At 43.1% G+C, this 144,179-nt stretch overlaps 3 protein-coding genes and 1 long non-coding RNA gene across 53 annotated transcripts in view; 1 reads left to right on the top strand and 3 right to left on the bottom strand.

Annotated features, from left to right (window-relative positions):
- The window catches only part of epb41l4a (erythrocyte membrane protein band 4.1 like 4A), an 87,434-nt gene extending 43,181 nt beyond the window's left edge, over positions 1-44,253 (top strand). For 2 of the 4 annotated variants that reach the window (XM_021603034.3, XM_090234974.1), the window contains 21 exons: positions 5,185-5,236; positions 5,383-5,461; positions 14,738-14,835; positions 16,626-16,746; positions 25,199-25,286; positions 25,544-25,632; positions 26,916-26,979; positions 28,151-28,242; positions 29,781-29,858; positions 30,629-30,744; positions 31,383-31,473; positions 31,683-31,769; positions 35,919-36,029; positions 39,380-39,439; positions 39,846-39,923; positions 40,535-40,654; positions 41,369-41,416; positions 41,677-41,748; positions 42,104-42,214; positions 42,640-42,718; positions 42,943-44,253. In XM_021603034.3, the coding sequence (XP_021458709.2) occupies positions 5,185-5,236; positions 5,383-5,461; positions 14,738-14,835; positions 16,626-16,746; positions 25,199-25,286; positions 25,544-25,632; positions 26,916-26,979; positions 28,151-28,242; positions 29,781-29,858; positions 30,629-30,744; positions 31,383-31,473; positions 31,683-31,769; positions 35,919-36,029; positions 39,380-39,439; positions 39,846-39,923; positions 40,535-40,654; positions 41,369-41,416; positions 41,677-41,748; positions 42,104-42,214; positions 42,640-42,718; positions 42,943-43,056 (1,848 nt within the window). In that variant the 3' untranslated portion in view covers positions 43,057-44,253. The remainder of the gene's footprint in view (positions 1-5,184; positions 5,237-5,382; positions 5,462-14,737; positions 14,836-16,625; positions 16,747-25,198; positions 25,287-25,543; positions 25,633-26,915; positions 26,980-28,150; positions 28,243-29,780; positions 29,859-30,628; positions 30,745-31,382; positions 31,474-31,682; positions 31,770-35,918; positions 36,030-39,379; positions 39,440-39,845; positions 39,924-40,534; positions 40,655-41,368; positions 41,417-41,676; positions 41,749-42,103; positions 42,215-42,639; positions 42,719-42,942) is intronic. The other 2 variants (XM_021603035.3, XM_021603036.3) reach the window with 2 other exon arrangements.
- A 13,815-nt stretch (positions 44,254-58,068) lies between these two features.
- Positions 58,069-67,647, bottom strand: LOC110523901 (uncharacterized). Its single transcript, XR_002473505.3, has 3 exons — positions 67,279-67,647; positions 62,900-62,954; positions 58,069-60,974 (listed from the first exon to the last, which is right to left on the bottom strand). It is a non-coding gene; the product is annotated as an uncharacterized LOC110523901 (long non-coding RNA).
- Positions 67,648-70,911: 3,264 nt separating this feature from the next.
- LOC110523900 (uncharacterized) lies at positions 70,912-92,262 on the bottom strand. Of its 20 annotated transcripts, none has more exons than XM_036977613.2 (27): positions 91,911-92,262; positions 91,164-91,401; positions 89,446-90,136; positions 88,751-88,854; positions 88,556-88,621; positions 88,260-88,403; positions 87,949-88,082; positions 87,705-87,799; positions 84,377-84,431; positions 84,056-84,190; positions 83,582-83,821; positions 83,409-83,454; positions 81,585-81,798; positions 81,331-81,446; positions 80,739-81,156; positions 80,147-80,281; positions 79,078-79,114; positions 77,507-78,936; positions 76,346-77,356; positions 75,178-76,161; positions 74,210-75,037; positions 74,050-74,109; positions 73,695-73,948; positions 73,257-73,519; positions 72,739-73,093; positions 72,166-72,502; positions 70,912-71,969 (listed from the first exon to the last, which is right to left on the bottom strand). In XM_036977613.2, exons 2-27 carry the CDS (start codon positions 91,379-91,381, stop codon positions 71,835-71,837), a joined length of 8,505 nt encoding a protein of 2,834 aa, XP_036833508.2. In that variant the 5' UTR covers positions 91,382-91,401; positions 91,911-92,262; the 3' UTR covers positions 70,912-71,834. The 20 variants fall into 20 exon arrangements, with proteins under 20 accessions (XP_036833508.2, XP_036833509.2, XP_036833510.2 ...); XM_036977614.2 differs by having other exon boundaries at positions 72,739-73,090; XM_036977615.2 differs by having other exon boundaries at positions 73,257-73,516.
- Positions 92,263-93,096: 834 nt separating this feature from the next.
- Positions 93,097-123,420, bottom strand: LOC110523898 (disabled homolog 2). 28 transcript variants are annotated; one of them, XM_090234955.1, is made up of 16 exons: positions 123,169-123,268; positions 103,706-103,767; positions 103,570-103,599; positions 100,396-100,653; positions 100,026-100,165; positions 99,778-99,876; positions 99,375-99,506; positions 99,207-99,284; positions 98,874-98,900; positions 98,737-98,787; positions 98,521-98,583; positions 97,045-97,662; positions 96,266-96,389; positions 95,380-96,042; positions 93,555-93,754; positions 93,097-93,463 (listed from the first exon to the last, which is right to left on the bottom strand). In XM_090234955.1, exons 4-16 carry the CDS (start codon positions 100,529-100,531, stop codon positions 93,392-93,394), a joined length of 2,403 nt encoding a protein of 800 aa, XP_090091081.1. In that variant the 5' UTR covers positions 100,532-100,653; positions 103,570-103,599; positions 103,706-103,767; positions 123,169-123,268; the 3' UTR covers positions 93,097-93,391. The 28 variants fall into 28 exon arrangements, with proteins under 28 accessions (XP_090091081.1, XP_090091078.1, XP_021458695.3 ...); XM_090234952.1 differs by having other exon boundaries at positions 103,570-103,623; positions 123,169-123,206; XM_021603020.3 differs by lacking the exon at positions 123,169-123,268 and adding an exon at positions 107,472-107,724.
- Between the last annotated feature and the right edge of the window lie 20,759 nt (positions 123,421-144,179).

Genomic DNA, 144,179 nt, shown 5'->3' with positions numbered 1-144,179 from the left:
GCTAAGTTATCACGTTTGTTTTGAAAGTTTGCTGCCGATGAGACTTGTTTAACCTCTCTGCGCACCGAACCCGTTAGCGGGATTAAATTCAACAACATACGATGATCGCTACATAAATAGTCATATTAAACATTAATGAAAATACAAGTGTCTCACATGGGTCGAAAGCCTAGAATCTTGCTAATTCAACTGCGTTGTCAGATTTTTAAAAATGATCTACTGCGAAAGAATACGATGCGATTATCTGAGAACAAAGCCCCATTAAAAAAAAACAATTTCAACCAGCACAGGCGTAACATCACAAATTGCAATAAAATAAATCGTTTACCTTTGACGATCTTCCTCTGTTTGCAATCCCAATGCTCATTGTTACACAATGAATGGTCTTTTGTTTGATAAAATCCATTTTTATAGCCTAACACAAAACATTTTGTGAACCGCTTGTCGTGAATTCCGTCTCATTCCATTTTCGACGACATTCGATGTAAATACACACACTAAACTTGACTTTTCCAGTCATGTTTGGTTTCATTGCAATCAACTGGTTTGTTTGTAACACAACCAAACCTGATGGGTCATTTCGCGGGACGTATTGACTGAAATAAACCGATTTGAAGACAACAAGTAATGACATCATTGTGCACCAATGATATGAACGCTGTTTCGTTGATTGACTGTATTTTAACCCAATGACCACTGATCGTCTTGAAATATAGCTGGGTAGATAGCCAAGGAGCTGAGGTAAACGGCAATATGTAATGTTTATGTGTTGGAAGACCAACCCATGTAGTAAACTCCGGTGTAAAGAGGGTCATTCGCCATTGAAGATTCATACCGGAAGGAGCAACGCATGTTACGCACAGCATTGCTTTGGTAAAGCGCATATTCAGCTGTTTATATATCAATCAGTATGGCGACTAAGTCAGGGAAAGCTAAATCTAAGTCTAGATATACAGATGTAGACACAATTTTAGAAGAAATTGATCGGGAAAGTGAGACAGAGATTGTTGGAGGACGATTAATTTAGCGATTCCCAAATGGAGGAATATCTTTTGAACGGAGAGGACATCGTTTTGGACTGGTAAGTTCTTCTCATGCTAATGCTGCTGTTTGAAATGAATAATATAAAATATTAGTTGTGATTTTTAAACATTCCTTAGTAGCAATATATAAAAATGTAATGAGATGTGTAAAGTACACGTTGGCTATACATTGTGCGTGGGGGTATGTTTATGACCCATAGTCTATGTTTGTGTGTGTAGATATACATATTGTGGATTAGAGGGAGCATGGCAGAGATGCGTGTGTCTGCCGCTCCACCCCACCCCACCCCCACATGAAATAGCCTATTTGAGGCTGTTGAGGGGAGGGCAGGCCCACAACAATGGCCAAAGTGAAATGGAGACAGTAGATACAGCTGGTCTGTTGTAATATAATAAAGACAGTAGATCTAGCAGGTCTATAATAATATATTAAATCTTATGTTCCCTGTACTCTATATATATATATGTTTATTATACCTGTTGATACAGGGCTCATATGTGAAACTATTCTAACTGAACATTTTCTTCCACAGTGACACTGACTCCGAATGGGAGCCCCGAGTGCCAAGGTGTTCATCCCCCACTGATGCTGGTTCATCCAGCTCCTGCCACAAGTGATGTTCATCTGCCCAAATGTATTTCTGCAGGCATGGATGTGCCTCAGGGCCAAAAGGGCACAGCATGGAGGCGTCGCTGTGTTCTTTGCAAAATGAAGTCCCCCATCACCTGTACCACATGCTTGGTGACCCTCTGCTTTACAGCAGAAAGAGACTGCTATGGCACCTGTCATCAGCAGCACAATATTGTGTAGAGGACTGAGGGTCATCCAAATATTGAAAGTGTTATTTTGTAAATGTATATATATGTTTTTTCTCCATTTTTTTTTTTGGGGGGGGGATGTGTTAGAATACCATTTTGGTATTTTGTATATAGTTATTCCATTCAAAATGTATAACTTCACCAATTTGGCCACTTGGGTACATTTGGGCTACTTGTGTGGGACACCTGGGTGACTTCATGATAAATGTCATGTTGCACACTCATTTTGGAAGTTATCATTCTGAAACTTTGCACAAGTACTGTTGCCCTCTTATGTTTTTCACTGAAATTGTCCCCATCATCCTATCTGAATGTTTGTTTTGTCTTGTTCATTTTAAAGATGATGATGATGATACAACAATAAAAATGAAAAAACATATGTTTTTTAAATTGTATTATCTAAACCAGATCTATTGTGTTATATTCTCCTACATTCAATTCACATTTACACAAACTTCAGAGTGTTTTCTTTCGAATGAAACCAAGAATATGCATATCCTTGGTCCTGGGCCTGAGCTACAGGCAGTTAGATTTGGGTATTTCTTCAGGCGGAAATGTAAAAAAGTAGGGGGGTAGCTGTAAGGGGTTTAAGGTCCAATGCAGCCATTTTTATCTCTATCAAATCATTTCTGGGTAACAATTAAGTACCTTATTGTGATGGTCTTCAATTAAAATGGTCAATAAGTCTCAAGCAAGACTTTTGCTAGGACTGTCTGGGAGTGGTCTGAGTGAGGTGCCTAAATGGATGAACCCATGGGAGGGATATGTAACCTGAGAACTAGCTGTTATTGAGAGGTTTGAAACTCATTGTTATTGGTCTATTAATTTATACCATGTGATGTCGCCAGGCGAGCCAGAACCCCCTCCCACCAAAATATGCTGAAATTTAGGGCAGTCTTTTCAAACAGATCTTACACTAATTGGACATTATCATAATTTCCCCAATTTCCCAGTATTATTCCAACCTCATAGTGTGGAAATATAGATCAAATACAGGAAAAGCACATTTTGACTGCACTGGGACTTTAAGTTATTAAAAGAACAGAGGAAGAGAAACAGTGTGGTCAATCTGTTTTCCTCCTTAACATGGTTCCCAACAGAAGCCTAAGCTGCAGTGACATGAGCTCTGACACAAAATCGTAGCAAAGCATGGGCTCACTTTGACCACAATGCAAATAATCATTTTGCAATAGAAGTTTGCAGTCATGATCATAAGAAGAAGCTCGACAACATCCCATCAGATAGACACCACTGCGCCTTAGCTGCTATAACCAATGATAAACACATGAATATATTTATGAGAAGAAAATATATATAATGTTGTGACATACACCGGATAGATGCAGTGAAATGTGTTCTTTTACAGGGTCAGACTTACTAGTATGGCACCCAAATTAGAGTTAAGTGCCTATTAACAGATTTTTCACCTTGTCAGGTATTTGAACCAGCAACCTTTCGGTTACTGGCCCAACACTCTAACCACTAGGCTACCTGCCACCCAGTGAATATACTATATAACCAGTGAACATGTCGATGTGGATTGTTATGTTTGAGGTGAAGACATGTTCCAATATCCACACTAGCATACTACTTTGAATGCATACCTTTCCTTCAAAGTCATATATTAATGTGGGTGTTGGAACATATCTAGTTAGCTTCATGTACTGTAGGTTATTCTTGTTTGAGACCTCCACAGTGTTTATATTACACATTGTCACGTAGGGTAATTGTACATTGTGTTCAGAGCGGCATTGAACATGCTCAATGATTAGCCACTGAAAAGGCTGTTTAAAGCAGGATGTTCTATTGTAAACCCACTGCTGTTGGGAGGGATGTCCCTGTACTCTGCTAGAAGAAATGTTTCTATATAGAACCAAAAAGCACCCTTATTTTAGCAGTGTACTCTGCTTTTCTTTGAACCACTTATGCTATGTCACATTATACAACAGGGTTCCCCAACTGGTGGGCCGCGAGACTAATTTGGCCCGGGGGTGGTTTTGTTTGGACCCCAAATTTTCTGAGCAAAGCAATCTTTTTAGAATTTTCATTGTTGGTCATAAAAGACTGTAAAAACACCAGGAAATCTGTTGCCAAGTATTCTTACTCATAATAGAGAGACACGTGATCATATACAAATGTTAGCAAGGTTTTAGTCAAATATTGTATCTGGTTGGTCAATTTTCAGTCTACACATTTGTGTAATTATGTTCCTGCCCCGCGGCCATCTGCTCAATAAAAAGTAATCCTGCAGCAGAATCTAGTTGATGATCTCAGTTGTATTTTGCCGAATCAGTGTGACATAAGGACATTGTGCAGGCCAAGCAGTCTTGCAGGAGGTACTGTGCTTTTATTTTATTTCAAGCACTTATGTCACATTATAAAGCATTGTAAGGCTGTTGGTTGTAGGTCTTGTAGTTGACAAACACTGACAATGCGTCATCAGTGCATTCGACTGCAAACTTTAATGCTGAGACTCTGCATAACACATAACGGGGTATAAAATAAATAATATGGGGAGAGGGAATGGTGACACCTCCACACACTAGATCATGGCAGCTCTGACTGGTCTTCTAACCAGAAGCCTTTGCTTTAATACAGTAGCCAATTAGAACACAGGTATGGGTGGATCACAATAAAAGTCCTATACATATCACATCACATTCCTGTCCCACAGCATTATGCATCACCACCGTCCCATAAGGACTTTGTGCACAGAAATCCAGGCAGTCTTGCAGGAAGTTACCCAAATCAGATGTTCATTGATGTGGGAGCTAGAGGCCCAACAAGATGAAAAAATATCCACCAAAGACTGTCTGCAAATCCAAAATGCCAGTACAGTCGGTATAAGATCGTTCACAAAAGCCAGCATGCTGTGACCTGTTCTAACTCCATGTTTTATTGATGCAGATTTTAATGACTCACAAGAGTCACGCTCCTTTTCAACAAGACAGTTTGGATAAAAGTTGGTTTTAATGTGGCTTCAGTATTACACCACAATTTGCATGACTGAACATCCCCCTCTGGAGATGCCTGCATTCTGTCCAATACACTGACTGCACACTGCACACACACACACACACACACACACACACTGCACATATCGCTCAGCCATGATTTGACAAAGTGCATCTCTTTCTTCCAGCCAATTACTGAATACTCATGCTCAAGGTAGCTTGTTACAAAACATACTGTAATTGTTACCGTACACATAGGCTACTAGTTACATATTGCATATATATACTACTTATGTAAACAAATAATCATTATGGCAGTACTTTTTGTATGTAATTAAATGTCTTCTGTGTTGTTGTTTTTTTTGCAGTATTGGCTTGACCCCTCAAAAACCCTTTCGGAGCACAAAGATTTAATAGCGAGTAAGTATCTCCTCTTCTCTCTGCGTTAAGTTGAATGTCTCTCAGCTGTTTGGATACAGTGATTTACAGTAGAAGGTTGCTGCAGTTAGTGAAATAGAAGGCTCTCTCTCCCTCTCTCTGACTTTCTCTCTCTCCCTTTCTCTCAGCGGGGCCTCCATACACACTCTATTTTGGGGTCAAGTTTTATGCTGAGGATCCCTGCAAGCTAAAAGAAGAAATAACAAGGTGTGCATTGTCAGGACTTTTCATGTCTCGCTATTGTGTACTTAATTGGCTAGCACCTCCACAAATGCAAAATAGCCTACATGTAGCACGGCCTACATACATTCAAAGTAACGAAACAAATCATGAAAAACTATTCAGTAAACTTTAATTTATTTTTATTTCACCTTTATTTAACCAGGTAGGCCAGTTGAGAACAAGTTCTCATTTACAACTGCGAAGTGGCCAAGATAAAGCAAAGCAGTGCGACAAAAACAACAACACAGAGTTACACATATACAAGCGTACAGTCAATAACACAAAAGAAAAGAGAAATCGAAAAATCTATATACAGTGTGTGCAAATGTAGAAGAGTAGGGAGGTAGGCAATAAATAGGCCCTAGAGGCGAAAATAATTACATTTTAGCATTAACACTGGAGTGATAGATGTGCAGATGATGATGTGCAAGTAGAGATACTGGGGTGAAAAAGAGGAAGAAGGTAAGTAATAATAGGGGGGTGAGGTAGTCGGGTGTGCGATTTACAGATTGGCTGTGTACAGGTACAGTGATCGGTAAGCTGGTCAGACAGCTGATGCTTAAAATTAGAGAGGGAGATATAAGACTCCAGCTTCAGAGATTTTTGCAATTCGTTTCAGTCATTGGCAGCAGAGAACTGGAAGGAAAGCCAGCCTTAGGAAGTGTTGGCTTTGGGGATGATCAGTGCAATATACCTGCTGGAGTGCGTGCTATGGGTGGGTGTTGCTATGGTGACCAGTGAGCAGAGATAAGGCGGGGCTTTACCTAGCAAAGACGTATAGATGACCTGGAGCCAGTGGGTTTTGCGACGGATATATAGTGAGGGCCAGCCAACGAGATCATACAGGTCGCAGTTGTGGGTAGTATATGGGGCTTTGGTGACAAAACGGATGACACTGTGATAGACTACATCCAGTTTGCTGAGTAGAGTGCTGGGGGCTATTTTGTAAATGACATCGCCGAAGTCAAGAATCTGTAAAATAGTCAGTTCTACGAGGGTATGTTTGGCGGCATGAGTGAAGGAGGCTTTGTTGTGAAATAGGAAGCTGATTCTAGATTTAATTTTGGATTAGAGATGCTTAATGTGACTCTGGAAGGAGAGTTTACATTCTAACCAGACACCTAGGTATTTGTAGTTGTCCACACACTCTAGGTCAGAACCATTCAGAGTAGTGATGCTAGTCGGGAGTGTGCAGGCAGCAATCGGTTGAGGAGCATGCATGTAGTTTTACTAGAATTTAAAAGCAGTCGGAGGCCACAGAAGGAGTGTTGTATGGCATTGAAGCTCGTTTGGAGGTTTGTTAGCACAGTGTCCAAAGAACTGCCAGATGTATATAGAATGGTGTCGTCTATGAAGAGGTGGATCAGAGAATCACCAGCAGCAAGAGCAACATCATTGATATATACAGAGAAAAGAGTCGGCCCGAGAATTGAACCCTGTGGCACCCCTATAGAGACTGCCAGAGGTCTGGACAACAGGCCCTCCGATTTGACACACTGAACTCTATCTGAGAAGTAGTTGGTGAACCAGGCGAGGCAATCATTTGAGAAACCAAGGCTATTGAGTCTACCGATAAGAATGCTCGGAAACCAGATTGCATAGTGGAGAAGGTACAGTGGGATTCGAAATGGTCGGTGATCTGTTTATTAACTTGGCTTTCGAAGATTTTAGAAAGGCAGGGCAGGATGGATATAGGTCTATAACAGTTTGGGTCTAGAGTGTCTCCCCCTTTGAAGAGGGGGATGACCGTGGCAGCTTTCCAATCTTTGGGGATCTCAGACGATACAAAAGAGGTTGAATAGGCTAGTAATAGGGGTTGCATCAATTTCAGAGGATCATATTAGAAAGATAGGGTCCAGGTTGTCTAGCCAAGCTGATTTGTAGGGATCCAGATTTTGCAGTTCTTTCAGAACATCAGCTGTCTGGATGTGGGTGAAGGAGAAGCAGGGGAGGGTTGGGCAAGTTGCTGCAGGGGGTGCTGAGATGTAGGCCACGGTAGCGGTAGCCAGGTGGAAAGCATGGCCAGCCGTGGAAAAATGCTTATTGAAATTATCATAGATTTATCGGTGGTGACAGTGTTTCCTATCCTCAGTGCAGTGGGCAGCTGGGAGGAGGTGCTCTTATTCTCCATGGACTTTATAGTGTCCCAAAACTTTTTGGAATTAGTGCTACAGGAAGCTTTTTTTTTAAAGCTAGCCTTAGCTTTCCTAACTGACTGAGTATATTGGTTCCTGACTTCCCTGAAAAGTTGCACATCACGGGGGCTATTCGATGTTAATGCAGAACGCCACAGGATGTTTTTGTGCTGGTCAAGGGCAGTCAAGTCTGGGGTGAACCAAGGGCTGTATCTGTTCTTAGTTCTACATTTTTTGAATGGGGCATGCTTATTTAAGATGGAGAGGAAAGCACTTTTGAAGAGCAACCAGGCATCCTCTATTGACTGGATGAGGTCAATATCCTTCCAGGATACACGGGCCAGGTCGATTAGAAAGGACTGCTCACTGAAGTGTTTTAGGGAGCGTTTGACAGGGATGAGGCGAGGTCGTTTGACCGCGAACCCAGTACGCACGCAGGCAATGAAGCAGTGATCGCTGAGATCCTGGTTGATGACAGCAGAGGTGTATTTAGAGGGCAGGTTGGTCAGGATGATATCTAAGAGGGTGCCCATGGTTACGGATTTAGGGTTGTACCTGGTAGGTTCCTTGATGATTTGTGTGAGATTGAGGGCATCTAGCTTAGATTGTAGGACGGCCGGGGTGTTAAGCATATCCCAGTTTAGGTCATCTAACAGTACAAACTTGGAAGATAGATGGGGGGCGATCAATTCACATACGGTGTCCAGGGAACAACTGGGGCCAAGGGGGGTTTATAACAAGGGGCTACGGTGAGAGACTTGTTTCTGGAAAGGTGGATTTTAAAAGTAGAAGCTTGACTTATTTGGGCACAGACCTGGATAGTAGGACAGAACTCTGCAGGCTATCTCTGCAGTAGATTGCAACTCTGCCCCATTTGGCAGTTCTATCTTGTCGGGAAATGTTATAGTTAGGGATGGAAATATCAGGATTGTTGGTGGCCTTCCTAAGTCAGGATTCAGACACGGCTAGGACTTCCGGGTTGGCAGAGTGTGCTAAAGCAGTGAATAAAACAAACTTAGGGAGGAGGCTTCTAATGTTAACATGCAGAAGAATAGATTCAAGGCATAATGTACAGTGGGTATGGTAGGATGTGAGTACAGTGGAGGTAAGCCTAGGCATTGAGTGACGATGAGAGAGGTTTTGTCTCTAGAGGCACCATTTAAGCCAGGTGCGGTCACCGCATGTGTGGGGGGTGGAACATAAGGGCTAGCTAAGGCATATTGAGCAGGGCTGGAGGCTCTACTGTGAAATAAGACACAAATTACTCACCAAAACAGCAATAGACAAGGCATATTGACATTAGGGAGAGGCATGTGTAGCTGAGGGATCTTAGGGTCCAGTGAGTAGCTAGGCGAGCTGGAGGCACGGCGATTAACACAGTTAGCAGGCCGTGGCTAGCAGCAAGCTAGCAGATGGGCCTCAGGGGACGTCGCAACGGGAGAGTCTATTGAAACCCCCTCGGATGGTTTCGTCGGCAGACCAGTCGTGATGGATCGGAGGGGCTCCATGTTGGCAGCAAAGGGTACAGGCCAATTGGCAGAAGAGGTATTGAAGCCCAGGAATTATCTGATGGAATCCTTCGGCTAGCCGGGAGATGGGCCTAGTTCGAGGCTAGCTCCAGGCTAACTGGTGCTTGCTTCGGGACAGCGACGTTAGACAGGAGTAGCCACTCGGATAGCAGCTAGCTTGCTGCGATGAACCGGAGTAAAGGTTCAGAGCTTGCGGTAGGAATCTGGAGATGTGGTAGAGACTGTGGTAGAAACTGAAAAACTGAAAAAACCTGTTTGAAAAACTACAAGTATACTGAAACTATCTTTGACTCCAAAACAAACTAAAATTAAATAAAAACCATTGTGAATTATGTTCAGTTTAAGTTTTCTTATCTACATTTTCGTCAAAAATCGAATGGGGTTTTCAAGCTTCTGAATTTGGCAGGTCACATTGAGATTGGACGCGTTTGAGTGGTAAGGCTAAAGCAACCGACTGTAGACTAAAGTTGAGGTCGGGGGAGGTGCGGCAGTCGAAAGTCAGGCACTATGTGGGTTTCCAGCAGCAAGGTTCAGAACAGCATGGCAGTGTTGCTATTGTTTATAATAAACGTTTTTGTTTCTCTTTCTGTCTCCAACCCCCATATCATACACTCAAAAGTTGTAATAATGTTGGTGTACGTTGTACAATCAATTTGTGAGAAGGAGATCTAAAAGGATTTGAATGGTATAAGCAACATGATACTTCCATATAGCTAGGGCCAGTCATTTTGCTGACCGTTATTCTTATCAGCAACCTATGCTTTAGCCTAATGCACCAAATTATTAGCCCATTTTAAGGACATTATCAACGTAAATATTTAACTTATTCATTGTCTGTTTTCAACATATGAAAATTATAGTAATTTTATTTAAGAAAATATAACCTATTTCTGAACAAAGTAGCCATTTTTTATTCGCTATTTAAAAAAAACGTAAACGCTGAAGATTTTGCTTTTGCAAGTGCCAACATACCTCTCGAAAAAGTTGACAATCACAAAATGAGCGCATTCATTAAGACGCATGTAAAGAACGGAGGCTCAGGCAGAAAGCATCTTCATAACAACGACAAGACCAAAAGCTTCTTCATATTTTGTAGGAGAGCTGGGTGAAGACGTTAAATATAAAATATGTGAAATATTTCGTTGATTGATGTTATCTTGTTATGTAAGGATGAGACTGTTTCGCTATTTCCTCCACAACCTAAGGTGGAAGCATTCTTCTGAAACAGCGTAATGTGTTTTTCTTATTTTTTTTTAGATGGCTGTCTATCCTGTCTTTCTGTTTATAATCTAATGCTAAATTGCAGCTTTTGCTGAAAATATGGTTGTCTGCAAAGAGCGTCCCAGCGTGGTATTTGCACACTGTTTTTTCCAAGCGATATTGTGATTTTTCTGGTGGGATTCATAATCTCTCCCCTTTATCTGTCCGAATTGCCTCATTTTTATAACCACAGATGATCAGGGATTGAGTCTTTTGGAGAGGATCAGATTGAGCAAAGTGAGGTGTAGAATTACTGATCTACAAATAGTAGTCCCTGCAATTAAGATTTGTATACTACGCCTCCCCTGGTTTAAGCGATCCCCCCCCCAAACATTCGCGCACAACCAGACCTTGAATGATTGATTGGAGACAGCTTGTGTCAATTTGATTTGATTTTGATTTTATTTTATTAGGATCTCTTTTAGTCCCCATTTGGACTAATCTTCCAAGAATCCTTAACATTAAAATACAATTTATAATACAAACACACTTTCACATATAACACACTATTACAAACATACATAATACACTAGCATAATGACCCAATAAATACTCAATCTAAAAAAATGTATACAAATAAATAAATACAAATAAATAAATAAAAATCAATTAAAGAGCATTTATTCATTTTGGAAATACCGGTCAAAAAATTCAAGAAATAAAATTCAACAAAATGTCTGGCCCTACACAGCCTATCAGAAGGCAAGGTGGCGCTATTACCATATTGCTTACCCCTGTTGAATTATCTCGGGATCTCCACAAGTGCATAAGGCTTAGGGGTCCATTTTGGATGACCTTTGAGCACGTGATTTTTTTGTATAGTTCATGCAGTTGGACCATGTTTATCCCCATAATGCAACACAATTTGAAAGGCAGTGACCATCGACTTGACAAAAGTGATCAGCTCGAACGCGCCCATTGACTTTAAATAATTTAAAGGTAGACAGCAAGATGACTTGAGCAGTACAGCAGATATTGGGCGCGTTCGAGCGGGTACATTTTGTCCAGTCGGTGACCACCTTTCAAAGTGTGTTGCATTATGGGGAAAAAATGTCCAACTTGCTGTTGAATTTTTGATGAAGTTGGCTTCAAGTCGCTGCAGTTGCTTCTCACCAACTGCACCATGCATCCAAACGCCTGGGTAGTGAGTGGCACTATTTGTGAACCATTAGGTGTCTTTGGTTGACCCATGCGAACGTGACCGACTACGTGACTGAAACAGGAACCAACTTAGCCACTATTTTAAAGCTACAGGCAGAACAGAGGATACACATTAAAGTGATATTTGAGACCTCTCTGACCAATTAGTTAATGTTTTGAGTTTGAGTGTGTGATATGGGAGTTTAGAAAAGTTTTCAACATGTATAAAGAAACTTTTATTAACAATAGCAGCTATGTTGACACTGCCATGTTGATCAGAGCCTTGCTGTTAGAAAACCTCAACAGCACGAGTCAAACTCATTCCACGGAGTGCCAATTGTCTGCAGGATTTCTCTCTTCCTTTGTACTTGATTGATGAATTCAGGTCACTAATTAGTAAGGAACTCCCTTCAGCTGGTTGTCTAGGTCTTAATTGAAAGGAAAAAAAAAATACCAGCAGACAGTAGGCCCTCCATGGAATGAGTTTGACACCCCTGCACTATAGTGTCTGACTTCACTCGTCGACTTTCGTCTGCAGTGAGGCTTCGTTAGCCATACTACTACAAACACACCCAATGAGATGAGCGTAATGCAAGACTATGCTCTCACACAGAGTATCTGCGCATGTGGGTACGGGTGCGCTTCAAGCTGCTGTAACGTGGTTGCTACGGGACCAAAAGATCAGGGAAGTGTATCCTCGCACCGTTGCGGAAATTGACCCACTCCTACTGTTTACTTTATACATCTATATCATCTCACTGAGTCGACCTTTAAACCTCTTTGTGGGTACTCACACTGTATGGCCAGGGCTAACCATCAGGTTGCTGAAAGAACTTGGAATCCATGGACAGGCTCTGCGGCAGACCGTCAGAGCAGTTTCTCAAGCAGCTGAAAGAGGCAGCCAGTGGATCTGGATTAAACGGAAGGACCCTTGCTGGGCTATAACTTCATGACCCCCCACCCCCACCTGAGAACCCAATTCAGATCCCTCCAACTTGAGGAGGGCATATGAGGTATGCGGTCAGCTGTCGGACTGGCTCAGGGAAGAGGACGCCCCTGCCTTGCATAGTCCCGTGGGACATCTTAATTGGGCATGGGACACAAGCTAAGGCTTGATCACCCTTTAGCTGGCCACCTTTGATGAGAGTGTTTAGTGATTAAAGGCCGAAACACCCACTGATTCGAAGGCACACTACTGAGGATGTGTCCCAAAATTGACATCTTAACCCAGTCTAAGAAATAAACCTCCCATGCCACTCTGTCAACATCACGGCAAATCTCATGTGAGTGCATTCCATCTATTGGCACAATGGACAGTTTTTAACATCTCGTCCCGTGTTTTATGATTCTAACCTATGCTATGACTCATCAGCTTATACATTACCGCCCCACAGTGGCAGGAAGGGATATCCCCAAAAACACAACAACTATACAACACCTAAATGGCTCCTAGCCTCCATGCATTGGCTGCTTTCTGTCCCTAACACTAAAACTGAAACTAAATAATATGAAAACGACAGTTTTTTTAATATAAAACTTAAGTAAATCAGATCTGAAAACTGAAACTTTTTATTTCATGTTTGTATATATATATATATATATATATATATATATATATAAAGGACCAGTCAAAAGTTTGGACACCCCTACTCATTGCAGGGTTTTTCTTTGTTTTTACTATTTCCTACATTAATAATAGTGAAGACATCAACACTATGAAATAACACGTATGGAATCATTTATTAACCAAAAAAAGTGTTAAACAAATCAAAATATTTTTTATATTTGAGATTCTTCAAAGTAGCCACGCTTTGCCTTGATTACAGCTTTGCACACTCTTGGCATTCTCTCAACCATCTTCACGAGGTAGTAACCTGGAATGCATTTCAATTAACAGGTGTGCCTTGTTAAAAGTACATTTTTGGAATGTCTTTCCTTCTTAATGCATTTTGAGCCAATCAGTTTGAGCCAATCAAGGTAGGGTTAGTAAAAAACCTTTAAGCGCTATGATGAAACTGACTCATGAGGACCGCCACAGGAAAGGAAGACCCAGAGTTACCTCTGCTGCAGAGGATAAGTTCATTAGAGTTACCAGCCTCAGAAATTGCAGCCCAAATAAATGCTTCACAGTGTTCAAGTAACAGACTTGAACATCAACTGTTCAGAGGAGACTGTGAATTTGGCCTTCATGGTCGAATTGCTGCAAAGAAATCACTACTAAAGGACACCAATAAGAAGAAGATACTTGCTTGGGTCAAGAAACACAATCAATGGACATTAGACCTGTGGAAATCTGTCCTTTGGTCTGATGAGACAAAATTTGAGATTTTTGGTTCCAACCGCCGTGTATTTGTTAGACGCAGAGTAGGTAAACGTATGATCTCCGCATGTGTGGTTCCCACCATGCAGCATGGAGGAAGAAGTGTGATGGTGTGGGGGTGCTTTGCTTGTGACACCGTCAGGGATTTATTTAGAATTCAAGGAACTCTTAACCAGCATGGCTACCACAGCATTCTGCAGTGACACGCCATCCCATCTAGTTTGCTCTTAGTGGGACTATCATTTGTTTTTCAACAGAACAATGACCCAACACACCTCCAGGCTGTGTAAGGCTATTTGACCAAAGAGAGTGATGGAGTGCTGCATCAGATAACCTGGCCTCCACAATCACCCGACCTCAACCCAATTGAGATGGTTTGGGATGAGTTGGACCATAGAGTGAAGGAAAAACAGCCAACAGTTGCTCATCATATGTGGGAACTCCTTCAAGACTGTTGGAAAAGCATTCCAGGTGAAGCTGGTTGAGAGAATGCCAAAAATGTGCAAAGCTGTCATCAAGGCAAAGGGTGGCTCCTTTGAAGATTCTCAAATATAAAATATATTTTGATTTGTTTAACACTTTTTGCTTACTACATTATTCCATATTTGTTATTTAATAGTTTGTATGTCTTCACTATTATTCTACAATGTAGAAAATAGTAAAAATAAAGAATAACCATGCATTGCGTAGGTGTGTCCAAACTTTTGACTGGTACTGTATATAAATAAAAACAAATCTAAAAACACAAAACTATAACCTTGCACAGTACACATGTACTCTCCATGCTTGGTGGTTGTGTTGTTATTTAATTTGCTGTGTGTGTGGGATTTAAGGATGTGTGTCTGACTTGGCCAGAGTCTGTGCCTTGGTACTGTAGGTACCAATTCTTCCTGCAGGTAAAGCAAGATGTACTACAAGGCAGAATTCCCTGTCCCCTTGATATCAGCGCACAGCTGGCAGCCCTGGCCATACAGTGTGAGTACCCACAAAGAGAGAGAGAGAGAGAGAAATAGAGAGAGTAAATTGTGAATGAAAAGAGATTCAATAATTGTATTACAGTTGATGTCGGAAGTTTACATACACTTAGGTTGGAGTCATTAAAACTTGTTTTTCAACCACTCCACAAATTTCTTGTTAACAAACTATAGTTTGGCAAGTCGGTTAGGACATTTACTTTCTGCATGACACAAGTAATTTTTTGAACAAATGTTGACAGACAGATTATTTCACGTATAATTCACTATATCACAATTCAAGTGGGTCAGAAGTTTACATACACTAAGTTGACTGTGCCCTTAAACAGCTTAGAAAATTCCAGAAAATTATGTCATGGCTTTAGAAGCTTCTGATCGGCTAATTGACAACATTTGAGTCAATTGGAGGTGTACCTGAGGATGCATTTCAAGGCCTACCTTCAAACTCAGTGCTTCTTTGCTTGACATCATGGGAAAATCTAAAGAAATCAGCCTAGACCTCAGAAAACAAATTGCAGACCTCCACAACCCTGGTTCATCCTTGAGAGCAATTTCCAAATGGCTGAAGGTACCAAGTTCATCTGTACTAACAATCGTACGCAAGTATAAACACCAGGGGACCAAGCAGCTGTCATACCACTCAGGAAGGAGACATATTCTGTCTCCTAGAGATGAACATACTTTGGTGCGAAAAGTGCAAATCAATCCTAGAATAACAGCAAAGGACATTGTGAAGATGCTGGAGGAAACAGGTACAAAAGTATCTATATTCACAGTAAAACTAGTCCTATATCAACATCACCTGAAAGGCCGCTCAGCAAAAAAAAGCCAGACTACGGTTTGCAACTGCACATGGGGACAAAGATCATACTTTTTGGAGAAATATCCTCTGGTCTGATGAAGCAAAAATAAAACTGTTTGGCCATAATGCCATAATTGTTATGTTTGGAGGAAAATGGGGATGCTTGCAAGCTGAAGAACACCATCCCAATTGTGAAGCATGGGGGTGGCAGCATCTTGTGGGGGTGCTTTGCTGCAGGAGGGACTGGTGCACCTCACAAAATAGATGGCATCATGAGGCAGGAAAATTATGTGGATATATTGAAGCAACATCTCAAGACATCAGTCACAAAGTTAAAGCTTGGTCGCAAATGGGTCTTCCAAATGGACAATGACCCCAAGCATACTTCCAAAGTTGTGGCAAAATGGCTTAAGGACAACAAAGTCAAGGTATTGGAGTGGTCATCACAAAGCCCTGACCACAATCCTGTAGAAAATTTGTGGGCAGAGCTGAAAAAGCGTGCGCGAGCAAGGAGGCCTACAAACCTGACTCAATTACACCAGCTCTGTCAGGAGGAATGGTCTAAAATTCATCCAACGTTTTGAGGGAAGCTTGTGAAAGGCAACCCGAAACGTTTGATCCAAGTTCAACAATTTAAAGGCAATGCTACCAAATATTAATTGTGGGTATGTAAACTTCTGACCCATTGGGAATGTGAGGCAAGACATAAAAGCTGAAATAAATCATTCTCTCTACTATTATTCTGACATTTCACATTCTTAAAATAAAGTGGTGATCCTAAATGACCTAAAACAGGTTATTTTTACTCGGATTAAATGTCAGGAATTGTGAAAAACTTAGTTGAAATGTATTTGGCTAAGGTGTATGTAAACTTCCAACTTCAACTGTATGTGATGTCACTGTTCATAGTGTTATATGATCTCTCACACAGTCAAAATGTGTGTGTTCGTGTTTGGGTACGTCATATGTCTTTCACGCTTTCTCTCCAGCTGAACTTGGCGACTACGACCCGTACAAACATGTGTCAGGCTACGTGTCAGAGTACCGTTTTGTCCCGGACCAGAAAGAGGAACTGGAAGACGCCATCGAGACGATTCACAAAACCGTAACGTAAGGAAGCCCTCTTCCTCTCCTATCTCCTCTTCTCCCCTCTCTCCCCCTCACTCCTCTGACAGCCAGCCTAATCCCAGTCTGATCCCCTCATAACAGATTATACACTATGTGTGTGAAAGGGTCCCGTCTCTCACCACTGTTCTTTGCGTCAGATATCATGTTTGTTACTGTGACTGTACTGTTACGGTGGCTGGGTTATGTAGTCAGTTTCTGTTGGTGTATTTTTTTTGTCTCATATGGGATTGGACTATCTACAGTATCTGATCTAATCATTTCTCAGAAAGTATTTAGAACTCGCTGAGATATATCAGACTACTTTATCTGTAACTGTTTGCTAGTACTGGCACTGTAATACTAAACCCCAGTTGAGTCCTTCATTTATCTGTTCTGAAGCGTTCTGTTGGCTGTCAAAACAAGACTGTTGACATACTGTTATCTATGTTTATATATACAGTGCCTTCGGAAAGTATTCAGACCCCTTGACTTTTTCCACATTTTGTTTCGTTATAGCTTTATTCTAAAATGGATTCAATGAAGAAAAAAAAAACTCATCAATCTATACACAATACCTGATAATGACAATGCTAAAAACAGGTTTTTAGAAATACCTTATTTACAGTTGAAGTTGGAAGTTTACATAAACTTAGGTTGGAGTCATTAACTTGTTTTTCAACCACTCCACAAATGTATTATTAACAAACTATAGTTTTGGCAAGTTGGTTAGGACATCTACTTTGTGCATGACAAGTAATTTTTTGAACAATTGTTTACAGGCAGATTATTTCACCTATTTCACACTGTATCACAATTCCAGTGGGTCAGATGTTTACATACAGGAAGTTGACTGTGCCTTTAAACAGCTTGGAAAATTCCAGAAAATTATTTCATGGCTTTAGAAGCTTCTGATAGGCTAATTGACATCATTTGAGTCCATTGGAGGTGTACCTGTGGATGTATTTCAAGGCCTACCTTCAATCTCAGTGCCTCTTTGCTTGACATTATGGGAAAATATATTTTTTTAAAGAAACAGTTCACGTAACAGTAAAATCATAGTGTAAAAGCAGGTTATACTTTTTTTAGCCATTCTCTGGTTGACCTTAAAATGAGGGAGGTTTTTTTAACTAAAAGGAATCACTAATCAAATTAAATCACATAATAATCTACAGAAATGACTTTGTCAAAGCAACAAAATAACTTCACAATGATGGTGAAAAGTGTGTGTGTGTGTGTGTGTGTGTGTGTAAGAACGTGAGGTGTGTTTCACTACCTCTCCTGTATCATCGAGAGCATCCTGACGGGTTGCATCACTGCCTGGTATGGAAACTGCTCGGCCTCCGACCTCAAGGCACTACAGAGGATAGTGCCTACGACCCAGTTCATCACCGGGGCCAAGCTTCCTGCCATCCAGGACCTCTATACCAGGCAGTGTCAGAGGAAGGCCCTAAAAATTGTCAAAGACTCCAGCCACCCTAGTCATAGACTGTTCTCTCTGCTACCACATAGCAAGAGGTACCGGAGCACTAAGAATAGGTCCAAGAGACTTCTAAACAGCTTGTACCCCCAAGCCATAAGACTCCTGAACATCTAATCAAATGGCTATTTGATGATTTGCATTGCCCCCACCCCCCTCTATGCTGCTACTCTCTGTTATGATCTATACATAGTCACTTTAATAACTCTACCTACATGTACATATTACCTCAACTAACCGGTGTCCCCGCACATTGACTCTGTACCGGTACCCCCTGTCTATAGCCTCGCTATTGTTATTTTAATGCTGCTCTTTAATTATTTGTTACTTTTATTTATTTATTTATTTTATCTTAAAACTGCATTGTTGGTTAAGGTCCTGTAAAGTGAGCATTTCACTGTAAGGTCTACTACACCTTTTGTATTCGGCGTATGTGACAAATACAATTTGATTTGAAGAGTAAAGGGATGACAGACAGAGCTGTGACAGAGAAGAAAAAACCACTGGCCTGATGATAAGAGCTAGAGAGACCCCCCCCCCCCCAATTAGTGTTACGTCAGATTGCACAGTGCTGCCAGGATCCCAACCCTATTGGGAGGATTATGGATTAATATAGAATGGAGAATAAACCCATTTTTCCAGAGGAATTTTACCACAGCACACCAAAGTTATCCATCCATTCTCTGTTGTTGTTTGTGTGTTCCAAACAGTGGCTAGGTCTATGGTATTGTGACAGTGTACTGAGTGAAGTGATTATGTGGTTTAATCTCAGTGTGAAACACGAGAAACAGCCAGCTCCTCTTCACTAATGTCCACTACATTACACCAACACAATCTCCCCACGCAGCTCCCGGCAGCCTGACACGCATCCACACACACGCACACATACATGTGCATGCACACACTCAGACACACATATTAACGTTCCAGACCCACCATACCCTCTGCAACCAAGTCTGGTCCTCTGTCGCTCTGTGGATAACAACATTCTCCTCGCAGTCAGAGTTTATTATTCTATAACAGAAACCTATCGGGTTGGTCTTCTAAAATTGAGACCGTAATATCATATGTATTACAGTACCTCTTCAGTGTCAACCCCATAAGTCCTGAAGGGTGTTAGTCAATGATCATATATCCTCTTACTGCTGCTGAAAAGACAACAGTACGCACAGTAAGAAGTGAAAAGGGTTCAGGCAACTATCAACGATTAAGAGACTCTGAGCATCATTGGGCTCTTAGCTCCTCTAGCAGCTCTCTGTCTGTCTGTCTGTCTGCTGCTGTGACTGACTGTAATACTGGAGGGAGTCTCAGCCCTCTGGCCTGCTGATGAGGCTCATGCCTCGGTCGTTATTTACGCAGTGAGCTAAGTGTCCCATGGAGAGAGGAAAGCGGAGCAGGCTGGTCTAATTGGAGATCAGCCACTAGAGGGTTCATCTATGCATCCTCCTTTCCTCCCACTGCTATCTGACTGACTGACTGGTCAGAGAAAGACTGGGGTAGGGGGGACAAAAGAGAGGTAGAGGGTAGGCAGAGAGAGGAAGAGAGTGAAAGAGAGAGAGAGAAGAGGTGGGAGAAGATGCAGATAGACATAGAGAGCGGTTGTGAGAACAGAGGAGTTGCAGGGGGGAGAAAGAGAGAGAAATGTATAGACAGAGGGAGTGGCACTCAGGAAGAGAGAGAGACAGTGGGAGAGAGAGGGACATAGAGACACTGAAATATGAAAACAAGAAGGGACAGAGCTGAAGCAGAGGGATGAAAAGGGAGCCAGAAGGAGCAGGAGAAAGGGCAGAGTTATATGCAGAGACAGAAATAGAGAGAGAGTGATATGAGATCTGAGTGGGGATAGAGAGGAGGCAGAAGGCGGAAGAGAGAGACAAAGGGAGCTGGACTCAGATAAAGAGTGGGAGAGAGGGTAAGATGCAGAGAGAGAGACGTAGCGGGCTGAGAATCTGCCCTAGTTCTCTCCAGAGCCTGTGGATGTCATCCTCGCTGTGATCTGCTATATAGTCAGCACCAAGAACCCAGCAGCACACCCCCTGTCATATATCTGCTGCTCTCTGACACTCTTCCACTTCCTATTCCTGCCTCGTCATACCAGGCGGTCCCGGTCCCATTTGTTCCACAGGCAACAGACAGGCCAGGTGGAGAGACATAGGGCTAACCACACACACCAACGGCACACACACACAGCCTGGCAGACCCGTCCCCGCCTGTCTCCCCCTGCCCACCCCAGAGCGTCCGTAAATAACTCCCCCAGTTCCAATGCCATTCGCCACTCGCCGTATTTATACCAGTAATCATCTCAACACAGTCCCCGGCCCTGGCCACCTATAAAGAACATGTGAACAGAATCCATAATGGACTCGTAAGGAATCCCGGGTGACTTTGTGTCTTCAGGGTAGGGAATGAGAAGAGGTAGAGGAGAAGGAGGGGTGTGAGGAGCTCTAGGGGTCATGCTTGAATAGGTTGAATGAGCCTGAGTCTTTGTGTTGCTAATGTGTGTGATCAGAAGATCAATGATACGGCTCGAGAGCAGAGAGGGGAGAGCAGAGAGGAGAGGAGGGAAGGGAGGGGTTGCACCACTCCAAACATAACATAAGAGGGGAGATGTAGAGCACGGGATACTGTGTAGAGTTTACACTGCAGACACACTGCTTATAGTCCAGAGTTTACACTGCAGACACACTGCTTATAGTCCAGAGTTTACACTGCAGACACACTGCTTATAGTCCGGAGTTTACACTGCAGACACACTGCTTATAGTCCAGAGTTTACACTGCAGACACACTGCTTATAGTCCGGAGTTTACACTGCAGACACACTGCTTATAGTCCAGAGTTTACACTGCAGACACACTGCTTATAGTCCAGAGTTTACACTGCAGACACACTGCTTATAGTCCAGAGTTTACACTGCAGACACACTGCTTATAGTCCAGAGTTTACACTGCAGACACACTGCTTATAGTCCAGAGTTTACACTGCAGACACACTGCTTATAGTCCAGAGTTTACACTGCAGACACACTGCTTATAGTCTAGAGTTTACACTGCAGACACACTGCTTATAGTCCAGAGTTTACACTGCAGACACCCTGCTTATAGTCCGGAGTTTACACTGCAGACACACTGCTTATAGTCTAGAGTTTACACTGCAGACACCCTGCTTATAGTCCAGAGTTTACACTGCAGACACACTGCTTATAGTCCAGAGTTTACACTGCAGACACACTGCTTATAGTCTAGAGTTTACACTGCAGACACCCTGCTTATAGTCTAGAGTTTACACTGCAGACACCCTGCTTATAGTCCAGAGTTTACACTGCAGACACACTGCTTATAGTCTAGAGTTTACACTGCAGACACCCTGCTTATAGTCTAGAGTTTACACTGCAGACACCCTGCTTATAGTCCAGAGTTTACACTGCAGACACATTGCTTATAGTCTAGAGTTTACACTGCAGACACCCTGCTTATAGTCTAGAGTTTACACTGCAGACACCCTGCTTATAGTCTAGAGTTTACACTGCAGACACACTGCTTATAGTCCAGAGCTTAGACTGTGGGCTTCATGATACATACACTAACACCTTATTGACCTAGGAATTCCATCACCCTTCATCCACATTCATGGATATTTAGTAGACTTAGTTGGCTGTTGGGACATGTTTCACCCTCGATAAACATACCGTAAAACCACAGGGAGTTGCTCCATAGCTGTGGTTTCCTTGACTGCATGCTTTTGGTTTTTAAACACGACCCTTTCTCTACGAGACTGTAGTTAATCAGTAATAGAAGATACGTAACCCAGACCACAACTTAGTTGAACATTATCTCACATGGAGTTTCAGGAACATGGAAAACCATTCCTGATTAGATGAGGAGGAGAGAAAGTATGTGATGTTACGTTTTTAGTTCCTTTGAATTTATTTTATTTTATTAGAATTTTTTTCCCACCTTTATTTAGCCAGGTAGGCTAGTTGAGAACAAGTTCTCATTTGCAACTGCGACCTGGCCAAGATAAAGCATAGCAATTCGACACATACAACAGCATAGAGTTACACACGGAATAAACAAAACATACAAAAATACAGTAGAACAAAAGAAAACAAAAAGTCTATATACAGTGAGTGCAAATGAGGTAAGATAAGGGAGTTAAGGCAATAAATAGGCCATGGTGGCGAAGTAATTACAATATAGCAATTAAACACTGGAATGGTAGATGTGCAGAAGATGAATGTGCAAGTAGAGATACTGGGGTGCACCGGAGCAAGATAGATAAATAAATACAGTATGGGGATGAGGTAGACAGATGGACTGTTTACAGATGGGCTATGTACAGGTGCAGTGATCTGTGAGCTGCTCTGACAGCTGGTGCTTAAAGCTAGTGAGGGAGGTATGAGTCTCCAGCTTCAGAGATTTTTGCAGTTCGTTCCAGTCATTGGCAGCAGATAACTGGAAGGAAAGACGACCAAAGGAGGAATTGGCTTTGGGGGTGACCAGTGATATATACCTGCTGGAGCGCGTGCTACTATGGTGACCAGTGAGCTAAGGTTGGGCTTTACCTAGCAGAGACTTGTCGATAACCTGTAGCCAGTGGGTTAGGCGACGATTATGAAGCGAGGGCCAACCAACGAGGGCATACAGGTCGCAATGGTGAGTAGTGTATGGGGCTTTGGTGACAAAACGGATGGCACTGTGATAGACTGCATCCAGTTTGTTGAGTAGAGTGTTGGAGGCAATTTTATAGATGACATCACCGAAGTCGAGGATCGGTAGGATGGTCAGTTTTACGAGGGTGTTTGGCAGCATGAGTGAAGGACGCTTTGTTGCGATATAGGAAGCCAATTCTAGATTTAATTTGGTATTGGAGATGCTTAATGTCAGTCTGGAAGGAGAGTTTACAGTCTAACCAGACACCTAGGTATTTGTAGTTGTCCATGTATTCTAAGTCATAGCCGCCGAGAGTAGTGATGCTACTCTGGGAAGGGAAGCTTGTGGAAGGCTACCCAAATCATTTGACCCAAATTAAACAATTTTAAAGACAATGCTACCAAAAACTAATTGAGTGTATGTAAACTTCTGACCCACTGGGAATGTGATTAAAGAAATGAAAGCTGAAATAAATAATTCTCTACTATTATTCTGACATTTCACATTCTTACAATAAAGTGGTGATTGTAACTGACCTAAGACAGGGAATTTTTACTAGGATTAAATGTCAGGAATTGTGAAAAACTGAGTTTAAATGTATTTGGCTAAGGTGTATGTAAACTTCTGACTTCAACTGTAGATACACTGAGTGTACAAAACATTAATATTATTGTGTTGCACCCCCTCGATTCATTGGGGCATGGACTCTACAAGGTGTGCTGGCCCATGCTTCCCATAGTAGTGTCAAGTTGACTGGATGTCCTTTGGTTGGTGGACCATTCTCGACACACATGGGAAACTGTGAGCGTGAAAAACCCCAGCAGCGTTGCAGTTCTTGACACACTCAAACCCGTGTGCCTGGCACCTACTACCACACCCCATTCAAAGGCTCTTAAATATTTTGTCTTGCCCATTCACCCTCTGAATGGCACACACACACACAATCCATGTCTCAATTGTCTCAAGGCTTAAAAAACAACCCGTCTCCTCCCCTTCATCTAGACTGATGGATTTCACAAGTGATTTCAATAAAGGATCATACAGTAACTTTCACCTGGTCAGTCTGTCACTGAAAGATCAGGTGTTCCTAATGTAATGTACACTCAGTGTTTATGATATGATTTATTTGACCAAAAAAATAAAATAAAAAACAGGATAACACAAACAAGTTTAGAAACGTATTTCCATTGTGGTCCTCTTCACAAAATACATCATCAATGAACAACAAAGTAAAGATGGAAAGCGAATGGAGTTGAGGCAGTTTGGGAAAAGTCCGTATGGCTTGAGTGGAGGGCGCAGATGGTACAGTACAGCCAGGGAGAAAGTCAGTCTGTCAGACAAGCCAGGAGCTCTTCATCAGGGCCCATCGCTTTGTCCAACGTTCCCAGTTCCTTCATAGTAACCGCTCCTTTGTAGCTGATCCTCCGCCGCAGACGGTGTGTAGCACCCACCTGGGTGATGCTTCGGCTGCAGTAAAGCACCAGAAAATCCACCACACCTCAGCGGTGGTCAGGAACAGTTCCCTCTTCCTCTCTGGCATCGCAGTCTCCACCTTCCAACCGGCGGGGGAAACAAAAACAAAGATGGCGCTGCTGCTGCTGCATTCTTGAAACGGCAACATTAGCCATCCAACTAGCTAGCTAGCCAAGGCAAACAAACAGATTTAACATCAAAGTCCCGTAACAGGACATTGAAGACCATGTTTATGTGATGAAAACAGAGATTTGGAAGAGAAGGAGAAAAAAAAAAGTAGTTCACATTTATATTTACTAAATGTACAGGAGCTCTCTGCCTAGGCGACCTCATGGGCAACATGGCCATTGTATTTTGTACCGTCTCTTTGTGTATCTTACGTCTTCAGAGTGAACCCATTGTCTTGTACCTGTCCGCGAGGACAATCACACCACAGTAACTCTAATACACTCCCTATAATGACCTCTGTTGTTGCCCAAGGTCAGGCAGGTCATCATGATAGCTTCACTGTTTATTAGACTGGGGGATTCCTGACGGTTAAACAACTCCCCAATCAATCCAATAAGTGTCACCGGGAGTGAATTACAATGCAATATATATCAACTTTACATTCATTTTTCATGTTACATTTGTTACATGGCTGTTTCTAAACCCTTAGCTTTGGAATAGATAAAAGCAACTTGACCAATGATGTAGTCTCTATTGTACACTACTTGTCATTGTACACTAGATAATATTACACTATGTGTACTTGTAGATACACACTGGATAACACTACATTCTATGGGCTTTTCTATGGACTGTAAAAGCCTTTCCTGATGCTTCGCTAACAAGATAACATCTCTGTGTTTCAGGGGTCAGGTTCCCTCCGAGGCTGAAGCCAATTATTTAGGAACAGCTAAAACACTGGATATGTATGGAGTCGACCTTCACCCTGTGTTCGTAAGTCGGAGCTGGACTCGCTGACTGTGGAGAAGACTGAGATGCTTGTTAGAGTTGTGTTCTGTGGTTTATCACAAATCACCTTGATATTCCTTACCATTTCTCTCCTGGCAGCCTAACGTTTGGTTCTGTTTACTGAGAGGACTTTTTTTTTCTCCTTTGACACATACTTTAGTATCCTTACTGTGTTATTTCTGGTTGGCACTTATTATGTAAATTGTGTTTGGTATAATACCTGTTATTGTGGTGTTTTGCAGGGAGAGAATCAGTCTGAATACTTCCTGGGGCTGACCCCTATTGGAGTCGTTGTTTACAAAAACAAAACACAAGTTGGGAAGTATTTCTGGTAGGTATTGTGTTGTGGCAGTATTTCATGAGAATCATCCACTTTAATTTGCAACCATAACCTTGAATACACACTAAAAAGAAAGAAAACAAGGATCCTGGAGTATCCTTTAAGGGTTCTTCAAATTGAAACTGTGGGGATACCCCTAAGTTCTTCAACAAACCCTTTTTGATGGATCCTCAAAAAACTTTTGGGGTAAATGTTTGAACTACCCCCCCATATTATTATAAAAAATACGCATACAGTGCCTTGCGAAAGTATTCGGCCCCCTTAATTTTGCACGCCCAATTTTTCAGTTTTTGATTTGTTAAAAAAGTTTGAAATATCCAATAAATGTCGTTCCAATTCATGATTGTGTCCCACTTGTTGTTGATTCTTCACAAAAAAATACAGTTTTATATCTTTATGTTTGAAGCCTGAAATGTGGCAAAAGGTCACAAAGTTCAAGGGGGCCGAATACTTTCGCAAGGCACTGTAACAATAACACAATATTTTAAGTTGTCAGTGTTTGATTTTAGTGACAAAGCAGAATAAAAAAAATCCTGATATGACAAACTCCCAGCAGAGCCTCAAGTCCAATGGCTATATCCTCTGGCGTGTTGATGTTCACCGTATCAATAGCTGGAATGATTTTGCAGTGCATGGTGATTGAACAGGTTTCCTGTTATATTCATCAGAGGTGTGGGGAGGGTGAACTCTGAATCCCCAAAATAGTAATTATACAGATGATTTTCATTGAAGGGAGGAGGATGGTACATGTGATCTGCAAAACACCAATTGACATACCTTTGTATGCCTCTTCGTCTGTATACCTACAGATACAACAATTGAGCAGTTCAGTCGTCATCTGCAACCATTCCAGCTAGCCTTCAACATATTCTTATAGCCTACATATTCTTCTCTCTGTTGATTTATATCCATTGAATTGTGTCCATTTTCTGTTTTTAGAAAGATGTGCACAAATATCAAAAATATAGATACTGTTTTCGGATGATACCATCTATTTAGATCATCTTCGGGACAAACCTTACCTTAAATTGAGGAGACCTTTACATTTTTTTTTTTTTTTTTTTTAAAGTGCCTGCACCTGATGTCCTTTCAAATTCAAATCAAAATGTTTCAGTTGAGGAGGTTCCTCGGATGAACCGCACCTCCTCTTGGGGGCAAGTTTCAGTGCCAAGAACACATAAGGTTCTTCAAAGAACTTTGAGGATCTTAGAAGAACCCTTGTTCAACCCTGAATTTTTAGTGCACCATTTGTTTGATTACATTTATCGTTTCAGGCCAAGGATAACTAAAGTGCATTTCAAGGAAACACAATTTGAGCTTCGAGTTGTTGGAAAAGATGTAAGTCACCAGTTATCTTTCAGTAATTATCCGCATGAGGAATGTTTTGTGGAGTTATTGGACTGTATTTCTACCATGGCTTTGTTTTGTGATTCTTCAAGTCATTTTGGCATGTTTCATAAACTCAATAATGTGAGAGCATTCACACGAGCTAACTCGTAATTACTGAATGAATCAAAACCAATTGGTTTGGATATCACAGGTGTGGACAGCCTTGTTGTAAAAAATATCCCCCATATCAGACCTTATTATGAGGTATAAAACTGACAATGTTCCCAGGAGTATCTGCAGTACTCCCATGTGAAACCTTGAAAGATCCACTGTGTGTTTGATCTTGAGACATTTTGACATAAACATTAGGAGGATGTAAGGAGAGGAATTAAAGAAACATGACAGTTCAGCCTCGACTCTCCCATCTTCACTGATGTTCACTTCACGGGTGCAAATGAGAAAAGATAAGTTTGTGTGAAGTGCCTAACTTCCTCAAACAAATCCAGCTTCATACTGAACTTTTGAGTCTTTGGGGAATTTTCTAAGTACATTTTTGGGGAGGATAATGATAATTTTCAAAGTGATGGAAAAACTGAAGTGGTGTGGCCTACCCCTTCAGATATCACTAAAGCCAAACCACTTTTCTCTTCTCTCTGTTGAGATAGTTAGACTCATTGAGACCTTTGAGTCTTGCTGAATGATATGGTTTCCTTTATTCAACCTGAGAGTCTCACTAAGCCATGAATAGAGAGGCCTTGGAGCAGAGACCCATGATAACCCCATTATTGATAATATCAGAGCAGCTCAGAACGGAGCTTTATTTGAATATAGGAGACCTATGGGCTTACAGTAGCTACCTCCTCTCTGAGACTAGCTGTAAGGGAGTCTAGCGAGTGCAAGTTGTCCTCTCTCGACAGTGATACCCATTTGCCTAATGACCCAACAGACTTCCCATCTAGGTTGAGAGATTACACACTACCTGTTCATTTACATAAACACTTAGATAGAACACATTTAATGGTACATTTGATACGAGTCCTTTCCACCACCACCACAATTGTTGTTTTCAGAATTAAAGATGAAATGGCTCTTGTTATGATATACATCTTCTTGGTTTAGCTGACGAATGTGATTTGTATTATTTGTTTGTATACGAGATGATGTTGTTGTTTATTTGCAGTGTACAGAGACGTCGTTCTTCTTCGAGGCACCCAATAAGACGGCCTGTAAACATCTGTGGAAGTGCTGCGTAGAACACCACACTTTCTTTAGGTAAAAAACTACAAACGCACACACAGTCAAGGGCAAATACCACGGTATACTGTACCAACACTATTGTAACTTTTCAGTTAGAAACTTCGACCACCTTTCACAGGTAAAACCCCCAACTATTTATGCTTCAGTGGAAAAATCGTCCCTTTTATCTACAACACGATCACCCACACTAATTCCAACAAAAGCCCTTCTCTGTTATCCCTTCAGGTAGAAACACTATCACATACCTCTTAACATGAAGATCCCAGAGTCTCTCAGTCCTTAATCAAAGTGAACAAGGCCTCTGTCTGGCAGCACAGCTCAGTGCCGTCCCTTGTGCGTGTGCGTTGGCCTAATGAGAGCAGACTTACACGGACTGTGCCCTAAAGAGCAGGAGAGGCAGCAAGGCGCGTGAGGCTCTGGATTTACGCTGTTTAATCCGCGTGTGAACCCTGCAGTCTGCTGGGTCCCTGTGGCACAGACAGACCTGGAGCTGACAGGTTGACAAGGGGGGAGGGGGCTTGACAGGTTATAACCCCCCACCAGTATATAGTCCTCTGGGGGAGAGAAGGGTGGAGGGGTTGGGAGGGAATGTGTTATGCTGTGATGGGACTATGACACGAAGGTGGGCGAAGTGGGCATAAACCATCAGATGAGAATAGGCATGTATCTGCTGCAGTTTTCATGTGAGTGGATATATTATACAAGCCCTTTATAGACACCTGAAGAAAGAGTGAGAAAAACAATGGGAAGAGGTAAAAACATAGGTTCATTTTAGCTTCTGGTTGGGTGTACTGACTACATCCACCTACCCTTCAGTCCTTTTTCTCCATCTTCCATCCAAAGTGTTTTTCAACAGCGACTTGAGTTATCTGAAGTGTTACGGAGCCCTGTGAGCGAGGCCATAGTGGTAGTGGTGTATTAAAACGGTGTTGGTTTTGAGAGAGGCCTTAGCGCAATGCTGTAGTGGTGATGGTTGTGTTAATAAACACATGGCTGGGTGAGAGACTACAAGAGGCTTTTATAATGGCCTTTTGCTTTACATCTACACGGTAATGGAGTAATGTACCACTAGTACCAGATACACTCACTCTCTCCGACTCGAGAGTTTTGAATTTTAATGAAGCCCGAAAGCTCTTAGTGGCGTTCGAGCAGCCATTATGTCATTAATGCAATGATCAGAACAAGAGAACTGCTTCTTTTGTGTGTGTATATATATATATATATATATATATATTTAGCAGCAATTGAGATCGCTTCTCTTCCTTTAAATGTATAAAAAGTACAAAGTGGATTCAGAATTCAAACACATGTCGCCGGTCACCTTTGTGAAAGATGCAATTTTGTTAATTTTCCTTTCAGCCTGAGCATTTGATCCTATTTAAACATGGGTTAGTCACATTCTAAATTCATAAAGAAAGAAATACACATGTATTACCTGTGGAATAATGTACTGTAGAAATGTGCACACCATAATGAGACTTTAGTGGAAGTAGAGTACTTTTAAATTCTACATCTAGGCCTGCTCCCTCATTGCTGTCGAATGCTTTTTCTAGAATGCCAGAAAATGATTCCAACACACTTACAAGAAAACTATCCAAATTTGGTTCCCTGGGATCTAAACATCGGTACAGGTGAGAGAACCTCGACTCTTTATTCCCTTCAAATGTAGTTAGCTCTGTTTGAAAAGTATTGTAGAAACTGTATAGAATACAATGCATTTCTATAATCTGTAAAATGGAACTCCACACATTTTTGTTTGGCAAAGTGGGGTGTAGGTAAATCCTAGAGAACTTCTCCCAGCATGCATTCATTCTAGAATCCACAACCTCATGAATAATGGAGACTGTTTTAGTAGCGGAGCTAAAGGGGGATACAGTGTTCAACAGACAGAGAGACTGTGTGTGTGACACACCACAGACAAGTTGAAGACCTGAATAATTCAGAGATCACACAACATCCATCTCTCCTTTGTCTGCATTCGGTTGTCTACTTCCTGTATCTACTCAGAGATGACTGCCACTCTGTACACCAGTTGCAATATTTATTACATGATCTACTACTGACCTCTGCTAGGTTTAAGGTCACTTCACTCACAACCGTGGCTGGGTTTTCTATGCCCATGTTGCTCTTCAACACCTCGTTGCTGCATCAGACTGTGTAACAGTGTGCCTGACAAAAGGGTTTGACATATGAAAAGGCCAAGACCAGATCATCTCTGTCTCACATAACTTGACAGGCCAGGAACATCTTCCCCTAAAACCATGAAAAGACAAGATGGACTAAACAACTGTGTCTGTCTGTCTCTCTGTCTCGCTGTCTCTCTGTCTCCCTCCCTCCCTCCCTCCCTCCCTCCCTCCCCCCTCCCTCCCCCCTCCCTCCCTCCCTCCCTCCCTCCCTACAGTGGTAAGACAGCTATGCAGATGGGCAGGGATCCGTCTATCAGTCTGCCCCGGCCAGACCTGCAGGTGGTCAGGACCCACAGCAAGACCTACCCCAAGAGACCACCACCGACCACAGGTCAGCTGGATATGCAGCATACCTTGAGCATACACATCATCTACAGACACACTGCACAACACCTAACAAGCACAATGTCACTACGACAAGGGTGACGTATCAATGGTAACTAATGCCACACATCATTTATAGCCACAAAAACATTTCCCCTCCTCTCTTCTGACACACAGTAGAACCTCTCAGGTTCCTAATGACAGTTCCTCTTATGTCGGGTGGAAAGCAGCTTAGTTGAGTCTCAGTCCCAGTAAGTTTAGTATTCACTTCCTCCTCCTGTTCCCCCACCAGGAACAACACAGGGCTTCAATTAGCTAATTATATTATATTCACTTCAGCAGTTCACACAGACAGACGCACAGTATGTTCGCATAGCGTGCTTGACTTAGCATTGTTGTTTTCACTGTGTGCAGTGGGAGAGTAATCTCTCTGACACATTCAGTGTTTGAATTCTCTATAATTACAACTGCAGGGCTCAAAAATAGACAAAGCTGTGTATAATTCAATGAATCTGAGCCCTTTGTAGGAAGGCTACCATGCCACACGTAGTTACGGACGGAGATTGTTCTCGTATTGAAACAATGGAAAGAGAGAGGCAAATTGGTTCAGTATTCAATCTTACTGAACATCTCTTTTCCTTAAAGGACTGAACAATGGGAATCGGTCAAACACAAAGACGGAGAATTCGGAAAAAGAAGGAACGACTAAGATGACAGCACTGCCGCCTGTGAAGAGGTATCAGACACGAGCAAGACATGTAGAAAATAGTGTACGAACGAGAGAGATAGTAAGTTTGGACCAACTGGAGAAAGGGATATAAAACAGAGATGTAAAGAGAAGTTGAGGGGGGGATTGAGAATGCTTCTCCAGTATAAAGTGACAGCTCTTCATAAAAATGCTTAGCCCAGACAAAATACTTTGTTGACCCGTTTGTTTATCTTTAGCGCCAAAGTGACCAAGGCGGAAAATGGTGGTCCAGAGGAACAGCGAGGGAAGCCCAATGCACCATGGGATGAGAACGCCCCACAAAGGTACAGTACTGTCTGATTGGAGCTCCTGCTCTGTGATGGATCGGTCTGGTCTAATATGTTTCAATTACACTGTTGTCTTATAGACTAATCCTCCCTAATACGGTCTGTGTTACGTACATTATTTCTATTTAGTGGATTAAGCATGTACACACAAACCTCCTCCGTTGACAACAACGGCGGAACAGAACAAAGCCCTTCCGTAGTGAAGGAGGCTAAACATAGTACACACCAACTGATTCATGAAATGCACTACTGGAAGAAGTGTGTGAAAGCCCAGTGACGAGACTCATTTTTCATTTATATTTATATATATATATATATATATATATATATATATATATATATATATATATATATATATATATATATATATATACACACACAGTATTTAGTCAGCCACCAATTGTGCAAGTTCTCCCACTTAAAAAGATGAGAGAGGCCTGTAATTTTCATCATAGGTACACTTCAACTATGACAGACAAAATGAGGGAAAAAAATCCAGAAAATCACATTGTAGGATTTTTAATGAATTTATTTGCCAATTATGGTGGAAAATAAGTATTTGGTCACCTACAAACAAGCACGATTTCTGGCTCTCACAGACCTGTAACTTCTTATTTAAGAGGCTCCTCTGTCCTCCACTCGTTACCTGTATTAATGGCAACTATTTGAACTTGTTATCAGTATAAAAGACACCTGTCCACAACCTCAAACAGTCACACTCGAAACTCCACTATGACCAAGACCAAAGAGCTGTCAAAGGACACCAGAAACAAAATTGTAGACCTGCACCAGGCTGGGAAGAATCTGCAATAGGTAAGCAGCTTGGTTTGAAGAAATCAACTGTGGGAGCAATTATTAGGAAATGGAAGACATACAAGACCACTGATAATCTCCCTCGATCTGGGGCTCCACGCAAGATCTCACTCCGTGGAGTCAAAATGATCACAAGAACGGTGAGCAAAAATCCCAGAACCACACGGGGGGACCAAGTGAATGCAGAGAGCTGGGACCAAAGTAACAAAGCCTACCATCAGTAACACACTACGCCGCCAGGGACTCAAATCCTGCAGTGACAGACGTGTCCCTCTGCTTAAGCCAGTACATGTCCAGGCCCGTCTGAAGTTTGCTAGAGAGCATTTGGATGATCCAGAAGAAGATTGGGAGAGTGTCATATGGTCAGATGAAACCAAAATATAACTTTTTGGTAAAAACTCAACTCGTCGTGTTTGGAGGACAAAGAATGCTGAGTTGCATCCAAAGAACACCATACCTACTGTGAAGCATGGGGGTGGAAACATCATGCTTTGGGGCTGTTTTTCTGCAAAGGGACCAGGACGACTGATCCGTGTAAAGGAAAGAATGAATGGGGCCATGTATCATGAGATTTTGATTGAAAACCTCCTTCAATCAGCAAGGGTATGATGAAACGTGGCTGGGTCTTTCAGCATGACAATGATCCCAAACACAACGCCCGGGCAACGAAGGAGTGGCTTCGTAAGAAGCATTTCAATGTCCTGGAGTGGCCTAGCCAGTCTCCAGATCTCAACCCCATAGAAAATCTTTGGGGGGACATGAAAGTCCGTGTTGCCCAGCAACAGCCCCAAAACATCACTGCTCTAGAGGAGATCTGCATGGAGGAATGGGCCAAAATACCAGCAACAGTGTGCGAAAACCTTGTGAAGACTTACAGAAAACGTTTGACCTCTGTCATTGCCAACAAAGGGTATATAACAAAGTATTGAGATAATCTTTTGTTATTGACCAAATACTTATTTTCCATCATAATTTGCAAATAAATTCATTAAAAATCCTACAATGTGTTTTTCTGGATTTTTTTTCTCATTTTGTCTGTCATAGTTGAAGTGTACATATGATGAAAATTATAGGCCTCTCTCATCTTTTTGGTGGCTGACTAAATATTTTTTTGCCCCACTGTATGTACACTGCTCAAAAAAATAAAGGGAACACTTAAACAACATAATGTAACTCCAAGTCAATCACACTTCTGTGAAATCAAACTGTCCACTTAGGAAGCAACACTGATTGACAATACATTTCACATGCTGTTGTGCAAATGGAATAGACAACAGGTGGAAATTATAGGCAATTAGCAAGACACCCCCAATAAAGGAGTGGTTCTGCAGGTGGTGACCACAGACCACTTCTCAGTTCCTATTCTTCCTGGCTGATGTTTTGGTCACTTTTGAATGCTGGCGGTGCTTTCACTCTAGTGGTAGCATGAGACGGAGTCTACAACCCACACAAGTGGCTCAGGTAGTGCAGCTCATCCAGGATGGCACATCAATGCGAGCTGTGGCAAGAAGATTTGCTGTGTCTGTCAGCGTAGTGTCCAGAGCATGGAGGCGCTACCAGGAGACAGGCCAGTACATCAGGAGACGTGGAGGAGGCCGTAGGAGGGCAACAACCCAGCAGCAGGACCGCTACTTCCACCTTTGTGCAAGGAGGAGCATGAGGAGCACTGCCAGAGCCCTGCAAAATGACCTCCAGCAGGCCACAAATGTGCATGTGTCTGCTCAAACGGTCAGAAACAGACTCCATGAGGGTGGTATGAGGGCCCCGACTTCCACAGGTGGGGGTTGTGCTTACAGCCCAAAACCGTGCAGGACGTTTGGCATTTGCCAGAGAACACCAAGATTGGCAAATTCGCCACTGGCGCCCTGTGCTCTTCACAGATGAAAGCAGGTTCACACTGAGCACGTGACAGAGTCTGGAGACGCAGTGGAGAACGTTCTGCTGCCTGCAACATCCTCCAGCATGACCGGTTTGGCGGTTGGTCAGTCATGGTGTGGGGTGGCATTTCTTTGGGGGGCCTCCATGTGCTCGCCAGAGGTAGCCTGACTGCCATTAGGTACCGAGATGAGATCCTCAGACCCCTTGTGAGACCATATGCTGGTGCGGTTGGCCCTGGGTTCCTCCTAATGCAAGACAATGCTAGACCTCATGTGGCTGGAGTGTGTCAGCAGTTCCTGCAAGAGGAAGGCATTGATGCTATGGACTGGCCCACCCGTTCCCCAGACCTGAATCCAATTGAGCACATCTGGGACATCATGTCTCACTGCATCCACCAACGCCACGTTGCACCACAGACTGTCCAGGAGTTGGCGGATGCTTTAGTCCAGGTTTGGGAGAAGATCCCTCAGGAGACCATCCGCCACCTCATCAGGAGCATGTCCAGGCGTTGTAGGGAGGTCATACACACTACTGAGCCTCATTTTGACTTGTTTTAAGGACATTACATCAAAGTTGGATCAGCCTGTAGTGTGGTTTTCCACTTTAATTTTGAGTCTGATTCCAAATCCAGACCTCCATGGGTTGATAAATTTGATTTCCATTGATAATTTCGGTGTGATTTTGTTGTCAGCACATTCAACTATGTAAAGAAAAAAGTATTTAATAAGAATATTTCATTCATTCAGATTTTTGCATGGGCTGATGTGTTATTTTAGTGTTCCCTTTATTTTTTTTGAGCAGTGTATATATCTCCTCCAGTTCACAGTATAACCTGGTCCCAGATCGGTTCCCTGCTGTCTTGCCAAACGCTATAGTCATTGTCATGGGCCAAACAATGACCATAGGAATTGGCAAGACGGCACAAGCAGATCTGGGACCAGGCTATTACAATGAAGTATTATCTAGGGCCATTTGCATTTCAATAAGCTGGTTTCCACATGATTGAATCTACATATTGATTTGTGCTCCCTTGGTACGGGCTGTGTGTCTGTGTGTATGCATGCGTTTGTTCCAGCATGCATGCTTGCGTAACGGTGTGTCGGAGGGGCCTTATCTGAAGCTAATGAATGCAGACAAGATGTGTGTGTGTGTGTGTGTGTGTGTGTGTGTGTGTGTGTGTAGCCTGGGGTCACTTAGCAGCAGCCAGTGTTGCGACCTGCTACCCTCTGCATTTAGCTTTATCCTCGGAGGCTATGTCGTCATCATCCTGGCACATCTGTGGCTAGGTGGACAAGAATGTTATTGTTGTTTGCATAGGTAGGATGTCTTCATTCACACTAAAGACTGTACTGTGTAGGTCGTTTTGTTTGGCAACAGACCACAAGTTAGTTTCATCATACGGCTCAATGTATGTTCAGTAGGATCGACAGCTAGCTGCCTCGTTTTTCTCCCCAGTGGACTGTACAACACGGCCAACGAGCGAACAAAGTCGCCTAAATTCCCCACGGCACGTGGACGCACCCCGTCAGGAGGCAGCGAGAACGAACCGTCCCAGAACAGACGCAGGTGTGTACTCCTCACCTTTGTCCTTTTCACCTGTCAACCTATCTCAACTCTCCTCCCAATACCTTAGCTGACACTGGTATGAACTGTCCATAAATTGTCCAGGTGTCCCTTTCACCTAGGGCTAGATTCTATCAGTAAAATGTTCACAATGCTGTATTGGCAGTGTTGGAGGTGAAACTGCGTTAGCGCTGTCAAATCCACAAGCGGCTCCTTCTGTAAGCCATTGGATGCAACGAAACCACGCAAATTTATAATCCGACAAATCCCATGCAGCCGCGTTACAAGTTCAAACACTCGAATAGGCGGCGGTCTATTGTCTACACCTCGATTAGACTAAGATCTAAGTAACATTAATTTTAAAAATCTCAGTTTAAACTAGAGATATATATTTTTTTTGCATGGGCTGCGTCTCAATCCACCGCATCCTCCTATGACGTCCTTCCGCATCTGCCTTTGGAAGCTACAGCGGTGTTTGTCAGACCATGAGACATCAAAAAAAGTCATTCATTTGAAAAATCCCGAAAACCTTTCCTTCAAAACCTTATTCCTTGTGTTCCTTTTGTCTTTTAATGACTTTTTAAAAATCATTTATGAATGTTATTAAATGCGTATATGTTTAATATTTTTGTTCATTTTGTTTTTTATTATAAGATTTTGTGTTTAATTTTTTTTTTTACCCCCAATTTCGTGGTATGCAATTGGTATTTACAGTCTTGTCTCATTGCTGCAACTCCCGTACAGACTCGGGAGAGGCGAAGGTTGAGAGCCGTGCGTCCTCCGAAACATAACCCAACCAGGCCGCACTGCTTCTTGCCACAATGCCCACTTAACCCGGAAGCAAGCCGCACCAATGCGTTGGAGGAAACACCGTACACCTGGCAACCGTGTCAACATGCATTGCGCCCGGCCTACCAGAGGAGTAGCTTGAGCGTGATTGGACAAGAATATCCCTGCCGGCCAAACCCTCCCCTAACTCGGACGACGCTGGGCCAATGGTGCGCCGCCCCACGAGTCTCCCGGTCGCGGCCGGCTGCGACAGAGGCTGGACTCGAACCCCGAATCTCTAGTGGCACAGCGATGCAGTGCTTTAGACGACTGCGCCTATTCAATGTGTTTCTATGGGCTATAGTAAAGGTCAAATTCAATATTATTATTATATTATCTTTTTTTTTAATATACACTACCATTCAAAAGTTTGGGGTCACTTAGAAATGTCCTTGTTTTCCATGAAAGCATACATGAAATGGAGTTGCAAAGGAATAGGAAATACAGTCAAGACATTGACAAGTTTATAAATAACGATTTTTAATTGAAATAATAATTGTCAAATTTAAACTTTGCTTTCGTCAAAGAATCCTCCATTTGCAACAATTATAGCCTTGCAGACCTTTGGCATTCTAGTTGTCAATTTGTTGAGGTAATCTGAAGAGATTTCACCCCATGCTTCCTGCAGCACCTCCCACAAATTGCTTTGGCTTGATGGGCACGTCTTACGGTCGAGCTGCTCCCACAACAGATCAATAGGGTTGAGATCCGGTGACTGTGCTGGCCACTCCATTATAGACAGAATACCAGCTGACTGCTTCTTCCCTAAATAGTTCTTGCATAGTTTGGAGCTGTGCTTTGGGTCATTGTCCTGTTGTAGGAGGAAATTGGCTCCAATTAAGCATCGTCCACAGGGTAGGGCATGGCGTTGCAAAATGGAGTGATAGCCTTCCTTCTTTAAGATCCCCTTTACCCTGTACAAATCTCCCACTTTACCACCACCAAAGCACCCCCAGACCATCACATTAACTCCACTATGATTGACAGATGCCGTCAAGCACTCCTCCAGCATCTTTTTATTTTTTTCTGCGTCTCACGAATGTTCTTTGTGATCCGAACACCTCAAACTTAGATTTGTCTGTCCATAACACTTTTTTTTCAATCTTCCTCTGTCCAGTATCTATGTTATTTGCCCATCTTAATCTTTTATTTTTATTGGCCAGTCTGAGATATGGCTTTTTCTTTGCATCTCTGCCTAGAAGGCCAGCATCCCGGAGTCGCTTCTTCACTGTTGACGTTGAGATTGGTGTTTTGCGGGTACTATTTAATGAAGCTGCCAGTTGAGGACTTGTGAAGCGTCTGTTTCTAGCCAAGAACATTTCACCTGTCAACCAAAGTAACTGACAGTTATATGGGCTACCAAAAGCCTTACTAGGTGTGTCCAGGTAGGTGTGCCTGTTGCAGGTAGAAAGTGTACCTCCGGTAGTGACAGGAGGGGAGAATACATCCACTGCTGTTGCTCCTTCAGTCATTTCCCTGTTGACAAGTACATTCATAGATGTAGACAGATATTTAATCTGCTGTATAAATGTGAAGCATCCGTTTGGCGTTCCCACTCACTACCAAATATGGTAGTGAGAGGAAGCCTAGTGGCTAGCAGTGGGAGAAGATGGAACGAGATTGATTTTGGCCGACATTCTGCAAATTCTCATTGATGAAGCATTTGATCTGAATACAGTTCTGTTCTTAAAACTATAGGGTAAAGTTTGAAAAAAAATTTGTTGTTTAGAAGGAGTGCAACGGCGAATTTAGGTGTTGCACACGTGCAGTGCACAGAGTTGGTGTTCCCGATCCGAAACATGCAAATATTTGCTAGAACGCGCCAATAGGATCTTGCTAGCTTGTGCTTGGCTCTGCCCACTGACTCATTTGTTCCCATTGGAAATGACAGACTGTAGTCCGTCTTGGGTTAGTTATAAAAATCTTTGCTACAACTATGGGGTAATGTTGCCTTCTAGTGGTGTCATGTGGAACTGTCCGATTGCGTTATGCACAATATTGTGTATGTGTATAACGTAACATTTTAACCTTGCTGTAGCTCTTAAAATCGTTCCTATACGAGTAGTTCATTACAAAAAAAGATTGTGAAGACATTGTTTAAATGGCCTTGTAAATGGGACAATACTGTATGGAAGCTACTGAAAGGGCATAGTTGTATGTTTGTACTAGGCCATTGTAGTAATCAAATCAAATGTAATATGATGATTCATAAAGGTTAGTCTGGTCTGTCTGTTGTGCGGCAGAGATGCAGAGTTTCTGGGTAGAAACAGTGAATCAGATTGCCCCGAGGTTGCGATGGAGTCGTCTCTTTGAATAAAATGGATACTGATGATTAGCATAAAGCATGGTTGGATAGATGCTCTCTGAATGTTTATGATTGTTAAAACATTTTAAACTCATAAAACCTCCCTTTTAATAGTATTTTGTAACATGACAAGTGACATTCCTCCGATGTCCTTTAGTAAAAACATGACCGTGACAATAATATAACATGATCGTGACACTTCTGTGATCTGGTCCCTCAGGAATGGCCAGGCCAGTGATCCAACAGCTTCCCAGCAGCAGAGCAAACAGCAGAGGAGAAGGTAGAGTTAACGTACAGATCTAAATAGTACATTCTTAAAATTCTCAACCTCTGTCCTGTCTTCAACTAAAAAAAAGGGCCACATCTTTACTCACACATTGACTCGATGAGTGGAAACCCAGTGAACGGCCCATGTGGTCGTTGACGTGCTGTATTTTGATGTCCACCATCCCAGTTGTACACAGACAACGGTTTACTCATTGTGTGGTTCCCGTTTGTCAGTAGTTACATTAGTCCGGGAGTCATTCCTGTAAAAGTAAGCGTCAACCCCTCTCACTCGTCCCCCTCTCCCGCTCACTTTTGTCCTCTCTCCCTGAAAAGGTCACGCACAAACAACATTCCGTCTCATTCTCTCTCTCTCCTCGTCAACCTTTGAACCCCGTTTTATTCACCCCTCCCATCTGCAGGTCACGTTCCCGCGGCAACACCAGTAGTGGCAGCGAGTCTGAGAACTCCACCCGGGATCATCGTAAAAAGAGGAACCGGTGAGTGATGTAATGTCTACTTGTAGGAAGCAGTGACATATGCAAAGCTCTATAGTAAACTACTACTACTTCACCCTCGTATGTTGTCTTGGGAGCAATTCCACCATGTACAACTATTTTCCTAAGCCCGTGTCTGTCGTGGACGTTGTAAATGGAAGAGATAAAGCATATTATCAGGCTGCTATTGTTGTCTGAATGATACCATATCTTATTGAACAGCTATATCATTTTGTAGGCCCACAATGGGCCCCCTAGCCGGGTCATATGACACACCTCAGACCGTCTAAATATCTGAGCGCGTGACGCAGCAAAACAAACTAGGAAGAAAATGAAAGAGTATATTTCATGGAAACCTGTTGTGACAGTGAAAATGGGGATGTATGTCATGTATCGGTTGGCGAGGTCCCCGAGGGTAGTGTTAGATGGATCATGTGTCATAGTAGTTGCAAGTTGCAGCCGTACTGTCATCTCTGTTTGCCCGTGCAGATGGAATGAGGTTTTAGTGCATCTTCAGGTCTATCGTGTAGATATGCTTGTTTTGTATTGGTTCTACTGTATAATAACTCATATAACTGGTATTGATTATGATTGTATTATAATTGATCTTCCAGGTCTCGTCAAGAGAATGAGATGGTGGACTCTGGTCCTCAGTGGGAAGCTGTGCTCCGCCGTCAGAAGGAGAGGTCTCAGAACGACCCAAACCACCGCCGCTCACGACACCGCTCTCGATCGTAAGTTACGCAGACTACACCACACACGCAAGCAAGCAAGCACACACACACACACACACACACACACACACACACACACACACACACACACACACACACACACACACACACACACACACACACACACACACACACACACACACACACACACACACACACACACACACACACACACACACACACACACACACACACACACACACACACACACACACACACACACACACACACACACACACACACACACACACACACACACACACACACACACACACACACACACGGGGCGGCAGGGTAGCCTAGTGGTTAGAGCGCTGGACTAGTAACCGAAAGGTTGCAAGATCGAATCCCCGAGCTGACAAGGTAAAAATCTGTCGTTTTTAACCCACCATTCCTAGGCCGTCATTGAAAATAAGAATTTGCTCTTAACTGACTTGCCTAGTTAAATAAACCTAAAATATATATATATATATATTTTAAAGCACACACACACAAACCCTCCTTCCCTGTCCTCCCTGCTCCAGAGACCCCCACCTCAGACCCGACCTGGGGAAATTATTTAAGCGCTTAGATACAACATTATTGGGTACCTCCTCAATTCCAAGACACAGAGAATAATGTCCATTCATTTCAATACAACCTCCCTGTCAGATGGTCCCTCTTTATAAATAACCCTTCAACTGTTAACCCCTGTAATTCTGTGACGTCCTCCAGGCGGAGTCCAGACGTGCAGGCTAAGGAACAACTGTGGAAACACATCCAGTAAGTCCCATGACTCCAGTTATGAGATTGAACAGTGGTCTTTTAGCAACGGGCCTTTTCATCGTGCGTGCGTTATGGAAAGTGAAACGTGTGACACTGTAATAACTTGACTAAGCATTCATGAACTATTTATATAAAGTGTATACTATTGAAAAAAAAGGTGTACTTGCACAGCCTTCAAAAAGGCTGTGGACACAGCATTGTCTCTATGGTTATGGGAAGAGAGATATAACGTGCCCTTGGTGGTTTCGTCCCTCTAGGAAGGAGCTGGTGGACCCAGCGCCAGACCTCACAGAGGATCAGCTGAAGGAGATCCCCTACAAGAAAGTGGAGTGAGTAACTGCTCTTCCCTTCCTCATTAGATAGAAAAAATGGCCTTAACGGACAAATCACAGAATTGATCACGCGGAGTCGATATGTTGGGGGTAGGGTGTCTTGATCTGCACTTGGATAAGAAAAGAAGAGATCCAAAGCTCGGCTCATGTCTGAATTATTGAATCGTTGCTTCATCGTCGTCCACCCTGTAGAGATGCATTGTGCTCCAGACAGACCCCTATCTCACCGCCTCTGAAGTTGATGGATTCAGTAGAGAGAGGCCTTATATCCCTAAGGCTGAATAAGAGGTAGGCCTACTGTCCAACACATGAGATGAAGGGAATGATTTTATGTTCATCCCGTTCCTTCCAGAACCCAAGGAGACCCAATAAAAATCCGGCACTCTCATTCTCCCCGGAGCTTCCGTCAGTACCGGCGCTCCCAGTGCTCCGAAGGGGAGCGATCCGTGCTCTCGGAGGTCAAGTGAGTCTAAACTGGTCTCAGGCCAGATCGTATGGTTTTTCACTGTGCAAAGTCTTACTTAGAAATGCATCTCGGGTGGGATTCAATCCGAAGCGCGTTATTGAGGGCTGCCTATAATGCGCCTTTGAAAGGCAATTGCCGACGTTCGTGGAGGTCACATTCGCGGTAAACGCTGCAAATGACTGTCCAATTGGAAGTGACCTTTTCAAAAATGTCTAGGGTGCCGCAACGCGCCTCGAATTGAATCTCGGGCTCTAGTTTATTTATTGTGCTGCTGGTTCTTTCCTGTATTGTTCAGCACCTTTAGACACAATAGTGGGAGTGACGGTACGCATTATAAATAATAGGCACTGTATCGTGTGATTCAAGTTTGATCCTGTTTATGTCTTCCAAAGATCTAACACATCCCTCTACCCACTCCACAGCGCCCGGACAGATCTTGTGCCCCCATTACCTGTGACACGAACAGCAGACATCCCAGGTTCCAGCTCCACCCCCGCTCAGGTCAGTGCCACACGTACTACCTCTGACAAAGGCTGTGAGGCAGGATTTTGTTTTAGAAATTAATAAAAGTTATACTTTGCAAGCGCATAGTGGATCGCTTTCTTTCCTTTGAATGACAGCGCTACATGTCTAAAGTACAATACTATATGTTATTACCAGATCCCCCAGGCAGTTGATTCATCTCCCAGCACTGATAATCGGTGTGTTTGTTGTGCGTTTTCCAGAAGAAGCACGGATCCAAAGAGACCCTGCTCTCAGAGATCATAGAGCATGATGTGAAGAGCAGCGCTAAGGTGGTGAAGACTGTCCACTCTCCCAGGACCAAGGTGGAGACGTGACCTGGCCAAAACACAACCCCCACCGCAGAAACAATGCCACAATCTCCCACCAACACAAAACGTCAAGACCACCCTGATTTCTTGAAAGAAAAAAATAACTTGTGAAATACAATGGAGGGAGCTGTGTGGAGTACAGTGCACCAGTGACAAGCCCCACCTTGAAATAATCCTGTGTGTGTCTATGTACGGTAACGTTATGTGTTAGATAATGCATGGGCAAAAATGTCACTGGTCTATGTGCCAGTATGCTGCTGTCTTTTGGAACACACCACACTGGGAACCCTGTACAGTATCTTCACATCATTTATACGAGTGCATTTCCGGCTTAAGTCCCTGTTGAGTAAGCCTGGTCTCAGATCTGTTTGTGCTGTATAGCCAACTCCACAACTACCATAGGCTATACAGCACAAACGGGGGGGAGGGGGGGGAATATACTGTATCACAGTTGGTCTGTGTCTAGAGCAAGTCATGGTCACCTGTTCATGCACGTAGCAACAACAGCTGATAATTAAGCGGCAAAAACCTTTTCAGTTATTTTAAACTCGGATAAGTGTTTATAATTAAAAACAAATTTTTTCAGTTATTTTAACACTGATAAGAGTTCTACAATAAAACAGAATTTCAGATGTTTTTCTTAAAGCACATTGATTTCAGTCCAATGCTCACATGAAGGCTGAGGATGAGACTATGAATTGCGTAGCGAACACTGCACAGTGAGGTCCGACTGAGATCAATCATGGTCTCCTATGCATTTGCCTTCGATTTGGTTTTCGTTATTATTATACAACACAGTATTAAAACAGTGTTTCACTCATACATGTTGAGCTCCATATGGACACTGAGTGTGCGTCTGAAATGGCACCCTATTCCAGATATAGTGCACTACTTTTGACCAGACCCTTATGGGCCCTGGTAAAACAATGATTTACTATAGGGGATAGGGTGCCATTTCAGATGCAGACTGGGTTATTGTATTGTCAAGTCAGGTGTGTTTACTGTAACTATTCTCGACTGTAGGAACCTTTGATCCTGGACCCCATTTGTTTTGCTCATGAGTACTGAATAACTGTTTTGCATATCTCTGCTGTTTTAATTTTTTTTTTTAAGTGTCACTTAGAACTGTGTAGCTACACTGTACAGTTGTTAAACTGGAATTTCAGTCCTTTTCAATAAATACATTCAATATGTCTCAAATATCATTTTGTGTGTTTCCTGCTATTGTCAAATGCTCTGGAGGGGTGGTCCGTGAGCTCCAATCTACCTTTTCTACTTGGGCCATCCGCTACTGACTCTGGTTTGGTTTGATTTTGGATCGTTTCTATGGTTAACCTGTCACCGCCAGAGGGAGCTATATGACCAGGATTTGCTCTGGAATGGTTGACTGTTGTAAGACTACTTGAAGACTAAAACTCGAGAGCAAGATGATCCCGTGTAACATGATAACGCGTTGATAATGGACTGCATCTGTTTCTTGCTTTTTCCTTCTACGCTTTTCAGAAGGTCACTTAGTGTGACCTGATAGGTCAAGAAAAGGCTGACTGCCATGTCTTTGTTCACCTATCCCAATAGTGTGCGGTTTGGTTCTTTATTTTTTTTTTTAAGCGCATACTTGCAAACTTCCTCATAGTATTGCTGAGTCATTACTTCCTAACCTGGTTCTCTGTGGTGATAGCGTCTGGGATGACTCACTCTGCCTGGCTGGAATGACAAGATAGAAAGGCAGAGGTGAAGAAGTAGTTGTTTAGCAGCTGCTGCAGCAGGGTTAGGCAGCTATATTCAGTAGTTTAGCAGCTGCTACAGCAGGGGTAGGCAGCTATATTCAGTAGTTTAGCAGCTGCTACAGCAGGGGTAGGCAGCTATATTCAGTAGTTTAGCAGCTGCTACAGCAGGGGTAGGCAGCTATATTCAGTAGTTTAGCAGCTGCTACAGCAGGGGTAGGCAGCTATATTCAGTAGTTTAGCAGCTGCTACAGCAGGGGTAGGCAGCTATATTCAGTAGTTTAGCAGCTGCTACAGCGGGGGTAGGCAGCTATATTCAGTAGTTTAGCAGCTGCTACAGCAGGGGTAGGCAGCTATATTCAGTAGTTTAGCAGCTGCTACAGCGGGGGTAGGCAGCTATATTCAGTAGTTTAGCAGCTGCTACAGCAGGGGTAGGCAGCTATATTCAGTAGTTTAGCAGCTGCTACAGCAGGGGTAGGCAGCTATATTCAGTAGTTTAGCAGCTGCTACAGCGGGGGTAGGCAGCTATATTCAGTAGTTTAGCAGCTGCTACAGCAGGGGTAGGCAGCTATATTCAGTAGTTTAGCAGCTGCTACAGCGGGGGTAGGCAGCTATATTCAGTAGTTTAGCAGCTGCTACAGCAGGGGTAGGCAGCTATATTCAGTAGTTTAGCAGCTGCTACAGCAGGGGTAGGCAGCTGGATTCAGTAGTTTAGCAGCTGCTATAGCAGGGTTAGGCAGCTATATTCAGTAGTTTAGCAGCTGCTACAGCAGGGGTAGGCAGCTAGATTCAGTAGTTTAGCAGCTGCTACAGCAGGGGTAGGCAGCTAGATTCAGTAGTTTAGCAGCTGCTACAGCGGGGGTAGGCAGCTATATTCAGTAGTTTAGCAGCTGCTACAGCAGGGGTAGGCAGCTAGATTCAGTAGTTTAGCAGCTGCTACAGCAGGGGTAGGCAGCTAGATTCAGTAGTTTAGCAGCTGCTACAGCAGGGGTAGGCAGCTAGATTCAGTAGTTTAGCAGCTGCTACAGCAGGGGTAGGCAGCTAGATTCAATAGTTTAGCAGCTGCTACAGCAGGGGTAGACAGCTAGATTCAGTAGTTTAGCAGCTGCTACAGCGGGGGTAGGCAGCTATATTCAGTAGTTTAGCAGCTGCTACAGCAGGGGTAGGCAGCTGGATTCAGTAGTTTAGCAGCTGCTATAGCAGGGTTAGGCAGCTAGATTCAGTAGTTTAGCAGCTGCTACAGCAGGGGTAGGCAGCTAGATTCAGTAGTTTAGCAGCTGCTACAGCAGGGGTAGGCAGCTAGATTCAGTAGTTTAGCAGCTGCTACAGCAGGGGTAGGCAGCTAGATTCAGTAGTTTAGCAGCTGCTACATCAGGGGTAGGCAGCTAGATTCAGTAGTTTAGCAGCTGCTACAGCAGGGGTAGGCAGCTAGATTCAGTAGTTTAGCAGCTGCTGCAGCAGGGGTAGGCAGCTAGATTCAGCAGTGCATTCCTGGTGATTTTACAACCCCCCCCCCCCCCCCATTATTTATTTATTTTAATTACTCAACTTGTGTTGAATCTGACCTGCCTATTGCCGACCCCTGTGCTACAGTATATTCCTACGGGGACGCCTTCTACCACACTACTGTTGGATGGAGAAGCAGTCCCTAATCTAATCTACGTCAATAGTTTGAAAACAGGTTTGTCTATGAAAAAGAGAAATGAAAAGGGATAACTACTTAAAAACGTGTTATTATGATGGTCAATTAATCCGTAACAGTCTCTAGATGCACCCACGCAAGTAACAAACACCCCATCAAAATCCATCAGTTTAAGCTAGATATCTTGAATGGGCTGCGTCTCAGTCCACCACATCCGCCTACAGTGTATATCAACTATTCGCATCTGCGGTGGAAGGTGGCCGAGCTACAGCGGTGTTTGTCAGACCATGAGACAATTTGTCTTCTCATGAAAACCTCAGTAGCGTCCCAACGGTTTGGTATGCACCCCCCCAAAGGCTTAGACTTTTAGAGGTCAATAACGAATACGGCCAATAATTCTATACACACCCATATGAAATAGGCCAAACAGCAACAACAGCTACTAATTGTTACAGCGAGCAACTGCTCAGCGATTTGATTTGTCACCAAGTGTGTTGACGGCTGCGTGATGAATGGCAAGGCGTCTGAGCTCCGGTTGTATACCGACTTCAACTCAACTGAATGACTCAAGACTTTGTCCTGGGAATCATGATATAATTCTGCCAGCATTCTTCCATTCATAGACTTCAGTGATCTGATATAGCCTCCCTGCCTTCCCTTCTATGGTCTGATGTGTAGCCTCACACAGCTTCCATTAGATTAATTTCCACTTACCTGATATACCCTGCCACCCCATTCCTCTGACTCGTGTTATCTCCTCACATCTGCACTGGAGCCAGTAACGATTTGAAACGTGTTACGTCACCATACCGGCAAGCCGAACCAAATGCACTCATTCACCTCTTTCAAGGAAAGGATATGAACAGGACCAGGTAGTAGAAGATTATACTACGCCGAGCATGAAACGAGAGTAACTGTACTTGTGAAGGTGTCATAAGTTAGGCGAGGCGGTTTATGTTTACTTGAGACACCTTTTTTTTGTTTAGCCTTTTGACTAATGTACACATTCTTTTTGAGAATACAGATCATGTGTGTATTCATTTCTTCTTCCTCCATCATCATCATAGCATACCAAAATTCTTCAACCAACCAATTACATTTGAATTATATCCATGTCTAATGCCCTGCAAACATCCTTTGCTCCCAGAGGACAACAGCCTGTAGCAATAGCACTCGACTTGCTATAAACAGGAAGTGGTAACGTCCCGCTTCTCTTCAATGCAGATTCAATGCTGCAGGATTGTTTTGAGAATACTGATTGGAATATGTTCAAAGATTCACTCACCCATGAATCATCCATCCATTAGGAAAACTCTCAAAAGATTGAATGCTCAAAGCCGCCTGCCCAGATGACATCCCTGGCCGTGTCCTCTAAGTGTAAGTTGACCAGCTGGCGGGCGTCTTCTCAGACAATTTCAACCTGTCCCCGTCCCAGTCTGTAGTCCCCATCTGATTCAAGGAGACCACCATCGTCCGTGAGCCCAAGAAAGTGCTTCGAGAGGCTGGTCATGGCCCTCATCAAGGCCAGCATGCCAGGCACACTGGACCCCATCTAATTTGCCTACAGCTCTAACAGATCCACAGAAGATGCCATTTCCATCGCTATTCACAGAGATGAGAACGCTGTTCATTGACTACAGCTCAGCATTCAACAATATCGTTCCCTCCAAGCTTGACATCACTCTCAGAGCCCTGGGTCTGGACACCACCCTCCACAACTAAATCCTGGACTTCCTTACCAGGCAGATCACAAGCTGTGAAGATTGGCAACAACACCTCCTCCACACTGACTCACACACAAAAACAGGGGCCCCCCGGGGATGTGTCCTCAGCCCTCTGCTGTACTCCCCGTTAACCCACGTTTGTGTGGCTTTGCACGACACCAACACCATCGTCATGTTTGCTGAACGAAACCACGGTTGCAGGCCTGATAACCAACAACGGTGAGTCAGCCTATAGTGAGGAGTTAAGTGAACTGGCATTGTATTGCCAGGACAACATCCTCTCCCTCAAATTCAGCTAAACAAAGGATTGTTGACTTCAGGAAGCAGAGGAGGGAACATGCCGTGATCCACATCAATGGGACTGCAGTAGAGAGTCAGCAGCCTACTGGACCCTATTCCAACTAAACTACTGAAAGAGCTACTTCCTGTGTTTGGCCCTCATATGTTGAACATAATGAAAGGCTCCCTATACTCCGCATGTGTAGCAAACTCATTCAAAGTGGCAGTAATAAAGCCTCTACTGAAAAAGACAAACCTTTAAAAAAACGGCATATATCAAAAAAGCCGTTTCTCAGCAACTCACTGCCTTCCTGAAAACAAATAAATGTATACGAAACGCTCCTGTCTGGTTTTAGACTCCATCATAGTACAGAGACTGTACTCGTGAAGATGGTAAAATGACCTTTTAGTGGCGTCAGACCAAGGCTCTGCAGCCGTCCTCCTAGACCTTAGTGCCGCTTTGACACCATCAAATCACCACATTCTTTTGGAGAGATTGGAAACCCTAATTGGTCTACACAGCTCTTGCCTGATTTAGATCTCATCTGTCGGAAAGAGAACAGTTTGTCTCTGTGGATGGTTTATCCTCTGACATTTACTCCTGACCTGTTGCACCCTCTACAACCACTGTGATTATTATTTGACCCGGCTGGTCATCTATGAACATCTTGAAGAACGATCTAGCCTTAATGGCCATGTACTCTTATAATCACCACCGTTCTTCTATGTCTGCATTGCTTGCTGTTTGGGGTTTTAGGCTGGGTTTCTGTACAAGCACTTTGTGACATCAGCTGATGTAAAAAGGGCTTTGTAAATACATTTGATTGACAGAGCAGTTTTAAAGTTCCTGTGTCCACATCACGAGGACTTGACATGGACCAACAACACCGTCATTATTGTCAAGAGGGCACGACAGTGTCTCTACATCCAAAGGCGTCCAAAGAAATTTGGCATGCCACTCCGGTACACTCCAAACACTACTGCTGCACCATTGAGAGAGTCCTGATCGGTTGCATTACGGCCTGATACGGGAATTGCTACTTCCACGACCACAAGGCCCTCCAGCGAGTGGTGAAAATGGACCAGTACATCACTGGGACCGTGCTCCCACTACTCAAAACGGTGCCTCAGGAAGGCCCACAGCATCATCAAGAACCCCCCCCCCACACACACACACACACACACACACACACACACACACCACAGCCACGAGCTGTTCACTCCCTTACCGTCGTGCAGATGGTATCGGAGCATGAGGTCTGATACTAACAGGCTCAGAGACCGTTTCTATCTACAAGCCATTAGACTGCTGAACACTTGAACTGACCACCTGCATCTTAGCACACATGCACTCACTCGCTAGTGCGCACGCACACACACACCCCACACAGACAGTATATACATTCATGCTACACACACACATCACAACTGTTGCTACCGGACTCTTATTATGATTGCTAAATACTGCACAATTTAAAACACTTGCCCCCCTTCCTGTATTATACTTATGCTAAAATGTTTATTTCATTCTGGGCCCTTTACCTTGTTCTTATTGTTGTTGCATTGTCGAGAAGGAACCTGCAAGTAAACCTTTCGTTGGATGGTGTGTATACCATGTGTATCCCGTACATACGATTAATATAACTTGAGACTTCTTTCTAATTTATGATAGACCTATCTATCCAGGCCACTCCTACATTGTTTTGGCTGTGTGCTTATGGTCGTTGTCCTGTTCTAAGGTGAACCTTCGCCCCAGTTTGAGGTCCTGGGCGCTCTGGAGCAGATTTTTATCAAAGATTTCTCTATATACTTTGCTCCGTTAATCTTTCCCTTGATCTTGACTAGTCTCCCAGTCCCTGCCGCTGAAAAACATCCCTACAGCAGGATGCTGCCACCACCATGCTTCACCGTAGGGATGGTGCCAAGTTTCCTCCAGATGTGAGGCTTGGCATTCAGGCCAAAGAGTCTTGGTTTCATCAAACCAGAGAATCTTGTTTCTGAGAGTCCTTTAGGTGTCTTTTGGCAAACTCCAAGTGGTCTGTTATGTGCCTTTTACTGAGGAGTGTCTTCCGTCTGGCCACTCTACCATAAAGGCCTGATTGGTGGAGTGCTGCAGAGATGGGAGAGCCTTCCGGAAGGACAACCATCTCCACAGAGTAAGTCTGAAGCTCTGTTAGAGTGACCATTGGGTTTTTGGTCACCTCCCTGCCCAAGGCCCTTCTCCCCCGATAGCTTAGTTTAGCCGGGCAGCCAGCTCCAGGAAGAGCCTTGGTGGTTCCAAACTTCTTCCATTTAAGAATAATGGAGGCCACTGTGCTCTTGGGGACATTCAAAGCTGCAGAATTTGATTGGTAACCTTCCCCAAATCTGTGCATCAACACAATCCTGTCTCTACGGACAACTCCTTCGACCTCATGGCTTGGTTTTTACTTTGACATGCACTGTCAACTGTGGGAACTTATATAGACAGGTGTGTGCCTTTCCAAATCATGTCCAATAAATTGAATTTACAACAGGTGGATTTCAATCAAGTTGTAGAAATCTCAAGGATGATCTTTTTCCCCAGAATTTTGTGGTATCCAATTGGTAGTTACAGTCTTGTCTAGTTACAGTCGCTGCAACTCCCCTATGGACTCGGGAGAGGTGAAGGTCGAGAGCCATGTGTCCTCCTAAACACAACCCTGCCAAGCCGCACTGCTTCTTGACACACTGCTCACTTAACCCGGAAGCCAGCCGCACCAACATGTCAGAGGAAACACTGTCCAACTGATGACCATAGTCAGCTTGCAGGCACCCGGCCCGCCACAAGAGGTCGCTAGAACACAATGAGACAAGGACATTCCTGTCGGCCAAACCCTCACCGAACCCGGATGACCCTGGAGCAATTGTGTGCTGCCTCATGGTTCTCCCGGTCACGGCCGGTGGCTGTGACACAGGCTGGGATCAAATCCGAGGCTGTAGTGATGCCTCAGCACCGCAATGCAGTGCCTTAGACCGCTGTGCCACTCAGGAGGCCTAGTCAGGCCTAATTTATGTAACTTCAATGGACATACAACTACACCTTTATATTTTAAATTATACATTTTGATGGGAGATCTAGTACAGTAACAGTAATTACTACATTACATAAATAAAAGCAGCAGTGTACGCAAAGTGTTACAGTAGACACCCTACCAACTAGGGCTAAACACCTCCCTCTGCAACTGGATCCTGGACTTCCAGGTGTTAAGGGTAGGCAACAACACATCTGTCACCAGTGGCGATTTTAGCATGTAAATCTTGGTGGTGCAGGCCTGCAAAGTCACTACACAACACTAAACAATACATTAATTGCACTATACCGGTGACAAACGTTGCCCTCAAACTGTTAGGACCTACATAAAGCTGTCCCAACATATTACCACTGCTACACCTGGTTATCAGCGGAGTCTTGTTTGGCAGCGAAACAGTTCTTTCAGCCTCATTTACTGCCTTTTAAAAAAAACATAGCTGATGTGGCTGACTTGCTTAAACAAATGTGGTTTCTGCTGACAATTGAAATGTACCAACTATGGCATAAGTGGACGACAAGCGGATAAGAGGCAATACACCAAGTCAGAACCATAGGATAAATAAAGGGGGCATATAAGCAGACAATGAAAGCTCTCACAATTTTCAATTACTACATTTCTCTAAAACAGGTTATAGGCTACAAGTACACCACCAAGTCAGATTAGTAGGCAAAATTAAGAGGGGTAGATAGACCAAATTATTAGGGTGAGGCAAATGGGCTACTAACATCTTACAACATACACTTAGTATTACTTTCTTAGCTACAGTACACATATCTCCCTGGCATATTACATAATTTATGCAGCAGCATACAATACATTTTTGGACTCACCTTATTGTGCTGTACTCACTTGAACAGGAAGGTGGTCCTTTGAGGGCAAATTGTGTCAAAGTCTGGAATTCTCTGGATTTCATGGTGTTTTCAAAACAACTGGGAACTCGGAAAAAACAAGGTTGAATCATGATGACGTCATTGATCTTCAGGTCATAGCTCTAGAAAGAGACCGGATTTACAATTCCGGGTTTGATGACCGTTCAAAATGTATTTTCCCCAGTCAGCTTGTTTATTCCCGACTTCAGTGAGTGAGTTCAAGACAACTGGGAAGTCAAGTTTTCGCAGTTCCGAGTTAAGTTGTTTTGAGCGGGGCACAAATCATGCTTTATTGAGAGCATGGCTAACGTTGAATGTTGATTATTTTAAACCTGGAAAAGGGCCCCTTAACCCCAGATTTGGGACCTCACAATAGCAGGCTAGTGATTGCTTTGCGATGCTTGCAGTTAGCCACGGTCACTGATTCTATCCAAACCCCTCATTGTTGAATTTGCGATTTCCAACTTGTGTAATGTTTATGCCCAATGGCTGATGAGCACCGATAAGTTCTCTTCTATATTTCCTCTTCATATGACAAGGATTAAAAAGGATTTGCCAGTAGATTGTCGACTTGATTCATGATGATGACTGCAAGCTAAGATTTTGAAAATATGATGTTGACATGATCAGTCCAAATCAAATATACTGTACATATGTGGTTTTCAACGTCATTTAATCTATGGCCAATGACCTTGAGCCTTCTTGGATGTGCACTTCTAATGTAACTCTTGCAGCACCCAAGGGGGTAGAATTTACCCTGCCCATGAGTGACAGAACACTGAGCCAATCACGACGCAACGCTCCGTATTTTCTGCTGGCTTGCACCACCACCGCAGAAAGCACTGAGCTAGGCTGAAACATCTGCATTTTGGAGCTGCCTTACTCAAGAAAACAAAGAGACCATGTTTGTATGCGGCTTTATTAACTTAATGATCTATATATATGTATATATTTTTTACATTGTTTGCAAACGAATGTGACACGGATTAATGCCAAAATAACATGCAAAACAGGCAAGCCCCTGAATAACGGGTCGCCACTGTCTGTCACGTTGATCCTCAACACTGGGGCCCCTCAGAGGTGCGTGCTTAGTCCCCTCCTGTACTCCCTGTTCACCCGCAACTGCGTGGCCAAGCACACCTCCAACACCACCCTTAAGTTAGCTGATGGGACAATAGTGGTAGGCCTGATCACCGACAACAATGAGACAGCCTATAGGGAAGAGGTCAGAGACCTGGCAGTGTGGTGCCAGGACAACAGCCTCTCCCTCAATGTGAGCAAGACAAAGGAGCTGATCATGGACTATAAGAACATCAACAGGGCTGAAGTCGAGTGGGTTGAGAGTTTCAAGTTCCTTGGTGTCCACATCACCAACAAACCATCATGGTCCAAACACACCAAGACAGTTGCGGGCATGACACCTATTCACCCTCAGGAGACTGAAAAGATTTATCATGGGTCCCCAGATCCTCAAAAAGTTATACAGCTCCACCATCGAGATCATTCTGACTGGTTGCCTCACCGCCTGGTATGGCAACAGCTCGGCATCTGACCGCAAGGCGCTACAAAGGGTAGTGCTTACAGCCCAGTACATCACTGGGGCCAAGCTTCCTGACATCCAGGACTTATATACTAGGCAGTGTCAGAGGACGGTCCAAGAAATTGCCAAAGACTCCAGCCACCCAAGTCACAGACTTTTCTCTCTATTACTGCACAGCAAGCAGTACCAGAGCGCCAAATCTATGACCAAAACGCTCATTAACTGCTTCTACCCCTAAGCCATAAGACTGCTGAACAATTAATCAAATTGCCACCCGGACAATTTACATCTGGGGGAGGGGGGTCATTGTTTTTAACCCTGCTGCTACTCGCTGTTGCACATTGTACCAGTACCACCTGTATATACTCTTTATCGTTGTGTAATTTTCTTGTTACTTTAGTTTATTTAGTAAATATTTTCTTAACTCTATTTCTTGAACTGCATTCTAAGTAAGCATTTCACGGTAAGGTCTGCACCTCTTGTATTTCGCCGCATTTGACAAATAAAATTGGATTTGAGCCAACCAAAACCCCTCAAGGTCTCTTCCATATCAGATGCCTAAACAAATCCAGAGCTTATCATGAGAGGGCAGGGTCCCCTTTGACGAAATCTTCAGGCACATATAAACCTTTAGCACTAGAGGTTGTTGTGTCGTCAGTGCACAGACATCTTGTTCCTGCAGGAGCATGTAATCATCGTCACCTATCGCAACAGATACTATAGGTCCACTCCAAGCCAATGGAAATGCATACGTAAGGGCCAGGATATGACCCCGGGTCTACCATGGGAGAAACCAATGTCTTGACCATTAGACCAAGAGGAATTTCCCTAATGGGCTGAGGGTCGACACCGACTTCGAAGTCGCAGGCGGGGCTACCCATCACGAGACCATGAACGATTCATGTCCGCTACACATACAGTAATTGACATTGATGGACAGCCAGAAGCAAGTAGCCGGACAGATCGGTATCTTCTGAAGTCATCTTGTGTCACTCCTGAAGTGTAATATGGTCAACCATCTTAGCCAAAAATACTGCATACTCGCCTGAGCAATGTCTTTGTACAACTTCAAATTCAAATAGAGGGATTTAACAAGATAAATCATATTTGGTTTCATGGCAGTTCTACAGCCTGCTTCTGAGGTATTTCCTGATCCTGTCCTTTTTGTATTGAATAACAGTAAGTGACTGAGATCGTGTGTTGCCATAGACACTCATGCACTGTGATGCATAGCACTGAAACCCATTAAAGGAAACAGAAGCCTATAATTCCATTAAAAAGCTGAAAGGTCATGGATCATTGATGTGATACTGTAGGTTAGGAAATAGACATGTCCTTTTCCCCCTGAGTCTGTGTGTGCGTGTGTGTCTGGAATGCATGTTTTTCCTTAGGAAGGCTTAAACGTTCTGGGTCTCGGGTAGCTAGCTAATGAAAGGATTCTATGAAAGAGCTGGTCCCAGACTCCAAGTGGACCATAATTTCCCATGCTGCTGTTTAGCTAAGGAGTACAGTACACAACAGTGCTTTAGCCTTCACCCGTTCACCGCTCCAATGCCAGAATATGATTTAAAGACGGGCTTGGAAGGCGCCACACAGACTGAGACTACAGTAATTACAAAGAAAAGAGGTCAAATACATACAACTATAAATTGAATGTTATTAATACACAATCGTCTGATAGACAAAATGTAATGCAAACTTGGAATCCTTGGTATTGTTTTGCGAAAGAAAGAGAAAAAAAAGAGACGGGGTAGGGGGGGGGGGGCGGAGAGGAAAAGAGAGCGGGGTAGATAGAGGGGGAGGCATGGCGAGAAAGAGGAGGCGAAGACAAGAGGGGGAGAGATGGAGAGAGAGAGAGAATAAGGAGGAGGGAAAGTGAGGAAGAGGGAATGAAAATTAAAATGAATGAAAAGTGGTGTTTGGAAGGTGGAGCTGCTGATGAGATTAGAATGAGCTGGTCACCGAAACAAAGACAGACAGCACCAGGGAGCCAGGACTCAGTAGTGGCTCAGCTCTGTCTGACCAGAGCCTCCTGCCACACAGATGTCAGGGAATAATGGGCTTTGCATGCATGACCCCAACAGCCCAAATCCTGCAGTGGGAAGACCGTTTCTAAGCCCACAAAACTCACACACCAGTTACACAACAATACACACAAGAACATAGAGGGAAGTTTCTCAATCTTAAGATCACATGCCTCTTCAGTTAAAATGCCATCGTTCACCAAATCTTAGTTTGATTCAGATTCCCCTTGACTGCATTTCCACTTTCCCAGAATGAAACTCCATAGAGATGAACCTGAATCTCTGAGAACGGCTAATAAGGCATTTCTACGGCATCTCAGTGGGTAAAACTGACCTCAGTATTGAATTAAAGAGGGATGTGGTGTTCTTCTGTGGGTAAATTAAACACTGCTTTCCATCATGCACAAATCTGCAATATTCTTTGATTTATCCATGATAGTAATCATCCCCGGCTGTGTTTGCCGTTTAAGGACAGCTACTGTACTTTAAAACGTCATAGAGCTTAGTGTTTGCCTGTGTTGGTGAAAAAGTATTTTTGGGGGGTAGATGTTCATCCAACAACGCAGTTTCTCCTCTGGAAAAATGTGTACTGTAGCGGGGGGGGGTTGAAAGGGTGTTCCCACCCCCTTGTTTTGGGGGTCAGTTCATTTTTATGTAGGACTGAGAAGCTCGGTTCTGGCAACTTAAGAACATTATACCCCAAAATGATTATCAGGTACTATCAATAAACATCACTTGTAGCCCAACTGATGCAGGAAAGTGCAAATAAATAGTCTGAAGCATGGGGTTGCCTATTGGGCTAATCATTAGTCAGATCCCAAATGTTATTTTAATTATTTATTATCCTATTGATGAATTTTACATTCCCAAAAAATTGCATATAAACAGTGAATATTATGTAGGCCTACCCGTTAGGGTAACTCACCAAACAGGGTAAGACTGCCTGTACTTCTCACAGAAATCACTTAATGTCAACATTTAGCCCCTCCCCCCTCATGGCGAATTGTGGAGCAGTAACGTGACATTGATGGACAGACAGAAACAAGTAGCCTAACAGATCGGTTACTTCTGAAGTTTGGGCAGGGTAGCCTAGTGGTTAGAGCGTTGGACTAGTAAACGGAAGGTGCTGACAAGGTTGTTCTGCCCCTGAACAGGCCCACTGTTCCTAGGCAGTCATTGAAAATAAGAATTTGTTCTTAACTGACTTGCCTAGGTAAAAAAAAGTATTATTGTGCTGCTAAAAACTCTGGGTTTAAAATGGTGCTGTTCGCACATATTTTAGGAGTTGAAATAAAGTAGGTTGTGGAAAGTTGGGATTCCCCCTCTAACAAAGGGAAACTGCTTGTCATAATGCATGTTTCCCACACTTGAATGCTCCACAACAGGAATAGTTCACTCCCACAGAACACACAACAAACTATGTAAATAGGTGAACTATTCCAGTGGTAATCAAAGTTGGGGTCGCGACATCTACTGGGGTCTGCAGTGGGGTCGCCAAATACATTTTTGTACCCAAAAAAAGAGTACAGGTTATTATAGGGGACAAAACATTTGAGAAAGTTAATCTAAAACAATACTATTCTATTGAGTAAATGTATGGCTTTATTTTCTTAAATAAACCAATATATTTCTTAAGATTAAATTCATTAGTTTATTTATGTAAAAAAAAAAAAAATCTACATTTACAGAGTTTAAAGGTTGTGTCATTAGATTTGGGACGGGCTCGTGAGAATTGGCGGGAAAAAAATATGGGGAAATGGGGTTCCCGCTGAATTTTTTTTAAAAATACAACTGTGGTACTTTGTTACTCGTTTTGGTTTCAGAGGGGGGAAAAAAATGTGGACTGCTCTAGCATCTTCAAAGAGTGCTTCGGCAGAAATATTTTTCCAAGTTACATATTTATTTGCCGTTACTAATGATTTTGCCGTGGCGCAACTACGTTGTAAGGAATATCCGCTTGGAAGCCATAGGAACTGTACAACCACACTTTGGATCTGCTCTCTGGATACTTGGCTCTCTGCCACTAATGGTTAAAAACCTCAACTTGAAAAAAAAAAATCACATGACTTTTTGAAACTGTATTCCAAGACTCTGACAAAGCACAAGTTTCCTATAGCACTGGAAAGAAGACGCCACACACACATCAACAGATAAAACACAAAATTACAAGCTTGCATATTTATTGCACTACTTCTAAAATTGCCAAAGTAAAGTACATGGGATACTGTAAGTTAAGCGCATCGTTATAATCATTTTTCCAAAGCTGGCATACTGTATATATATATATATATATATATATTTTTTTTTTCAACCGTAGTGGTAAATACTGAATACCTCACGCAACACATCCTGCCTACGCTATTCACTTTGCTATGTACAAAACAGCATTCATATTAAGTAGTCTATGAGGAAAGAATTGCAAGAGGATATATATTTTTTTTCTCACAAAACAAAAACCACAATGACGAAAAGAGAGCACGCAATTAACAAGACCAGAACATGCTGGTTCAATAGGTCCCAATATCGAGGGAGAATGGAAGACAAAAGACAAGTAAAGTGGGCTTTCAAGTTGGTTATTATTATATTAATTAGAATATTTAACAATATAAAAAAGGGAAGCAAAAACAAAACTGCAAATACTGACATAACTTTGATGTTTTAAATCTCTAGCTAGGGTGGCAGATAGCCTAGTGGTTAAGCGCATTGGGCCAGTAACTGAAAGGTTGCTGGTTTGAATCCCCGAGACAACTAGGATAAAAATCTGTCAATGTGCCCTTGAGCAAGGCCCTTAACCCTAGTTGTCAATTTTTGTTGTTGCTAAAATTAAAAAACTTTGGGGATTTAGTTGTTTAATAAAAAGGTTCAGTCAACAATTCATTTACTAAATAATTCAAAGACAATGAAAAATATATACATTTTTAAAACGGAGATCACTTTATGATACATGTGTGCCCTGAAAATGGTTTTCAAAAACAAGATTATATGCATCATGTGATTCCAGACTCATGTTAACTAACATTATATAATCACACATGACTCACTATAGCATTTAGTCATATCAAGCTGGTGAAGAAAAGTTGAAACCCTGAACCCAAACCCCAACAGGCTGGGCCTTGACACACATTAAAGTGTGTTCTTTCGTTTTATAATTTAACTATCAAGTTCTCTCAAGTGCCATTTTCTAAAAATAACCTTTACGTTTCAGTGTTTACTTATGCTAACCAACTTGAAGAGGATATCTGACATTAACATTCTGTGGCGTCTTCTATACGTGACAATTTCATTACTCACAAGTGTGCAAAATCGCTTAGGAGATCTGTTAAACAAACACGTTAGGGGGAAAAATGCACTCTTGGTTTCAAGATTTTATGTTCTGATTGACAGACACAAAAAACGTAAACATTTTCTAAAAAAGTGACTTGTGCTGGGTACTACTGGATACAACGTATCCCTTTGATTGCACATCTCAGTTTTAAAGGGTAACTAGTGTTAACGATTGCAGTTTTGTGATTGCTCCGATCAACATGGTGTATCCTCATAAATATTCTCACCTAAATCCCCCCCCCTTTAGTAAAACATTACCATGAAAGAAGTTGATATTTTCCTTAAGTCCAATGAGAAAGCCGCACAGAAAACGACAAGGGAAAAAACAAAGCCAATCCAGACCGAGTTACAACAACCAGACGTCAAAGAACCAACCCCTTCCTTAATCAGAACATGAAAGTAAAAAATAAAACCCATCTCAGCTACCTTTCCAAGGAGCAGATTAAAGTCCAAAATAGCACCAATCATCAGTGTCTCAGTTCCGTGGCAGCATCTCACTCACTTACCACAAGGAAACAATGCATTTCTACTATAGCTACTTCTATACATCACAGCGTACATGACTGTGTCTACACGTGGTTTTATACTAGTTTGCAACGTAAACATTCAAAACTTAAAATACTACATAAAAATAAAACATTTCAAAACAAAAAAGAATGAACTACCAAGCATTTAGTAATCTAAAAATGGAAAAGGGGGGGACTCTTAGCCTCAGTAAATACTTTAGAGTATGTAAATATTTGAGTTTTGAGAATGAGCAGAGGATTTTTGAGAGCTGAAGGGTGTGAATCACCTAAAGAGCTGAAGGATTAGGACTATCTGAGGTAAAATACCGAACCCAATGTTTGAATGGTTATGCGTCGAGGTGGAACCACTCCCGTTCAAGATTTAAACTCTGAATTGTTTCGAAAAAGACTCTTAAAGAATGTCACTGTTAGTCTACACCTGTAGTTCATGAAGCATGTCAAAAATAAACATTTGATTAGATTTTTTAAGTGTGTTTGTACAGACAAGGATATAAGTCTAGGCCTAACTACACACGGTGTTAAGCAGAGATCAATGCTGATGAGTGTGTGAGGTGAACAGAGCAGATAGAACTGAATGAGTGTTAAAACATGCATGGAGGATACAGCAGCTGTTTCAACTGTGTTCTGTGGAAGAGTGGATGACATGCTGCTGCCTGTCAGTTACTGTACTCAGCCCCCCCAAAAAAGGGGCCACCGGTAGAGTTTGAAAACGCAGATGTTGGGCCTCTGCTCGCCTGGTTCCAAATCGGTTTGTGCCATCTTGCCGATGTCACGGAAGACAGCACAAACAGATCTCGGGACCAGGCTAGGTCTCAGATGTAGGAGACTCTGCTCAAGTGGGCCAGGTATCGGTGTTATTACTACATTCCTGAGTCTTTTCCTCTCCTTCCCGAAGTACAAAACATATCGTCAAGGCTTAGAGTCCCTTACAGGCTACTGTATATCGAACATGTTAATAAATCACAGATAAGAGAGAGAAGGTATGAAACTTCAGAGTCATCATGATCTCATCTATACCCCTACACACCAAAAAAAAAAAAAAAAAAAAGTTAGACATATTAACAAAAAAAATATGAAACTAAAATATACAGATTTCATTTTTCCATTTGCTCTTTAGGGTGACAGTGTGGTGTTTCTTCCAGGAAGGAAGGGAAGGAATGGTGAGCCGTTTCGTTGCTGATCCCCTTTTGTCTGACTGGCAGTGACTTGCAGTCTTCTCTAAGAAAGGCAAATGTTAATTCAATGTTTTAGACATGATATATTGACTGCACATGTGAATACTGTATGTTGAGACTTGCCAAAAGACATATTCAAGAAGCATCTGTAAATGCAGCTAAAATGTAAGTAGAGATTTGGGGTCGGACAACACAATACTAAGAAACCTTAACCATAATTTAGAGCAGGTTTCTCAGCATGTACAGTTGAAGTTGGAATTTTACATACACCTTAGCCAAATACATTTAAACTCAGTTTTTCACAATTCCTGACATGTAATCCTAGTTAGTTAGGCTCACCACTTTATTTTAAGAATGTGAAATGTTAGAATAAAAGTAGAGAGAATTATTTATTTCAGCTTTAATTTCTTTCATCACATTCCCAGGGGGTCAGAAGTTCACATCCAAATACTAATTGATTGTTAGCATCGCCTTTAAATTGTTTAACTTTGGTCTAACCTTCCACAAGCTTCCACAATAAGTTGGGTGAATTTTGGCCCATTCCTCCTGACAGAGCTGCTGTAACTGAGTCAGCTTTGTAGGCCTCCTTGCTCGCACACACTTTTTCTGTTCTAGCCAAAAATGATCTTTAGGATTAAGGTCAGGGCTTTGTGATGGCCACTCAAATACCTCGACTTAGTTGTCCTTAAGACATTTTGCCACAACTTTGGAAGTATGCTTGGGGTTATTGTCCATTTGTAAGACCCATTTGCGACCAAGCATTAACTTCCTGACTGATGTCTTGAGATGTTGCTACAATATATTCACATCATTTTCCTGCTCCATGATGCCATCTATTTTGTGAAGTGCACCAGTCCCTCCTGCAGCAAAGCACCCCCACAAGATGATGCTGCCACCCCCGTGCTTCACGGTTGGGATGGTGTTCTTCGACTTACAAGCCTCATCCTTTTTCCTCCAAACATAACAATGGTCATTATGGCCGACCCGTTCAATTTTTGTTTCATCAGACCAGAGGACAATTCTCCAAAAAGTACAATCTTTGTCCCCATGTGCAGTTGCAAACCGTAGTTCGGCTTTTTTTTATGGCTGTTTTGGAGCAGTGGCTTCTTCCTTGCTGAGCGGCTTTTCAGGTTATGTCGATATGGGACTCGTTTTACTGCGGATATAGATACTTTTGTACCCGTTTCCTCCAGCATCTTCACAAGGTCCTTTGCTGTTGTTCTGGGTTTGATTTGCACATTTCGCACCAAAGTACGTTCATCTCTAGGAGACAGAATGCATCTCCTTCCTGAGTGGTCTGACGGCTGCATGGTCCCATGGTGTTTATACTTACGTACTATTGTACAGATGAACGTGGTACCTTCAGGCGTTTGGAAATTGCTCCCAAGGATGAACCAGACTTGTGGAGGTCTACATTTTTTCCCCCTGAGGTCTTGGCTGATTTATTTTGATTTTCCCATGATGCACTGAGTTTGAAGGTAGGCCCTTGAAATACATCCACAGGTACACCTCCAATTGACTCGAATGATGTCAATTAGCAAACCAGAAGCTTCTAAAGCAAACACTTAATTTTCTGGAATTTTCCAAGTAGTTTAAAGGCACAGTCAACTTAGTGTGTATGTAAACACCTAACCAGCTGGAAATGTGATACAGTGTGAATACATAAGTGATATAAGTGAAATAATCTGTCTGTAAACAATTGTTGGAAAAATTGCTTGTGTCATGCACAATGTAGATGTCCTAACCGATAAGCAAAAATATAGTTTGTTAAGACATTTGTGGAGTGGTTGAAAAACAAGTTAATGGACTCCAACCTAAGTGTATGTAAACTTCCGACTTCAACTGTATGTCAGCAGCTATTATTAGCTTATGACATCTTTACAGACCAATAAATACTACAGTAGCCCTGCACTGTCATTCATTAAGGGACTTGGCTGTCTGACATAATTATGACGCAGAAGTTCTTACCTCAGAGGATTCATCATAGCCTGTGTTCATTTCAGTTTGAGGGTTAAGCTGATACCTAAGACCAAGAGAGACAAGCATGAAATACAACTGTTTGATGAATAACAGGAGTTAGTCTGTATTACAGTACAGAAAGTAGGCCAGGCCACCTGTTTAAAGCATAAAGACTGTCCTTTCCACTTCCCTGACCGCAGCTTGAAACGCATCCAGGCCGCACCAGTCAAACAAGGTCAAATTTACCCCCAGCGTCGGTCCACCGTACTGAGCCTGACTCAAACCCACTTGACCCCTACAGGCAGCCTTGAGCTAGCAGAGACTTACAGGATACAGACAGTGTCCTGCTTGAGACACTGCCCTACAGAGTCTGTAGACACAGCTCCAGCCCATTGACCTATAACCCCAGTCCTGCTCCACTAGCACAACAGCCGAGAAGAAGGGAGGTTAGCCTAGCCAGATATTGTAGCAAGCTGAGCAGCCTAGAAGGATCTTAGAAGTACAGACAGGAACAGCTCTCTAGCTCCAGTCCTGTACTACATCACGGGAGGGAGGGAGGGAGGTAGCCTAGCGAGCAGCCTTGCAGGGTCAGTGCTGCATCGGAGCCTTGGATTTACATTAGCCAGAGCACTGTTCAATGCTGAGCAGCAGTGACGATACTGTACCGGCTAAAGCTGTGATTGGAATACAGCTACCGGTATACTGCTGCTGCGCACTGATTGGATAAGGGAAGGCACACTGGTATCATTACAGCATCTAAATTGGTGCTGGTTTAGTGTGATGCTGTGATTTGGTTATAGATTCCTTCCGCGATTGGTTAGATTAGGAAATGATGTGACCGTTATAAAACTTGGCATGGATTATTTAAGATATGGCCAATACTCCTCCCCTTTAGACTTGACACAGATACTTTTCTCAATGTTATGAGGTGTGATTAAACATAGCTACATAACCTGCAACATATATCAAAGCAATATCCTGATAGCTGTGTGACAAAATGCATATTTTAAATATGAAAATCAGCTTGGTTGGAATGTGTAATTTAGCAGGGCTGCATCAAATCTTACCTTGATTATCTGCCAAATCACGTTTGCTACTGCATGCATAGCCTGGCAGCTGGGCAAGTGTGGGACTCTAAGAGATTTAAAAAAATGAAAAAATAATGCATTTTTCCTTTTAAATGAGCCCGGGCGGATTGGCTATCTTTAGTTGGGTGGGCTGGTGAAAATTGAGAAAAAAATAAATATTGAAAAAGACGGCATGGCCGGTGATCCTTGGGCGTGTTTAGATTTTTGAGCAATTTCTCTGTTTTGCTAATCGATAAACAATTTTTCAAGCACAAGCCAACTGCTTATGAGACTTGTGCTAAATTTTCTATAATGCCTTGCTACAAAAAGTTGGCTATTAGTCGTGGATGTGCATGGTTCTGGTTACATTAGTAAAAAAAAAATTGCATTTTCATAGACTTGAAAGCCAAGTCAGTAATTATTGCAAAAAAAGCAGGTTAAACTATGTTTTTATAAGATAAATAATTAGTGGGTTTTACGTTTGAAGGCTTATATTTAACCTAGCTGTAATTTGACAACCCCTGATTTATAATTGGATTATTCCCGACTGTTTGAAATGCAGTGTATTGTTCTTTACTTGTGCAACAATGTAGACAGAAAGTTAATCGCCCCCAAAAACATGTAGATAAGATTTTAAGGCCATATCGCCCAGCCCTACATAGGGCTATAGGTCTAATTGGTAGTAGCCTACAACTGCAACGTTTAGTTTAGGACATTAAATGTACTGCAGGATGAAAACATGGCTACTATAGCAGTGGGTTTTATATTTTGAGTTAGAAATCTAGGGAGAGAAATGTCAACGTTTTCCTACTTCATATTCATCATCTCCAGCACATCCCCAACATCTCTATGTTTTGTAGTAAAAAGGAGAGAGGAAGATACGTTTCCCAATGACATCAACGTGTATCATGTGATTTTAACCAATGATGAGTAGGCATTGCCTACTAATTGTCTGGTATTTGGCTGATGTCACCCGAAACACTTCTTCCTCTATCCTTTTTTATGTTGGGGAGGTGCTGGAGATGATGAATAGGAAGGTGAACATTTTCGCTAATTTCCTTTCATGTCGATAAGGCTTAAGCAGACAGGCAGGGTTTCCGTTAGTTAAATATGGAGCCAGACATTTGACCTGCAGCATTTTAATTCACTGGACATTTGAGAAATGCATTGGGTGCATAAACTGATTAAGGTATCCACCCACTGTGCTCAGAATGATAGAAACCACATTTAGATTATGGTTATTCATATGAACATGCAAGTCGAGGATGCAACGATGTGTGGTACTTCTTACCAAATTCTGATGCCAACTTTTAAGATTTTTGAATAACTGTCCACATTTACTTTTTCCCCAGCCAACAAGAGTAACCAACAGCAAAATCACTAGCCTATGTCAATCTACTTTCCACCATATTAGACAAGTTTACCTATTATATTGGTCAGTTTATCGCGAAAGAACTAGACTATTCCAAACAGACGTTGGGACAGCTGTGGGACGATAGATCCCAAATTCATTCAACCAGTGGGCATAGACAATATACAACAAAAATAAAAATAATGAGTCTGATGCAACAGATCAAAACTTTAAGCTGAAAATGTTGGAACTCATTTCTTCACATTATAAACGCAGCAGGAAAACACATTTGTTAAAAGCGCACCGCACTTGCGAGCGGTTTTATGTTGACAGATATGAAAATATCTGTTAAGACATTTAGAAAGTGGGGAGGTCTAATATACAAAAACTAGCATGGGTTGCTATATGACTAGGATTGGGCCTTTGGCTACTGGACAATGAAATAACGTTTTAATAAAATAAGTGCCTCCATGGATATGGTCTGATTTTGGCTAGGCTACTTTGAAGCAAGGTAAGACATGCCTCATAATATGTAGTAAAATGTTCAGGTTTCAAACAATTAAGTATATGTTTTCAAAATGCATACTGCCTCCAGCTCATTGCAAAGTGGTGTGTGACGCGCTGATGAAGCCTGCCTTTTGTTGCTTATGCATTCGCTGTTTGGGATGCTGATGCAGATTTTTCGCTTAAAGGCTCTGTACGCATGTGATAAATAAGATACATAATGAATATACTGTATATACACACACACACACCACAATATAATTCCACTAAATTATGCAAATTACCCATAGACCGATAAGCATTACCAGTCAAATGTATTTCCATCAATGAATAGGCTAAAAAGCATTATTTTGCTATGGAATTGTTTCTTCTCCTGGACAATTGGCCGGTGCCAATTTTATTTTGCGGCTTTTCTATTTATTTTATCTGCCAAACGCCGCCTATTACCAGTTAACAATACCCTGAGACTGAGAACAAGAAAAAGCAGTGTGTGATGAGACAGACAACACACCAGGGTGACAAACAAAATGGCCAGAACAGAGTTACAGTCACAGCGCTAAACTGTATCTCTAGTGGTGTGTTTACATTTATTTTAAACATGAGCTGGTTGAATGAAAACGAGGACCACGTCTCGCCAGTCACTGGTACCGAAATGGTTGAGAAACGCGGCACTGTAGTGCCGATGTTGTGTCAGCACTAATGTCTGTGTCTAAGTAGGGTGTGTATGGGGCTTGAGTTGGCAGCGCGCACAGTGATGTGGATAAAATGTCAGGCCGAATTCTTGTCCCAGTCTGCTACTCAAGGCACATCATTAAAAAAAAAGTGTAATTCATGCATGCAGTCAATGACAGTGTACATAAAATAAACCGCATCTCAATGCACAGTAATGTGCCATGCAGTCAGAGCTTATCAAATGTATTTGTGCAGACAAAGCATGACTCCATCGGTCTTTGTGTCTAAATATAGATCCACGCAATCCCCGAATTAGCAGCTGCCTAGATGAAAATAGCAATGCTGCTGCTAAACGTAACACACGCTGGATTCTATGGGTTGAAAGCATAATCTAAAGACCTCATATTAAACTCTGGACATCGAAGCCAGTTTCATTGCTTATTTCCCCCCACCCACACATCAGGTGGGCGCAATTCATTAGCAGATAGAACAGAAAACCATCAGGCTCCGAACCTCGTAGGACAAGAGAGGAATAACCCTGGTCTAAAGGATAAAGCTTGCGTCAAGCAAATTGCAGTGGTCTTACTAGCCTCTCAAAACACAGGGGTTACTATAGTGTAGCTAATGTTAGCTTGCTAGTTTAGCACACCGTCTACGGCTGATAGCGGTGGCTCGCGCTGTATGACAGTGCAGCACAAATTCCATGCCAGTTTGGCAACTCGCTAGATAACCCACATAGTTAGAGTCGCTAACTAACATACAACATACCATTATAATTCGATGTCGCTACTTACGGACTGAAGCCCCGATCCGCTAGAAAATTCTCGTTCGCTAGCCAGCTAGCGGGGGCTGGGCTAGCTCGCGCTGCTGAAGTTCCAATTTTACTGCAACCGTGCTGCATTCGCGTAGGTATAAAATCACATGCAAACTTGCGGGGAGAGAACCCCATACAAGCCTACCTTAACCAGACTGCCACCGTCTTTAATTAGCTACCTAGCTATATTGTATAACAATTAGCTAATTCTGACGGTTGAGTGCCCGGGGCCAGGCCCCCCATTACAGCCAGACAGCCAGCCAGTCCGCGGTAACTCAAGGTCCCCCTCTGTCTAGGAGCCAGTTTCTCCAATCAGAGTGAAGGCTAGCAGAGCCAACCTCTAAACATTGAGGGGATTCAATTATTTGGCCCGTGTTACTCCGGTGGGAGGAGTTTGCGCTGGGTGAAAAGTGATTGCATTCGTTTTGGACCTGGGCTTCCTCCCGGGCTTAAGCCATAGTTACACGTGGTCTGTAGTTGTAAGGCCATGTGGATGTACTGCCAAACTCTCTAAAACAACGTTGCAGGCGGCTTATGGTAGAGAAAGGAACATTCAATTCTCTGGCAACAGCTCTGGTGGACATTCCTGCAGTCAGCATGCCAATTGCACGCTCCCTCAAAACTTAAGACATCTGTGGCATTGTCCTGTGTGACAAAACTGCACATTTTAAAGTGGCCTTGTATTGTCCCCAGCAAAAGGTTTACCTGTGTAATGATCATGCTGTTTAATCAGCTTCTTGATATGTCACACCTGTTAGGTGGATGGATTATCTTGGCAAAGGAGAAATGCTCACTAACAGGGATGTATGCAAATTTGTGCACAAGAACAATATGCTTTTTATGTGTATGGACATTTTCTGGGATCATTTTATTTTAGCTCATGAAACATGGGACCAACACTTTACATGTTGGGTTTATATTTTTGTTCAATGTATTTTATGGAAAAGTGGTGCATGTTTCTGAACAATAAAATGCACCATGCTGCCTTGTTGACAACATGACCGAGTGGCGCAGAATACTCTTCGATTTGAGAAGGGCACTCCAGGTGTCGCTCCTCCCTCACTGCTTTTGGCCGTTATGCCACAACCATAGACCGGTGCACCGCGGTTCAGTTTAATCGAACTCACTCAGTAGGTGCAACTCGATCTCGTTTGCAGCACATATGATACCTGCATGCAATGGGTGGTGGCTGCAGATAACACGGATCTGGTTTCCCTTAAACATCCACTATCAGGGGAAGCTCTACGACTTCTTACATGCAGGATAATGCAGTAGTTTGGGGGTGCCGGTTGAAAAAAATATGCCTGCACTGAAGAGGTCTATATTTGTCTTCTAATACAGGGCTAGTAAAGGCCCATTGCACTACTGTTGTTAATGCATTTAAACTAAAACGTATTTGAGTGTTTACCAGCATTTGTAACTTCAGTCTAATAATTATCTGTACAAAAGTCAATCTGGTAATACTTGTGGAATTTAAAAATACATGCTTGATATGTTTTCCATTTTCTTGAAATACTTTGCTAATGCACTAATTTCTATGTGAACTTAAATCGTCTCTTCATTCCTTTTTAGTTGACACTGTTATCCAGAGGGAGTGCATACATTAGGGAGTGCATACATTTTCATAGTACTGGTCCCCTGTGGGAATCAAACTTACTTTTCTCTCGTGTTATTTGATCAAGAAAAATATGACATTTTAAGTGGATGTTTTGTGTCTTTGCCCATTACTTTGCACCTTTTGATGTAAATGTTTTGAGGACAGGGTTTTGTCATTTCTGGATTCCATTAGAATGGCAATCACAGAAAAACAACCAACTCATACTATTCCAACTACTGAATCCTGCAAGATACTGTCCTTAAATTATACAACTACCATTCCTGCCAAAGCAGAGATTATGATTTTTTTGTTTGTTGCCTGTGCTACAGATGTCTATATTGTTCCGTTAATACTAGTAAAGGCTCACAGTACCAACTTTTATTTCAATTTTTGTATTTTTTTCTCTTTTGATTTTTCAGGGGGTGCCACAGCACCCTCAGCTTTCCACTGCTATGGGATACATAATTCCCATATTCCCTATATTTGGACTTAATTGGCTCCTGGGTGGGTGTAATGCACACAATTTGACATTTTACAATTGCTTGTTCATAATCAGAGACAGACAGTGACGAGTTTATACTGTCTAAAATCATTGATTGGCAAGTGATGCACAGTAGAAGAGGATGGTGGGAGGAGCTATAAGAGGACAAACTCATTGTAATGGCTGGATTGGAATCAATGGAATGGTACCAAACAGATGGAAACAACACATTTCACTCTGTTCTATTGATTCCATTCCAGCCATAACAATGAGCCCGTCCTCCTATATCTCCTCCCACCAGCCTTTTCTGATGCAATGTTTTCATTTTTTTTTTATCTAGGCAGGATGGAAACGGTTGGAAACCCCCTGATTAATTCAATAGCAGAGTCTATAAAAGTGAATGACCCTATCCGTCTTCAATATGGACCAACAGAAGGCGGGGCACTGCCTGTGAGAGGGTGGAATATTTATGTAGTGAGGTCACCTAGCAACCCCTACGATCTCCCCTGCCTCTCTATGCTGCTTGGGAATTAAACATCTGCATGTTCCTCCCCCATCCCCCTTATGCACACACAGCAACAAAAATATGTTTCCATTGCACTTTAAAGGCTTTTGAGATAGGCTCAACAGAAATCAAGAGAGCACAACTAAGATATCTTAACAATGTGTTTTTTAATAACTTTGTTACAGATTTCTTATGTTGCCATAAGGTTCTGCTGCATAGCTGGTCTGCAAAAAATCAGTCATAATTGTGCAGCTAGACTGCCTCCTGCTAGTCAACTGACAGAAGACCAATGTCAAAACAGAGCTCTACATTCTCACTTTCAAGTCGGCCTCGGCAAAGCCACCTCTCCCTACGAGCTGAGCGTAGGGCCCCTTGGCCGCTAGGGGACCCAGACCAAAAAACCTCAGGAACCAGTTCTTAAAGTACTGCTGAGAATGAGAAAAGTAGAAAACACAAGGTGCAATTAAAAAATGTGGTAGTACATAAGCAGTTTCTCACTTGTTTTGTCAGTCATTCAATTAGCCCATGTCAGCTAACACTTCTTAAATTGGTAGGTAATCATAACCAAATTACCATCCGGACCGCAGGGCATGTGCTCAGGGGGACTGAACTCCCCATTGATTTTGTTATTCACTCTCACACTGATATCATATGAATTTGGCATAAATCAAGGGCACCTGAGTGGCGCAGCGATCTAAGGCACTGCATCTCAGTGCTAGAGGCGTCACTACAGACCCTGGTTCGATCCTGGGCTGTATCACAAGCAGCTGTGATCGGGCGTCCCATAGGTCGCCGCACAATTGGCCCAGCGTCGTCCGGGTTAGGGGAGGGTTTGGCCGGGGTAGGCCATCATTGTAAAATAACAATTTGTTCTTAACTGAAAAATTACCCACTGCCAAGTGGAGACACTAAAACTTTTTTTCCTGCGAGGTGGGCAGCTAAATCTCGCTTAAGGCCCTTAAAAAGGCGACAAGGCCTAGTTATCAAATGTTATTTTCTCATCTGTTATCGCAACACATGAAACATAGTAGACATTAACATATAAAACTTTATTAACATATTTTACATGAGCTACAGAACAGCTATGTTAGTTTGAACCAACAGTGGCTGCAGAACATAATCAATAATTGAGAACTGAAATTGAACTCATGATCTGTGCACTGTTTCTGTGAGTTTGTCACTGTACATGGATTAAACTAGAGGATTCTGTTCCAGCGCCATTTTAAATTATATTTCCTGTATCTTCAGCGAGCATGAAATAAAGAGACATTGCTGTGCTGTCCCTCAAGCTGCAAAGCTGGGTCTTGTTCATGCATGAAGAGTGAAAAACCAAAGTAAATGTTAAGGGTACATACCCCTCCAATATATCTGATCTAAATTATAATAAACATATATACACACACAATGCTCATGTTTAGACAATGGCTACCTATGTAAACAATTTTAAAATAAGAACACAAATTTGAATGCGAAAGTCCCTGTAGTAGAGTGAGTTAACACTGATTTCAAGTATTCTCCTTCTTGCCGATAGAGGGAAATTATCATGAATGTCTGGCTTGGTGTGGTTTGAAAAAATGTAAACCAAATAAATATAAATATGTAATTAGAATGAATAGATTACTCAATAGGCTAGATGATATGATTGGGGTAAAAGAGCCAAAAAAACATAATCGTTCAATATAGGAAAGTAGCTTAAAGGCGCGCCAGTTTGGTCCCCCCCAAAATTTGAAGAGGAATTATCCCTAGTTTGGTTTCACTGTTGCCATCTTGTGACCAAATCTGTTCGCTGCAAGCATGAAACCTTGTTCACATAAACACAAGCAAGCAGAAACGTAATTTCAGTGGTAGATACAAAAACATGTTTTCTTAAGTATTTAACATTTTGTTCTCCAGTTTGATTCAAACAAAGAGTCAAAGAGTGCCTTTTTGATCTCCTTTCCCTTCCTCCGTCTCTCATCCCTCATTCTCCTCGACCTCGGTGAAGATGTCACTGAAGAAGTACTGGGACACGTTGATGGGTTCCTCGTCTGCTGAACCACTGTCCACACAGGGAGACGCACTGGGCTGGGCGGCTGGCACCTGAAAGGACTGGTGGAGAGAGATGGGGAGGGAGAGAGAGCGAGAGAGAGAGGGACAGGAGTACAATGAGGGTTCTGTTTCTCATCATTTAAAACAACAAAAAAATACAAGATCATACCCACAACAGTAGGTTAATGTTTTTTTTGTTTTTTTGCAAAGTTCATAGGTAAAATACTGTATCACCAGATGTTGTCCATCTCTTTACCTCAGTAGCTGTAGTACACAGGGAAGTACTGGGCTCTGGGTCTGAGTGTAAGGCCAGGGCATCAGAGGGTTTTTCCTGAGTCACCCTGGCGGAAAAATCTGGCTTAGTGGTGGTTCTGGTGGCCCTAGTGGGGGTGGTGGTGTAATGCATTATGGAAGGTGAAGGCATGGTTCTGGTTGTGGTGGAAGGTGCAGGAGCAGCCCGTTTCCCCCCTGGGCGGGTGGTGTTGACCTGGGGCCTCCGAGCGGCTGCTCTGGTACCTCGGGGGGGGGCAGCTACAGGGGAGGTGTTCTTATTGGACATGAAAGACAGGAATCCTCTGGGTCTCCTACCAGGCCTGTAGGGGGAAGGAACATACAAAATATTTAAAATCAATAATTATTAACACTCCTAATCAATCGAATCAATGGAAGACAATCGAATGTGTCCTGTCAATTAACTATAATACAACAGCAGGTCCTTTGAGCTACTAACGACTTAATCTTTAATTGAGGAGTTCATAACTAATAGATAGTACAAACAGGGGGAGATAGAGTGACAGGTATAAGAACAAATGCTTTTCAGATAAATCACCTGCTCAAGGGGCCACTCATAGCCAGCGGTGTAATTTGACGGGCAGCCTGAGACTCCGCCCCTGAACTATTGTCCTCCCCTCCAGTCGGCTTGTGCTCGGTCTCTGTACGATCGAAACAGCCCACAGTCCCCTGCTGTGGCTCATCAGCCACCCCCTGTCGTGATGCAGTTCCCGTGACGGAGGGGCCTGGCTGGGCCAGGGGACTGGAGGCAGTGGGGTGGTAAGTGTCTAGGGTGGTAGTGGTCAAAGAGGGTGTCTGGTCTGGGGTAATGGGTGACACAGCCTCCTTGGCAGGGGCCGAACAACTGGTCTGTTTCCTTACTGCAGTGTTAGGTCTCACCTGCAGTTTGTCTACTTCGCACAAGCAGAGACAGAATTATATTAGGAGAATTTTACACAATAAAATGGATGGACGGATAAATGAACGGAATCGAATTGAATGAACGAACAAACAGACGATGGAGAGTAAGTGTTCTACACATTGTATTAGATGCACTACGGTGTACTCTGTGCCCACCTCTCCTGTCTCTCTCTGGCGCTTTCCTCTTCTTAGGAGGATGCGTGTCCTCACTAGTCTCTGCATCAGCCATGGAGTCTTCTGAGGGTTTGGCCGAGGCACACACACCTACTGGACCCGCCGTGGAGCCAGACTCCACTTCCTTGATACTGGTGTATGAGGGTTGAGGAAGGACCTCATCCACTGACATAGGCTCAGGGACTTCACAGAGGACACCAGCATTCCCTTTCTCCAAACCACCTCCGGGGGCAACAATATCACTGCTGAAGGAGAGGAGAAGGATATGCAAGGTGAAGGGACAGAGTGCACAAAAGAAGGACGAAAGAGAGAAAGAATGAGGGGGAGAGAGGAGAAAATGTACATTCATTTGGGAGATAAATTGCATTTGTGGGGGGGGCTGAGTGGAAAAGGGGTTAGTGATGACTGACAGGCACTAACCTCTGCTGCAGTTGAGCGCCTGCGTCTGGTAGAAAAAGGAAAGGCTCAGAGAGGGTCTGGGATGTGCAGCCACTCTCCTCCCCTGTGGGGAGCACTGGGATTTCAGTCAGGGAGAGGATGAATATAGGCTCATCCGGGTCTGACTGGGCCTGGTCCAACGGAGCAGTCGACACAGACGTTTCTGAGTGCTGTATGAAGACAGCATCACTTTGTTGCGAGAAAATGCTTCCCTCCGTAAAGACAGGCATATCGCCCTGTGAATATTAACGTCGGACACACACAGATGAGACGCATATCTTAGGAGCACATTTCTACACGCAACCAGACATCTTCGGGTAGGAATACAATGAATTACCTGGGTAGAATCAATGACGTCAGTAAGAGGGATGACTTGGTGAATCTGTTCCATTTCCTCCTATGAATACAAACACCACACACACAGATCCGAGACTTTAAAAACACACTGGGGTAATGCAACCGGCTAAACCAATAGCTGACATTTATACTAGCCTTACCTGGGTCGTATCAATGATGTCACAAAGGGGGGAGACTTGGTGGATCTGTGGGATTTCCATGGGAACCTCATCAGCTTCCTCTGGTGTCTGGACTTCAGGGCTTGGCCTGCTTTCTGGTACCTGGACTGCAGAGCGCGTAGCGGCTCTGGCGGTGAGACCCAAGTTGGGTTTGGGTTTAGGTAAACGGGCCCTCCTGGTTGGGGGACCTGTTTGTTTGGGCTGTTCCGAGTCTGATGTCACTGACTGGGACCCTCCAGCACTGAAGGAAGATGAACTATTTTCCTTAGGGCCATCGTGACCTTTCACCTCTTCTGATGACCTCAGAGGTGACTCTGAGACTATGGGTGTGAGTGTAACTGGACCTGGCTGCTCAAGGCTTGAGGTGGGCTGTGGTTGTGAGAGTATGGTGGTATTCTGTGTGGATTGTTGTTTTGAGAGTGTGTTTGTGGTGGAATTTAGTGTGGGCTGGAGTGGTTCTGACTGTGTGGTGGTATTCAATGTAGGCTGTGGTTTTGAATGCGCTACTCTGGTTCTCTGAATGGGCTGTGGTTCTGAGAGTGTGGTGGTAGTCTGTGGTGGTTCTGACAGTGTGGTGGTAGTCTGTTGGCGTTTGGTTTGTGTGGTCCTAGCAGCCCGTCCCAGGTTGGGTTTGACCTTAGGGAAGTGGCTCCTCCTGGTCTGTGAGGTTGTCTGTTGCTCTGAGCCCTCTGACACTTCAGAACCTGATTCTACCTGAGAGGCGTGTCCAATATCAGTCCCCTCCCTCTGTCTGAGAGGCCCCTCTATGGGTGGATGAGGGATGACTTGGTGAATCTGTTGTATTTCCTCCTATGAATAAAATCATACACACCCTTTAAAAACACACTGTGGTAATGCAACTGTAACACAATCAGACATCTTTGTTAAACACATTAAATTATAAATAGCATTTAGGCTAAACCAATAGCTGATATTTATAAAAGCCTTACCTGGGTAGTATCGATGATGTCACAAAGGGGGAAGACTTGGTGGATCTGTTGTATTTCAATGGGAACCTCATCAGCTTCCTCTGGTGTCTGGACTTCAGGACTTGGGCTGCTTTCTGGTACCTGGACTGCAGAGCGTGTAGTGGCTTTGGTGGTGCAACCCAAGTTGGGTTTGGGTTTAGGTAAACGGGCCCTACGGGTTAGAGGACCTGTCTGTTTGGGCTGGTCTGAGTCTGATGTCCCTGACTGGGACCCTCCAGCACTGAGGGAAGAGGAAGTATTTCCCTTACGGCCATCTTCTGATGACCTCAGAGGTGACTCTGGGACTATGGGTCTGAGACCTGGCTGCTCAAGGCTTGAGGTGGGCTGTGGTTGTGAGAGTATGGTGGTACTCTCTGTTGATTGTGATTTTGAGAGTGTGTTTGTGGTGGAATTTAGTGTGGGCTGGAGTGGTTCTGACTGTGTGGTGGTATTCAATGTAGGCTGTGGTTTTGAATGCGCTACTCTGGTTCTCTGACTGGGCTGTGGTCCTGAGTGTGGGATGATATTTGTGGTGGGTTGTGATTTTGAGTGTGTGGTAGTTCTCTGTTTGGGCTGTGTTTCTGACTCTGTGTTAATACTCTCAGTAGGCAGTGGTGGCTCTATGGTGATAATCATGGAAGGCTGTGGTTCTGAGGTTGTGGTGATATTCAGCATAGAATCTAGTGGTGGTTCTGACAGTGTGGTGGTAGTCTGTGTTGGTTCTGACAGTGTAGTGGTCGTCTGTTTGGGTTGTGTGGTCCTGGCAGCCCGTCCCAGGTTGGGTTTGACCTTAGGGAAGTGGCTCCTCCTGCTCTGTGAGGTTGTATGTTGCTCTGAGCCCTCTGACACTTCAGAACCTGATTCCACCTGAGAGGCGTGTCCAATATCAGTCCCCTCCCTCTGTCTGAGAGGCCCCTCCTCTATGGGTGGATGAAGGATGACTTGGTGAATCTGTTGTATTTCCTCCTATGAATAAAATCACACACACACACACACACACACACACACACACACACACACACACACACACACACACACACACACACACACGTAATGCAACTGTAACACAATCAGACATATTTGTTGGAACACATTAAATTATAAATAGCATTTAGGCTAAACCAATAGCTGATATTTATAAAAGCCTTACCTGGGTAGTATCGATGATGTCAGAAAGGGGGACGACTTGGTGGATCTGTTGTATTTCCATGGGAACCTCATCAGCTTCCTCTGGTGTCTGGACTTTAGGGCAGGGTCCAGTATCTAGTCTCTGGACGTCAGATTTGGGTCTGGAAGCCACATCTGGTACCTGGACTACAGAGCATGTAGCGGCTTTGGCGGTGCAACCCAAGTTGGGTTTGGGTTTAGGTAAACGGGCCCTACGGGTTAGAGGACCTGTCTGTTTGGGCTGGTCTGAGTCTGATGTCCCTGACTGGGACCCTCCAGCACTGAGGGAAGAGGAAGTATTTTCCTTGAAGCAATCGTGACCTTTCACCTCTCCTGATGACCTCAGAGGTGACCCTAGGACTCTGGGTCTGAGTGTAACTGGACCTGGCTGCTCAAGGCTTGAGGTGGGATGTGGTTGTGAGAGTTTGCTGGTACTCTGTGTTGATTGTGGTTTTGAGAGTGTGTTTGTGGTGGAATTTAGTGTGGGCTGGGGTGGTTCTGACTGTGTGGTAGTATTCAATGTAGGCTGTGGTTTTGAATGTGCTACTCTGGTTCTCTGACTGGGCTGTGGTCCTGAGTGTGGGATGATATTTGTGGTGGGTTGTGATTTTGAGTGTGTGGTAGTTCTCTGTTTGGGCTGTGTTTCTGACTCTGTGTTAATACTCTCAGTAGGCAGTGGTGGCTCTATGGTGATAATCATGGAAGGCTGTGGTTCTGAGGTTGTGATGATATTCAGCATAGAATCTAGTGGTGGTTCTGACAGTGTGGTGGTAGTCTGTTTGGGTTGTGTGGTCCTGGCAGCCCATCCCAGATTGGGTTTGACCTTAGGGAAGTGGCTCCTGGTCTGTGAGGTTGTCTGTTGCTCTGAGTCCTCTGACACTTCAGAACCTGATTCCACCTGAGACGCGTGTCCAATATCAGTCCCCTCCCTCTGTTTGAGAGGCCCCTCTATGGGTGGATGAGGGATGACTTGGTGAATCTGTTGTATTTCCTCCTATGAATAAAATCACACACACACACACACACACACAAACACACACACACGTAATGCAACTGTAACACAATCAGACATATTTGTTGGAACACATTAAATTATAAATAGCATTTAGGCTAAACCAATAGCTGATATTTATAAAAGCCTTACCTGGGTAGTATCGATGATGTCAGAAAGGGGGACGACTTGGTGGATCTGTTGTATTTCCATGGGAACCTCATCAGCTTCCTCTGGTGTCTGGACTTCAGGGCTTGGCCTGCTTTCTGGTACCTGGACTGCAGAGCGCGTAGCGGCTTTGGCGGTGAGACCCAAGTTGGGTTTGGGTTTAGGTAAACGGGCCCTACGGGTTAGAGGACCTGTCTGTTTGGGCTGGTCTGAGTCTGATGTCCCTGACTGGGACCCTCCAGCACTGAGGGAAGTATTTCCCTTACGGCCATCGTGACCTTTCACCTCTTCTGATGACGTCAGAGGTGACTCTGGGACTATGGGCATGAATGTAACTGGACTTGGCTGATCAAGGCTCGGGGTGGGCTGTGGTTGTGAGAGTTTGGTGGTACTCTGTGTAGATTGTTGTTTTGAGAGTGTGTTTGTGGTGGTATTCAATGTAGGCTGTGATTTTGAATACGCTATTCTGGTTTTCTGAATGGGCAGTGGTTCTGAGTGTGGGATAATATTTGTGGTGGGCTGGTGCTTGGAGTGTGTGGTGGTGGTTTGTGGTTTTGAGTGTGTGGTAGTTCTCTGTTTGGGCTGTGTTTCTGACTCTGTGTTAATACTCTCAGTAGGCAGTGGTGGTTCTGTGGTGATATGCATGGTAGGCTGTGGTTCTGAGGTTGTGGTGATATTCAGCATAGGCTCAAGTGGTGGTTCAGAGAGTGTGGTGGTAGTCTGTGGTGATTCTGACAGTGTGGTGGTCGTCTGTTTGGGTTGTGTGGTCCTGGCAGCCCGTCCCAGGTTGGGTTTGACCTTAGGGAAGTGGCTCCTCCTGCTCTGTGAGGTTGTCTGTTGCTCTGAGCCCTCTGACACTTCAGAACCTGATTCCATCTTGGAGGCGTGTCCAATATCAGTCCCCTCCATCTGTCTGAGAGGCCCCTCCTCTATGGGTGGAGTTTCTAGAGTGGGCGTATCACTGCTCTGAGGCACTGGGACAGATGCCGTTGATGTGGTGACTCGGATAGAGGCCGTTGTTGTCAAGGTGACTGGAGGAGAAGATGTTGTCGTGGTGACTGGGACTGAGGCTGTTGCCATGGTAATTATGACACAGGCTGTTATTTTGGAGCCTGGGATAGAGGCTGTTGTCGTGGTGACAGGGACAGAGGCTGTTGTTGACGAGGCAACAGGTACAGAATCCTCAGCGATTCGTGATGCCTCAGTGACCCTAAAAGATTCAGAAGGAATGGTGCTAGTTTGTGATTGGTCAGTGGGCTGTGGTGTCATCTGGTACAGTTGGTCCTCATTGGAACGTTCTTCCGTGATGATATCATCTGCTCCGGCAGTGAAGGCCTCAGCCGCCTGAGACAGGTGGGTGAGGTTGCCGATGGCCAGAAGGGTTCTAGCTGCCTCGTTGTAGCTCTCCTCAGATACTGGAACACAGAGGGGAGAGGAGAAGAGAAACAGTTGAACATTCAATAGTTAGTGGTGTGAGGGAGAACGTTTATATTTTGTATATATTTTTTTACTTAAGAGAATACAATAGATATCAGCTCTTGAAAGGACCAACCTACCTTCTGTGTTATCTGGAGACAGGAAGTCTATCACGTCCTAGAACGAAGAAAACAAAAACATTAGTCCTCATAACATAGACAGAATCTGGAGCAAAACAGCAGCCGTGCTTGACCCAATTGGATGCTTGACCCAGTGATCTCAATTTAACACGAGAACTTCTGAAAGGTGCTATATACTGAATCTCAAATGTGAAACTATAACCAGATTTCTATCCAACCATTTAATACGGATGAATTGCCTGACACATGAAAAAAGACACGAATGGACCGATGGAAACAGTAAATACTGGTACAATTTCAGAAATGTTGAGAATTCGTTCGTTCGACATCTTTTAGTGTCTGGAAAATGTATTTTGTGAGAAATGGCGGTGAGAACCGCCTTAATGCGCAAATAATATTATAATAACCATCAGAAGGTAGTAAACTTGAGTCACGCGATGATGTGTGGTCCTCCCATTACCAAGCATGCAGTTTATTAGGCTACAGATGAAATAAACTTCACAGGGTGGTGAAAGTGCACAGTGATGAGTTTGATGCTCCTTTCCCATAAATATCGAGGGATTTATTCTGGTGACATGATGATCGATGCTTGGCTGCCGTTTTGACAAATAAAAATCCCCTAAAATCCCATAATGGTGGGAGGCGACCCACACTGTATCCGCGAGCTGTTGGCTGGAGCGCTTGTGACAAGACTAGAGTGGGCACAGTTGGTATATAACTCTATTTTTTTTTGCGACTGAAAAGGCGATGTAAACCCATTTTACTTGTTCCCCCCGCCCCCCCCCCCCCCCCCCCGGGTACTTGGGAATTTAACCTTAAAAAGTTATTTTTATGTGCACTACGTCATCACACACAGCCTTGTATCCGCAATAAGTCTGTTTGATTGAAACATCTCTGGTAGGAAAATGCTTATATATTTTTTTATGCAGATTTGAGAATTTTCACCTGAAAATCTGTCACTAATTGGATGGAAACCTAGCTATTGATGACAAAATGTTGGTCAAAAACATGGATGAAGGAGGGATGGTAGACAGACAGGACAAACAGGACAGGGCACATGATGACTTACTACTAACAGGTCCAACTGATGTTCACAGGGCACTGTGCCCATTTCACCACCCTGTGCCCGCTCGCATGACGAGTCAGGGCAGAATGCATCATGGGAAATACCCAGGACATCAGGCACGTTGACGGAGATATCGAGCTGTGAGCGGGGGAGAGGATGACAGGATGGAAGGGAGGTTACAGGATAGAAAAACCATGCATGATAAATAAATGAATAAAAAGACATACACAGGGTCGGTTGTGCTGTGTTTCCAACATGTAGGACAACTAAAGCCCCTTTGTGAATAGCAAGTCGGAGAGTGAATTAAATGGGTAAACCAATGGGATGAAACTGTGAATGGATAAAATAATAATAAAATAACCTAAAAATAAATCCAAATAGATCCATTACGTAGGATCTAGATCTCCGGGACAGTAGAATATCCTTTTTCAAAGCATTGATCCAACCCATTCCATAGTGGCTCAGATTTGTTCTTTACACATGGATCCTTTTTTGCAACTATGGTGCAATTATGGTGGAGAAATTAAAGGGGCTGTGTAACCAGGCCAGTGCATTACAGCTAAGCTCAGTAGTGTGAAAATGGTAAGTGTGTCACCCCTTTCACCTCCTCCATGGTCTCCTCAACCTCTGTGGCGACAGGTTGTGGCGAGCGAAGGCTCATGGGGATGAACGCAGGTGCCTGATTCTCCTCCTCTGGGCTTGTGGGATTGTGGGTGTCCTCCTCGGCCTGCGGCTCCTCTCTCCATGCTCCTTCTTCCTCATCTTCATCCTCATCTTCAGACTGGGATGCCCTGAGGGTGACCAGCTTGGATTTCCTAGCAGTTGATTGGCCCATCCTACCTGGCAGGGCTGGGCCAGGTTTGATTTTGGCCCTCCTGGTAGCTGGTTTGGATTTGGGCATGGTGGAGGGGGATCCGTCTGAGGCGGGAGTGGGGGCAGAGTCTGAGGGCGAGTCCCCATCCTCCTTTGCAGGGTAATTCAAGAGCTGTGTCTTTTTGGGTATTCTGCCATACCTGAAATACATTAACATAGTTAGTTTTACTGCCATCTGTGGCCCTCTTCAGTTATGTAGGATCAGTTTTACTGCCATCTGTGGCTGTGGCCCTCTTCAGTTATGTAGGATCAGTTTTACTGCCACCTGTGGCTGTGGCCCTCTTCAGTTATGTAGGATCAGTGTGCGTGTGTACCTGGTGGGTTTGATGGGTTTATCGTTGGCTTCTTCCTCCTCTCCCTCAGATGAAGAGAGTTTACCAGCTTTCTTCTTCTCCTTTTGACTGACTGAAGGGGAAGCATCTTTATCTACCTGGAAGTAAGTTAAGGTAGAGGTTGGACCACACAGACACTCAACTACTTTTCAGCTACTGAGGTTCAGACAACAGTCTTAGGGTTTATAGAATGTTACAAACATTTACGATTAATTTGTCACAGGACAAAGACCTACCTGTTCTTCAGACAGCCCTTCTTCAGTGTTCTCCTCCTCTGTAGGTGTGGCCCCATCTTTAACGTTAGGCTTGGTATTGGGCTCGGGGCCCCTCTGGCCCCACTTCCTACCCAGGTTAGGAAGAGGTCTCTGGGATCGGCCACGGGACAACTGGGCTGGTTTGATCACCACAGGTCCCTTGGCTGCTTCCACAGGCCCTTCTGCCTGCTTTGAACTAATAAAAAATGCATCATAATTATTAAACCTACAAGATGTAATATTTTGGGCGACCTGACCAAATTCACATAGAAATGCGAGTTATAGATCTGTCATGCTCATCGAAAGCAAGTCCAAGAAGCGGTAGATCTGTTCTATGTACATTATTTCTATGCTTCCCGTTCTTAAATTAGTTTTTTTTGTGTCTTTTACTTTTGGTTTTGTACACCAGCTTCAAACAGCTGAAAATACAATATTTGGTTATTTAAAAAATATTTCACAGGGGTTTAGATGGCATAATGATTCTCTACAAAAACTGAAATTAGGCAAACTAATAGACTTTTAGCAAAATGGAAAATGGCAGAGCGAAATCTGCATACTGCGCCTTTAAAAAGGGACATTTCTAAAAATGTTCAACTTCATAATCAACATCTCCAGCACCACCCCAACATCAACATATGTGAAAATTGCACATTTTTATGTTTTGTTAGATACAGGAAGATAAGTCTTTCCAGTGACGACGTCGGTGTGCATCATGATATTTTAACCCATTGTGAGTAGGCATTGCTTACTAATTGGTTGAGGATGTCATTAGAAACACTTATCTTTCTCTATCTTTTTCCACACAAAACATAGAAACACTATTTTCATAGAGGACTCTCTATGACCAAAAGTATATGGACACCTGTTTGTCGAACATCTCATTCCAAAATCATGGGCATTAATATGGAGTTGGTCCCCCCTTTGCTGCTATAACTGTCTCCACTCTTCTGGGAAGGCTTTCCACTAGATGTTGGAACATTGCTGCGGGGACTTGCTTCCATTCATCCACAAGATCATTAGTGAGGTCGGGCTCTGATGTTGGGCGATTAGGCCTGACTCGTAGTCAGCGTTCCAATTCATCCCAACGGTGTTCAATGGGGTTGAGGTCAGGGCCTTGTGCAGGCAATTCCACTGCTTCAGAGACCAACGGTGGAGAGCTTTACACCACTCCAGCCGACACTTGGCATTGCGCATGGTGATCTTAGGCTAGTTTGCGGTTGCTCTGCCATGGAAACCCATTTCTTAAAGCTCCCGACGAGCAATTCTTGTGCTGACATTGCTTCCAGAGGCAGTTTGGAACTCGGTAGTGTTGCAACCAAGGACAGACGATTTTTACGCGCTTCAGGGGTCCCGTTCTGTGAGCTTGTCGCCTACCACTACGCGGCTGAGCCACTGTTGCTCCTAAACGTTTCCACTTCACAATAACAGCACTTACAGTTGACTGGGGCAGTTATAGCAGGGCATACATTTGACAAACTGACTTGTTGGAAAGGTGGCATCCTATGACGGTGCCACGTTGAAAGTCACTGAGCTCTTCAGTAAGGCCATTTAACTGCTAATGTTTGTCTGTGGAGATTGCATGGCTGTGTGCTCCATTTGACACCTGTTAGCAACTGGTGTGGCTGAAATAGCCAAAATCCCTCATTTGAAAGGGTGTTCACATAATTTTGTATGTATAGTGTATGTTGATGTTGGGGTGGTGCTGGAGATGATGAATATGAAGTCTAAAAATTATTTCAGCACTTGACACTTTTTCTCTTAATGTAAAGAACAAAATAGTTGACATTTACAAACTGCAAGTGTTACCTCTCTGGAGGCCCTGCCTCAGAATCTTCAGGTACACCAGCCTCTTCTGAGGAAGCAGAGGAAACAACGGCAGTAAGTAAGATAAATAATGAGTTACTAGATTTTGTATATTTTCACTTTGTTATATGGCTACTGTGAAAAGCACCACTGAAGTCGTGGAAGTTCTACCGCACCTTGATCACTTGTTATTAGGTCAATCTTCTTTTTCTTTCCATCCTTTGCTTCTTCAGGAGAGGACTCTCCTCCACCATCCCTACTTTTGCGTTTTCTCTTAGGGGTGGGAGCGGAAGAAAGCGTGGTCCCTTCGTTAGAGACGTTCTCGTTCTCCTTCTCTCCCTCCACCTCCTCTGTGTCCATCTCCGCGTCTAACCCCTCCTCCTCTACGTCGCTCAGCTGCTTCGCTGCTTTCTTTTCTGATGGACAGTGAGGGCAGAGATATTGAGACTCATACAGGGAGCAAGGACGGATAATGCGTGGGCTGAAGACATTACTACCTTTAAACTATGAATAATGTTCAAGAAATCACAACAATTTCACCAGATTACATAGGTGAGAGATGCCATACTGAGAATTCCAGGCATTGACTTTGTGGTGGAACTCCCGACATGACCAAATAGGTAGTAAACAAGGAAATGTATCTTAGTTACCTTTCTGTTTGATTTTTTTCTTGATCCGTATCTTCTCTGTGGGGGACTTGTTATTTTTGTTCCTCTTTGCCTCTGCAGCCAAGATCTTCTCCAGGAGACTAGTGAAGAACTCATGGTCCAGCCTGCGTTTCTCCTCTAAATCAAATCAAATTTTTGTTGGTTAGATACACATATATAGCAGATGTTATTGAGGCTGTAGCGAAATGCTTGTGTTCCTAGCTCCAACAGTGCAGTCAGAACAGAGAAAAGACCAAGATGAATTGGATTCCCGAATCACGTCTATAACGGTAAATTCCTTCTGATAATTTTTTCAAAACTTACTGAAGGCCTTGTCTATCCTCCAGCTGTTTGCTCTCTCCTCTTTCTTGAACTTGTTCTGAAAGACAAAAAACAGGAGACAAAATTACAAACTGGCAGTAACACAACCTAGTGCAGTTGTATAGTGCTACAGCCCCGATCTACAATATTTAGGGTTGGGCGGTAACCAGACCTTCATATCTTCATTACCGTCCTTCTCATCCTGGGTTTTATGGTATTAGCAACTTAGTACACAAGAGGCTGAAAAAAACACACAAAAGAAAAGCCCATTGGGCATCCATTAACCGGAATGCTAACAAAATGAGTGCAAGTAATGGCGAATTTCCATGGAGGCTGCTAGCTAAATATGCTAACGAGCGCAAATGAAGTCGCTCGGGCAACAAGCCTGCTTGCTCTGCTCAGAGAAGGGGGGGGGGGGGGGGGTAGCAGAGAGAGCAATACAAATAACTCATCCAAAGGGATTTCACTTCTTAAACAAGGCAGAAAGCTAACACAATATGATGCCCTGTTACCTTAATTATTCAGCCACTTACTTATAACGACCAAGTTAAACTTTAACGCAGAATTTCCCGCAGGGAAAAATAAATATCTTTCTGCATTTTGTAAACGCAGACCTAAAATGCTCCTTATTGTAATTTCTGCTCGGCATCAGACAAATCTTATGCTTCAGTTGCACTTCTCCACTCAGATGAGAATTCACGAATGGGCATTCTATCATCAGACTGACTGCGCTCTGACTGATGTGTAGCTAAAAATTGAAAGATGCTGGAGGAGTGCTTGACGCCATCTGTCAAGCATAGTGGAGGCAATGTGATGGTCTGGGGGTGCTTTGGTGGTGGTAAAGTGCGAGATTTGTACAGGATAAAAGGGATCTTGAAGAAGGAAGGCTATCACTCCATTTTGCAACGCCATGCCATACCCTGTGGACGGCACTTAATTGGAGCCAATTTCCTCCTACAACAACAGGTCAATGACCCAAAGCACAGCTCCAAACTATGCAATAACTATTTAAGGAAGAAGCAGTCAGCTGGTATTCTGTCTATAATGGAGTGGCCAGCAGTCACCGGATCTCAACCCTATTGGAGCTGTTGTGGGAGCAGCTTGACCGTAAGACCGTAAGACGTGCCCATCAAGCCAAAACAACTTGTGGGAGGTGCTTCAGGAAGCATGGGGTGAAATCTCTTCAGATTACCTCAACAAATTCACAACTACAATGCCAAAGGTCTGCAAGGCTATAATTGCTGCAAATGGAAAATTCTTTGACGAAAGCAAAGTGACAAGGACACAATTATTATTTCAATTAAAAATCATTATTTATAACCTTGTCAACGTCTTTACTATATATCCTATTCACTTTGCATCTTATTTCATGGAGGTTTTCATGGAAAACAAGGACATTTCTAAGTGACCCCAAACTTTTGAATGGTATCAAATCTTAAGTGTAACATACACATGGATAGCAGATGTTAATGCGAGTGTAGCGAAATGCTTGGGCTTCTAGTTCCGACAGTGCAGTAATATCTAACAATACCCCAACAACTACCTACTACACAGAAATCTAAAGGAGTGAATGAGAATATGCACACCTCTCTATGTTAGTGATGGCTGTTTAACAGTCTGATGGCCTTGAGACAGAAGCTGTTTTTCAGTCTCTCGGTCCCAGCATTGATCCACCTGTACTGACCTCGCCTTCTGGATGGTAGCAGTGTGAACAGGCAGTGGCTCGGGAGGTTGATGTCCTTGATCTTTTTGAACTTCCTGTGACATCGGGTGGTGTGTAGGTGTCCTGGAGGGCAGGTAGTTTGCCCCCAGTGATGTGTTGTGCAGACCTCACTACCCTCTGGAGAGCCTTACGGTTGAGGGAGGTGAAGTTGCCGTACCAGGCTGTGATACAGCCCGACAGGATGCTCTCGATTGTGCATCTGTCAAAGTTTGTCAGGGTTTTGGGTGACAAGCCAAATTTCTTCAGCCTCCTGAGGTTGAAGAGGCGCTATAGCGCCTTCTTCACCACACTATCTGTGTGGGTGGACCATTTCAGTTTGTCCGTACGCAGAGGAACTTAAAACTTTCCACCTTCTCCACTGCTGTCCCTTCGATGTGGATAGGTGGGTGCTCTCTCTGCGGTTTCCTGAAGTCCTCACCTCCTCCCTGTAGGCCGCCTCGTCGTTATTGGTAATCAAGCCCACTACTGTTGTGTCATCTGCAAACTTGATGATTGAGTTGGAGGCGTGCATGACCACACAGTCGTGGGTGAACAGGGAGTTTGTACGGACAAACTGAAATGAAACTGAAACTTGAACATCAAGCCTCCAGCTTGATGATGAGCTTGTAGGGTGCTATGGTGTTGAAGGCTGAGCTGTAGTCAATGAACAGCATTCTTACATAGGTATTCCTTTTGTCCAGATGGGTGTGATGGTGATTGCGTCGTCTGTGGACCTGTAGTGGCGGTATGCAAACTGAAGTGGGTCCAGGGTGGCCGGTAAGGTGGAGGTGATATGATCCTTGACTAGTCTCTTAAAGCACTTCATGATGACAGGAGTGTTACGGGGCGGTAGTCATTTCGTTCAGTCATCTTTGCCTTCTTGGGTACAGGAACAATGGTGGCCATCTTGAAGCATGTGGGGACAACAGACTGAAAAATTGAACATGTCCGTAAACACACCTGCCAGCAGGTCTGCGCATGCTCTGAGGACACGGCTAAGGATGCCGTCTGGGCCAGCAGCCTTGCGAAGGTCAACAAGGTTTAAATGTTTTACTCACGTCAGCCACAGAGAATGAGAAGGGTAGCAGTCCTTGTTAGCGGCCGCGACGGTGGCACTGGATTATCCTCAAAGCGGGCAAAGAAGGGGTTTCGTTTGTCTGGAAACGTGATGTCGGTGTCTGTGACGTGGCTGGTTTTCTTTTTGTAGTCTGTTATTTCCTTTAGACTCTGCCACATACGTCTCGTGTCTGAGCCATTGAATTGTGACTCCACCTTGTCCCTGTACTGGCATTTCTCCTGTTTTATTGCCTAGCTACTGTCTATATTCAGTCATATTCCCAGACTGAATATAGGGGCTTTGTATGCATCACGGAAGTTAGAGTAGCAGTGGTCGAGGGTATTGCCCATGCGTGTAGCACAAACAATATGCTGGTAGAATTTAGGTAGCCTTGTTCTCAAATTTGCTTTGTTAAAATCCCCAGCTACAATAAATGAGGCCTCAGGATATATGGTTTCCAGTTTGAATATAGTCCAGTAGTGTGTGTGTGTGTGTGCCTTTACAATTCAGGTTATGTGGGGCTAAATCAGGAATAACACTATAATAAATTACACAAGTGATGCCAGTGATACCTTGATCTCGGTGCGACCGCGGTGAGGGAACAGCTGTCCAATCATGGAGAAGTCTGTTCCCACCATACTGATAGCCAGGAAGAACATGTCCGTCTCTGAAGAAACAGCACAAATACTTTGTTTTAGTAGGACTTTTGGTTTCAACATGCACAAACATAGGTAAACTAAGGTGTAACTGATGATTAAGTAAATATTGGGATAGAGTAGAGTTCTATTGGACCCATGTAGTGGTAGTCAGGCAGACCTTTGTTGGACCAGGGCTTAACGTGTGTCCCCTTCCTGAAGCTCGAGTAGGTGGTTGTGGAGCCACGCTCAAAGATGGGGTCTCTATCATCAGCTGGGTTGGGCCCTTTCTGCCTCAAGACCTCCACCGTCAAACTGGGACACACACACACGGGAGAAAGTTAAGGGACACACACACACAGGGAGAAAGTTAAGTAACATCCAAACATAACAGGATTGGGGTGAAGTCCAATTCAGTCAAATCAGTGAGTCAATTCAGGAAGTAAATCAAAAAATTGCTTTTCAATTAGGAAACTGAGAGACGTCGCTGACCTCTCCTCATCGATGATCAGAGAGCCGTCTTCTGCCACCTTCACCCGCGGGACCATCACCCCATCGTCATCCTCATCTTCATCTTCATCTCCCTGGCTGGCTATCTCAGCTGGGGCCTCCGGTGTTGGGGGTCTTTCAGGTGACCTGTACAAGACAAAGATTATCATTTCAATTGGGTTAAATAGCACAGCTCACTTGGTTGTTACATTGTGAGATGATATTTCACACACTTTATTGCCTGCCTAATATATATTTTCTAGAAATGGAAAATAAACTTGAACATGATATGGTCTTACTCTTCTCTTGGTGGGGTGAGTGGGAGGACAGTCTCATTCTCCCTCTGTTCCTCTACCAGATAAGACCTGGAAGGAAAACACAACACAGGGAACTTCAGAAAAAACTTTAAAATAGAACATAGATTTACACTGACTGTGCCCAACAAATACACCCCCCCCCCCCAAGACTCACACCCACTGAAGATGTAAGCTTACGTCATGGGGTTGGTATCAGGCAGGTAGTAGATGAGATCTCTCATGGTCATTTTAGAGGGATCTAGTGTGTATTCGCTCACACACACCTTGGCTTTGCTCCGTTTCTGCACGTTCAAAACATCACAATGTTAAAATTCAGTGGCATGACAAGCATCTAAACAATGACAGTAAACACTGTGCTCTGCTGTCATCTAGCAGCTTCTCTTGGTGACAGCAACAACTGGTTTAACTGAAGAACCTCTGCTATCTAAACACAATCAGTGTGAGTGTATGAGATATGCTAATTCGTTGCAGTTCTTGGTATCTTCAAACATTGACAGTGCCTAGAGAAGAGTTTAACATAATAATCCTACATTCTGTGCAGATTGTGTGTTATCAAACATGCATAATGGTGTTAGCGTCACAAGATTACATTATCCAGCCCAAAACATAGATTGACGGGATCTTAAGCACATACAAATTAATAACATTGTACGAATTGGAATTTGTAAAATACTAATGAATTTTTAAAAATAACATCAGGACGTAACAGAGTAAATGGATGATGTTGAATACAGTTGTGCACACTTACTGGGGATCCGTTTTGGCTTGTGAGCGCTACTTTCAAAATTACTGGCTGAAATTATACAAAACCTTTCTAGCATCACTTTATTCTTTGAACTAAAGATCACCAGTGAGACTAAAACCAATCTCACCTTCTCCTTGTTCATCTCCTGTCTCAGCAGCTCTCTGAGCTTCCGGGCCTTAGCCAGCCTCTGTAGGTCTGTTGGGTCATTCAGGAACCTGCTAAGCCTGGACTTCCCTGGTGCCAGCCCGGTGAGCCCACCAGACACAGACCTGGCGACCAGAGTCTTAGCTCTCTCTGACACTGAGATACCCTCTTTGTCTGGAAGGGAGGACGATGGGACCATCTCTAACGGAGTGGATGGAACTTTAATGATTGGTGTTTTTTTCAGGAGATCTGATTGGATGCAGTCTTTGCCTGCTGCCTGCAGGGTCTGTTGTGACGAGGATGAGTTCTCCACTACCACATTCCCCAGAGAGGTTGTTGTAGGGCCTGGGGAAGCTGGGGACAGTGGCCTGGGTTTGGGCTGTCCTTTGGCCTGCCTACTACCTCCAGAGGGCCTCCGCCTTGGGGATCTCATGCCCTGTGGGGGTCCAGAATCTGTCTGGCTGGGGGCCTCTGGAGCCTCAGGGGTTGGAGCTGGAGTCTCAGTGCCCGCTCTTACAGGGGACTTGGGGGTCCTGGGGGAGGAGCGGGTGAGGGCTGGGGTGGCGGCCACCCGGGGTTTGGCAAGGTTTGGCATGACAGAGAAACGCTTCCTCCTTTGAAGACCGGCAGAGGGGGTGCTGCTGGAAGCCTCGCCATTTGGGTCTTTTCCATCCCTATACCAAAGACAAAAGGGTCAGAGACAATGCAGACAATCAGCTAATACGTGAGCAACACTGAACCACAGTCAGTGGATGGTTGTTGGGGCAAAACCAAGTTTAAACCTAGTCTGATTAATATGTATATACAGCCTGAAGCCAATGGCTGCAAAATTGTGTAAATGTTTCTTATGAGCAAGAATGTATAATACATTTAAACTTACTCTCCAGGTGGTCTGTGCGGTTTGTCTTTTAGCTGCTTGAAATGTGAGACAAATCTCCACAGGAAAGTATTGACTGTGACAATAAGTTATATATTCGGATTCAGGGGAGGATGGAAAACAATCCAGACCTTTTTTGTGTGACTTTTTAATTTATTTTTTTCTTCAGATTTCCATTTTTTTTATTTTTAAGGTGTGGATTGTTCCACAATACAACATGTTCATTGCCATGGCATGCTTAGTTCAAAGCTATTGACGAAATGAAAAAAGATCCAATACAAAACAAACTTCACCTTGGTGCCAAATCATATATCTACTGGCTCAATAAAAAACAAAATCTGGTAAACAATACTTTCCTGTGGATATTTTGTCTCAAATTTTTAGCAAATGAAGGACAAACCACACGGTATACCAAGTTTAAATTTATTTTTATTAAACATTTACACGATTTTGCAGGCATTAGCTTCAGGCTGCATATACAAATGAAGTGTATTACAGCCTAATTCATCAGACTAGTTTAAACCATGTGTACGACCCATGTTACCTTGAGTAGTTCTCAATTCTACAACAAAATGTGAATTCCTGCGAGAGATTATAAACCTCCAGAACAGTCACTGACAGCCACACCTCTGCATTTACACATTTAGCTGTAAAAGTGACTATAATACATTTGATTCAATTCTGGATGTTGAATAAGTCAGCCCCCTGCACCTCTCTGATTCAGAGGGGTTGAATTAAATGCAGAAGACACATTTCAGTTGAAGGCATTCAGTTGTACAACTGACTAGGTATCCCCCTTTCCCCATTGATCGATTGGCACTCACTCTCTGGGTGTGGTGGACTCTGTGGAGGCTTCTAGCACTGCAGTTGTGGTGGTGTCCTTCACGCACTGGCCCCATGCCTGGGGAAGGTCCTCGGAGGCCTGGGAGACTGCAGCTGGAGCCTCCTGGGAAGGTGGAGTGTCCTGGGAGGATGCTGGTGCTGGCCCTCTGCCTGCTGGCCTGACGTTCGGGCGAACACTGATCCTGGATCTGCGAAGCATTCTCTCCTACTGCAGAGAGGCTATGACACGGATGATGACATTAGCTATAAGAAACACATCAGAGCTCAGGGTTGCTAGCAAGCGAACTTTTATTATATATTTGGCAAATGACCATCAATGGCTTGTGTATAAGCTAGTTAGCTACTAAATGCATCTGTTGGCTGTAGGAAGTCTGCTCAGCTGCTAAATGTCACTCACTGGCTCACTTATCTGACTCAGCTAGCTAACGTCAGCTACGTGTCAGTCACATACCATAGCTGACTACCACGGGTAAGTCAGCTAGGGAAATACACCAGAAAACGTAAAGTGAGATAAAGTAATTACAATTTCAGCTCATTATATTTTGTTAGCTAGCATGTCTTACATAGTAGTAACGACGAATGAGCATTATTAGCGTGCTAAAAGTTGTAAACTTGCTAACAGTTAGCTAGCAGTCACGCTTTCTTTAGACGTCTAGGAAAGTAATGTAGCAATGTAATACTAACTGCCACTTCTCCAAATACGTATCGTAATCCATAAAAATACAAACCTCGTATTTAATGATCAGCTTTTCGACATATATTCCATATGGTCGACGTTTTAATCCAAGTCTAGCACCATGCACACACACGAGTCCCCCATGATGTTTTCGATGACGTCAGTGTCATTCGTGAAAGGGATTGTGGGAATAGTAGTTTAAGTGATTGAAAGGCCAAAAGTTGTTAGAACAGCAGCTCGTGTTCATGTTATTTCTACATTGCAAAATTGAAAGGGACAGGTCCACAATATTATTTGAATGCATACTAGCTAGCAGTACTTTATTTAGAACATGATTTTAAAGTAGGTATATCAAACACAAGTCATCACATCATAGGGCAGGAACCTTGAGTCAAATTCACCCACTTTAATTTCTTAATCAGGGGCACTAAACTAAAAAAGTACATTGTGACTTAACACATGAATATGTATTAAAAAGTCAAATAATTTAAATGTCAGTGATTCTGGCAACAGCAAAAAAATACAAGTGAGTCACACAACCCATTGTATGATCAAAGTGCAAATAGTTTGGGGTAATAGTAACCTAGGATTGTGTTACATTTAACCAGGTGCTTTAGTCTGCACTCATTAGGTGAATCATTACCAAAGTATCTATAGACTTATTTGGATAAGGCAAGTATGTATTAGCAACCAAAATTGCATATGAATGAATTCAGCCTTTTCTCAGTTTTAGATTCTGAAGACCCAGGTCCACAACTCAGTAACTGTTGGTAACTGTTACTTCATAGGTTGAATGAAACGTTGCACCCCACACAAGTACATGTCTATGAAAACTTGTTTGAGTGGCCTATACTAAGACACATGAATGTTGCCCACTTTAAGCAGCCTAAGGATACAGTAAAACCCCTTAACATTTCCCGGAGAATAATAATAACTAAGACACGACAAAGACCAATGAAAAAAAGTGTTTAATTAATAGACAGTATTTGTAGGGCCTTCCCTTCCATCCATGTTCCTCCCTTTCAGGAATAATTTCATTAGAATGCATTTCATTCAGTGGCACTGAAAAGCTAAGTGAGCTGGGAACAGAAATAAACTACTACTACTGATTGGGCAAGACATTAAAGTCCTCCAGCTCATTCATCACCTGATTTACTTAAAGGCACAGACCAACTCCTTGAATTGGCTTACGAGGAAGTTTGCACTCATCTTCTTTAAAAAAAAACACACAAAAACAATTTTGCTGAAAACCTTTATTTTTCCCCTTAAGTGTATACAAATGTGGGATATTGTTTTTCCATCAGGAAAAGTTAAACATTTCTGGAGTGCATCTTTAAAGTGAAGGTGGTTTGGGGGAAGCTAAGTAACTGACATCAAAAAAGGCAGGTGAGGAGTTAGTGTGCATTGGGGCAGGGGCTAAAAGACGCAATCGTGTAGATTGTCTGGCGCTCGTTGTAGCAGCTGGTTCTGAAGATCTTATTTGGTCGTAGAGCCTTGCTGCTTATTTTCTGGAACTGATGGGCAGGATGTCACTTAGGCAAAGGGGTTTCCAAAGGGGTCTCCGAAGGGATCCGAGCCGCCAGTGGTCTGGGCAACAGGAGTGTTCTGTCGGAAAAACAGTGATACAAAGCAGTACGTTATCGTCAATTGCTTGGCGTTTGATAGGATTCATTGCGATAAGAGTCTGTTTCCGTACCATTGCTAAGAGTGGTGCTCCAAAGGCATTAGGAGTCGCAGTGCCAAATGCATCATCAAATAGGCTCTGGTTGAGACCGGTTGCTGCTGTTGGAGCCAGGCCTGGGGCTGGATTTGGGGCAAAGGCATCCAGGAGCCCTGGAACAGGGGCCGCTGCAGAAGACATGGGAGCAGCTTGCCGTGGGGCCGGTTTGGGTGAGTCTAAAGACAGACAGGAAAGAAACGGGAGAAGAATCAGGTGGATTAAAAATAAATACATTTCACAGATACAATACCAGTCAAAAGATGACACAATTCAAGGGTTTCTATTTTTACATTGTAGGATAATAGTATAGACATCAAAACTATGAAATAACACATTTGGAATCATGTAGTACAGTCTTAAATCAAACTATATTTGAAATTCTTCAAAGTAGCCACCCTTTTCCTTGATGACAGCTTTGCACACTCTTGGCATTCTCTAAACCAGCCTCATGAGGTAGTCATCTGGAATGCATTTCAATTAACAGGTGTGCCTTGTTTTTTTCCTTCTTAATGCATTTGAGCCAATCAGTTGGTAAGGGTGGTAAACCGAATATGGACTTGGTCTTTTACCAAATAAGGCTATATTATGGCAAGAACAGATCAAATAAGAAAAGAGAAACGACAGGCAATCATTACTTGAAGACATGAAGGTCAGTCAATCCGGAAAATGTCAAGACCTTTAAAAGTTCCTTCAAGTGCAGTCGCAAAAACAATCAAGCACAAGAAAGGAAGACTTACCTCTGCTACAGAGGATAAGTTCATTATAGTTACCAGCTACAGAAATTGCAGCCCCAAATAAATGCGTCAGAGTTCAAGTAACAGCCACATTTCAATAACTGCTCAGAGGAGGTTGTGTGAATGGTCAAATTGCTGCAAAGAACCTACTACTAAAGGACACCAATAAGAAGACTTGCTTGGGCCAAGAAAAACAAGCAATGGACATTAGACGTGGAAATCTGTCCTTTGGTCTGATGACCAACCTCAATGTCTTTGTGAGACAGAGTAGGTGAACGGATGATCTCCGTATGTGTGGTTCCCACCATGAAGCATGGAGGTGTGATGGTGCTTTATTTATTCAGCAGCAATACGCCATCCCATCCGTTTTGCACTTAGTGGGACCATTGGTTTTCAACAGGACAATGACCCAACACACCTCCAGGCTGTGTAAGGGCTATTTGACTAAGAAGAAGAGTGATGGAGTGCTGCATCAGATGACCTAGCCTCCACAATCACCCAGCCTCAACCCAATTTGGATGGTTTGGACCACAGTGAAGGAAAAGCAGCCAACAAGTGCTCAGCATGTGGGAACTCCTTCAAGACTGTTGGAAAAGCATTCCGGGTGAAGCTGGTCAAGAGAATGCCAAGCGTGCAAAGCTGTCATCAAGGCAAAGGGTTGCTACTTTGAAGAAACTTAAATACATTTATTTAATACTTTTGGTTACTACATGATTCCATATGTGTTATTGTTTGTCTTCAATATTATTCTACAATGTAGCAAATAGTCAAAAAAAAAAAAAAAAAAAAAAAAAACCTTGAATAAGTAGGTGTCCAAACTTGACTGTTACTGTACATCAAAAACCATCCTGTAACCAAAGCCATAGACTTCACTGTGCTACCGTCCAGGAAAACGGTACCGGACCATGTTCTTTTTTACACATTAAGGTATACACCCGTTGTATTCGGTGCATGTGACAGATTTTTTATTTAACTTGATATTTGCTGGGGCTAGATGATAAATAGGTATTGGGGTAATCTCCTACAGATTTGATAGGATTTTGAAATTCCAAAACAACCACCATTACCATTGGCAACCGCTGAAATCTGACTCTGAATTTCAAAGTCGTCGTGATCCGCAACCTCCTGGAGCATGCCCACTTTGCTGGAGAAGTACTGGGCAAATGCGCCATCCCCATTAGTGCTGGGGGTGGCTCCAGGAGCCTGCTCCCCCTTCCTGGCTGGGATGGCTGGAGGTTTGGCAATCTGGAAGTCCTTGAACATGTCCTTCCCACTCTTCTTCTCCTTCTCCCCTCCCAGGGGGTCCAGAGCCGTGAAGGCACTGGGTTCTACCTTGGCTGGGGCCTCCTTGATTGGGGGCCGGGGTGGTGGCCGAGGTGGTCCTTGTGGCATACCCTGTGGAGGGCCTCCCATCATGGCATAAGGGCCAGGTTGGAAGGGGTTAGCCATGGGAGGCTGGCCCCAGCCAGGTGCAACCATGGGCCCTGCAGGAGCAGGCTGTCCCCAAGCCTGGGTGACCGGCTGGGCCCCATACGGGGATGGAGCCTGCTGGCCCCAGGGGGCCGGGGGTATAGGAAGGGCACCGAAGGCAGATGGCTGGGGGAAGGTGGTCTGGGGGTTGTGGAGTGTTACCCCTCCTGGCATGGTGAACATGGAAGGTCCTGGGACTCCCCACGGTGATGTGGCTGTGCCATGAATGGTGACTGAAGGGGGACCCAACTGCAATGCTCCTGGAGGACAGAGGAAGACCAGGGGAGAGAAGAGGATAAGGTTACCTTTTCATTTAGGTATAATAGGTAGACTGAATAGAACTTAAAACACCATCTAGTTTGACTCAAATGCAGCATAGCTAAAGGATGATTTGCGCCAATGCCGATTTAAGCTAGCCAATTGTTTCGCTTCAACACAACATGGGTTCTCACTATTTGGAGCCAATGACGCCACTAGTCTTACCCAGAGCTGCTATGGGAGAGGTGGTGGTCGGACTGTTGAAGAGGTCATCAGAGGCAGATGAGCAGTCAGGCTGACTGAGAGCAGCATATGGGTCGGTCCCAAACAGGTCATTGGCAGGAGGAGACTGGTGGTCAAACCGCAAATAAGGCAACCAAATTTACTACAGGGATATTGAACAATTGACTATCCAGCGAGGGCCAGTTAACAAGGGGAAACTGTAGTGAGCACTGAATTAATGGCAAGGTTTATATGGATGATAATGCGGTTGAAAAACTATCATACTTATATACTGTATTCACATTAATATGAACCTTTAAAAAACACATCCCAAATAATACTTAAAAAGACAAACACCAACACTTACCTCCACACCTCACTGAAGCATGAATGTTAAGACAAGGAACATATAAATAGATAGCAAAGGGAGATAAGTGGTTACAGTCAAGCAGAGAGGTTGTTAATCTCCAGGGACAAGCAGGTTAGAGAAGCCATGTGAGCACCACTACATGCAGTTACATTAGAAACCCATACCAGTTCCAGTTGTATCCCCAGAGACAAAAACACCAACCCTAACATCCTTGTACCAAAACCATGTTGGTAAAGACAAAACAGTGCAATGCTACCTGTTGGCCTGTAGGAATAGAATATGCCAGCATGGTATCCCAGTGCTGTGAAAGGGGGTTGTTGTTAGAAGACCAATTATGGTTTGGGGAGGTGGTGTGCAGACAGACTCATTCTCAGACATGCAGCAACATCATAGGACCTCTATGGAGCTTCACCTTGGCACTCCTCCGACCTCGTCCAGCCTTAGTGCTCTGTGGAGGGGGGCTTATCACAACCGAACCATCCTTGCTAGGACCCACAGGGGCAGGGAGTTGTGGATCGAACATCACGTCATTACAAACGAGAGGGCTTTTCCCAGAAACGTCAAGAAAGGGGTTCTGTGGTGAGTGCACAGATCCCAAACCATTCTGGACAGGAACCCTGCTCTCTTCTGTCATCACTCCCCCTAGTGGCCAATGGCCATTACTGAGAGCCAGGATCATGTTCCTATTGGACAACCCGCTCAACTGCTGACCGAAGTTGTCAGAGTCTTCTGTAAGACCAACGCCACTCCTGATTGGCCTACCCAAGAAGTGAACAGAGCTTTCTTGGTTGTGATTGGTGGAGGGGGCTGAGATCAGAGAATGGGGGGGTGCTGATTGGACAAGGGGGTCATTGCCAAAAGGGTCCGTGTCTGGGGTTGGAAAGAAGCCAAACGTGGAGGAGAAGGGGTTCTCTGTCTGGGGGGTGCCCCAAGGGTTAGGTGTACAGGAGGTGAAGGGATTTCCCTTTATACAGTTCTGATTGCTGTCAACCTCTGCAGACAGATCCAGCAATAGAATATCACTAGTCTCCTGGTTATCAAGGGAGGGAACGAGAGGGAGAGAGAAAAAAATAAAAATCTGTTGCGCTGAAAGAGAGAAGCAACTGTTAACACAGCTAAATGAATAACAAATGACATGACATGAGAAGACGGTTTGATTGATAAAGCAACAGTGGTGATAGCTAAACAAACATTTAAAACAGGATTCAGAAACTCAACTGTAGGAATGTGCTTTGTCAAGGCACCCGCCTTTGTGTCCGAGGGATTACAAGCATTATTCGGAATGTGTTGCCATTTAAGATAGCCAGGATTTGACCTTTGTAATCAATCAAAACTACCTCAAGTTAATGAACATACACTTATTACAGACAGACTTTTACAGAGTTGAGTTTGAGAGCCCTGTATGACATAAGATGGTTTGATTGGTTTAAGGGGTGAAGTTACGCAGTTAAGCTATGGCTTTGGGCGAAAGACTGGCATACATCCACAAGGCAGAACAAAACATCTATGGCCAAGGGTAAGACTGAGCTAGCTAGCACCTGAGAGGAACTTTACCAGAGCTTGAGTAGTCAAAGCCACCTGATTATAACATTGGGGGAAAAGATCCTTGTTTGGAATAGGAAAGGGTGCAAAAAGCCTCCAATATTTAAAATAAAACACCAGCAAGGTAATTTGTCCGTTCTGTCCAAAAAGTTTACTTCGAAGACACGCATGGCATATAACATAATTGCCAACCATTGGCCCTATCCATGTGTAAAGTCTGTGTTACGAGCATTTCCCCCAGCTCTAGCACTTAGGCCTTTTCACATTATGAGTATATTCCCAGAAAAAAAATATATATTCCCATAATGTGTGCACATCCAGTGAACACAACAGCAGGCTAACTTACTGTAGGAGAGTGGATGTCTGGGGGGGTGGACATATCACCAAACAAATCCAGCTGTTGCACCTCCTAAACAAAAACATATCCATTTTAAGCATCTTAAAAATACTGGATGTACCATAAAATGAGACTCAACAGCACATCTACTAGTAGACACTTGTGCCTGGAGAATCCTCTTTGCACTCTTTTACATGCATGATTCCAATATCTTAAAACACTTACTTTGGCAGCGCCAGCCTGGCCATCGATACTGAGCAAGGCATCACCACCATTCTGTAAATGAAAACACAGCAGTAGGAGGTCAAGGATGCAGTACGTTGCAGATGAAGCTTATAGTTAGCCAACATACAGGCACTTACCTCAACTACCGCATTATTACTCCCACCCTGAAAAGATAGTGCAAGAAGAGAAACATAGTGAATATTCCCATTGGAGGAAAGTAATATGTTCTCCATTTACTTATTGGAAGCGATTTGTGTGCGATGAGTCATCTCATCGGTATTGCAATGAAAGCATGGTTTGTGGTGCAGGACTAATGAAGCACTAGGGGGCAGTGTTGACTACAAACATCTGTCACATGACCAAAAATGTTTGGAAACAGGGCTGTACTACCAGAACATAGAAAAACATTTAACAGAAAAGTACCATTTGTATGGCATGCCCTAATGAACAACCCCACCATAGTTATTTACCTTCTGTGAGGCCTCGGACTTCTTCACGTTGAAGATGACCTGGAATAGATCCTTTAGGTCAATGACCAGGGGCTCTGCCTATATGGAGAGGAGATGAATGGAAAAACAGTCAGACAATCAACTACTTGCAACAATCGAACAATCTACGCGTGTCCCCATGCATCTTACCTGCTGGCCAGTCTTTATGGCGAAGAACTGGTGCTGTCCCTCGGCCCCACACACGTAGCCGAAGGCCCTGTTATCCGTTACGTCTCTGGCGATGAATGAGATCTTATTCACTATGTGCTCGTGTTCTATCACCTGAGAGGGAGAGTAGAGAACTGATTTTAAAAACAGTCAGTCTTCAATAAAATATAAACACTTGCATTTAGGCCAACATGGAACCTACTCGTCTGAGATCATGTCCTGTATTTACCTTGTGAAAATGTCTCTACAATTCTCTATTATAGGAATTGTAGTTGTAAAGGTTGGTAGTAATGTTGGTAGTAATGTTGATACTCCCCAGCCACTGAGACATGATAGAGGGATGAAGAGGGATGAACTGTGGATTAGAAAGTCAAACTGTTCTCACCCCTGTTTTCTCATCAATAATCTTGATGCCTGACATGGATATGTTGACCCAGATCCTTTGCTTGTGTTTGCCCTGGGACCGAGAAGCTATTGCCATGCCCTGCAAAGACAACACCACAACACAATGACATACTAACACAGACAGCTCACCACCATATGCACACCCAGAGAGAAATTACCATACAAAATCATATTCAATTTGCTCTTCACTAACGTGTACTGTAGCATCTGCATCCTAATATCTGGTACCTTGAGTTTCATCATGGAGTCCTGGCTCATCTTGTCCCCTCGGGCCTCTGGAACATAGTCGATGCCGATCAGCTTGGCCTTGTACCGCACACCATCACCCTGGAACCTTGACAGTAGGTACTCATCAGTCTTCTCTGGAGCTGGGCAAAGGGAAGGAGAGAAAAGTGAATCATTGGATCGATTGTCACTTTGTCTGGTTGAGAATGCCATTTATAATTCATGACGTAGCCTCAACCATCACACCACAAGACGCATGGAAAGCAAGATGTAAAACTAGACCAAAGGTCAAGTCTGACGAGTCAGAAAAAGTATGTTCTGCCCATTACACCAAATCCCTTACGTAGAGGGAGAGGCCCCTTGCTTATAGTACCTTTCTTCTTCTCTTTCTTAAAGGGGGTCTTGGCTGGTGCTGTGGAGGGTGTGGTGGGAGGGCTGGTTGTGGAGGCGGGGGTGCTGGAGGGGGCAGCCGGGACCACGGGTGCAACGCTCTCCATTTCAGTAGACATGGTGGGGTAGGGGCTAGCCTTACTGGAGTCAGGACAGGTAAACCAAAGACGGCAGCTCCTTGTTCAGGCCAGGGGGTCGACTCAGCAAAGAGACTCAGTACTAGCACATGCTCCGTTATGCCCTGTAGGAGGGAGGGCGAAAGCGAGAAATATAATGCAACTACACTCCGATGTTAAAGAAACTGTCACTAAAAAAGTTAATATTCTGTTAACTCGTACCCAAACAATGTTGTTGACTTGGTCAAAGCATAGAATATCAGTCTAATCGCATTAATATTGTTAATGAAAGGCATATGGCCACAGCATTCTGACACAGAAAGCTGCTTTTTAACATATTAAAGCGGCAATATTCACATAGGAGTCATAGATCTGCCACTCATTGAAAGCGTGTCTAAGAAGTGGTAGCTCTGTTCCATTTCTATGCTTCCCATTCTAAAGTTAAGTTTTGAAGTCTTTCACACCAGCTTCAAAATACTAGATTTTCAGTTATAGCAAATATATTTCACAGTGGTTTAGATGGTACAATGATCCTCTACAAAATACTTGCTCGTTTTGTCCCAAACTGAAAAAAGGCAAACTAGAATTTGAGCAACCGGGAAATGGCAGGGCGATTTCTGCATAGTGCATCTTTAATTTTTTTTTTATTCAGAAAGAAAAGTATCACTCATATTACTAATTATAGGTCATATTTCATAGAAATCAGGAAACACTGGACAATTACTTTAAGCTTTTGGAAAATGTATATAAAGTATGAAATTAAATTTCACATAACAAACTTGTTTACAAAAACATTTGTGATAAAAGAATGATAGAACAAAGACATTACAGCTCCAAACATTTTAAAGATTAACAGCTTCTGCTGGCTTCCGCTACCTGAAATTGTCCCCTAAAAAAGGTTGAGCATCATAAAAAGTAATATCCCTATAATGATCCACAAATGAGGAGCCATGACCCAGTACCTCGTTCTTACTAACCACCCATCATATTGAAGCCTTGCTGTAACCCATTGATAGCCATGCATGTAGGGATGGGAGGTGAGTCAACTCTGTGGGGTCTTTAATTAAGACAATGTGTGCGAGAAAGGAACACCTGGAGGGCATCAGAAACAGCTGCGCAACTAGCCAGGGACACACACACACACACTTCCTCTTTCGAACAGTGCGTCCTGTCAGTCATGTGATTCACATAGGGCAGAGGCCCTGTCCAGTCCAACTCTAGGCTGTCATAAAGCTCTTAGGGTGAGAGGATAGGTGTTCAAATTAAAGCTGTTCCATGTAACCTACAGTGGCTTGAGAAAGTACTCAACCCCCTTGGCATTCTTCCTATTTTGTTGCCTTAACCTAGAATTAAAAAATAAATACAATTTTTTTTTTGGGGGGGGGGGGGGGGGGGGGGGTGTATAATTTGATTTACACAACATGCCTATCACTTTGAAGAAGCGAAATGTATTTTATGAAAAACCAGACAGACAATATAGAAAACTACTCACGCCCCCAAAATCAACACTTTGTAGTGCCACCTTTCTCAGCAATTACAGCTGCAAGTCTCTTGGGGTGTCTAAGCTTGGCACATCTAGCTACTGGGATTTTTGCCCATTCAAGGCAAAAGTGCTCCAGCTCCTTCAAGTTGGATGGCTTACGCTGGTGTAGAGCAATCTTTAAGTCATACCACAGATTCTCAATTGGATTGAGGTCTGGGATTTGACTAGGTCATTCCAAGGCATTTAAATATTTCCCCTAAAACCACTCGTGTTGTTTTAGCAGTATGCTTAGAGTCATTGTCCTGCTGGAAGGTGAACCTCCATCCCAGTCTCAAATCTCTGGAAGAATGAAACATCCTTCACTGTGGGGATGGAATTCCCAGGGTGATGAATTGTTGGGTTTGCACCAGACAGTTTTCCTTGATGGCCAAAAAGAGCAATTTTAGTCTCATCTGACCAGAGTACCTTCTTCCCTATGTTTAAAAAGTCTCCCACATGCCTTTTGGCGAACACCAAACGTGTTTGCTTATTTTTTTTTCCTTTAAGCGATGGCCACTACTTTTTTCCTTTTTTCTGGCCACTCTTCCATAAAACCCAGCTCTGTGGAGTGTACGGCTTAAAGTGGTCCTATGGACCGATACGCCAATTTCCACTGTGGAGCTTTGCGGCTCCTTCAGGGTTCTGATTGGCTTCTGATTAATGCCCTCCTTGCCTGGTCCATGAGTTTTGGTGGGCGGCACCGTCTTGGCAGGTTTGTTGTGGTGCCATATTTTTTAATAATGGATTTAAATGATGCGCCGTGGGATGTTCAAACTTTGATATTTTTTAATAACCCAACCCTGCTTTGTACTTCAACTTTGTCCCTGACCTGTTTGGAGAGCTCCTTGCTCTATGAACGCACCACTTACATTTTTTTTTTTTACTTGTTTTGTAAAATTTCACTTCAACAACTTGGACTATTTTGTGCATGTCCATTACATGAAATCCAAATAAAAATTTAAATTACAGGTTGTAACGCAACAAAAAAAATAAAAATAGGAAAAACACCAAGGGGGATGAACACTTTTTTTTGCAAGGCACTGTAAATCAGGAAACTATGCTCGAGTATAATCCATTGTGATTAACATTGCTCCTCTTTCAGTGTAGTGAAGACAGTATGAGGCAGAGTGAGCCATGGAATACCAAGATATTATGTTAAAGGAACACTCAGCCGTTCTGGTTTTAGAGAACGTAGTGACAGCCTCTTAGGAAGTCACACTCAGCTTGGGTCACCCTATCTGAGGCTAAAAGACAGCTGGATACCACCACACTGTCCATCTGTGTGCAACTTGGTCCTCTGGTTATGGTAGACGACAACATTTGCTATTAACAACTATAGCCACAGTTCATTATTACTAACACCATCACAGCTGTAACTAGGCCCTTCATGACAAAGACAGAAACCGAGCACAGACAGAGTAGCCTACAGTAAAATATAAAGTCAGTGGCCGACCAGTACTGTAAACTGCAAGAGGAGACTTGACTGCCAACACAGAGCTCTGGAACCATCAACACTCACAGCTGGATTAGGGAACAAAATGGCTTCTTTCTGAGAGAGAGAACAAGAGAAACACTACAACAGCACATTATAAAAACCACCATAGGTTGATTTCAGCAGCTAAACACTAAGCATTTATTTTTCATATGACACATACCTTCAGGGGCACTTGCAGATGCTGCGTAGATCGCCGCACTACTGGAAATTGGCCTTGACTGACTATGGCAGAGGAGAGCAAAGGTTGGGAGTGAACAAAGGTTGAGCTATTAAATTAAGTTAATCTTACGCTACCTGGTTGGTGTTTAAAACTGGCCATACGCTCCAGTAATCTCATAACACACAACGCAACATGACAGTAGAGCTTGCAATCCACCCTCAGCAGCTGTAGTCTAAAACCTTAAAAAAGGTGAGAAGACTACAGTGCAAAGGATTGACAATGTATAGTAATGTCCAAGAATGTGACCGAGGCAGGATCGAGAACATAGGCCTACTAAACTCTATTTCTATAAAATATAGAGTGTAACTCAGGAATGAGACATACAAGGTCAAGAACCAATGTTGCCTCAATTTTTCAGCACTGAGCAAATTTCAGGTCTGAGGAGAACAAACTTCCAGCTATACCTTTTGCCAATTAGGCTACTTCATCACAATGTAGGCCTACCAGAGTGGCCTACCATCAAAACAATGGAGAAAATGCACCCCATAACATTTTTTACATGGAAATAGCTGTTCTATCATTCAGCCTCCAGTAGAAGCCAATGTGTGGTGTTAAAGCCTGTCTCAAAATACAACACTGCCCCTTTAAGACAAAAAAATAAATGCTCTTTACTAGACTTGCTTTTCAAAGATGCCTAGAAATGTACACATTTTGTGCTCTTGTAGGAAGCAATCGCTCCCCTATTGCTGACTACAAATGATCTAAAACTGGGTGAATAACTCCAACTAACAAAGGATATGAACAAAATGAGCACATGCCAGTCTCTCAAAACAAGCATCATTGTAATTTAAACCTAATTGCCTGTAAGTCACTCTGGATAAGAGCTTCTGCTAAATGACTAAAATGTAAATGTTATGCCGCACAGGTCTGTGTAGAGTACGGGCTGAGTTGTGCGTGTCAGTGCAATAGTATCCTACTCCGATGTGTTCGGCCTACAACAAATTCTCTTGCATAGTTACTTTTGGTATGTTGCATTGAAAGTGGCTATTGATTCGATCACAATTGCCACAGTGAAGGGAAACGTTGATCACTTTCTAGAGTTTCCCCTGTTGACGCTATAAAGTTAAGTGAAGTTCAATCTTGTGTGCTTTTCTCCGTGGGCTGATATTTCTTCTGCGCCGCAGTCTCGGGCTACTGCTCGCCAGCTTACTAGCGGAGCTTAGAGAGAACATTTCCAAGAACCTCATGTATGACACAGCTCCAGCTGAATTCCCGCCACTCTACATAGAGGCCTCTTGTAGTCCTCTCAGGGTCAGTCTGGGGGGGGGGGGGGGGGGGGGGGGGTGGTTACTCAAAAACAAACAGTCCATTTCCTGAAAACAAGTACAAAGCTGACAGTCCACAAGCTCTTGTAAAACCAGTGCACAGTGACTGCTGAAGAGTAGTTAACATTAACTTGACTCGTCAGGTAAATTCCCCTCTGATGACTGGTAAACACGTTAACATTTAAACTACAGTGGGAGAATGGAAGCCGTTTAAACGATAGTCAAGGCAGCCCCTTTAGAACCCTTTTTCACACTACTGTGCCAACCTGAACATTTATTTTCACATAGTCCTGAACAGGACAGTTCCAGCCACTACAGGGGATGTATAACCAGCCCAGTACACATTTCTTTGGTGAAAAGCCTTGGATGAAATGATTATATAATGACTGTGCTCAGTCCCAGTTGTCCTCAAGCGATTGGACTAGTCCATATTCTATTAGGATAAGAAATAAGCTCTTGGGGACATTTAGTGCATCAGGCCTGTATGTCAATATCACCTTTAACCATCTAAATCAGTGATATAATAACACTTACAAACTGCCATTAGAGAAGTATGCAGCTCTTCTAAACCAAACTAATTTCAGCATGTAAAAGTCAGATGACTTGCTTTGCAGAGCTACAGTGGCAAATGTTGATCTAACATCTTCTTGCAAATCAAGTTTATAATTGCACGCACACTCAAAACGACAGCCAAATCTCGCTCTGCCAAGCAATCATTTGCATTATATGGCTTGCATCACAAGAGCGACAGCACTAAGACAATAAAACGGTCATGCATTGGTTTCTGCTATGAGAGCAGATTTTTTTTGTCGACCTTGAACACACCAAAGTGCATTCAAGGTCTACAGAAATGACTAGAACAGTTTCCCAGTCATCATATGATAGCTGGAGACAGGGTTTGATTGCATCCCCCACTTTAAGACACACGTAACCTTTGGGCCTATCGGTCAACGACTAAATGTTCTCACACTTTACATGTGTTTACCGGGCCTCTATCACAGAGGAAACAATTATGTTCCTAATAGCCGATAAGTTATCAGATAACAAGCAGAGAGGGTTTCCTTTCCAAACCAAATGACTGACTAGATAACCAATCAGATCCCAGATAGCACCACGTGACTGATTGGGTCATCTGTGGATCACAACACACCACAGTGTTTGTGTGTCAAGTCAAAATCCCAAGTAAATGGGCAAGAGGGTTATTGGGATACTGTCAGCCAGGATTGACAGGCTGAACTACCTTTCGGGTGGTGGTTACATTAGGCACATGATGCTAGCTGCTCAGTAACTACCATGGACTGACAGTCCCAGTGACTTTGCCCTAATAAGAGGCCGTGTCAGCAACTTCAGAAAAAAGCTCATTAAAACAACTTCCCAATGTCAGCATGACTAACTAACCTGACAGTAACTGCAGGAAGAGACTGCCCCTAATCTAAGGACAGACAAAAACCATTGGCATCTCCTGAGCAAATACTCAATGCCACAGCTTTAAAAAGGTGAGACAAGGACTAGCCAGCAGCATGGCTATTTGTAATTAGGCATTTTAAACCAGCCAGGGGACCAACTTTCCAAACACTGGATGGTTAAGCTACATCAAGAACACCTACCATATTTTGGATTCTTCAGGCATCTTCAACTAGTTAGGCTGAAGCCATACACATTTTTTTAAAGAAAAGATTTACACTGAGTCAACAGAATGGCTGCAAAAATGGAGAGAGATGTCCCAATCCTGGGCGTTGTGTTGCTTCATTAGAAGGAAAAGTGAAGTTCTATTCAGCACATCTGGAGGAGATCAGGGCATGAATCAGACACTCAATAGGATGGTGAAATACCACAACTGCAGCCTAGACCCACTGTGGATACAGACAGTGGCCGAGGCTACAAAGACTACATTCCGACACCGCCAGGCAACTGTCCACTAGGGATACTAACAAATGCTGTTAGTATCTGACTAATGAGCTATGGTATTTCATATATACGTAAATATCCAGTTATGAAAATGATAAATATGGTGGCGCAATGCAAAGAAACCATGATAACCCATTTTGGTAGGCCCATTTAGACGGCCTTGTTTAACAGATAAACATCTTAGGTCCCAAAACATGATTTTAACGTAGTTTAAATATAATATTCAACAAGTTGTCCCGGAAAAAAAAGAGATCTGTTACTCAGCCGAAGTATCTTTTCAGAAAGCTAAAATAGCGACCTCCCACAATTACCTAGCACTAAACCATTACCTTAGCGACGTGTGCATAGCGCGCACAGCTGGATCTAATGGAAAAATCATGGGGGCTTCTTGGATTTGTTTGATCCAGCATGTAAAATATAATTCCAAATGTATGAATTTCCATTTTAAAGTGAAGCATTCCGTGACAGCGAAACACAAATAGCCTTCCCTGCCTGTGAATTTGTGGATGCGAAAGAATGTGGATGTCACGTACCGTTAACAAGCGCTCCAGACAGAATTCTTCATATTCGAGGTTTCTCTTCCAGTGTTCTGAATGTTATTCAAAAGCTATCTAGACCGGTCAACACGTCTCCTATCCTCTATGAAGGTTGAATCAAACACCGCTTTTTCAGAGATGTGTTTGAATCAGATGTTTTCCGCTAAGAAGTGCCCCAGAACGCGCCGCTATGTGGTGAATTGGTGACTCCCCTACCGCGCACAGGGCTCCTTCTACCTCCCAATTTAACCCCTAGCACGCCAGAACGTCAGGAGGCACGTTGCGCCTGTATAGGCCGCACAACTACACCAATCAATTATGAAACCAATAGGATGATTGCCATGTAACCATTATTTCATTCATCATAACCTGCAATCCGACGGGTTTAGGGTCATGAAATATTGTGTGGATGAAGGGCATTTGGGTGGCGGGCGGGTTGAATAAAGATAAAACAACACATTAGAAAACCATCATGTATCATACATGTATCATTCTTGTGTAATTTATATTGATAGCCTAAAATAATGAAATACAACTAAATGTAGCATTAGTGCATAAGCCTAAATTTTATGCCAAACACCAAATGTTTTTGGGAATGGGGAGAAAAAGTTCATGTTGGAGGCAATAACGACAATGTCAGAGTTTAAGTTGATAAGAGAAAATCTGCAAAAGAGAGGGCCAGAAAAGTCATGCTTGAGAAAGATTTGGTTCAAATGCGCCTAAGGCACTTCAACCGTAGCCTACTATGCAGATTAGTTAAATGGACACTGAAATCTGGACACTGACTGTAAGTCTATAACTTCGAACGTAGCTTTAATGTTAAGTCCATCACAATTAAGCATTTCTTGCAGTAAATTGATACACCAAATGTAGGCAAAATGTTGACTCGGGAACAGGAGGAGAGAAATTTGATGTATTTATTTCAGCATCTTAAGAGAATGGTAATGCAAAGTTGGATGCCATATGTAGAGGTGTTATCTTTATCAGCATCATTAGTTGATAGTAAGTTAATACAACCACATAAAATATGTATCCAAGCCCAACTGAAATCTTATAAGAAACATGTTGGGTCTTTCTCACAGCTTTCTATGTCCTTACAACCGGTCAAACTGATGTTATTTGGACATTTTGCAATGAAAATCTTTCCCGTTTTTTTTGTTGTTAATTAAGCTATTGCGTTTTCTCCCCGGTCCCCAAATGTCTTTGCTCCGCGAAAGAAGCAGAGACGACAGAACAAACTTTACCTATTTGAACTCCACTGAATCAAGGGTTTGTTTAGTATTCTAGGGAAACATATAATGACAGAATATAAGCTGCATGTATCTACTTATAGACGAGTTGATTAACAAATAGCCTACGAAAATGTTGGAAATTATAAGCACTAACATATCTCAATCAGGTATCTCTGACTGTAGCCTACAGCATATTTTCAATTTTAGTTGCATGCATCACTATGCTTTTACAACTCACATCAAACATACTTTCAACCTGCTTTTGCCTTCCGCTTTATACAAATCTGTGGGCCATGTTACTTAGCTATGGGATCTATGTAGCCTAAGCCTATTGGAACATGATCCGATATTTCCTGATGTTCTTTGCAGATTAAAAAATAAATATTTTGCCCACTGCACTACCCCAGGATTGTTTGACCCAGATTTAGTAGGTTTATAGTAGGCTAAAGACAAACATTGTAAATGCAATTTACAGTAAGAGAACATATTTCAGTAAGACATGCTGCTTAGAGTCAAATTTGTCAAAACCTCCATCAGACGAAAAAGAAGAGGACGACAAAAGTATTTCCTTTTCAACCTTACACCTATTGTTCACAATGGGTATGATGACAGTAGAATGTGTTAGTGGATGTGTCCATGCTTGCATACTTTCATGCATGTGTGCTTCCACATGTGTGTTTACATGCATGTGTGTGCGCTAGTGGTCAGCTGTTTGTTAACCAGCACCCGGCAGCAACTGCTAATAACCCATCTGCAACGCCCGACTATGTGTGATGTTTGATTAAATTAAAATCTGAGGCCACCCAATCCTAACCCAATAATATAGAAAATGTGCTATAGGCTAAATCAAAATCAAATCAAATTATATTTGTTAAATCCCCCTGAATACAACCTTAACGTGAAATGCTTACTTACAATCCTTAACCAACAGTGCTGTTAAGAAAAATAAGAGTTAAGAAAACATTTACTAAAAAAAAGAAAGAAAAGAGCAACAATAAAATAACAATAAGGAGGCTATATACTAGTCAATGTGTGGTACAGATTAATCAAGTAATTGGAGTAATATGTACATGTAGGTAGGGGTAAAGTGACTATGCATATATAATAAACAGGAGTAGCAGCAGTGTAAGAAAAGGGGGGGGGGTTTAATGCAAATAGTCTGGTTAGCCATTTGATTAGCTGTTCAGCAGTCATGGCTTGGGTTGGGTGTAAAAGAAGCCTTTTGGACCTAGACTTGGCGCTCTGGTGCCACTTGCTGTGTGGTAGCGGAGAGACCAGTCTATGACTAGGGTGGCTGGATTCTTTGGAAATTATTAGGGCCTTACTTTGACACCGCCTGGTATAGAAGCCTGGTATAGTGGCAGGAAGCTTGGCCCCCGTGATGTACTGGGCAGTACGCATCAACCTCTGTAGCCCTTGCGGTTGGAGGCCGAGCAGTTGCCGTACCAGGTGGTGATGCAACCAGTCAGGATGCTTTCGATGGTGCAGCTGTAGAACCTTTTGAGGATCTAAGGGCCCATGCCAAATCTTTTCAGTCTCCTGAGGGGGAATAGGCATTGTCGTGCCCTCTTCACTACCGTGTTGGTGTGCTTGGACCATGTTAGTTTGTTGGTGATGTGGACACCAAGGAACTTGAGGCTCTCAACCTGCTCCACTGCAGCCCCGTCAATGAGAATGGGGGCGGGCTCCGCACTCCTTTTCCTGTAGTCCACAATCACCTTCTTTGTCTTTATCACGCCATAAGAAGTTAAAGGTCTTGCTCACATTGGCTACGGTGAGTGTGTTCAAACAGTCGTTAGGAACAGCTGGTGCTCTCATGCATGCTTCAGTGTTGCTTGCCTCGAAGTACGCATAGAAGTCATTTAGCTTGTCTGGTAGGCTTGTGTCACTTGGCAGCTCGCGGCTTGCTTCCCTTTGTAGTAGGTAATAGTTTGCAAGCCCTGCCACATCTGACAAGCGTCGGAGCCGGTGTAGTATGACTCAATCTTAGTCCTGTATTGATGCTTTGCAAGTTTGATGGTTCGTCGGAGGGCATAGCTGGATTTCTTATAAGCGTCCGGGTTTGAGTCCCAGTCCTTGAAAGCGGAAGTTGTACTCTTTAGGTCAGTGCGGATGTTGCCTGTAATTTACGGCTTCTGGTGTGGGTATGTACGTACGGTTACTATCATCGATGTACTTATTGATGAAGCCGGTAACTGATGTGGTGTACTCCTCAATGCCATCGGATGAATCCCGGAACATATTCCAGTCTGTACTAGCATAACAGTCCTGTATCTTAGCATCCGCGTCATCTGACCTCTTCCATATTGAGTGAGTCACTGGTGTTTCCTGCTTAAGTTTTTGCGTGTAAGCAGGAATCAGGAGGATAGAATATGGTCCGATTTGTCAAATGGAGGGTGAGGGAGAGCTTGGTATGTGTCTCTGTGTGTGGAGTAAAGCTGGTCTAGAGTTTTTCCCCTCTGATTGCACATGTAATATGCTGGTAGAAATTAGGTCAAACGGATTTAAGTTTCCCTGCATTAAAGTCCCCGGGCCACTAGGAGTGCCGCCCCTGGATGATACTTTTCTTGTTTGCTTATGGCCGTATACAGCTCGTTGAGTGCAGTCTTAGTGCCAGCATCGGTTTGTGGTGCTTAATAGAAAGCTATTAAAAATATAAATTAAAACTCTTGGTAAATAGTGTGGTCTACAGTTTATCATGAGATACTCTAACTCAGGCGAGAAAAACCTTGAGACTTCCTTTATATTAGATTTTGCACACCAGCTGTTATTGACAAATAGACACAGACCACCACCCCTTGTCTTACCAGAGGCAGCTGTTTTGTCTTGCCAACGCACATAAAACCCAGCCAACTGTATATTATCCATGTCATCGTTCAGCCACGACTCAGTGAAACATAAGATATTACAGTTTTTAATGTCCCGTTGGTAGGATTGTCTTGAACAGAGGTCATCCAGTCTATTCTCCAATGATTGTACGTTGGCCAAGGATGGTAGGATGGTAGAGGCGAGTTACCCACTCGGCGACAAATTCTCACAGGGCACCCGGACCTGCGTCCCCTGCATCAGCGTCTTTTCTTCCTGCAAATGATGGGATTTGGACTCAGGTATCTGCAGTAAATCCTTCGCATCCGACTCATTAAAGAAAAAACCTTTGCCCAGTTTGAGGTCAGTAATCGCTGTTCTGATATCCAGAAGCTATTTTCAGTCACAAGAGACGGTGGCAGAAACATTATGTACAAAATAATTTACAAACAACGTGGAAAAACACACAAAATTAGTTAGGAGCCCGTTAAACGGCAGCCATCTCCTCCGGCTCCATTTTGGCTCCCTAAAAACTTGAGACATCTGTGGCATTGACTCTAAAATTGCACATTTTAGAGTGGCCTTTTATTGTCCCCAGCACAAGGTGCATTTCTGTAATGATCATCCTGTTTAATCAGCTTTTTGATATGCCACACCTATCAGAGGGATGGATTATCTTGGCAAAGGAGAAATGCTCACTAACAGGGAGAGTAATACGCTTTTTGTGCTTATGGCACATTTCTGTGGAAAAAAAAATTAACTCATGAAACCAACACTTTACATGTTGCTTTTATAATTTTGTTCTGTGTGGTTCTCTTTCATCTCTGCTTCTTTCTTGGAGCAGAGACGGATGAGTACCAGTGATAAAATGCAATAACTCAAAAGAAACGGGAATGATTTTCTGTGCAAAATGTCATCAGTTTGATCATTTGTAAGTAAATAGAAAGCTGTGAAAACGACCCAACGTGATTCTGATAAGATTTCTTTTGGGCTTGGATGCATATTTTATGTGTTTGAGATAGCCTACTTTCAGCATTTATGATACTAATTAAGATAGTACCTCTAGGCTACAGATGGTATCTAACTGTGTATTAGCATTGCCATGTGTGCTCCCTCTCCGGCCTCTAGGTCACCAGGCTGCTCGTTATGGCGCATACCTGTCACCATCGTTACGCGCACCTGCACGTCATCAGACTCACCTGGACTCCATCACCTCCCTGATTATCTTCCCAATATATGTCACTTCCTTTGGTACCTTCCCCAGGCATTATTGTTTCTGTTCCAGTGTATTGTCTGTGCGTTATTTGTGTTTCTTGTTTTGTATTTAGTTGCGTTTACTTATTATAATAGTCACTCCCTGAACTTGCTTCCCGACTCTCAGCACACTCGTTCCAAGCATTATTTCAAGACGCTGAAGAAAATAAACTATGTTTCTCCACTCCTGTTCCTAAATAGTTGAAAGTTGCTAATTAGCTAAACTGCTAAAGTTGTCCATGATGAAATTTGAACTCACAACCAAATATTTTCCAAACATTACTTTTCTGGACCTCCCTTCTCTTTATTTTCAACTCTCCATTTTGCAGTTTTTATCTCATTAAATTGAACTCCGTCATTGTCCTTCTTGCCTCCATGGATCTATGTTAACTTTTTTTGCACGTTCCCAAAAGCATTTGGCGATTGGCGTGTAGGCTTTTAGGCACTCATACAGTTAGGCCCTACATTTTAGGCTTACCTGCTGATGCTAGATAGCCTCAAATAATGAATGAAAAAACTCAATGTAGCCTATAGGTATAAATTCCACAATAATTATATAATTATGATAGGCTACATTTATGGATTTTTAAGGTATTATTTCTTTATTCAACCCGCCACTAGTGATCCGCTGGTTGACTCATAACCCGCGGCCTCCGTGACTGCGGGTTATGAGTCAACTTGTGATGCGCATGTCCAGATTAGCCTCAGGGGACAGAGCTGTGCAGAGCAGGGGAGACAATAAGACAGAGAAAAGCCTTCCTTCCTGGCTAGGTTTCCTGTGTAGTTCTGCTGACAGAGGGTGTTATTTAGGAGGAAAAAGGGAGAAGAGCCTCTCTGAACCAGATCATTGACAAGCCAAGGAAGAACTTATTTTCCTTTTTTCCTGTCACCTCTGGAATGCATAGCCAGTCGTTGCATCCCAAATGGCACCCTATTCCCTATAGTGCACTACTTTGGGCCAGAATCCTATTGGCCCGGGTCAAAAGTGTTCTGGTCAAGATTTGTGCACTATAAAGGGAATAGGGTGCCATTTTGGATGCACCAAATCAGGCTCAGTGAAGTGGATCAGCCCGTTTCTGCTATGTTAACCCATCACATATGATACAGGGGTACTGCATTAAATTATGTGCAGCTTATAAAGGCTTCGTAAACACTACATAAATGTGTCACAAATCATAAAGGGTTCATAAATGTAGCATAACTGTGTGACATAACCACTAATGTAAAATGTGACATAAACTTATGCTTTATAAAGCGTGGCATAAGCACCACTTATTAAAGGCTTTATAAATCATATTAAATGGAGGGTTCATAAAGCATTTATAACCTTGTCCTTAATCTTGGTAGAGCATTGCAATGCCAGGATAGTGGGTTCGATTCCAAAATTCGGTAAGACAGATTTAAGTTTCCCTGCATTAAAGTACATTTAAAGAGCGCCATCTCTGGTTGAACGTTTTCCTGTTTGCTTATTGTGGAATACAGCTCATTCAGTGCGATCTTAGTGCCAGTATTAGTCTGTGGTGGTATGTAGACAACTACACAAATACAGATGAAAACTCTCTAGGTAGATAGCTTAGTCTACAGCTTATCATGAGATACTCTACCTCAGGAGAGCAAAACCTTGAGACTTCCTTAAATATCATGCACCAGCTGTTATTTACAAAAAATACATAGACCACCGCCCCTTGTCTTACCAGGCGATGCTGTTCTATCCTGCCGATTCAACGTATAACCTGCCAGCTCTATGTTGATAATGTCGTCGTTCAGCCACTACTCCGTGAAGCATAAGATATTACAGTTTTGAATGTCCCGGTGGTATTTTAATCTTCCATGTGGGTCATCGATTTTATTTTCCAAAGATTGCACCTTTGCTAGCAGAATGGAAGGAAGTAAGGGTTTATTCGATCGCCTACAAATTCTCAGAAGGCAGCCCAGCCTCCGGGCCCTTTTCTCCCGCCTTCTCTTCACGCAAATGCCTGTTCCCTGGTAAGCAGCATATCATTCACGCCGGGCTCGTCGGACTCGTTAAAGGAAAAAAAAGGATTCTGCCAAACCGTGGTGAGTAATTTTCAGTCATAAGAGACGGTAGCAGCAACATTATGTACAAAATAAGTTTGAAAAATAAGTTACAAACAACGCAAAGAAACAAACAAAAAAACACAATTGGTTAGGAATACGTAAAACTTCTTCTTTGTTCCCCTGCGCCATCTTGCGACTGCACTTGAAGAAACTTTGAAAGTTCTTGAAATGTTCCGTATTGACTGACCTTAATGTCTGTTCTTGCCATAATATGGACTTGGTCTTTCGTAAACCACCCAGTGGAGGCTCCGCAGAGGAGGAAGGGGAGGACCAAAAAAGTAATAATTTTTCAAATTAAATAAAATATTATTGGTCACAAACACATGATTAGCAGATGTTAATGTGAGTGTAGCGAAATGCTTGTGCTTCTAGTTCCGACAGTGCAGTAATATCTAACATGTAATCTAACAAATTCACAACAACTACCTTATACACACAAATGTAATGGGATGGAATAAGAATATTTGCATATAAATATATGTATGCGCGATGGCCGTGCGGCATAGGCAAGATTCAATAGATGGTATATAATACAGTATATACATATGAGTTGAGTAATGTAGGATATGTAAACATCATTAAAGTGGCATTATATAAAGTGACTAGTGATACCTTTATTAAAGTGTCCAGTGATTTGAGTCTATTTTGGCAGGAGCCTCTCTATGTTAGTGATGGCTGTTTAACAGTCTGATGGCCTTGAGATAGAAGCTGTTTTTCAGTCTCTTTGTCCCAGCTTTGATGCACCTGTACTGACCTCGCCTTCTGGATGATAGCGGGGTGAACAGACAGTGGCTCGGGTGGTTGTTTTCCTTGATGATCTTTTTGGCCTTGCTGTGACATCGGGTGGTGTAGGTGTCCTGGAGGGCAGGTAGATTGCCCCCGGTGATGCGTTATGCAGACCGCACTACCCTCTGAAGAGCCTTGCAGTTGAGGGCGGTGCAGTTGCCGTACCAGGCGGTGATAGAGCCCGACATGATGCTCTCGATTGTGCATCTTTAAAAGTTTGTGAGGGTTTTAGGTGACAAGCCAAATTTCTTCGGCCTCTTGATGTTGAAGAGGCGCTGTTGCGCCTTGCCTTCTTCACCACGCAGTCAGTGTGGGTGGACCATTTCAGTTTGTCCGTGATGTGTACGCCGAGGAACTTAGAACTTTCCACCTTCTCCACTTCTGTCCTGTCGATGTGGATAGGGGGGTGCTCCCTCTGCTGTTTCCTGAAGTCCACGATCATCTCCTTTGTTTGGGTTTAGATAAAACTATGTTAAATATATTCATGTCACCAAATATTGATTAAATTACACTTTTTTACAATGAAGGTCAACAGTAACTTCAACAGCGCTGTCTGGGGTAGCACCATGGTGCAGCCGGAGGACAGCTAGCTTCCGTCCTCCTCTGGCTACATTGACTTGACTACTAAACTTAGGAGGCTCGTAGGCCTCACCCCCTTCCATAGACATTCATAATAATTATGACCACTTCCGGAGGACATCCATCAACCAATCAAAGCTTTTGCAGTATGAACTGACATGTTGTCCAACCAATCAGAGCATTTGGACCAGAGAATGAACCTATTGAGTTGTGTTGGGATTGTGCCGCAGAACATTTTGGGGGTTCTATTGTTGAGAACCTTGGTGACATTGTTGGATAGAGATTACGAGTAAAAAGTGATAAATCAGTTGTAAAAAGGATTTATATGATCTTTGATGGGACCAGTTTTTCCTAATCAAGTTTTAAAATATATATATTTTTAATAACATATATTATTAAATTCAAATTTGTTCGTTTTTTTCAAATTACAGGAGACTGTTTGTTGTTTCCTTGATTTTATAACTTCATTTTTGTGTCCAGTTAGTGCAATTTATTTAAATTTACCTTGCTAACTTCAGTAGCTAGCTAGCTACCAGCGCGAGTGTCCAGTTTTCTGTGCCAGAATGGCCAACGCTGACGAAAATGTTGTGGACTTTTGGTTGAAGAACCCCTTTCATTTTCTGGTGTACACGGAAAAGGTGCGTATTAAAAGCAAGGGTCGACCTCTACCTGAGATCAGTTTCATGGAGAAGGATGAAAAGGTGAGAGCGTTCAGTACCACCTGACGTCAAAAGTATAGCTGGTTAAGAGCTTTTCATCAAGCCGCCTGTATTGCTGGCCTTGTCTGCGTTTTTGGGCATGCAATCATTTGCTTTTAGAGGACACGAGATGGAAAGTTCCGCCGACAAGCGCAACAACAAGCAGCTTGCACCGGTAATTGCACGTTACGATGCTTTACTTGCTGAACATATCGAACTTTCGACTGTCTTTTATGGGATGTCGAAAAGAATTCCGAATGATGTGATTGCTTCCATCGCATCATCCATTAAAAGATTATTGAGAGAGTTTGACGCAGCGCACTTTTTCGCGTGCGCTCAAATTGGCTTTCCACTTTCCTCCGGTATTTATTTAGCAAAGATAATAACACATAATCACTCCGGGCAGACACAAGCAAAAACGAATTATATACATGTTGCAGCAGCCTAGGCTACACCTAAACATTAGAAATCTGACATGCTTTATGGGATGAAAACGAGACCATTTTTCAGTCTCATCAAACTGTAGTCTACTAATAAGAGCAGCTGCATACAGCCTATGCGCCCTGTCAATCTGGTCAGGATAAACTAATTGGTAACGTTATGTATTTATTATAGTCCATTTGTGTGTCAGGAGAAAATGTAATTGTGATCAAATTGAGTTTATATTCAAAATTGGGCTGGCTAGGATGCCTATACGTTTTTAATCCATAATGCTTTACTGGAATTAATGAATCAACATAATAGTGATGACGGTTGTGAGCAAATGTTTTGTAAGGCCTACAGTTGCATAGGCCTGCATGATGCAAACATACATAAAGCAAGCTCAGCCCTGTGAGTTATATTGTCTATCAGTTGTTTTCTATGTGTCTGGGTAGAGGAAATCCCCCTCCTAATCTAGTCTAAATATAATTTAAATGAACAAATGTAAGGTAGCTGCAGTTTGACAGGGTTTTCACCCCCACAGGTCCAGGAGTTTGTTTCGGGAGTAAAAAAAAAACTTGATTAGGAAAAACTGGTCTCATTATCATTTTACAACTGATTAATCACTGTCATACCTTATAGGGTCCAGAGTTTTCCTATTTAGGTTAACATATAAGGGAAAAATTACCCCACCGCTCTGGGACCTGTGCCACCAGTCTGCTTGCAGTTATCAGTTGTCATTAGGCATGTGAATGATCAGGGCTTTACTCAGGAACGTTTCTTGGGTTACTTTGATGTGTCAAGTGGACGAGATGCGCAGTCTGTGTTTGACTTTATAGTTGTCCAAACCTACGATGGCGCAGCTGTAATGGAATGTATCTGCTATTTGACTACTCCACTCCACTACCTTTGTCAACTTTCTCCTGACATGAACTCATATGCCCAACTCATCCACTGGCACATTGAATGTTTCCCCTCCAAGCACTGTGAGTACCCCTATACATTTTTTTGTCATTACTGTATGTAGAGTCAATCACATTATTACACATCAATGATTTTACTCCTTGCCTGGACTAACTCATTCTTAGCTCTTTTGTCTAACTGTGTAGTGTGTTGTGTTATTGTTTTTTGTCTTCCCTGTCAAATCCTATCCTGCACTGGTCAAGTCTCTGAACACCTCAACTCATGCCTCATACCCTCATTCATTCACTGCTGTGATCCCTTTCCAACACTGTAAGTAGCCCTCTCATGTTTTCATTAAATGCTTTAGGTTAAAATAATTGGTCTTTGATGATTTTTGAAACACACTTTGTCATCTCCGTGCGTTACGCACCTATACCGTGGGTCTCCCATCCTCCTCAATATTCAAGTCACCAGCCTCCACTGATACCACCCCTACCTTGTCACAACACAACTGATAGGCTCAAACGCATTAACATGGAAAGAAATTCCACAGATTAACTTTTAACAAGGCACACCTGTTAATTGAAATGCATTCCAGGTGACTACCTCATGAAGCTGGTTGAGAGAATGCCAAGAGTGTGCAAAGCTGTCATTAAGGCAAACGGTGGCTTTTTGAAGAATCTCAAATATAACAATTTTTAAAATTCAGACTTTTTTGGTTACTACATGAATCCATATGTGTTACTTCACAATTCTGATGTCTTCACTATTATTTTACAATGTAGAAAACAGCAAAAATAAAGAAAAACCCTGGCAATGAGTAGGTGTGTCCAAACATTTGACTGGTACTGTATGTGTTATAAATGACCAAAGGAGTCTGACTTTAAATTGGCACGTGATATACAGTCTTTATCGATGTGTCAGGAATGACCGAAGGTGTCTCACTTCAAATGAAGTATTACAGGACACTACATAAGGTGTCAATGAATAGGTTATTCATGTTCTGATGATTTATGAAAGACAGCCACAAAGTCGTAATCATGGCAAAATTCTGCGCATTTCAACCATTTCTCTTCTTAACATATGAATTTTAAACCCAACTCTAACTAATGAAGGACAAGGTTGTTGCGTTGGTCCAACAGACATTCCGACGCATTTGGGCGGAAGTGTCTGGGAACGCGATTAGGTGGAATGCGACTGACATGACTTTACTTCAGATCGTGTGCCACCCTTTAATAAAGTACATGTTTATATCATATTCGACACAAGTGGCTTATGTGACATTTGACATTGGTGATTATGTCACACAGTTATGTCACATGTATGAACCCTTTATAAAGCATGACATATGGTCATAGATGCTTTGTAACACATTTACACAAGTATTTATGAAGGCATTAGGAAGGCTTTATAAATAATTTAATGCGGGACCGATACAGGTTTGGGAGGACTGACCTCAGCAATAGATAAAGAATCTTTATAAAACAGACTTGGATGCATGTGTGCGCTTGTGTACACGTAGGGTATTCTCATTGTAGACACAAAACAATGCCTCGTGACATTTGTCAATCATTGATGACTCAAAATTCAAAAAAAGGCACTCACACATCTGAGCTAACTTTGTGCAGGTGCATGGTAACAGTTGAATGAGATGAGAAAAAAAAAGAAGAAACCCGCACACTGCTACAGTAGCATCAGTGCTCTTTATTAAGTTACATGTATCGGCCTCGAGGTCTTCGTTAGAGCTTTTTGTTTTCTCTCAAAGTCATCCTTCTGCTTCCACTATGGCCCTGTTTCAATGACACAGGTGTCAGGAAAAATGGTTGTTTCATATTTCAGTTGAATATGAATCACTTCCTTTCTATTTAGTTGAGTGCAACACCCAATCACAAAATCACTTGCCTATTGGGACACTTCTGACCGCAAAGAAGTGTCCCAACTTCCCTGTCTAGTCCCTAGGGTCATCATGGTCACGACAGAGATTGCAGCTACATACAGAGTTGCTGAGATACAGAGTGGAATCCACATCATGTGATGAGTAACACTTCCATTTCATCTTTTCATACCAAAGGTACACTATATATAGAAAAGTATGTGGACACCCCATCAAATTAGTGGATTTGGCTATTTCAGCAACACTCGTTGCTGACAAGTGTATAAAATCGAGCACAGCGCCATGCAATCTCCATAGACAAACACTGGCAGTAGAATGGCCTTACTGAAGTAACTTTCAACATGGCACTGTCATAGGATGCCACCTTTCCAATAAGTCAGTTCGGCAAATTTCAGCCCAGCTTGAGCTGCTCCGTAAGTGCTGATATTGTGAAGTGGAAACGTCTAGGAGTAGCAACGGCTCAGCCGCGAAGTGATAGGCCGCACAAGCTCACAGAACGGGACTGCCGAGTGCTGATGTGCGTAGCACCTAAAGATTGTCTGTCCTCGGTTGCAACACTCACTACCGAGTTCCAAACTGCCTCTGGAAGCAACGTCAGCAAAATAACTGTTTGTCGGGAGGTTTATGAAATGGGTTTTCATGGCCAAGCAGCCGCACACAAGCCTAAGATCACCATACGCAATGCCAAGCATCAACTGGAGTGGTGTAAAGCCTGCCTTCATTGGTCTCTGGAGATGTGGAAACGCATTCTCTGGAGTGATGAATCACGCTTCACCATCTGGCAGTCAGGCTAGGCCCCTTAGTTCCAGTGAAGGGAAATCTTAACGCTACGTCATACAATGACAGTCTAGAAGCTTCTGTGTTTCCAACTTTGTGGCAACAGTTTGGGGAAGGCCTGTCTCAGCATGACAATGCCCCGGTACACAAAGTCACCTCGGGAGGTGGTTAGACTGTTGGGCCAGTAACTGAAAGGTTGCTAGATCGAATCCCTGAGCTGACAAGGTAAAAATCTGTTGTTCTGCCCCTGAACAAGGCAGTTGACCCACTACTTCTAGGCCGTCATTGTAAATAAGAACTGACTTGCCTAGTTAAATAAAGGTTCAAAAACAAAATGTAAAAACATAGAACATCTTTGGGATGACTTGGAACCCTAACTGCGAGTCGGGCCTAATCGCCCAACATCAGTGCCCGACCTCACTAATGCTCTTGTGGCTGAATGGAAGCAAGTCCCCGCAGCAATGTTCCAACATTTAGTGGAAAGCCTTCCCGCCAAAGAAGAGGCTGTTGTAGCAGCAAAGGGGGGACCAACTCCATGTTAATGCCCATTTTGGAATGAGATGTTCGACTAGCAGGTGTCCACATACTTTTGATCATGTAGTGTATTCATGTAGTGTACTAGCCAATTGCCCTGTCCACAGCAGAGCAGCTGACTCATATATACCACCGGAAGGCTTGAGTCCCTGAGAGGAACAATGTGAGGAGTGAATCCTGGCATCACGTCTGGCCACCAGACCATAGCGTCGGCCTGGACCCAAAGTAACCAATCAGACCACATTTTGGACCCAAAAGAACCAATCAGACAACAGCCTGAACCCAAAGGAACCAATAAGACCACAGTCTGGACCAAAGGGAACCAATCAGACCAATCTGACCGCAGCCTGGACCCAAAGGAGACAATTAGCTCCTCTCCGAGTCCATAATTAAGGGAGTCTTCTTCCTTTGGCCTTTTTTCATTCAGTGTTCTGTGCCAGGGGAGTTTCTCCTGAATGTTGACTTTGATTCCTGGACTGGTCTATTGTCTGAATGGGTCCCTTGGTCCTTATGGAAGACAAACAGAATGTAAAACAGCATAGTAAAACATTTGACTATATCTATTGTTATTCTTTCTGAAACGGTTATTATTTTCTCACTTTCTTACTTCTTTTGCGTAGTGATTTTTCTACGTACATACGTCAGTGCTCAAACTCTGTCCTCCCCCTCAAAAACAGGAAGTCTTTCTAGTGAAGAGAAACATTGACCAAGCAGCACCTTGCCTCCCCTCTGGCTTCCTGAGAATGCTGGGAGGAAACTGGCCGCAGGGGCAGAGTGGGAGAAAAACTGTGACTTCAGCACATATTTCTGCCTCTCAGGCAGGACCTGAGACACCACACACATATGCATTCACAGCACGCACGCACATACACATGCACACACACACAGTGCCCATGCATGTACAGTACGGCATACACACACACATGAGCGCGCGACCTGGCCAGATGCCCTCTGGACTACCTCTCTCTCTGCCAGTCGTTTATCACAGCCTGGGGAAGAGAGAAAGAGGGGAGAGGGCAGGCCCCAGATTGACTGGATTTTTTTTGGGGGGGGGGGGGGGGGGGGGGTTTGACTTGTGTTTTGTTTAAAGAGTTGCGAGCAACTCGCTGCTAACTCAGCATAAATTGCTGGCAGCTTGGGCTGGGAGTTTTCTGTTTTTATTTCTGGTTTTGTTTTCTCAGATCTGGAGAAATTAGGTTGGGAACACTAGGTACACACTCACACAGTACCACAGACATATAGAACATGAGTACAGCACATACAACACATTGATTATACACATAGCAATACTAACAATAAATATGTGACCAACATTTCTTCAACATGTGACTCTTTAAATAATCCACCTTCAAATCAATATTGATCAAATCAAATCACAACTTTTGTCACCTACGCTTAATACAACTGGTGTAGGCTTTATCATGAAATGTTTGCCTACGAGCCCTTCCCAACGGTGCAGAGTTTAAAAAAGAAGAATAAAAATAAAAATAGTAACACAAGGAATAAAATACACAAGAATGAAGCTATATACATGGAGTAGCAATACCAGATCAATGTGCAGAGGTACGAGGTATTTGAGATATGAACATGAAGGCAGGGTAAAGTGACTAGGCATCAGGATAGATAATAATAAGAGTAAAATAAAGAACAGAATAGCAGCAGCAAAAGATGAGTGATCAAACTAGACTTAAACAGACCCCTTTAGTTTAAAAGAACTTCATCCAATAGCCTACCTTGCTGACTGTCTGAGCTTTTCACTCTCTTGCCCCACATCTCTTGATCTCTCCTCATTTATCTAAACACAGCAAACTCCTGCTTCCTGTTGGAATCACATGACTGCTAGATCATTCCGTGGAACATTGTGAATATTCTGAAATGTTCTTAGAAGCTAACTTTTTTTTGTTCGAGGCTATGTTTTAACATACTGTACATATTGTACTTTTGTCATGTTGCACAATAGGCCCTACTGTGGTTTCCCCATAAATGTTCTAGGATTACAAGAGTGCAGTTTTTTTCCCAGAGTGATTTCAACGTTTTTAACTCAAAAGCCACTTTAATGCATCATGGATTCACGTTCACAGTTCCAGACGGATCAAGGCAAAATGCTCTCCTGTTTTCAGATGTGTCTAGTGTTGCCATCTTGTGGGCGTTTATTGAAACAACAAGCACTACAGAACCACACATGGCCCTGTTTGTGGGAGACAGATTTGGGGCTGGTTTCCCAGGTACAGATTAAGCCTAGTACTGAACTAAAAATAGTTTAATTGAGAATCTTCCTTTAGAATGCTTTCCCAGAATGCTGTCTGGGAAACTGGTCCAAAATGTTTGGTGGACTGTTATGTCAATAGTTATGTTTCCATCCAATTGGATCAGATCTTCATGCAAATATTCTTAAATATCACAAAGAAAATATGTGTTTTCCCACCAGTGGTGTTTCAAGCAAACGGATTTGTGAATAAAAGTCATGATGGGAGACGACATAGTGCACACAATTTTTTTTTACCTTTTCGCTTAAGTTTCCAGTTACCGAAAAAAAATCTGAAATTCAATGTGTTTCCAACACATTTTCAACTACTTACAGTTTTGTCACAAAAACTGTTGCGTTAAATAGAAAATGTGTCTACTCTGGTCTTGACACGTGTGCTCTAGCCAACAGCTCGCAGATACAGTGCAGGTGTACATGATGGAAGTATTATGGATAAGAGCGAAAATATTTGTATTTGTCAACTGGTAGTCAAGCATCAATCAACATGTCACCAACATAATACCGTTGATATTCATTGGAAAGCAGCATCAAGATCACATTTCAACACCCTGTGAAGTTCATCATAATTAATTTAATCATCGCGTGACTTCAAGTTTACGTAGATATTATGGTTATTATATAAATATTAAAGGCCTTTCTGCTTCAATTCTTGCATAATTCATTTTACTGACACAAAAAGATCCCACCATGTCAAACGAACACATTATATCAAAAAGAAAGGAGGATGCCTTTATTTGTATGGCATGTTCAATAGAAACAAAGTTTTACAAATCCGATGCGTTTCGGCTGCATGGCCTTCGTCAGGGAGTACAAATAAATAAATGTCCTCTTTTGAACAGCTTTTCCAATTAGCCCTAATTGGAAGAGGGAGTGGTTACAAAATTGATTGGACACACCTAGGAAGCAATACTATACACATTAAAAAGTGAAATACTGTAGCTATGTTATCATAAAAATACAACTCCAAGCTAGAAGTATCAGGACACTTAGAAAGGTAGTTCTAACCTTAAATATGACTGGGAGAAGTGTCAAGAATAAGAAAGCAATATATTCCATAGTACACTAGAACACAGCAAAACATGAACAACAACAGTCTAAACATAGCGGAGGGCAATTAAGCAAAAAGTCCACTAGATGACAGCAAATGGACCTATCACGACCCTACAGGAAGGGGGAGAAATCCATATCTTCATTTAAACCAGGGTATTTAGTGGCCTGTAGTTTGTAAATCCAAAATCTTTCCCTTTGGTTTAGCTGTTTCAGATGGTCCCCTTTTCTAATAGAGGCCGGAATATGATCAATACCCATAGCTTGTCGGAGGCAGGGTTGCCATGGTGTAAGGACTTGTAGTGTCTTGCCATGGGGTAGTCTTCGCTAAGCGGTCTTGAAGGCTTCTCTTTGTCCGTCCAATGTAGAACACCTTGCACTGTGGACATTCCAATCTGTAGATGACATGAGTGGTTTTGCAGTTAATGAAATGCTTGACGCAATATTCCATTTTGGAAGATGTGTCAACAAAATACTTTTTCTGTGCAATATTTCTGCAATGGTTACATTTAAAAGAGCCCTTGGGTTTGTGGTTTAGCCAAGTTGGTTGAGAGTCACCAGGAAGATAACTGTGGACTAATTTGTCATCATCTTAAAGTTTATGACTGGTGGCTCAGGAAATACTTGGCATAGTAGCGTATCACTTTGGATGATTCCCAATTATTTGTAATTATTCTTTTAATGTTCTCTGCTTCGGTGCTGTATTTTGTAACAAAATACACTCTCTCTGATGTATCACGAGGCACTCCCCTTCACAACAAGTTCTCTCTGTCAAGTAATCCAGCCCTTATACCTGCATCTTTCAGGACCTGAACGCTGTAGCCCCGATTCAAGAAGATATTCTCCAATTCAGTAGATTTGACACTGTAGTCTGTTTCCTGATCGCAAATTCTGCGGACTCTTTGGAATTGGCCATATGGAATATTGTCTTCTACGGACACATATGTTGGCATTATTCAAATTGTACCGAAACTACCTGTTTCCATCACAGCTGTCCGATATTGTTTTATATGTTATGACTTTACTCGCATAAAAAATATGGATGGAATTATTCAAATTATCTTGCTCATTTGTCGATAACAATATTATAATGTAGGCTATACATGCGCTGTAGGCAACAGCATGCAGATATAATTGTTGGCTAGAGCGCATGTGCCATTACCAGAGTGGGCACATTTGCTAAATAACGCAACGTTTTTTTGTGAAAAAAGAAAACTTCAGTAGTGTTGAAATGCGAATAATTTTTATTTTATTTTATTCGGTACATCGGAATTTAACCGCTAAATGTATTTTTATGTGCGCTATGTCGTCACGCACAGACTTTTACTACCGAGGTAAAGACAGTTTCAAGTTGGAGATCCGACGGATATTCGCGCTTTCAAACCACTTGAGCCACAGACTCCAATGTTGGAAAAATTGAGCACAACATTGCACAGGTCTTATTTTCACGATATGGGCATTAATTCCCTTTCCAAAGCTAATAAACGTGGAAATGTGAGCAGCATTTTGTATTCCAAGTTGAATTAATTAGGGAGTGTAAACAAAGTACAAACTTTTTTTACATTCAAATTTCAAAAGCTCCTTGGTCATGTGACCCTTTAGTTTGTACATTTTCATCTCACACGTATTTACATGAATTTTTCAAAATGTCCAAGGAGCTACTGAAATTTTACATTTAGAAAAATCCATGTGGGTCTGTGGGTGTTTGTGCCTATAAAGTGCCAATTCAATTCTACCACTGACTAGTCTCTCATGCCCCTATGAATGGGGACACGGGGCAATAGTTTTGAATGTAAACCAGACTTTTTTACTGGAGTACACTAACCCCTAATTGGGGCTCTTTTCTTGACACACAGTAGCAGTTTACCAGATAAGAAGTCAAGAAGATCAAAAAGTAGATTGTTGTAAGGGTGTATTACATCCTGTGCTGTCCCCATTGTCATATCCATTCTGGATTCTGAGTGGTAAAATCATAGCTGAAAAATGCCTCTATGTATGTGTTTACATTTTCCGCCAAGACAGAACCGCCAAAGGGGGTGGAGTTGAAATCTACTGCAGAGACAGCCTGCAGAGTTCTGTCATGCTATCCAGGTCTGTGCCCAAACAGTTCGAGCTTCTACTTTTAAAAATCCACCTTTCCAGAAATAAGTCTCTCTGTTGCCGCTTGTTACAGACCCCCCTCAGCCCCCAGCTGTGCCCTGGACACCATATGTGAATTAATTGCCCCCCATTTATCTTCAGAGTTTGTACTGTTAGGTGACCTAAACTGGGATATGCTTAACATCCCGGCTGTCCTACAATCTAAGCTAGATGCCCTCAATCTCACCCAAATTATCATGGAACCTACCAGGTACAACCCCAAATGTGTAAACTCGGCCACCCTCATAGATATCATCCTGACCAACCTGTCCTCTAAATACACCTCTGCTATCTTCAACCAGGATCTCAGCGATCACTGCCTCATTTCCTGCGTCCGCAATGGGTCCGCGGTCAAACGACCACCCCTCATCACAGTCAAACGCTCCCTAAAACACTTCAGCGAGCAGGCCTTTCTAATCGACCTGGCCCGGGTATCCTGGAAAGATATTGACCTCATCCCGTCAGTAGAGGATGCCTAGTAATTCTTTAAAAGTGCTTTCCTCGCCATCTTAAATAAGCATGCCCTATTCAAAAAATTTAAAACTAGGAACAGATATAGCCCTTGGTTCACTCCAGACCTGACTGCCCTTGACCAGCACAAAAACATCCTGTGGCGTTCTGCATTAGCATCGAATAGCCCCGCAATATGCAACTTTTCAGGGAAGTTATGAACCAATATACACAGGCAGTTAGGAAAGCAAAGGCTAGCTTTTTCAAACAGAGATTTGCATCCTGTAGCACAAACTCCAGTCCAGTGGGCAGCTCCTCCCAGCTGCCCACTGCACTGAGGCTAGGAAACACTGTCACCACCGATAAATCTACGATTATCGAGAATTTCAATAAGCATTTTTCTACGGCTGGCCTTGCTTTCCACCTGGCTACCCCTACCCGGTCAACAGCTCTGCACCCCCCACAGAAACTTGCCCAATTCTCCCCCATTTCTCCTTCACCCAAATCCAGATAGCTGAAGTTCTGAAAGAGCTGCAAAATCTGGACCCCTACAAATCAGCTGGGTTAGACAATCTGGACCATCTCTTTCTAAAATTATCCGCCGCAATTGTTGCAACCACTATTACTGGCCTGTTCAACCTCTCTTTCTTATCATCTGAGATCCCCAAAGATTGTAAAGCTGCCGCAGTCATCCCACTCTTCAAAGGGGGAGACACTCTAGACCCAAACGGTTTCAGACCTATATCTATCCTACCCTGCCTTTCTAAGGTCTTCGAAAGCCAAGTTAACAAACAGATCACCGGCCATTTCGAATCCCACCGTACCTTCTCCGCTATGCAATCTGGTTTCCGAGCTGGTCATGGGTGCACCTCAGCCACGCTCACGGTCCTAAACGATATCATAATCTCCATCGACAAAAGACAATACTGTGAAGCCGTATCCATCGACCTGGCCAAGGCTTTCGACTCTGTCAATCATCGCATTCTTATCGGCAGACTCAACAGCCTTGATTTCTCAAGTGACTGCCTCGCCTGGTTCACCAACTACTTCTCAGATAGAGTTCAGTGTGTCAAATGGGAGGGCCTGTTGTCCGGACCTCTGCCAGTCTCTATGGGGGTGCCACAGGGTTCAATTCTCAGGCCGACTCTTTTCTCTGTATACATCAATGATGTCGCTCTTGCAGCTGGTGATTCTCTGATCCACCTCTACGCAGACGACACCATTTTGTGTACTTCTGGCCCTTCTTTGGACACTGTGTTAACTAACCTCCAGATGAGCTTCAATGCCATACAATTCTCCTTCCGTGGCCTCCAACTGCTCTTAAATGCGAGTAAAACTAAATGCAACCTCTTCAACCGATCGCTGCCCGCATCTGTCCACCCGCCTAGCATCACTACTCTGGACGGTTCTGACTTAGAATTTGTGGACAACTACAAATACCTAGGTGTCTGGTTAGACTGTAAACTCTCCTTCCAGACTCATATTAAGCATTTCCAATCCAAAATTAAATCTAAAATCGGCTTCTTATTTCGCAACAAAGCATCCTTCACTCATACTGCCAAACATACCCTCGTAAAACTGACTATCCTACTGATCCTTGACTTCGGTGATGTCATTTACAAAATAGCCTCCAACACTCTACTCAGCAAATTGGATGCAGTCTATCACAGTGCCATCTGTTTTGTCACCAAAGCCCCATATACTATCCACCACTGCGACCTGTATGCTCTTGATGCCTGACCCTCACTTCATATTCGTCGCCAAACCCACTGGCTCCAGGTCATCTATAAGTCTTTGCTAGGTAAAGCCCCACCTTATCTCAGCTCATTGGTCACCATAGCAGCACCCACACATAGCACGCGCTCCAGCAGGTATATTTCACTGGTCACCCCCAAAGTTAATTCCTCCTTTGGCTGCCTTTCCTTTCAGTTCTCTGCTGCCAATGACTGGAACAAATTGCAAAAATCACTGAAGCTGGAGACTCATATCTCCCTCACTATCTTTAAGACGTAGTGACTCAGAGCTTCTAAATGGTGTATAATAAACTGTAGTTGGAGGAAACATGAGGAAGTAATGACTCAGCGCTTCTATCTTTAAGCATCAGCTATCAGAGCAGCTTACAGATCATTGCAGCTGTACGTAGCCCATCTGTAAACAGCCCATCCAACTACCTCATCCCCATATTGTTATTTGTATTTTTTATATTGGTTGCTCCTTTGCACATTCATCTTCTGCACATCTATCACTCCATTGTTTATTCGTGAAATTGTAATTATTTTACCTGGTTGATGGTGAAATAAAAATAAATAAATAAATACTGTATGTGGGAATGTCTTATGTCCATCCTACATTAAGTTTTGGTACATGGAATATATATGCATATATCATAAATTGCTATTGCAAATAGAAGTATTATGTTCAGCAACTGTCATTTTCAGATATTATTTTGACAAACACACTTTGGTGCATACAATTAATTATCTCTTGTCATAGATTTGGTGGAGACTGTCATCTGTGATCTTTGTGATATGTTTTTCATTAAGCACAAATGGACAAACTGCCACAACATTTTTTTCTTAAAGTCTACAAACGCTCTACATGTATTCACTCAGTGATACGGTTGGATCCTATATGCTACTTTTATTATTGTCCTGTAAATGGTTCAGTGGCTATAATTTAGGTTGTGTAGAATGGGGAATAAAGGAAATTACCTCCACTAATAAATTACTACTAGATTATAGAGATAAGGAAAACAGCATACAAATTTGGCTTGTGTATCCATTTGCCTATAACTAATCAGAATTACATTTATTTTTTACATAAAAAAGAGAATACTTCAAAATGAGAAGATCCTGCCATGGAAAAGATGAGTGGGTGGACATAAAGTGGAAAGGAGGGGAAATAACTCACACCATGCAGCAGGACACCTTCATCTGTGGGGTCTTTGTAATGCAGCTTTGACAGTTATATTTTCAATAATGAATGGTTAGCTGTTATGTGACAATTAGGTCAAAAACTCTATTTTATTTTTTGGTGTAGATGGCCAAGGAAGTTGCACAGAACTTCCCCAACATCCCCTCCCAAACTGATATGGAACCTTCAAAAACACATGGAGCAACTGCGAAAATAAATGTCTGAGGACATAATAAAAATGTCTGGTATGTAATGACATTTAATTCAAAGTAAATAAAAATTCTTTATTTTTATGTAGTTGTGTGAGACAACCATATGTTCAGTTCATGCCTATGATTTCAGAGTTCAACAAAGCCAACAACTGCTTCATGTGTGCCACTGATAAAGAACCTGGATGTGGCCCAAAGACTGACTGGGTTAGTAACTTTATTTAACATGTTTATAATCTTTTGACAGTGACAGCATGTAAGACAATTTATGATATAACACAATGGATTGCTAATTCGTCATTCGTCATACTGCATTGGTATTTTATATAATTTATAACGTGCTACATTTTGTTTTCGATTGAATGTTTTGCATGCCAACGGCGGTTCCATGTGCTGTGCCTAGGAATGAAGACAAAATAATTCAACAGAGTAAAGAACTGGAAGTGCAGTCTTTGTTGTTGAAAATGTATGCTATTCCCCATCCACACTGAAGAGGCTCTGAAAGGTACATCAACCAGGGATCAAGAGAAAGTTAACACTGTGAAATGTTTCATACTTAATTGAAGTTAAGTGTCTGTTGATGTCACGACTTCTGTCACCAGCTTTCTAGCTGCTACCGATCCACGTTTTTTTTCTCCATTTGTGATGTCTTGATTGTACACACCTGGTTCCCATTACATTATTATTATTTCCCTATTTAACCCTCTGGTTCTCATTATGTTTCGTGCTTGATTGTTCCCGGTTCTGTGTTAGTCTGTTGTGTTAGGGTTTGTGATCCCTGCGTGGATTTATTTTTGCTGATGATTTTTCCTGAGTAAAAGTATTTTATTTTACTCAGTTCTGTGTCCTGCGCCTGCACAGCTAACACATGACAGAATCAAGCACAATTTTAATGGAGTCAGCAGGTGCACCCAGTCCTCCGGTACCAGTAGAGGAACGTGTCCAGCAGCACGCGACGAAGCTCCAACATCTTGGCCCAGCCATGGATCGCATGCTGCTCACCATGGAGCGATGGGGATAAAGGGGTTTTTCCCACAACCCTATCAACTTCACTCCAACCAACACCACAACCCACACCGCTGTCCACCCCTCTGTCATCTGGACCCAGTGGGACTCGGCTCTCGCTCCCGAGCGCATTTGATGGGAGGACTGCCGGGTGCCAGGGGTTCCTGCTCCAGTTGGAGCTCTACCTGGCGACCGTCCACCCGACTCCCTCGGGATACGAGAGCGTGTCCGCCCTCATCTCCTGTCTGTCAGGGCCAACGCTGAATGGGGAGGTATAGACTCAGCGTTGGTCCGCTATGAGGATTTCACCCGCCGCTTCCGAGCGGTCTTCGATCATCAACCTGAGGGGAGAGTGGTGGGGGAATGTTTGTTCCATCTCAGACAGGGGATTAGGAGCGCACAGGAATTCGCACTGGACTTCAGGACCCTGACTGCCAGCGTGGGATGATCGACCATTACCGATATAGTCTACGTGAGGACGTTCGTCGGGAGCTGGCCTGCAGGGACACCACCCTTACCCTCGACCAGCTGGTGGATTTATCCATCCGGCTGGATAACCTGTTGGCCACCCGCGGATGTCTGGATCGGGGTGCGTCCATTACATCCCCCAGCACCTCCGATCCTACACCTATGGAGCTCGGAGGTGCTGCTCTAGGATGACCGGAGGGGGGGGGGGGGGTGTTTCTTGCACTACCTGTGGCCGCAGAGGACACACTGCTGGTCGGTGCTGGAGAGGTTACCCAGGAAGTCGAGGCAGCAGGCAGGGCACTGGTGGATCATCCCAGGTGAGTATGCACCCAACTCACCCAGAGCTTCCTGTTGCGCACATGTGTATATCTATAGAATTTCCTGAGATTTCCCAGCATAAGGCGCTAGTAGATTCAGGCGCAGCTGGGAATTTTATTGACCGGTCGTTTGCTCTTAGATTAGGGATCCCTATTGTTCCTGTTGATATGCCATTCACTGTACATTCCTTAGATAGTTGTCCTTTAGGGTCGGGCCTGATTAGGGAGGTCACAGCTCCATTATGTATGATAATGCTGGAGGGACATTAGGAGAGAATTAGTCTCTTCCTGATCGATTCTCCTCCGTTTCCTGTGGTGTTGGGGCTTCCCTGGTTGGCTTATCATGACCCCACTATTTCGTGGCAACAGAAGGCTCTCAAGGGATGGTCACGTCAATGTTCAGGGAGATGTATAGGTGTTTCCATAGGTGCAACTACGGTGGAGAGTCCAAACCAGGTCTCCACCATTTTTGGCTCTCGCCTTCTGTAAAAAGAAGGAGACTCAATTACCACCCCATCGATGGGGGGGATTGTGCGATAAATCTCCTGGTAGACGCAGCACTTCCCAGGAGTCACATGTATCCTCTGTCACAGGAGAAGACGGCGGCTATGGAAACCTATGTCACCAAATCTCTGGGACAGGGATACATTTTCCTTTATGGTTGATATTAACGACGAAAGGAGATATTATCTGTCTCTCTCACTGTTAAATACTGTGGAAAAATAAAACAGTGAAAATAGGTACTACCAATTATTGTAGATAAATATGAAAGAAAAGGGTAAACACAACACTGGACTGAACCCCCTAATTGTAAAACTAATATTAATGTACAACAATATAGAAGATACATGACTAGAGGTTATGCAATATGGGTGTATATCCACTGCATGCTTCTTAGGTGTGTATTTGACATGACCAAGGAGCTATTGCAAATTTGAAACTATGAAAAATGTATGTTACACCGCGTGATTTTACAGTACAAACAAGATTGTGCAATATAGAAGGGTTGTCAGCAGACATTAGGTCACATGACCAAGGAGCTATTGAAATTTTACACAAAAAAAATGTTGTTGAAAAAACCATGTGAGATGAAAATGGACAAACTAAAGGGTCTGCAATGTGTAGAGCCACTTAGTGGACATTCTGAACCTTGTTTGAAGTCACCAGGTCACATGACCAAGGAGCTATTGAAATTCTACATTTTGAAAAATTAATGTAAAACTATGCGAGATAAAAATGGACAAACTAAAATGTGTGCAATGTGTGTCTATGCCATCGGGTTAGCTACATCCAGTTTTGAAAGTGTTTGGAGTAATGGTTAAAGAGCTATTGAAATTATAAATTTGATTTGTCACTATGTTGACGGTCCCTAACTGCTGCTGGTGGACGTAAGGAAAACCTGAAACTGTCTTTACCTCGGAACTTTACTGTCAATTTGATGGAAACAACACTCGTGGGAAAGTGCGCAAATTTATTTTTATACGGATTTTCAAATATTCACATGAAAATATGTCGCCAATTGGATGGACATTTAGTGAATAACACCACAGTGTAACCAGAATGTACAAATAAAGGAACTACTTTAAATATTTGCCCTTCTATTCCCATAAACTCCAATGGTCAGGGGGGGGGGGGGGGGGCAGCATACCATTTCCCCTAACTCTCTTGCAACAATAGCTTAACTTTGCATATGTTATATGTAGCTAATTGTAATGTGTTAATGGAAGATTCAGTACATACATTGTATTTTAAGAATATATTCTTAATCTGCAATAAAATGCAAAATAGGGGATAGTCCAGTAACTCTCTTTACCATGAGTCCACTGATTACACTCTGGGTTGGGTTTTTCAATCAATCAAAATACAAACAACACTGAAAGGGCGAACCACCGCATTTAACCATGGGAAGGTGACTGGGAACATGGACGTGTACAAGCAGACCAGCTATGACCTTCGTAAGGCAATCAAATAGGCAAACCAACAGTACAGGGACAAAGTGGAGGTGCATTTCAACGGCCCAGACAGGAGACGTATGTGGCAGGTACTCCACACAATCACAGATTATAAAGTGAAAGCCAGCCATGTAGCGGACTCCCTCGCCTGGCTCCTGGACAAGCTAAACACCTTCTTCGCCCACTTCAAGGAAAACAACATTGCGTGTGGTCTCGTTCTCCATGGCTGTCGTGAGTGAATCATTTATGCTCTCAAGGCTGCAGGCCAGACGAGATCCCAAGGCGCATCCTCAGAGTATGTGCAGTCCAGCTGGCTGGAGTGTTCATGGACAATCTCTCTATATCCAACTGTTGTCCCCACTTTTTTTCAAGATGTTCACCATTGTTTCTATACCCAAGAAAGCTAAGGTAACTGAACTAACTGAACTGCTTTGAGGTGCTAGTTAAGGATCATATCACCTCCACCTTACCCAAGCTCATCATTAAGCTCAGGACCCTGGGTCTGAACCCAACCCTGTACAACTGGCCGACCCCAGGTGGTAAAGGTAGGTAACAACACCCCCGCCACGCTGATCCTCAACAAAAAGCCCCACGGGTGTGTGCTCAGCCTCCTCTGGTACTCCCTGTTCACCCATGACTCCTTGGCCACACTCATGTCCAACTCAATCATCAAGTTTGCTGATGCACAACAGTGGTTGGCCTGATTACCAACAACGACGAGACAGCCTACAGGGAGGAGGTGAGACCCTGGCGGAGTGGTGCCAGGAAAATAACATCTTCCTCAACATGAACTAAATGAAGGAGATGATCGTAGGTTACAGGAGATAGCAGAGAGAGCCCGCCCCCATCCACATCGACGGGGCCACAGTGGATAGGGTCAAAATCTTCAAATTCCTCAGCGTGCACATCACTGAAGACCTATGATGGTCCCTCCACACCGATAGCATGGTGAAGAAGGAGCAAGAGCGCCTCTTCAACCTCAGCAGGCTGAGTAAATTCAGCGTGGCACTTAAGACCCTCACAAACTTCTACATATGCACCATTGAGAGTATTCTGTCGGGCTGTTGTGTTATTATAATTGCTTTATTTAACCTTTATCTAAATAGGCAAGTCAGTTAAGAACAAATTCTTATTTACAATGACGGCCTATCCCGGCCAAACCCTCCCCTAACCTGGACGACGTTGGGCCAATTGTGCGCCACCCTATGGGACTCCCAATCGCACCCGGTGTCACAGAAAGGCCAAGAACATCATCAAAGACCTCAGCCACCCGGGCCACAGCCTCTTCACCCCACTACCATCTAGAAGGCGGAGACAGTACAGGTGCATCATAGCTGGGACCGAGAAACTGATAAGCAGCTTCTATCTCCAGGCCATGAGACTTTTAAACAGTCGCTACTAGCCAACCTCTCCCCAGTACCCTACCCTGAACGTTAGTCACTGTTACTTGCCGGCTACCACCCGGTAGTCACTGAACAGTGGTCCCTTTAATAATGTTTACATACTGTTTTACCCACTTTACATGTATATACTGTATTCTAGTCAAGGCTCATCCTATATAACTACTGCTGTACACACCTTTTCTATTCATACACTGTCCATACTGTCTATATTTACCATTATATATGCCAAGGGCATGCCTCCCTTGGCACGCTCTCCGTGAGTGTTACTACACATTCTTATTGTCTGTTTGAGTATGTGAATGAAACGTATAAACCTAGTGATAGTCGTTTGTGAGATCTGATATTGCCATCTGTTGAAGTCTTGCCATTGCCATCTGTTGAAGTGTTCCTGGAGCTGAAGATAACGTATGGAAAAAATTTAGGCCTATGGTGATTTGTGCCTATCGTGTGACATAGAAACTGAAAATAAATCGTTTTTGCACCCTGATATTGTTGTCTGATTCCCATGCTCCACTCCTTGATGTAAATAACCTGTTCTGTGCAGCTTAGTCCAGAGGACCTCACCTCACGTATGTATATATACAGTGCCTTGCGAAAGTATTCGGCCCCCTTGAACTTTGCAACCTTTTGCCACATTTCAGGCTTCAAACATAAAGATATAAAACTGTATTTTTTTGTGAAGAATCAACAACAAGTGGGACACAATCATGAAGTGGAACGACATTTATTGGATATTTAAAACTTTTTTAACAAATCAAAAACTGAAAAATTGGGCGTGCAAAATTATTCAGCCCCTTTACTTTCAGTGCAGCAAACTCTCTCCAGAAGTTCAGTTAGGATCTCTGAATGATCCAATGTTGACCTAAATGACTAATGATGATAAATACAATCCACCTGTGTGTAATCAAGTCTCCGTATAAATGCACCTGCACTGTGATAGTCTCAGAGGTCCGTTAAAAGCGCAGAGAGCATCATGAAGAACAAGGAACACACCAGGCAGGTCCGAGATACTGTTGTGAAGAAGTTTAAAGCTGGATTTGGATACAAAAAGATTTCCCAAGCTTTAAACATCCCAAGGAGCACTGTGCAAGCGATAATATTGAAATGGAAGGAGTATCAGACCACTGCAAATCTACCAAGACCTGGCCGTCCATCTAAACTTTCAGCTCATACAATGAGAAGACTGATCAGAGATGCAGCCAAGAGGCCCATGATCACTCTGGATGAACTGCAGAGATCTACAGCTGAGGGGGGATACTCTGTCCATAGGACAACAATCAGTCGTATATTGCACAAATCTGGCCTTTATGGAAGAGTGGCAAGAAGAAAGCCATTTCTTAAAGATATCCATAAAAAGTGTTGTTTAAAGTTTGCCACAAGCCACCTGGGAGACACACCAAACATGTGGAAGAAGGTGCTCTGGTCAGATGAAACCAAAATTGAACTTTTTGGCAACAATGCAAAACGTTATGTTTGGCGTAAAAGCAACACAGCTCATCACCCTGAACACACCATCCCCACTGTCAAACATGGTGGTGGCAGCATCATGGTTTGGGACTGCTTTTCTTCAGCAGGGACAGGGAAGATGGTTAAAATTGATGGGAAGATGGATGGAGCCAAATACAGGACCATTCTGGAAGAAAACCTGATGGAGTCTGCAAAAGACCTGAGACTGGGACGGAGATTTGTCTTCCAACAAGACAATGATCCAAAACATAAAGCAAAATCTACAATGGAATGGTTCAAAAATAAACATATCCAGGTGTTAGAATGGCCAAGTCAAAGTCCAGACCTGAATCCAATCGAGAATCTGTGGAAAGAACTGAAAACTGCTGTTCACAAATGCTCTCCATCCAACCTCACTGAGCTCGAGCTGTTTTGCAAGGAGGAATGGGAAAAAATGTCAGTCTCTCGATGTGCAAAACTGATAGAGACATACCCCAAGCGACTTACAGCTGTAATCGCAGCAAAAGGTGGCGCTACAAAGTATTAACTTAAGGGGGCTGAATAATTTTGCACGCCCAATTTTTCAGTTTTTGATTTGTTAAAAAAGTTTGAAATATCCAATAAATGTCGTTCCACTTCATGATTGTGTCCCACTTGTTGTTGATTCTTCACAAAAAAATACCGTTTTATATCTTTATGTTTGAAGCCTGAAATGTGGCAAAAGGTCGCAAAGTTCAAGGGGGCCGAATACTTTCGCAAGGCACTGTATGTAAAAAAAGGTGCAGTATGGCTAAAGAAATAGTATTTGATGTGTATTTTCCCCCACGTTACACACCCACGGGCATGTCTCACTTTAACACTTCACATCAAATGTTATTTCTCACATGCTTCAGAAACAGGTGTAGACTAACAGTGAAATGCTTACTTGCGGGCCCTTCCCAACAACGCAGAGAGATAATAGAAAACTAATAATGAGAAATGAATGCACAACAAGTAATGATAACATGGCTATATACACGGGGTACCACTACCGAGTCGATGTGCAGGGGTAAGAGGTAATTGAGGTAGATATGCACATATAGGCAGGGATAAAGTGACTAGGCAACGGGATAGATTAAACAGTAGCAGCAGCGTATGTGTCAAACGAGTCAATGAAGATAGTCCGGGTAGCTATTTAACTATTAGCAGTCTTATGGCTTGGGTGTACAAGCTGCTCAGGGTCCTGTTGGTTCCAGACTTGGTGCACTCGATACCGCTTGCCGTGCGGTAGCAGAGAGAACGGTCTATGACTTGGGTGGCTGGGGTCTTTGTTAATTTTCAGGGCCTTCCTCTGACACCATTATTACCGTTTGTACCGCCTTAGATGCTGAGCAGTTGCCATACCAAGCGGTGATGCAGCTAGTCCAGATGCTCTCCACTGTGCAACTATAGACATTTTTGGAGGATCTTTTCAGCCAAATCTTTTCAGCCTCCTGAGCGGGAAAAGGCGTTGTCGTGCCTTCTTCGACTGTGTTGGTGTGTGTGGACCATGATAATTCCTTAGGTATGTGGACACCGAGGATCTTGAAGCTCTTGACCTGGGGGTGTGCTTGGCCGTCTTGTTTCCTGTAGTCCACGATCACCGCCTTTGTCTTGCTAATTTTGATGAGGTTGGTGTCCTGGCACCACACACTGTGGTGTGCACACTTGCAAAAACATTTAAATACACTCACACAGTCAGGAATTGTGAATTTGCCCAAAGTGTGGAAATGCTGGATACAAGGATAAAGCAGACTAATTCTATACTTTAAAAGGTTTAATAGACAAAGACATACAGGTGCAACTGGAGACAGACACGATCCTCAGAGGCTTGCATCAATCTACTCCAGAGTGAAGGACAAACGTCTCGTTATATGCTCATTCCTTATCTGTTCGTTCCCTCAGTTCCAGGCCCATACCATAATAACAGTCAGAGCTGGGTCAGAGGGAACCATAGATTATTCGATCATTTGGACGGGCCTTTAGCTGAGTTACAGCCACCAGCCTCAGGAGAAGGTCTCTCAGGGTGCTAAGTCTTGAGTTATGGTGACATTTAACCTCAGAGGGGTCATCCAGAGGCCACTAATAGATTTAATGGGCAACTACAATGTTGATCCTGACCACACCCACAACTGTGTTACTATACTTGTGAGGATTTTTGGGGACCAGCAATTGATTCCCGTAAAAAAAAAACGATTTTCCCTAACCTTAACCCTAATCCTAATGATAACTCCTGACCCTAAACCTAACCCTAATTTGAAAGCTAATTCTAACGCTAACCCTAAGTCAGAAATAGCCTTTTTAAGGTCGACAAAATGTCCTCACTTGTCTGAATTTCTGTTGGTTTACTCTTCTTGTAAGGACTTCTGTTACTCACAAGTATAGTAAAACATGCACACACTCAACACCCACCCTCCTTCCCAACTCCAATGGCTCTGTCTCCTCAGATGAGGAGGGCAAGGCGCTGGTGGATACGGTGATGACTGCAGTCAGAGGCGGAAAGTCGAATGGAATAGAACTGAACCGAAACAAACTGAATGTTACAGTAAGTCAGTTTGCTCTCTTCCTGTCTGTCTCCACTGTCAGCCGGAGCCCATCCAGACCCTGATCCCACTGAGCATTCCCAATGCCAACACCAGGAGGCTTAACGTGCAGAGAGCCACTCGGGAGTACGAGGCTGAGTACAGTATGTGCAAGTGTAAAGAGCTCTACGCAAACGGAGCCGAAGGAGATCAGTTTGTGTCGCGTTCCAGAAATTCAGCCGCACAAATGTACAGACTTCCTTTGGCTCTGTTTGCGTAGACCCCTTAAACCCTGACACAACAGGGGCACTCTGGCCCTGCTGGATGGGAAGTGCACAAATGCAAGCCAGGCACAGCCACAGTTGTACAACTGAATGCATTCAACTGAAATGTGTCTTCGGCAATTAACCCAACCCCTCTGAATCAAAGAGGTGTGGGGGGCTACCGTAATCAACATCCACAGTACACAAGGAACAGTGGGTTAACTGCCTTGCTCAGGGGCAGAACGACATTTTTTTTTTACCTTGTCAGCGCGGGGATTCAATCCAGCAACCTTTCGGTTATTGGCCCACCGCTCTAACCACTAGGCTACTTGCAGCCCCATTAACACTCCTACGCACACATGCACTTTAAACATTGTTTTCTTCTTCAGATAAGGATATTAAACCCCCAGTGGAGTGTTCCTCGGGAGGTGATCTGGTCGTGTTGGGTAGCAGTGAAGGAAAACGTACTAGGATCTGCAGCTGCAACACACAGGGCTTCAACTGGCGCCACCTGCAGGGGAAACACAGTCAGTGAAGACTACTGCTGAACACGCACACGTTTTGATGACACAGCACAACAAACTGACAAGCGTATTTATGTCGACAAAGTCAGAAAGGAGTTCAAATACATATTTGACACACTTGTTGGCACGCATGCACACGCACTCACGCCACACGCGCACACAAAAATGCCTATTTAATTTTGTGATGCCTATTTAAAATTGTATCGACTCCCATGAAGTAGGCCTAGTTGTGTTCTACAAAGAAACATTTTTCCAATAAAGTTGGACCTCTTAAGTGCATCAAAACATGATCCAATGACATTACGCACGATACGTTCCTCGTAATCTCAACAACGTGTTCACTGGTGGACTGTGAACTGGAGTAGCCCAGTTTGACTGATCATCTCACAAGAAAAATGAGGCCGTCTTGTGGCTAACAGTGGTTAATACAATTCATACGGTCCTTCGAGACCTTAGGTACAGTATGTTACTGATCATAATGAATATCTTTCAGAACCTCATAATCTTGGGAATTTAGGAAAACGGAGACGGAGACAGCCATATAACATCTTTGAAAGGCTAATGTGTTTTAGCCCATTCAAATTAATAAACCAAAACCTATCATTATGGTTTGGCACTCATAATATTATGATCCAAACTTCAGGAAACAAAAAACTGTATCTAGAACCATAACAGTCTCATATTTAAATATATATAAGCAGTTGAATACAGTGTTAGAGTCTCCATAAAGAAGTTATGCTCTTTTTTTCTACTAAGGAAGTGTAATTAACGGCACTGGAGGGCCGTACACAGTACATTTAGAGAGAAAAAAATATGCCATTAAATCTTCTCAGCCCCTTGATATCACAAACAGAAAAAGATAACTAACATTTCAAACTCATTTTCCAAAACCGAGGAATCTTTCATGTATCCTCCTTTCCAAATATGCATGAAACCATTAAAAGTCATCTGAAACAGCCTCGTTCCCTTATCTAAAACACAGTGCTGTACTGCTGTGTGTCTTTCCACTTTGGCCAACTTCAAATAGTGTTGGGTAAAGTATGTATTAATGGTGTAATAACTCATCTTTAAAAACATGGCCACATTCCAAGCAGCTACGCCAGTGGAAATGAGAAACAGATGGAGCTGAAGCTTCAGAGAGATAGCGAGAGAGAGAGAGAGCACGAGAGAGAAGGGGGGGGGGACGAGAATTGAGATCTGGACAGGACATGGAGACTGATGAATGAAGGTGCTTGAGATTCCAAGATGGTTTATCTTAACGTGGACATGTGGTAAAGAAGATAGAATAGAGCGATATCAAGACCTCATAAATGACAGTTGCAGTATGTAGTAATCTTTGGCTAACGTTAAGTATGCATACAAAGAGAGCTTTCTTTCGATACGAACATATTTGGGCATTACCTCTCACATAGGCATGTTTATCGTTTGGCACAAGTCTGAACTGGTAACAGCAGTGCTCCTAGATTGAGCAAACTAGAACCAGACAGGCCAGGTCAAAAACATTTTCCTGATCCTCTCTGGTCCTCTCCTGCTGGTCTCTGTGTCCTGCTGGATATAACCTGAATAACGATTTATCTGGGGTTTCACAACCAAAAGGATTGAAAGTGACAGTGGATGTTGAGGTGGCAGAACGATAGCATCTCGCCATTGTTTTTACCCTCTGGTCATGACAGTACTGATACACAGACTTATGCTGCGTATGGCCTACACACACACATATGGTACACACACACACACACACGCACACACACGCACAGACACGTTCCTTTCACAACCACAGGGTAATAACCCTGTTACTACATAGCACTTCACTGTCAAGGCCATTTTGCCTTTGTTAAAGCCTCTGCTAACAACCACAAATGTCCTGCCCCATTTTGTGACTTTGTGTATATGCTTCCATCAGAGAGCTGTGAACAAAGCTATTAGCACTGGGCTAATGTTCCTCGATCCTGCTCTCACAATGGGTAGAAGGGACTTGAGATGAACTGTGATATTTGCCTAGCTCAGCTGGCTTGGATTTGCCTGTTTGCTCTCGGATTTAAATTGAGTCATTTACCGTCAACACTGCAGGCATGACTGGAGATCCTTGCGCCTGAGCCAAGCTTGTTAAACAAACAGTGGTGGAGTGGTGGAGAGCGGAGAGAAGGGGAGGATAGAGAAAGAAGGGAGAGAGAGAGAGCGAGAGAGAAGGGGAGGATAGAGAAAGAAGGGAGAGAGAGAGAGCGAGCGAGAGAGAAGGGGAGGATAGAGAAAGAAGGGAGAGAGAGAGAGCGAGAGAGAGACAGAGAGAGAGACAGAGAGAGAGAAAGTGAGAAAATGTGGGGGTGTCGAAGTGTCATTCTGCTTACAAAAGCAATGCGAGTGCTGGCTGCCACAGTTGCACAGTAATACCTCAAATGAACTGCAGTCCAGCAGCATACCTTAAAAGTGTGTGTTTATAACACATTTAAAAACACTGGCATGAGATTTTGTAGGCGAGCTTTGCAATGTGATCACTTCTCCATTGCTGTAATGGTTAGGTATGCATGAGACAGAATATGAGGGTGATAAGACTGAGTTGCTTATCTTGTTTCAATATACTCTCGCTCTCTCTCTCTCCTTAAAAGCCACATACACTTTTGGCATCAGTTATCAACCTTGTTCTCTCTCTCTCGCTCTCTCTCTCTCTCTCTTCACTCAAACTCTATTGTTCTTTCCTCTTGTAATTCCATGCCATCTATCTCTCATATCCAGTGGCTCTCCCTTCCTCTCTCTATCTCTCCCCCTCTCAAGGGTCTGACCTACAGTTTGTTTTTCAAAAATAACACCATCGATCCTCCCTCCCTTTATCGCAAAAAAAGAAAGACAGAGCATAGAGGAGGGAGAGAGAGGGAGGAATGTGTGATGGATGAATACCTAGTCGACAGCAGCTAGGGGGGGGGGGGGGGTGGCCCCTGGCCCTCAGGATGTCAGGATAATAGAGTAAAGCTTTGAGCCCCCATTCAGCTTAGAGAGACCCTATTCACTGCCGACAGCACCCCAGCCTCGAGCCATTATCTTAGGTTAAAATGTTTTGTTCTCGCCGCTCTCTACAACAAAATGGTTAGCAGAAAATAATGAACCTCTCGCCATCGATAGACTCTCCCAGTTCTCTGTTTACTCATGTTTTTTTTTGTATCGGTTAATCGTTGAGCACGCAAAAGGGGAAAACGACTTTGAAACATTATTTGAAGGAAGAATATAGTTTTGGGAGTTGTTTTTCTATTCTGTTTTTATGCTAAAACATGTTGGTTGTGTTATAATTGGCAATCTGAAAGTTTGAGGTTGGTTTAGGTGATGACATGAGTTTGAAGGGAAGGAGAAGTTAAAAACCTTCACTGCAAAACTTTCTTGATTCAATAACGACACACAAAACAAAAACAGGTATAGCAACAGCAATGTGAAAACAGGTCAAACGACATGACATCTGCATCTCAACGATTTACTTCAAAATGAAATGGACAATAATAGTTATTTCACAAGAATGACCATGCACTCAAATCCTATTTAGGTGCCCTATGTATCTGCTTGAGGGAAATGATGTGGTTTCTTATAGGCTGTGTAAAGTCATGGTCCACGTTAGAATAGATTATTTTCATGTTTGTACATTTTTCAAACACCAATTTGCAACTTACAAGATGGTGACAATAGCTAAAAGTCAAATAAATAAACGGTCATCTAACTTTCCAAAAAATATTTTCCCAAGATCAAAACTCTTGAGTATTTGAGCTGTATTTAATTAGGCAAGTCAGTTAAGAACAAAATCTTATTTTCAAAGACGGCC

This window comes from Oncorhynchus mykiss, chromosome 5 (assembly GCF_057628025.1).
Source record: "Oncorhynchus mykiss isolate SJ-2025 chromosome 5, ASM5762802v1, whole genome shotgun sequence".
NCBI lineage: Eukaryota > Metazoa > Chordata > Actinopteri > Salmoniformes > Salmonidae > Oncorhynchus > Oncorhynchus mykiss.
This window is presented reverse-complemented; position numbering and strand designations above follow the sequence as displayed.

Excerpts from the sequence above, each read along its gene's own strand:
- LOC110523900 (XM_036977613.2), bottom strand. The coding sequence starts at position 91,381 with ATGCTTCGCAGATCCAGGATCAGTGTTCGCCCGAACGTCAGGCCAGCA. Across the intron at positions 81,799-83,408 it reads GAGGCAGGGCCTCCAGAGAG|TTCAAAGCAGGCAGAAGGGC; the intron begins GTAACACTTGCA and ends ATTTTTTATTAG. Across the intron at positions 81,447-81,584 it reads AAGGGCTGTCTGAAGAACAG|GTAGATAAAGATGCTTCCCC; the intron begins GTAGGTCTTTGT and ends ACTTACTTCCAG.
- LOC110523898 (XM_090234953.1), bottom strand. The coding sequence starts at position 100,531 with ATGTCTACTGAAATGGAGAGCGTTGCACCCGTGGTCCCGGCTGCCCCC. Across the intron at positions 99,285-99,374 it reads CCATAAAGACTGGCCAGCAG|GCAGAGCCCCTGGTCATTGA; the intron begins GTAAGATGCATG and ends CTCTCCATATAG. Across the intron at positions 93,755-95,379 it reads GATTTCAGCGGTTGCCAATG|ACTCACCCAAACCGGCCCCA; the intron begins GTAATGGTGGTT and ends GTCTGTCTTTAG.